General features: G+C 43.7%; 2 protein-coding genes across 3 annotated transcripts; one reads left to right on the forward strand and one right to left on the reverse strand.

Annotated features, from left to right (window-relative positions):
• The first annotated feature begins 30,784 nt into the window (after positions 1 to 30,784).
• LOC147891111 (threonine--tRNA ligase, mitochondrial 1-like) lies at positions 30,785 to 94,448 on the forward strand. 2 transcript variants are annotated; one of them, XM_087389415.1, is made up of 21 exons: positions 30,785 to 31,121; positions 31,280 to 31,391; positions 45,599 to 45,724; positions 45,936 to 45,995; positions 46,116 to 46,205; positions 56,259 to 56,333; positions 56,516 to 56,644; positions 56,946 to 57,035; positions 61,421 to 61,509; positions 61,595 to 61,691; positions 70,663 to 70,749; positions 70,922 to 71,006; positions 71,818 to 71,912; positions 72,826 to 72,858; positions 91,144 to 91,230; positions 91,394 to 91,486; positions 91,579 to 91,671; positions 93,323 to 93,544; positions 93,651 to 93,722; positions 93,853 to 93,924; positions 94,033 to 94,448. In XM_087389415.1, exons 1-21 carry the CDS (start codon positions 30,844 to 30,846, stop codon positions 94,126 to 94,128), a joined length of 2,181 nt encoding a protein of 726 aa, XP_087245541.1. In that variant the 5' UTR covers positions 30,785 to 30,843; the 3' UTR covers positions 94,129 to 94,448. The 2 variants fall into 2 exon arrangements, with proteins under 2 accessions (XP_087245541.1, XP_087245543.1); XM_087389417.1 differs by lacking the exons at positions 93,651 to 93,722; positions 93,853 to 93,924; positions 94,033 to 94,448 and having other exon boundaries at positions 93,318 to 93,538.
• A 35,712-nt stretch (positions 94,449 to 130,160) lies between these two features.
• PDE329 (calcium homeostasis regulator) lies at positions 130,161 to 131,590 on the reverse strand. The gene is made up of 3 exons (XM_087389710.1): positions 131,224 to 131,590; positions 130,946 to 131,110; positions 130,161 to 130,810 (listed from the first exon to the last, which is right to left on the reverse strand). The coding sequence occupies exons 1-3, from the start codon at positions 131,578 to 131,580 to the stop codon at positions 130,415 to 130,417; spliced, it is 918 nt and encodes a 305-aa protein (XP_087245836.1). The 5' UTR covers positions 131,581 to 131,590; the 3' UTR covers positions 130,161 to 130,414.
• Positions 131,591 to 144,179: the final 12,589 nt, after the last annotated feature.

A 144,179-nucleotide genomic window follows, 5' to 3' on the forward strand; every position in this document is an offset into this window, starting at 1 on the left:
AAAATAATCGCTTCCCAGAGCACAACCAATCAGTCCAATGGCTTTGTCATTTCTTTGGCTCCATGACGCTAACTCTCATTTATTATCCGGCTTCTTATCTATACCATCCATGAGGCCCCAGAGACCTTTCTGCATCAAGTAGAGACAAGTGGCTAATTGCCATGAAGAGAAGTCTTGACCATTAAACTTTACGAGGGAGCTCTCTATCAATTTTTGTTTCTTTGTATAATCCATTAACACCAATCACAAAGCTCAATAAAAATCTATCAATGCTCTGAAACAAGCCTCAACTAAAGTGTCAATAGATGAATGCTTTCTTCGACTGATTTGACTACGACGACGTCTACAAGCTCAGGGAAAACTCTGACTTCTAATTTTGAAGACCCTGCTCCAAGTGATTTCTTCGACATGCAAAGACACCTCACACACACTCAACGTTGAGGAGATCTTCCCCACTGAAACAACAAACTCTTCCTCCAAAATATGACCTCACAGACCCTTCGTAACGCTGCTCTGATACCATTGTTAGCTATTAAAGATAATGAAGTTGTATATTGCAGGTATTAGATTGCATGCGAGTATTGTATGACCACAAGATGTTGCAGTATACTAAAATAATGAAGAGACTCATGATGGCAACACAATACCTGACTCAATTCACTTCTATTGTCTTAGAGAAAAAACACTGATCTATTGCCTCACCCGTATACAATTTTTTGACTTACAACAGTGAATTCAAAAGACTCTCTAATGACCCTATAGAGCAGCTGCTCAACACTCTGTAAAAGCCTCACAGCTTGGACAAAAGGAAGGATATCTCCAACAAAGTGCACATTTGTAGACCGCCTCATTGTCGACTCTGCATGCTGCCTCACGTAGAACTTGCTAGCCACTACATGGCTATTGCCACACGTCACCCATGCATTGGGCAACCCACATGGTCCAATCAAACATCACCGCCACAAATAGACATCACCGCTCACGTGCACATCCAACCACAATATGGGAGAGGCACAAGACCATTGACCTCTAGCTAGCATGCAATAACACATGGATGCCAACTCTTAGACTAGACCAAAAGAAGGGAATTGCCTATGCTAAAACACTAGATGCCCTGCTTTGAGAAACAAATATGGAGGGGTTCATCAATTAAAGATGGTTACTAGTATAACAGGCTATCCTAACTAGTGCCACTGAATGCTTCACAGCCAATGAAACCGAAAGCATCCTTTCCTTGCAACCAATGGTATGACAATGAATGCAAGAGTGCCGAACATGACTGGAACAATACACTCAAAGGGGAGGCATGAAAGGAAGCTCATAGAACTTACCACTAAAGAGGTGACATTTTGAAGCATCCCAAGAGCCCACACACTTGCACACCACCAAAGGAGGATTTGGAAATAGAAATAGGGAATATTATGGTGGGGGAATCTTTAGATTCGGATCTACTGAACTAATCTAAAAAACAAGTGGCCATCGATGGAAGGCAAGAGATACAATACCCATGTTCTGAATTATTGAAATGGTTTTGCAATTTAGCATCATGATAGATATGTGCCCTCTTTACCCAAGCCATGCTACAAGGTTTTCCTCAGGATCTGGATACAACAAATACTTGTTCACAAATAACAAAATCATAATGGTGGGCTCTACAACAACAATGGCAATCCGACTACTCATGGAAATGATTTGCCTCAATGATAAAGGGCTATTATGTTGTTTTGTTGACTTCAAAAAGCCTTGGACAAGGTCCATTGTTGCAAAATCCTATGGACAAGAAAGGAGAATCTTGGGGTACCCTAGAGCGGCATTCATAGATAGATGGATAATGGTCATGGCACTTTCACGAGACGAGAGGATGGAGCAGTCCCATTTGGTGCGATACACTCTTATTACTTACATATGCTGATGATGTGGTACTCTTTGTGTGTCACCAAAAGGGCCTCTAGGAAATGATGCAAGTCATGGATCAATTCCATCTATTAATGAGGGAAAACAAAGGCAATGGTTGTTAAACAATACAAGCGAGACCTGCGGCATCACCTATGTAGGGCATGACAATGACACTTCAAATATAAGGGCATTGAAATTTCAATGAACCATCAATGGCACAAATGCTTTGAACTAAGAATCCTTGCATGCTGGACCCAGCTATTATGCTCTTGAGAACAAATGCAATCATGGACGCATTTGCAACTAGACCTCAAATCCAATTTACTAAGCACATTGGTCACATAGGTGCTATTTCATGAATTGGAGGTTTGGGGTAGGAGCATCTCCAAGAGCACATTGAAAAAAACCAAAAAGACCTTTTTGAGAGGATACATGGGGCTCGAGGCCACTACTCTCTACATGGGGGTCAAGACCACTACTCTCCACTCCATCCTATTACTAGAGACAAGGTACAGGCCACTTGAAATATTTGCCTTGGAGAGAGTATCTCAAAATACAACAAAGGCAAAGAACATACCCAATGACTACCGAGACTCGCTTGTTGGGATACTCATGACAGGATGTATCCTTGACTTACCAACATGGTTCCATAAGTGGAAGGTACAATGGTTGATTCACCCCTCACAATAATGCTAAAGGAAATCACACGTTGCTACTTGCAAGATGGTATACTCCAATAGTGAAAAGAAGCTCCCAGACACGAGCATTACTATGCACACACCAACCCTAAATACAGAGGACCTCCACAGGAGCTAGGGAATAGGTGCAACCACAGTTATGGATGCCAATTTCCCCACGAGCAAGACATGCCATCACCTTTGTGCATACTAGATCCCACTATTGGGGGTGGAGGTGGTATCTTGGGGGGAACATCAACCAAGAAGAGGTGGTATCTTAGGGGTAACATAGGTCTCATCTGCCTAGCCTATGAACACATCTGGTGAAAATTCCCACAAATTTCTAGAGGGACCGTCAGTCCCATGGAGATTTAGAACCCATAGCATTTGGAGGCCACGAGTTGTTTGAACCATCTTTTGCACAGATACTCACTACGACCACCTGCTCAATGTAAGCCTGGGAGTAAGTGGCACAACAAAATCAACAACCACCTAACCACCCCCTCAACTTCTCCTCCTCCTCCCCCCCCCTCTCTCTCCCTCTCTCCCTCTCTCTCTCTCTCTCTCTCTCTCTCTCTCTCTCTCTCTCTCTCTCTCTCTCTCTCTCGGACAAGCACAGTGGACTACCTCTTGGGTCCCCTGACCTTTACCTCATGGATATACGACTTCATTGTGCCCCCCCACTTGGGGCTAATCACTCGTACCTAGCCTTTTGTATCTCTACCACTATGCCAGCCATAGAGAGGGTCCCCCCCACGCCCAGTACAAGTTCAATTTGATCATGCCTTGGACCCCATCTATGTGAGCAACTTGGCGAAGGGACTTCCAGCCCTACTACTTGGAGATGCTATAGACCTCACCCATGCCTCAGAAACCCTTTCCACGGTAGTCAGGGATGCAGCCATCAGGTCTTTCCCCATGACTCGATCCGCACATGCCTCACTAGGGAAGATGCCATAGAATCCTTGGTATGATGATGAGTGTAGAGAGATGAGAGCTCACCTCACACACGAGCTAGCCCTTGGCCACTTAACATTACCTGAGGCACAAAGGATTTCACAACGACTGACACGTCATAAGCGACGGGCCTCCCTCATCCATAGAATGGACGAAGTGATCAGTTCATTTCGAGGGGGGGATCCCACCATTGGATGGGGGCTTCTATCGGAGGGGAAGCCACCTATACCCATCACAGACCCACGTGTTTAGCGCACTTATGCATGCTCTCTTTATGATGTCCTGATGCAGGCACCACTTGATATGTCCACTATGCCCCGGCCTAGACGGCCTAGAATATAAGGTAGGAGGAGAGATTTTTTCTTTTTCCACAATAGAGATGTGAAAGACGGCGTCGCGCGGGGTTTCGGGTTTTAGCCCCCCAGCGTCGCTATACAGCGACACTGGTTAGTCACTATATAGCAACGTTTATATCCTAAAAGCATCACTATGTAATGACGGAACATGACAAAGCATCGCTATAGCGACAGTTTCGGGCACTTATTGTTAGAAGAGAGGAAAGGAGCTCATGGGTGGCTATTTTTTGGATCTTAATAGATTTCCTTGCAGCTCATGTTGTGATTTTGGAGATGTGCAGATGGAAGGGACAAGTGGAAGCTCATCAGATGATGCGCCAATGCCCGGGAGCACAGAGTGGCTTACAGAGAGGTTGTATTGTCATTGCACTCGTTGCAAGTGAGAAGTATGACATCAACATCGTATTGTCATGCGCCACTTGCGGATGTATGGGGAGGAGTCCGAACCAGTACCCACTGTTGGTGTTGCACGTGGTGATGGATCATCGATAAGTCAATGCTATTTGAGTTCATGATTAATATTGCATATCATTATGACACGAAACCTTGAGATAAGATCTTATATTTACACGAAATCTTGAGATAGGATGAGGAGGGTGGCAAGGGTGCACATATACCTTCATACTTTGAGCAAGACAATAGTCTCTCAGATGTGCCAGATGGTGACGAGGGTATGGTGGACATGATGGATTCTATTTTTAGGAGCACTACATCACATGTATACGTGATGTCCGAGTCTGAGGTCAATATGTGAGAGTTGCAATCAACACAGTTGTATGAGGGTGCTAGGATGTCTAAGCTACGGGCTTGTCTCTCAATCTTGAATCTACAAGCAAAGTATGGGTGGTCGAATACAAGTGTCTCGGCCTTAATGAGGTTGCTCCAGAAGATGTTGCCTGCACCAAATACCATGCCCACGTCAAGAGATGAAGCGAAGAAGATGCTAACAATGGTGGGTATGGATTATGATACCATCCATGCTTGCCGTAATGACTGATTTCTCTTTTGTCCATGAGCATGGAGATTTGGCTAGTTGTCCAAAGTGTGGGGAACAACGATATATAGATGACTTGGAAGGTGAGCAGATACAGGTAAAGGTCTTAAGACACTTTCCCATCATTACAGCACATGTTCCGATGCAAATCCATAGCAGAGTTGATGACTTGGCATGCATCTCATCGGTCCATTAATGACACATTGAGGATTCCCACAGATTGTGTAGCTTGGAAGCACATAGACAATCAGTGGTGGCCAGACTTTGTGAGGGAGCCATGCATCTTGGGCTCGCCATGGACGGCGTGAATCCTTTCGGGTTACGCTCGACATCTTAGTCGACATGGCCCATAGTATTGGTGAATTACAATATCCCACCATGGCTAACAATAAAGAAGGGACACCTCATGCTTGCACTACTTGTGCCAGGGAAGTACAAGGCCAAAAATATGGACGTGTACATGGCACCTTTGATAGAGGAGATCTTATGGAGAGGAGTGTGGGTCTTTGATATTTCCAGAGCTCCTAGACATACCAATGATATTTTGGTTAGGGGTATCTTGATGTGGACCATGCATGACTACCCAAGATATGGAGATTGCGCAGGTACGTGGTTGTGTCTTTACATGTATAATATAGGATTACGCTTTTATGACTCTCTTTCGCATGCATGTCTTATACTAACACATTCATGCACGCGTGCAGGACTTATTACAAGTGGGTACTATGCTTGTCTTGTTTGAGGACCGGGTTTGAAACCGCTTGCACGATACTCCAAAGATATGAGGAAAAATGTTATGAAGGTCATGCTCGATACCTTCCGTTGGACCATCTTGCACATGGAGGTCAGCTTAATCCACCACCACCATATTTGAAGGCAAGTTACTGGATTCATGCTTGGAGGGAAAATGGAGAGGAACCTCCTCATGGTATGAAGAGGTTATCCATCTTTCATGAGCTTCCTTATTGGGATCAGTTACAAATCAATCATCTCTTGGATCCCATGCATATCTTCAACAATGTGGGGGCTACTATTTGGGCACACTTGGTTGGTTCCAAAGACTCGAGAGGAGTGCAAGAAGACTTGCATGCTATAAATAGGATGTCTCGTTTGTGGCCCCAAGTGCATGGTTCAGGAAAAGTTATCCTCCCGAAAGCAACATGGATCCTCTCCAAGAGAGAGGAGGCAGCGGTCAAGGTAGACATTGCCTCTTTTCGAACACCCACAAGGTACATGCGTTGCTTAAAAGGAGCATTTTCAAAGGACAATAAGCTTAGTGGGCTCAAGTCCCATGATTGACACAAGGTCTTACAGATATTGCAAGCTATAGGATTAGTGTATCGATAATCGTGATGCATTAGTGTAATTATGATTATGTTATATTATTGACATGACTTCTTTGTTGCTTTGATAGTTCATCCTCCCAATTACAATAAAAAGGTGCTTACAAGAAGATGTTAGAAATGATATATTCAAGATCAATGGTATTGTGAGGTATGCTTACTATCAAATCGCATTGATTGCATTTTCTTCAATTTAAGCTGAATAATCTGTAGATTGATTATGAATATATCTTACATGGGCATGTGAAATAGGTGGATATCTCAAAAAGAGATCTCCATATCGAGCATCAAGAAGGCTAGGGTGGACTCCATCAAAGCTGTATGCTTGCTTGAGAAGCACTTTCCCTCGAGCATTATGACAACTCAAGTGCACTTGCTTGTGCACATAGTTGATGAGGTGGCCATTGCAAGTACCGTTCATAGTCGGTGGATGTTTTTTCTCGAACGGTTTATGAAAACTTTGAAGGGATTTGTAAGGCAAAGAGCAAGACCAGAAGCAAGCATGGCAGAGGGATGGCTTGTGCAAGAGACATTAGTATATATCATGGAGTTTCTTGCATCCACGGATCCCAATATGCCACAGGCTTGGCATAACAAGGATGATGATCGCATCATTGGTGAGGTTCCCCAAGGAAAAGGGATTGAAAGAAAGATGAGCGAAGAGCAAATGGAAAAATTCAATAAGTTTTCTCAATAGCAAGGAGATGCAGAAGTCGGTTGAGAGATATGAAGCAGCCAAAGCAGAAAGAATAGATGCAAGGAAGAGATTTAGAGTAATTTACAGGCGATCACAACCATATCCACGGGATCTCGCCCTTCTCCCCACTCTTATGTCACTTGATTGGCTACAACTGGCTCTACATAAAGCCGAATGCGATGGAGAGGTAATAAACGAGCACGAGTGAGAGTTATCATCTAAACGTATGATGCATGTAAGTTTCTTACCTCTTGACGTAATTAAGTAATTATTTGTGGCAATAAACGCTATAAAATAGATGCATCTTCATTGTTTTAATGATGCTCCTTTGCAGTACAAAAAGTACAGTGCATTATGGTCATATGGACGACATTTTTGTGTGGAACGCATTGATTCAAAGAGAGTCACGTATGATTGTGGAGTCATGGTGGCTAACTTCACACAAGATAGCCGAGCAAGTGCTTCAGATACCAATCTTCTCTCCTCGCAGTTGGATTATTATGGGACCATACGCAAAATCTATGAAATTGATTTCAAACGATTTAGTATTTTCATTCTTGATGTAAAATGGTTTAGAACTATTTACAACGGTCCCCATACGATAGTGAGAAAAGACAGTAGCGGTTTCTTTGCAATAGACTCCACCAAAACTTTGGACCGATGAAAGTGATACTTTTGTTCTTCCCAAGCATTGTGAGTAGGTGCATACTAATGATTTAATTAATCGAAGCTTTCATTTTTAAAGATCCATTGATACATGTACTTAAGCATAATTTCATATATATAATTGATGGCATTTGGCACCCATCTTCAATATAGGTGGTTTTTCATCCGGATCGCTCTGATCCAAGATGGTGGTATGTGATCCAAGTTGCACCACGAAGTAAGCAAATTTTTGAAGATAGAGATGTGGATATGGAGATGCCACTACCAATGCCGGATCCAATTGATCCAATTGATCCAAATGGATCTAGCGAAGAAGATGAAGAGCACAATGAGCCAAGAGGAAGATGTGCATTATGACATCGTACGAGAGGAAGGTGGAGATCATGATTTTGAGAAAGAAGATGACAATCATCAAGAATCACCACACTTTATTGAAGAAGATGATCAAGTCTTAGGTGAACGTACGATGCTAGAGTACGATGATGATATAGGAGATCAACTCGGTATAGAGCTAGAGATAGACTTGTTTAGCACATTAGACTTAGCTCAGGATGAAGCCATTGATGTAAATGCTCTTTATTGATTTTTTTCATCTCAAACTTGGACATGAATATATGAGCTTTAAACTTGATGTGCATGCTCTTGTACTTTTATTCTCTCATATGATCAAACATGTATCAAAAGGAAAAAAAATTTATCATTGGAAAAAACTATCTTTAAAGGTCGGTATGGGAAAAAACACTCTCTATAAAACGTTGCTATAGGAAACTGTCTGTGTCGCTATATAATGCGACCATTCACAAGTCTAGTAAGTGTCACTATATAGCGACTCTCTTTAAAGGTTGCTATATAGCGACACTTGTCTAAAGTTGCTATATAGCGACACTTAACTAATTCTGCTTTGATTATCGACGATTAGCGCCCCGTGTGTGCTAAACGTCAGTGCTTAAGCATCGGAATAAGGTGTATGTATAGTCATGAAACTTTAGTAAAGGTTTATTACCCTTCCTACTACAACATTTAGGAGGTAAAAATAATTGTAGAACTTCTTCCATTACTTCAATTATAGTATTTGTAGCAAATTCAGATCCACTTGACTCATTTTTTAATGACCAAAATAGATCTGAGGAATCTATGTGTGATAAATTTTTCTTTTTTTTAGATATTTGAAAATACATCTATTTTCCATGATTATCTCCATGTTTTTCTTAGACTAATTTGGGTTTTTTTGCATCATAGTCCTAACATGTTCAATGAATGCTTGCAAGCCTTTCATGTCACCTATGGCAAGTGGCTTGTTTCTCTAAGATTTTGTAAGAGCTTGTGCATTAGTACATCCCAAATGTATGAAATTTTGACATCCATGTATGCAATCATAAAAACCACCAACATTCTTAAAAGAACCATAACAATAATTTATGTCCCACCAGTTTAAAAATAGAGCTTTATTTGTAAGTAGTATGAAAAGTATTGATGGTGAGAATGAAGGGTCAAAGGGCTAGGATGTATTGGTGAGGAGTAAGATGATGCTAAAATGATGATACATATGTTAATGGAGATAGGCTCTTATGGGGAACAAAAGCACCTAGGAGGATCTATTTTACATAGTTGGGACTGTAGAAGACAACATCATGCTATAAACGTTACTATTGTGCTCTAAAGGGAGAACTTCGAGATACACTATTGAAGGTAAAGTTCAAGTTATGCATTCTGCACGCGCACATGTGTGTGTGTGTGTGTGTGTGTGCGTGCGTGCGTGCGCACGCGTGTGTGTGTGTGTCTTTCCTATATTTCTACTATCCTTTTCCATAATTCAATCAAATACCATTGACACTTTTAGAATCGTATTATTTCATTACTTCCAGGAATCCTTAACCAATTCTTACTTCAGAACTGTTTAATGACCCCAAATCAACCATTCATAGCTCCAATAATCATATCTTTCTTATATGACACTTTCCAAATTCTTTTTCTTCCAAGTCTTTTCATTTTCCATTCATAGAGATCAAAATACAATATAGATACGTATATTAACATTGCAAAATACAAAGTCTATGGTATGAGCATCCACATATAATTAGGAAAGAGGTTACAAGCTGTCCCAAATCTGTCATTAACATTCCTTTTTCTCCAAATCCCTCATACAGTAAATAGGGGGGAAGGTGAAAAGGGATACATATCTAGTCTTCCAAAAAACTATTTATTAACAGTTATAACTATGGATCACTGAGTCACCACAAAACACCCATGTATATGGTACATCCATACATAGGAAGATCACCTCCCAAAATTCTAAATGTTATCCAAAGGTTGTATGCAAAGGCATAACTAGTACTATAGGATAATTAGCTGTATCCATAACAAAATTTTCCAGTTATGTGGTAACATCATGATACTTCTCAAGCGCACATCACATACCTGTCAGCAATTAGTCCTTGTCATCATAAAGCAGATGTTGCACAGGAAGCTTCTTGCTCTTTGTATTAGTATATGACAAGGTTCTTGCTCTTTGTATCAGTATACAACATAGTCTTAAGATCTTTGATGGTCGTACCTGGGATTCTGGACTATCCAGATACACCAAACTCTTTGAAGGGGGTTGCCATTCAATAGGTGAATAATAGGATGTGCGCCCCTGGCCCTTGTATACCCGATGCATCCTGCTGATCTCCCTCTCGCTCGAGATCCAAATTCTCTAGAAGGTAGCATCTCAGGGGACCGTAGCATGAGGTCCCCAGAAGACATCACTCCTGGCGATGGTTGGGGTTAATGGAGCAAGAGGGTTCTTCTCCAAATTCTTAACGGCGAATAAAACTAGCTCCCTCATGTAGTGGAATGTGAGAGAAGCCTTGCAGAATGTAACCATATCACTAGCCTTCATAAATCAAAAGATCATAAATATTAGTAACATCAATCTCATGTATAAAATTAATCAAATGCATCAATGGATGAAATTACATCATACATGCCTTCATGAATAAAAGGAATGAATTGAAGGCAGCTTTCAATGGTCATTTCAGAAAGAACGTTGGTAGATTGTGCAACGTATACCAAATTCCATGGTCGAACCATAATGGTTGTGCTCTGCACTCAATCTTTTCCTCCAAGCATCTGCATTTAATATAAGGTCTGCCAACATTGAAGATATCATTCAGGTACTTAGGAGTTCTCCTTTTCGTTTCTGATATTTGGCTCTTACACCTCCCAAAAACACCCACAGGGGAAGGGCATCTGCCTGTAGCAAAAGCTGACATGGGGCAGAAGTTGGAAAGAGGGTGATTATGTGTGATGCTAATGTTGAAGCTTTGTGCTTGCCTTTTTGCTTCTACTTTCAATGTTTTAGATGATTCAACAAGATCAGCCAAAAATAGCCACATGTTTGGTGCAAACGGTGCCAATAAATTTATATCATGAAGTTCCCAAACCTTGTTATCATATGCCAACAGTTCACCTTCCAACACCCATGGAGGGAAAAAAGGATTAGTGTATGTATGTGTAGAGCTCTTTTTTGGAGTGACTACTATAGACATAAGTTGGTCTAAAATATAGTTTCTTGGACATCTTCTGAAAGTCCTTCAAGGTCACAGAAACTATGATGTGTCATGTTGGAGGAGGACTATTCTGGTAAAGAAAAACATTTCAACCCCAAACTTTTAAGGGATAACGGCCCTGCTGGGGGAGGGAGATTAGAATAAATGAAGAGGTTCCTCATAGTATCGGGAGACTTCTCAACAAATTCCAACAAAGCCACATTATCCTCCTCCATTAGTTGATCTAAAGATAGAGATAACTGATTGATAACCTCCATAATTTTATCTATTTTTCCCTTTCCGATTACCAAGATTCTGCACCAATCATTGATGGAAAGTTGCACAACCAGTAATTTATTTGACTTAGGGTGTTCCTTGATTTCCTGCATGTCTAGGGCAATGATTCTATCATGGACTCTTTTATTCATCATAGTCATTATGGCCTGGAATCCAAGTGATGGGGCAGGCAAAGGATCTCCATACTCGAGAACCATCAAATCATTGTGCCATAAAGAGGCCTGCTAATCAAAGCCAAGCATAACCATTAGTCATGAGATTTTTCTTACCTCACAATGGTTAGGCTAGTGTGTGTTTTTACTATATTTCTACTATCCTTTTCCATAATTAAATAAAATACCATTAACACTTTCAGAATCGTATTATTTTATTACTTCCAAGAATCCTTAACCAATTCTTACTTCAAAATTGTTTACCTTTTTCTTCAAATCCCTCATATAGTAAAAAGGGGGGAAGGTCAAAAGGGATACATATCTGGTCTTCCAAAAAACTGTTTATTAACAGTTATAACTATGGATCACTGAGTCATCACAAAACACCCATGTATATGGTACATCCATACATAGGAAGATCACCTCCCAAAATTCTCAATGTTATCCAAAGGTTGTATGTAAAAGCATAACTAGTACTATAGGATAATTAGCTGTATCCATCCTGCCAGTAGTAGATGGTGTGCCAGTATAATCATCAAAAACCTTCAGTTGCAAATCTGGTTGAGAAGTGTGCCAACTCACTTGCATCCATTCACAAAAAAAGTAAATTAGAACCAAGACCTTTTTAATGTGGGACTGCAAGCCTCCATGCTAGCACACAGTTGTTATCCATGTCCCCCAACTTGATATGCAATAATTCACACTATGGCACGTGAACCTTCACAAATCCTCAATAAGTGGTAATGTACACAGTTCAGTAAGTGGTAGTAAACATCCTTGGTAATCAAGACTATAATTACGAGTGGTTCCTATGTAATCCTCTAACAAATCCAGATACACTTAATCATGGGATTCAATCCATACTCTCCCAAGCTTTTATAATACTCTTCAACTAGGATGGGGCATTTACATATCAAGCATGCATTTCAATACTACCATGCTTCATACTAAAGAATTTACATCACTATAAAGGGTCCCTATTAGTGTAAAATATACACTAGTGTAAAAACATGCCGTCTCATGTCTCCCTCTTTTTTTAGCTATTCATGGAAAGAGTAGTTAACTTATTATTTTGCCTCTCTGTTTTTCACATACTCCATCATTTGGCACGGACCTATAAGATCGTAGCTATTCCTCTCCATTTCATAGGTCTACTCCTAACAAAATGAGACCAGAATTTGATCACGCAAGACAAGTACCTATGCCTCCACTATTATTCGGGGCTTAGGAATGGAAAAGCATCAGTATAAGGTGTTTGCAGTAGCGACGGGCAAAATGAGTTAGCGGTGAGCTCATTGGCTTACCAGCCATTCATCGCTCCATCCACACTAAACTATGCATGCATCTCTGGTCCACGACACAATTTCGTTTATTCATCTGCAAGGTCTATTGACTGAGTTTTTGAGGTCATACATTCCCTAGCCCAGTAATTGTAAAAGCATCTCCATCTCACAGTGACCCGATGCTCCCCTAACTAGGATGTACCACCCTTCTCTAATGAAGGTAATGCTTGGGCACTATTCTACACTACCGGTGCGATCACCAGATATTCGAGGGGACGTCCTGTGGTGGACTCAGCTTTGAATGTTGGATTGTGAAACGTTTGTGCACACTTGAGAGGATTCATGCACAGAAGCATCTTCTTCCTAGTTGTCTAAGTCCGTCTTTCCAATTGGCCATTGTTCATCGTGAGCTACGTGACAGAGGACTTCTCTATGAGCATTCGTAACATATCGCGCTTCTGCTTCCTGATGTTTATTTAACTAATGCAATATGGGAGCACCTATAGTATCCACAGGGTGGGGTCAACGAACCCTCCTATTATACCAAGCTCCGTAGTTTTTACATGAAACGGAGCGTTTATATTACATCGGTTAGTCTGGGGCTGGCCTGCTTCCCGGGTCTCCATTTGTATCAATTCAATAATGGGCTGGCCTGCCACCCGGGTCTTTGACAATATCACATACCCCTGTCTAGGGACTTCGAGTATCTCTACAATCTACCCGCCGTTCGTTCGTAACATCTAGGAAATGCAAAGGCTTCCCTGTGTCTCCCAGAGACACTCAGCCACTCCCTGGTCTATGGTGATCTGCATGAGTTGCATATACCCTCCGTCTATCCAATATACTCGTCTGTGATGGCGGTGTTTCGAGTAGGAGAGTACGTAAGGAAGCAAGGAGGTGCATGTCGAGGCAAGTGGACCCGTATATTTTCTTCGTAAATGACATGCCACAGCACGAGAAAGGTGAGCCGATCAGCCATGCCACCCCTTCGCATTAGACCGAGGAGCTCACTACCCTTAGGCCAATATATCCTTGCTCCTCTACTAGGGCGTAGCAAAAAAAGACGAGACAAAACAATGATACAAAAAACTGCTACCGCCTTTATCCATGAGCTTCTTGGAGGGGAGTGAACCATCTCTCCCTCCTCAAGCTCCCAAATCATTAAGTACTTTCCTACGGTTTGGGTACTTGAGGGAGGTCCATGTGCAATCAAGCATGTTCGTTGAACCCTCTACGCGTTCCTTGGAGTGTGTATTTTGTAAATAGGTTCGCTAAGAGTTCCCAGCTCTTTTCTCCTAGGCTCTTCTTGTCTACACCTTCTTTGGATGATGCAATACCTAGGGAAATGGGAAAGATTCTCCCTCCAAGGAGGTCCCATAGTACGCTTTCCCATTAAATGTTGGCTACTATCCACTGCCCCATAGCTAGTGTGATCCCTGCCTCTGACATCGAAATCTATGCTAGTGTAGTCTCTCATAACATCCAGTCCTTTGTCCCATATCAATTTTGACAATATTCAAGCATAAAAAGGAATCCCCATGGTGCATTAAGCGGATTCTTACCTTTGCTCTTATTATTGACCACCAGTCTCTTAGTGGATTCCCATGTCCACCATTACCGTTCACTATGGATATCTCGGGGTTCCCCCAATGAATCCATGGTACACTCAATGGTTTTTTGGGGTACCCCATGGTATAATCTATTGAATACTCAATGGTATCTATTATAATTGTATAATCAGCCATATCCCTACACTTATAATGGACTATATCTCATAATAGGTTCAATTATTTAATTCAATCATATATTTTCCCCAATTATCCTCGTATACCCCTCCCTGTGGGTACATTAAGTTCGAATAATCATTGTAAATAATCAACTAGTATTACTTTTGCCTATATTATGAGAAATACCTAAACCATTCATGAAAATACATAAGGTAAAAGTGTTACACGACAGTCAATACACTTGATACATATGTATCAGTTAATTCCCAAAACCAATACCTTATACATGTTTGTATCGGCCCTGCTTTCAAAGGAAGGATGTGTGTGTGTGTGTGTGTACGTGTGTGTTTTAGACTTGACATGACCTCTTTCCATAGTGAAATGAAAACAATGTAGCTCAAAAGAGAGAGCAATTGTAATTAATGAAAAATATTGAACGATAATGTTTTGTCAAAAGGTCAACAAATTGTAGAATGCACAATTGTTCAAAAGGTTACGCTTTGATAAGTCGTGGCAAGCATCACTTTTATTAAAGAGGGGAGTCTACACACCTGCCACCATCCAACAAGCAAAATAGTGAGAACCAATTTTAACTTTTGTTGGGAAAACAGTTGTCATCAACACCCCTCCCTTGTTATCGGAGTCACAATAAAACTAATGCTAGGCCAAACGTTTATCAAGCATTAAGGAGCGATAGTAGTGAACCATTGTAAAGAAAATATTATGCACATTTAATAGAAATACTCGGAAGAAGGTTAGGAAGAATAGTCTGAAGTTTAAGGAGCAAAAAATGATGGATTTTAGTAGAGAAAAGCTACGATTATCTATTATAGATAAGCTTTAGAAGGCTATATATCTTGATGCATTACAGCTTACAATGTCTGCTAGAGCTTCCTAGCGGACTTCACGATCCGCATATCTACACGTTCACTCTGTTCTGTATTTCTACGTTAAACAGCTACGTATAAAAGCCAGTCTCCTAGTTATCAAGCCTATTTGATTGCTGCGCTTCTATCTTGGAGGAGGAATAGACTTTGGGAAGCACCAGCAAGAGGAGCCTTCTCGATTCGCACTGCCCACTATGTTTTCACTTACTTCGTTGTCGCTGCTTGATCCAAGCTTATCATCTCTTCGTCTAGAGTGTTTAAGATACGCATGATGAGAATTTCTCTACAGATTTACATTCTAACACGCGTATATGGAGTGGGAGTAATCGGGTTTTTCCTTGGCTGGACTCGACTGAGCAGTACAGACAGCCCACGTTGGAAGTTGAAATGCAATGCCCAATCGGCCTCCCCCGTAACTGCGTCTATGTTGCGACTCCTTGATGATTTTCACCTTGTATATGGATGTTAGACTCTGTGGCTTTCTTGCCCACGAGTCTCTGTGTTTTTCCAATCGTAGAATTCCAGCAGCAGGGCACGGGACAACATGTTGGGGAGAAGCCTTATTTACTTGAACGTTCGGACTGCTATGGTGGAAGCCTGCGTAGACGATTTTTTGCGACCTGTGTCGAGAGCATGCATAGTGAGAGCATGCAGGATGAGACTATCTATTTGAGCACTGTATCAAATGTAGAATTTCCTTCATGTTATTCTCATTCCAATGATAGGTTTATTGATTATAGGAGTGAGATACCTTGGCGACAGAGGTGGAATTATTCTTTCCATACAACGCTGAAATAACATTAGATTAGGCGGGATTATTCTTTCCATACAACGCTGAAATAACATTAGATTAGCCAAAGCCCCGTGACAGCATATGCATTCAGCTAGGGGCAGCGTCGCGTGTAGGTCGTGATGTTACAAGGAGGCAATATGAGAGCTCTATGGGGAGCAAAAAGAAAAGACAAGAGATAGAGAGATTGGAGCAGTCGGTCGATGACTCCGTGGAGAAAGGGTGAGGATGAGTTCGTAGGACAAGAAGTCGCTGCTGTGACTCTCATGGACAAGAAGACCGACTCTAGATCACGACCTAGCACGTATACTTGAAGGTAACTTCCACCTCATATGGATGTAGCCAGAATCCACGTGATTGCAACGCCAGATAGTTTCATGCCATGATGCCACATGCTCATCTAAGCACTCCTCAGCCAATCAACTGGAATTAATTGCATGGTCCAATAGAAGCTCTTGATTCAGCCATGTATCATATCAAGGATCCACGCTCAATTAACCATGCACTAACCTATGAGGATCATCTTCCAACACCTCCCTTGATCCGAACAGGGAGTCTACAAGAGAAAAGAAAACATAACAACAGCTCACTCCTACGGGACTTGTCGCTGATACAACTAACAGTTTGACAGCTTCATAGTCTTTCAAACAAAAGACATCATAATCTATTCCAAAGACACTCCTAAGCATCGTAGCTCATTCACAAGGCTTTCTATCACATTCTGAGTATTTGACATCGTAGCCACAACTCTAATCAAAATGCCCAGTCCTGGTCGGGTAAGTCATCAGAGACCAAACCCACCATCTCCTCTGGTGGTGAAGAGCTTTGAGCCATGCATGCCTTATTCTTCTCTACCTCGTCCTTTTGTTTCTTCACACAAAATCGTTCAATATGTCCGTACCACAATAGTAGCCTGTGCACTTATATTTGGTTGTAGTTCTTCTATCCTTCATAGCATATGCAGTGTCTCCAATAAAAGTGTTCTCCTCATGTTTCCCCTCGGCCATAAGCAAGCCCACATAGTCAATGAAATATGCCTCATCATCAAGTCATAGGATACGTGTCATCTTGAAGTATCTGGACGGTAGACTCTTCAGTAATATCGCTTTCTGGTCTTTATCCTCCACCTTTGAACCAAGCTCTAACAGTTGCTTTAGCATTGATTGCATGTGGTTAAGGAAGGTGGCTAGGTCCTCGTTGTCACCCATGCATAGATCATACACTTGTTGTTCCAAATTAGCCTTAGAATGGTGCATCTTCACTCCAAACAATGATTCAAGAATTGCCCAGTTAATAGCAGTTGTCTTAGTGACTTCAAGATGATGAAAATAATCTTCACCAAGGGCACAACCCATCATTCCTATGGCTTTATCACTATGTCTTCTCCACGCTCGTTTTTCACCATCTCCGGTAGTCTGTTTTTTCTCTGTCCCAGACACAATACTCCACAACCCTTTTTGCATGAACCACAATCTAGTCGATAGTTGCTAGCTTGCAAAATTCCGGCCATTAAACTTAAGGAGCATTTTCTCAACCTTTGTTTTCTTCATTGGATCCATAGACATATGAAATGATACCCAACTACTCTTGGAAACACGCCTCTGCTAATCTGGTCAGTTCAGATCTTCTCCCCAAACGTGAGTTGCTTCTCGGTCTTCTCAGATTCCTTGGAAACACAAGTAAATGTTCGTCGCGTCTTCTCTTTTAAAAAAATTTGACATGCATGAAACGTTTGAAACCTCAAAACACTCCCCCTCTGATACCACTTGTTGGTCTTTGCCTTATACTATGCTTAGATAAATTAAGACATGAAATAACAACTAACAATACATGGAAATTGAGACAACTAACTCTATTATAATGACTCTGTCGAGGACAATGGACTACATGACTCTGCAAGAATGACTAAAGGCAGCTCATCTATATGATTTAATAGCTCCATACCAACCACCTTCATGGAGTGCTAGCTTGCTTGCAAAAACCCAAAGGTGAAAAGCACAAGAGTAGCTAGTTTATGTTAACGATCATGCTCATATAGCAATACGTCTATGGTCTCAAAAATCAAATGCTCAAGTCAAGGAGCAAAAGAAAAAACACCTCCATGGAGTGCCTTGTAGTTATAATTGTAGTTATAATATAGACTTGCAAGTGTATTGAAAGAGGTAGGTACCTGTTCATTTGATATATCTCACACACCAAGCCAAACTGTAGGCAAGGCTAAGTATCTGGCCGTGATAAATGCCAGACAATTGTCAAAAGCAATGGTCATCCTTGTGTAGATTCAAAGTGATGTAGCTAGAGTAGTGGCGTCATCTATTCTTATAAAACCCTGTCTCGTTCCAGACATCCTCATTGTTGCAAGTCACTACCGTTGCTATTGTTGAGTCCTAGTTTTGTAAAACATATCTTTTTGAGCCGTACTTAGTCTTGTCCCTGCCTAGTGTGTGAATTGCAAGACCTCAAAGTAACTACGATGCAGCTGTTTAACATAGCTCACAATCCTACACTAGAATTTGAAGATGGTGGCCAACCCGTAGCCAGTTGTCTTATAAGTCTAATGCGAGCATGGGACTTAGTTGAATAGCAATAGCATTAGCATGGACTGGAGCTAAGGATCATGGTCAATGTGCATCTCATGTACATATGTGAGAATGAGATTTTACCTCCTTGTCATGTCAGTCGTGCTATGTTCCTCAATCCATCTCCCGCCCTTAGGTTATGTTGGCCTATTGAATAGCATTGATCCCTATTGAATGTATGGAGCCGCTTCAATATTTGTGTGTGACATTTCCAACAAGCATGTGAAGAGATTGCATAGGAAGAAATGTCACCCATAGATAGATTGCAATGGTCTTTGGGGAAGGCAGCATTTATATATATCGTTTCGAGCTCCATGGACTGAATTAGTCAGCTGAATGATCAATTGTTTGATGGAATATGAAGCGACTTAGTCGGTTTTATATAGATGGCATTGATTCATTGACCAGCATATATATGTCTGATAGCAAGTGTAAGGGCCCGGTAGTTTCGGACTTAGTCTCTGAATGCGAGCACCTTACGTCGGACCCGTTTCCGAGTCCCAGCCTCCCTTAACGTCTCTGCTGATACCAAATCCCCTTTATGCGCAGCTTATCCAACACGACCCCTGCCCAGGCCGTCCACCGTTTTTCCCCTCTTGACACCACGCCCCACTGGGCAAGCCCTTAGGCTTCACACACCTTGGTCTGCAGGTTCTCCCGGGGTGCTGCTCTTCCAAGAACTCACATGAGATGCAAATAATTGCGAGGCTTTGAGATCAACCTAGAGAATTTGGTATCCCTGCAAGAGATGAGGGAAAAGGCATGCGTCTTCATATATATACACTTGTATCATCATTTGAACATTTGACTACAGTCTGTTGGTCTCCTTGACTGCACTAATTTTTGTTTTGATCACTTTTTGTGTGCTATGTCACTTTAATTATGCCTCAATAAATGCCCATACAATTGCATATGTCGTTTTGACCGCCCTACTTCCTTGGTTTCTCTTTCATAAGTCTTCATTACTCACATACTTGGCCACATAGGGTACTCATGATATATTAGTGCATGCTATTCAACACATCAATGTGATTGTTGTATTATAATCCTAAACTTTTAGAACATGTGATTGTGCTTATATCAATAAGGATTTTATAGAACATGGCATAGTAAGTGCATCCAGTATTTGGTATGATGAGTTCTGATTACACATGTATGTGTGTATATCATGTAATACAGCAATTTCGTTTCATGATAGAATTACGTCATCTTTGTAGCCATTTTAGGTAAAAATGTGGAGCACTTATAGTCACATAATTATTGCATGTGTACCATATCTGTGCACAGAAATCACAAAAACTTCTTAGGAACATTTGGATAATATTAGATTGTGTTTATACCACTGTTGGCCACACACACACACACACGTGTGTGTGTGTGTGTGTGTGCGTGTGTGTGTGCATGTGCATGTGTGTGTGTGTGTGTGTGTGTGTGTACTGCCCCCCTCTCCACGGATACAAAATCATGCAAACCAACTCTGGAGGTTGAATAAATTTGATCGATGTGGTGGAATAAATTCCTGCATAACATATGGAGGAATGGACTTCCCATGAAGCAAAGGGTTTTTCTATGGAGATGTTTGGTTCGAGTGCTACTGGTGGGGATGACTCTTGCCAAATGAACAAATTGCTCCTACACATTTCTTGCATTCTTGAGAAAGGGCTTTGAGCATTCACCCTTAAATTTCCCCTTTTAAAGAATGCAAAAGGAAAGAATTGATGCTTTTGGGATTTTATGCACCATGCTTCTCAAGCTTTTTGTTGTTCGTATAAGTGCCCGGGTTTTTTATTTTTAAAAAGCTTGTACATTTTCACTATATACGCCTTACCATCTCGGCCTACACAACAGTTCTAAGACAATTCTAGTTTCACACATGGTAGGCTTTCGAAATCTTGTCAATCGTGTAGAAGAACACGAAGAAGAGAGCATTGGTCTTGGTCGAGAAACACAAGAAGATGCTTTGAGTCAGCAGTACCTTGATCAAAGAAGGAAGTGTGAGAAGTTGCTGGGAAAAATTAGAGGCACTCTAGATACAAAGTGATCATTAGTTTATGATGGTTATGGGTCATTCTTTGGACCATCAAAGCCCACCATCCTGCCAAAGAGGGTTCTTATAGCTAGAAATAAAAAGCAAGCACTCGTCAAAGTGTCTACATTGAGACAAGGAACAGATACAGCATTGAAATTGAAAGTCTTAAAAGAATTTAGAGCTTATTCCCATCTTTTAGATGATCAATATCTCACTATGTCTCCACAACGTGTTACTCGGGTCATCTGTATTGTGCTTGAACTCCAGTTACCGCGCACAACACTTCCAATGCAAAGGGCAAGGGAAATCTTTAGTAAGGACATTTGCTAGCATGCTATTGGAACAATTTGTAGATCTACAACCCCTTGTTTGACATGATGCTTCACAAAATCAAACTTGGGGTTGATATGTTTAGTTCATTCATTTCAAGAGAGATTTTGAGAAATCTCTATGCTCAATTAATTGTCAAAGAAAAGGAGAAAGGGGTGAGCAAGAGGAAATTGAGTCCATTGAGAAAGCCTTTCTGCCAAAGTCTATCGGAGAGAGCTATTGCTACTACTGCAATATACTTTGCCTCAGCCACATCAAGGTTGTAATGAGGGCCTGCTTCTTATTATACCATGTGATAAATTAATAGTAATGTCAACTTGTGGGTGTCTGGGTCACCCTCCCAATCAGTAGTGCACCAAGTGGAGAAAGGATGTATGTGATGGGGTGAAGAGAAGGTATTGAAATAGGACCTTGATGGCTTGCCAATTCAAGAGGCTAGGGCTTTGCATGTGTTGGGAAACCGGCAATGTGGAAGAGACTATATCGATTCAAATGCAAGTTACTAAATAATGGATTGCAGCTACAACTTGATGATATGGAATAAGTTGCATTGCTATTGTGCATCTCGATTAGTGGAAGACATGCTTCAGGTTGACATCAATTGGTGTGTATAGGCTTGGTCATATCCATTTTTAATCAACAAAGTACATCAAGAATGTAACGTTCTTGAAGGAGAGTAATGGATCCTATGGAGGGATCACATTCGATCTAAATTTCAAGATAAAACTGTGCCGGGAAATTGCATGTCATGGCAAACTCCAAAGACAATTGCAGCTTTATTTGGATTAAGAAATGAAGGTTGTTGACAGAAACAAGCAAATAATTGACATACAAACCAAGAATGCAAAAGGATTCAGTAGCCCATTCAACAGACTCTAGATTTAGAAAGCATGTGGTTGAATCCCATTTTCAGGAGGAATTGATTGAGCCATTGGTACCATACTTGAGGTTATTGCTTGAGTCCATAGAGACTCTTAAGAAGCAAGTTTACCTGGTATTCATCCCCCTATTCTTTGTATCATGGAGGCTACTACATATTAAATCTCTTTGAGTTCGTAAGGAATCCATTCAAGAAGGTCACTTTTATGGCCATAAAATGGAGATGTATACTTTTAGAAGCACTAAAGGACATGATCAAGCTCAAAGATTACATTTTCTCCATGGGTGCATACATTTTGATAAAGTCCACCCCTTGGATTTGTATGGAACCTTTCGTGACCATGCAAGCCTTGTAGTGAGAAATTGCACCATCAAAGTTGACCTTCTTCAATAGCCATTTAAACCAATGTTCTTTCAAATCACAGGAGGGTCAATAAGGACCCATGCTTGTTTTGTGAAAGACTAGAATTCACCATCTATCATGTTTTGCCAATGCGGTGCATCGGAATCAATGGAATGTCAAGGGGTCACCATGTGTGATTGTCTACCTAAAATGCTTGTAGCATTGGTGGGCAAATCTCATAAAAAAGAGAATATACTAAGTTGTGAAAGTGTTTTGCACCGGTACCCCAGGTTGTATGGGATGATTGGGGTTGTCCTTGGAGCTAAGAATCAGCAAAAGGATTTGTATCGAGTAGCTTGGGAAGGGGGCCGAGCAAAGCAACAACACATTTTGGAGAGAATGGATCATCCTTAGGGTCATTACTTGGGGCATTGAATGATTCGGGAGCTATGACAAAGGTAAGACATCTGTGAGGATTATTGGGAAAGTGCAATCCAATAGTAGCCATCTAGCTTGGTGTGTATTGATTGGAGGAATTAGGGGACAATAAGGAGTGTTGGGTGGAAGAGGCTAAAGAGTATGAAGTCAATTTCCCAGTGGAGGATTCGTACTGCCTCTTCCAATTATATGGATGTAGTTGTCATCCATCAGGGTCATGTTCTTGTTAGCTAGATCAACCAACGGTGTTCATGGAAGACAACATTTTGTGAGTAATAGACATCATGCCATTGCTAGTTGAATGATTGATAGGCCTTAACACCAAAAGGGTGTCCATATATAATCAAGATGCTCACTTGAGCTTTGTGCTCTAGTTTTTTATAATGCTTGTTGGAGGTATGAGCCTATGACTTCAACCCAAAAAATTAAAGATGGCTCAATCTATGTGCTCCAAGCTTCATGGAGCATGACTTTGAGAGAGCTTCAAAGCATGGTGGGGTTCTACAAATAGGTGGTGGTAATGACCACCTTGGTCTAGAAAGTATGAGGTAACTTAGCTACTATTATCCTTGGTCTAGAAAAAATGAGGTAACTTAGTTTTACTCTGTGTGTGTGTGTGTGTGTGTGTGTGTGTGTGCGTGCGTGCATGCGTGCATGCATGTGTGTGTGTGTGCATGCATGCATGTGCATTTGCATGCGTCCATGCGTCAGCGCACTCGCATTATAAACGTTTTGTGTTTGTGTCACTTGGGTGTTGTAGTTGGCCTTGTGCTTTGTTGTAGTGAGACTTGGTATCTGTGCTACATGTTTATGTGCATTGAGGCTACTTGTGTTTTCTGTGGTTGTATGTATGAGCTACTTAGGTTGTTATTTTATTCATATCATGGGTCTTTGGAATAGTGGAAGATCTAGGGTATGTAGGAGGAAGGTGGGTGTCCTACCTTTGTTCCATGACATTACCAAGTACATGATTTGTAGTGGTAAGGACTTTTGGTGCATAAGAATTGAGTCTTATAGTGCCAAAAGTAAAAATAGATTGAAGAGGATCTGGGCTCCTAGGGTATAAGATGTGCAATGATATTTGTAGTGCCAAAAGTAAAAATAGATTGAAGAGGATCTGGGCTCCTAGGGTATAAGATGTGCAATGATATTTGTATTGGTTTGGTCCTTGTAGTGGAACATTGGCCAACCAATATGGATGTCTGTAATATTGGGTATTTAAAAAACTTGTTATCACTAAATTTGCATAGATTACAAGACCCCTTTTCCATACAAAATTACGGGTTTTCCAAAATAGAAGAAAGGAACCTAATGTGTAAATACAATTTTGTAACTTGACCTTAACTCCACTTGAACCCACGTCCTATATTTACATGTTATTGGGTGAACCCCCTTGTAGAAAAGCATTGGTTTTGGGACATTTCATGGTGGTACCTTAACTCCACTTGAACCCACATCCTATATTTACATTATTGGGTGAACCCCCCTTGTTATGGAAAAGCATTGGTTTTCGGAAATCTCGTGGTGGTACCCTAAGAACAGCAAAGGGGTTAGGGGAGAGAAAGAAGGAGGAGAGAGGAGGAGAGAGAGGAGTTGCAAGGTAGAGAAGGGGGGAGTAGGAGACAATGATAGCGAAAGTGAGAGAGGGGGAGAGAGAGGGAGGAGTGCACACGATATAGCTACCTGTACACTAAGTTGTATTGAACATGAATGTGAAGATATACATGTGAACCCCTTAGGCTTAGGGTTTGCCCCTATTTGCCTAGAGGTATGGTGCAATTTACACCATCCTCAACACCCCCTCTTAAATTGCACTCGGTAAATAGAGGATGCATGTACAAGACCTTTTTGTGGATTTCGTTTGGTGCATATGCTAGCATCCAAAATTGAAAAGAAAACTGAAATAATTAGAGTAGGTGTGCATACGTGAGCACAGTGACCACATAGCAAAAGCATGTACAATGAGTACAACTTACGATCCCATACATATCGTGCATTTCCCCCTCTTAAGTTGTGGGTCATCCTTCACCTTTGGGAATAAAACCCAGAAGATAGGCCGAAAGGGAGAGGAAGGAAATATGTTGAAAGTAAAGTCCACCTGGATCAAAGATTGGCCAATCAAAAGATGATTGCATGAATGACTACATGTATGGTTGCGTGCTGAACATGTCACAAGTCACCATGGACCATGTAACTGCTTTAAAGAAGAGGCATCCAGTTGTGAAGCTAGTCGGTGTAGCTATGGAGAAGGAATCCAATAGGTTGTGACATACGAGGGTGTCACCAACCCAAAAGGACTGAAAGCAATGTGTGGGGTATGCTGCAATAGAACTAAAACCTCTATCGAATGATGCGAGGTCATAGTAAACCGCATAGTCAATGTGGACCAAGTGATCCAGGGGCTGAAAATCTGGGGCCAAAGATGTAGGTATGAATGCTTCTCTGCTGATGAAGAGGCCTGTAAAACTGACAAGGTATGGCAACCTGTCAAACTTGTATGCTCAACTATGATGAGCTGAAGGTCATCTGATGTGTGCATGGCTAGACATCCATCGGCATGGAATGCAGCATTTGTCAAAGACTCAAGGTAGAGTTGACAGTGTAAAGGCATAGAAGCTCGAAATAGAATTGAGAAAACATAAGATTCCCCTGAGGCATATGTGGTGCCGAATGCTGATGAAGGGACCGATCTGAAATCGTGGATCCAACCACTGATCTAAATCAAGTAAGGACTGTATACTACATCCATAAGTGCATGTTGAAACATTGAGTCTCCCTAAGTTGCGCTATGGTTGAACTTGATGATGTCCGCTGCACTAGGATAGGACCGCACTAATGCATAGGTATCGTTGTGCTGAGGAATGATCTGCTGATCGAAGGTGGAGATAACTAGATTCAAGGAGGGTGCAATGTGGCATGACTAAGCTGATGCTAGAATGTCTTGAAGATTGATGTGCTGATCTGTACTGCTAAGCGAAACTGTGTGCAAAGTATGCTCCGTGTCAGAGGTGCAAGCATTAGTGATGGATGCTGAAATAGTATCACCTGAGGAGCTAAATGCACTGTGCCATGTATCTCCACATGATGTGAGTGCCTCGTACTGAGGATTTACCTACTGAAGAACTGCATGATCATAACTAAACTCCTGTTGACTATTTGAATTTGATGTGATAGTAGATGGAGGCAGATCCATGCATGAATGTGAGGGTTGTACATCATTGGAATCAAGTTGTGCTAATGTAGAAGGGACTGGCCTCTGCTGAGGGCTTATCATCAAATGTGCCTCATGCTGAGGGCTTGTTGAGAAATGTGCATGATCAAAAATCGTGGATTGATCCATGCTAATATGTGGAACGTCTGCGTCCAATCGCTCAAGCCCAATGAGGCTGGAGTCAGGGTCGTAAATCAGAACAATACGCAGTGGCAATGAATGGTTGAAGTAGGTTCTCTTTCCATTCACATATCTCGTGGGTGTATCATCAACTATGTGATGTGGATAACACCATGGTGAAGGTAGTTTGGTGCTCTGTGCAAGAGGCTTACCCATGTACCAGCGAGAGTGTCTACCCATGAGAACATTGTATGAGACCTGCCACTAGGGGGCTTACGCCACTAAATGGTCAAAACCAAGTCACTGTGTGTATGCCAAAGATCAAGCCTGTAGTGAAATGATGACAACTGGGTGTCAGAAATAGCCAAGAGGCTGTACAAGGATGATGTATGTGTGAAGGAACCAATGCCAAAAATAGTCAACAAACGTGACTGTACATGGGTGGCATGTGTGCGTGCGAATGTGCGATAATCTTGAATTCGAGAAGGAGAACTCTACCAATTGTCATACTACGTGATGAATTGCCAAATGCCAAGATAATTGAACTAATGTCAGATGTGCGAGTGTGTACACCAATGATCGAACCGAGGGATTGACATCGGTGAGAACTAATTGGGTAATGTGGCAATGGCTGACTTGGCTTGGTGGAGTTGGATCTCCTCTATGGCGGTGCTAATCTATAGCTAGACTACACGTTGAAGCTCAAAATGCAGCAAAAGAATTTTATCTCGTTAATTTTTATGTGCAGGGCATGCTACATTGGAACCAGAGGTGGTTTCAATGAAGAGGATTTAATGATGCTACTCATTGCGTAGAGCATGATATGGCAATCATTTTTGCTTTTTAGATCACCTCCAAATTCCACGTGGATCAAAGTTATGGCTCTTGGTAGGATGAGCCAAACTTTGATCAAGGGGAGTGGTCAAAATGATGAGGTGTCCAAGGATGATGTGACACTATGTGTCACACGAAGAGTGGAAAAATTGTGCTTGCGGAGTGGCAAGGGTGCCTAGCTAGCACTGATGATTGTGCATCTGACATCGCATGCTGACAGGGCAGCTGAGGTGGAATGCTGACTGTGTTACTGACATGGCATAGCCACATGTCATCATGACTCGGTAGTCAGGCATGATGTGGCAGTTGTGGATGAGACTGCCACATGGCATAAGAGTGGCACAAACTTAACCAAGGCCGAACTCCACCTAACCTTGGCTAGATTCTATCTGCCATGTGTCATCAAACTAACTTGACTAGGGTTAGCTCAACCAGCCCTATCTACCACGTGTATTGTTGACCACTGACCACACCTTCACTAACCAAGGTTATCTTAACTTAGCCATGGTGAAACCTTACCTACCACGTGGCCTTTTCCTAAGGTATCAGAACCTTGGTGAAGGAAAGATGATAGCGACGGAGTGCGGAGTGCTATTGCGATGACAGTTAATGGGGTGATGTTACGGAAATTATATTTCTGATATATCTTGCTTTGGACATTATTAATTTAGTCAAGTGTGACTATGGCAAAGTACTCCATAGGAGCGCACCGGACGCGGCGGGGGTCCTAGTGGATACTTTGTGTGGTTAGTTGGGGACACCTTACTAGCTTGTGTTTTGCCATGCTAGATGGTTGGTATTGTGAGTGATTCCATGTTAATACTAATGTCGGTAGTGTTATTGGTGTTGTGATTTATTATTGTGCTTTGAGCGTGGTTATGTTGGGATCGGTTGATTCGACGATTCGTTCAATCGATTGTTAATAAATAATGTAATTGGCGGCTTGAGTACAGGTGATGGAACTCATAGCGAGGATTGGAGTTAGTGCGAGGGTACCGATCGAGGTGTCGCACAGTGCATTATATATGGCCATGGGCCAATTTTGTATTTGCTTTATTATTGCAAGTTTGAGCTTCATTTTTGGGCTTTGAGATGGCTATGTAAAGCAAATCCCTCATTTTGGAAGAGAGGGATAATTTTGGCTCCTTGGTGCTTTTATGAAATATCATAAATACTCTAGATGAGGAAGCGTAAGCCACTCATCTAGGGGGGGAAATTGTACCTAATCTGCTGTCGCTTTTGCACTGAAACCAAAAGGTAATTCTTTTCACACAAATTCACCACTTAACCAATTGGAGAAGAAGAACACAATCACACCACCAAAAGGTAATTCTTTTCACGCAAATTCACCACTTAATCAATTGGAGAAGAAGAACACAATCACACCACGAAAGCGCACGAAAGCAACAGCAGACTGGGTACAATCTCCCCCCCTTAGATGAGTGGCATACGCTTCCTCATCTAGAGTATTTATGATATTTCATAAAAGCACCAAGGAGCCAAAATTATCCCTCTCTTCCAAAATGAGGGATTTACTTTACATAGCCATCTTAGGGCCCAAAAATGAATTATGATATATTGCTCAAACTTGCAATAATAAAGCAAATACAAAATTGGCCCATGCCCATATATAATGCGCTGTGCGACACCTCAATCGGTACCCTCGCACTAACTCCAATCCTCGCTATGAGTTCCATCACCTGTACTCAAGCCTCCAATTACATTAGTTATTAACAATCGATTGAACGAATCACCGAATCAACCGATCCCAACATAACCGCGCTCAAAGCACAATAATCAAGCACAACACCAATAACACTAGCGACATCGGTATTAACATGGAATCGCCCACAATACCGACCATCTAGCATGGCAAAACACAAGCTAGTCAGGCATCCCCAACTAACCACACAAAGTATCCACTAGGATACCCGCCGCATCCGGTGCGCTCCTATGGAATACTTTGCCATAGTCACAGTTGACTAAATTAATAATGTCCAAAGCAAGATATATCAGAAATATAATTTCTGTAACAGGCAAGGCGTTCGTTGTGTGCTTTCTGCATTGATCGTGTCGGTCGGCTAAAATCATTTGTGTTGTTGTTGTGACAAAGGTGCATGTAGCTTGCATTTATGCTTGGATAGATTCCTTTTTAACCGTTTGGTATTCTTATGGAGAGGTAGGATTCTCATGATCCTTAGGCTATATGAGTTGGTGTAACCTCAAAGGTGACTATTGTATTGGAAAGTGCTTGTGCTAAGGTTGTGTTTTCTCAAGAGAGCAATGTTGGCCAAAATTATTCTTAACCTCAATTTGGTTTAGTGATCCCCAAATGCAATCTCCTTTTAAACTTTGGATGGGGATAAAAATAAGAGAGAGGTTAGTGCAAGCAATCTATAATTTCTCTTTCTATTCACACTTCATGTGAATGTCTAAAAAATTGTCATGTGAACTTGCACACCTGGTTGCAAGGACTTCTTGAGTTATTCTAAAATCCAAGTAATTGCCCCTTCTTCTATGTGGTGGTCCCATTGTGACTTTAGTATCTTAACCAAGCAATGAGGTCACACTTAACACCTCTCCTAGGTATGTCTCCATGTCTTGGGAATTCTTGGCAAGGATCCCTTTAATGTTTCTAACCATGATCGAGACAAAGAAGAAAAAACAAAAGATAATAGCGTACACGAGGGGAGGGTTTGTAATCAAGTTTCCATCTATACAAGTTTTAGAAAACTCTCAAGACTTAGAAATGTGTAGCACACATCCCTAAGATAGCATGGACACCTTTTCCTATTCCATCACTCTAGATGATGCAAAAAATAAATAAAGAAAGGTGAATACATAGGTACAAAAGAAGGAAATGGTAAGATCCAATGAGTATAATACTGGGAAACTTGTGGAAGATCAATAGGACTAAAATAGAGCCGAGGGTTTGATATTTCAATGAGAGAATAACTACTCTTCCACGTTTGCTAAGCATGCAAAGAAGGACTTTCTAAGCTTTTAATCACACATCCTTGCAGGATAAGCACAAAAAATGAACATGTCCTAGGAGGACTACTTCTCATAATTTCAATCTAAGAGTCCTTTTCTAGCCTAATAATTTGTTCAAGGATTAGCAAGTCCTTAGTAATGGTGCCCAAAGCTGTTAGCCTAGTCCAAGGTCTAATGAGTTGAGTCTTTATGGGTCTTATGCTAGCTTATGCCACAATGCACTCCCATGGTCACTTTGTACAACATATAACATAGTAGGTTCATTAATGAAAGGGTATTTTCTAATTTGGGGGACTTACATGCCATTTATAAATAGAAGGGGACTTAATTGCAAACCTTAGAGGTAATAAGAGTTGCTAGGTTTGTGCCATCCTAGGTGCCCAACGAGTGCCCATTGTTGGGGGCACTTAAGAGAAACGGGACACGTTGGTTTTATGGGCAGAGCCCTTACAAACACACTGCCTACCCGAAGGTGATCATAGCCACAATAAATGCAGCAAAGCAAAACAAAGAAAATCGAGCGATGTAGAGTGTTTCGATGGCGGGAAATGAGTTTTTTTGCATTTTCTCCTATCACTCTAGATGATGCAAAAAATAAATAAAGAAAGGTGAATACATAGGTACAAAAGAAGGAAATGGTAAGATTTGAAACCTGGTTTGTTGGAGTAAGTACGGTGGGCAAGTGTTTGACAAGAAAAGTACAATATACCACAAGAGGATAGGAACTCTAAAGGTGTTTGGGAAAATTCTCGTGAGCACCACGGCAAAAAGATATCATCACATTCTTTCACTATAGATGGGGTATTAACGAGACAGCACACCAGTTGAAAATCGATGCACTGTGGCTGGCTACTGCTTGGGACTGAGCTTTGGGCATCCAAGACTAGGGTTTTAGGCTTAGCCTCTTTTAAACCCAAAAACCTTCCTCCCCTCTCCTCCTCTCCTCAAGCCTTTCTCTCTGCAATGGCACCTTCCCTTGGTGCCCAAAATGGTGATGCTCTCAAGGATAAGGCCTACCTCGATAGCGTCTTGCAGAAACGCATCACCCTCTTCACTCAGATCCAGCAGCAGCAGGCACAGCGCTATCAGGAAATCGGAGGAGACCCTTTGCAGTACGTGATGATCGTAAATTTTGTCCACAACTATACCCTGTCTCTTTTAGCGAGCTGCGGAATTTTGGGGCTTTCCAGTCTTGACATGCAATTATTTTTCCTTCTAGAGGTAGCAATCTGAAAATGATATCTGCCTCATCATGGGTTTTGGTAAACAGGATCACACTTCCCGATGGTAACTTGAAGGAGGGGAAAAAATGGATTACAACTCCTATGGATATTGCGAAGGAAATCTCCTCGGGCTTGGCCTCAAGCGCTCTTATCGCTCTAGTACGTGTGCATTTTGAATAAAGATATTTAGGAGGATTGTCTTTACTTTTGTTTGATATCACCAACGTCTGCATGGAAATTTTGGAAAGTACAAAGCGCAGTTACAAGAACAATGGCTGCCGAGAATTATTGTCAGTAGAGATGCCCTTCCGCCTAGTGAGGTATTTGGTGTATACTTTTTTTCACAGGGCCTGCATGTGGATCTACATATCTCCGGGTCTATGAAAGAAGCCATTTCTTGTAGCTCGACGAAAGTGGTGTTGGGATAAAAGGTTCTTGCCCCACTTGTGAGCCCTCCAAATGGGCACTTGCAAGATCAAGGATTTGAGAAGGCTGCCATATGGGCAGGGAATGAACTGCCCCCGTGGGCACATAGGAGAAGTAATGGGCTGCCACGTGGGCAGCATGGCACGTTGCATGAATAGCAACATCTATGGGCTGCATGTGGACAGCACATTTGATGAGGATCTAGCTCAACACATGGAACGGCAAGGGTTATAGGGCCTGGATGGGCCGGCAATAGACTTGACTAAGGGCTACACATGTTGTCTAGGGGTAAGGGCTCAATTGGGTAGGTTGGCTAAGAATTGGCGTCGTCAAGGCCTAGCTCCCTCATTTTTAAGGAGTTATCCATCCAGATCGGCCCTCCTACAGACTCAGTTGGCCTATAGCGAGCTTGGTCGGCCTATTATTGGGCGCGGGGGAGCCGCCAATGAACCTCTTCCTCTCTATAAGGGCCATATTTGTTGTGTCATTGGATGTCCTTCCTACAACCACTGAAAACCGTACAATTAGGGGGCATGGCAAGTGGAGTATAGGAGGAGCAACATCTTGGTCTGACTTGTACATGATCTATATCATTGTAAGTTGTAGGTGTGTGCTTTGTACTACGACCTGTCCACAATTGGAGATATATATATGACTCGTTTTTTGTCTACTTGGCTGTGTACTTTCAGAACCTACACGTGTCTTTATCACTTGTGTGTGCACATGCCTATGCGCCATTTCGAGCTTTAGGTGATATCTAGGAATCTCGGTTGCAGGGGTTTGGCTAGTCAAGCAAGCCTTCATTATTCATAGATTGGAAGGATCTACTTTGGCAATCGAAGGAGGAGGACTTTTATGTGATGAAGGAATGAGACTCCAATTTGGTCAAATGGGTGTGTCAAGTGTGGGGTTGAGTAGAAGTTTGATTTATTAAGCTAGTGCTATCTTTCTATAGGTATGGCTTGAAGGGTTCCCATCCCCAATTTTGCAAGCTAGGTCAGAGTAACTACCCTTTCTGAGAAGGTGAAAATAAGGGGCCATCCACAGGAGATACGGATGGTGATGATTGGTACAAGTTGAAGCGTTGGTATTAGTGGATGCCATGGGGGGAGTCATTCTGCTTGCGGACCTGGCTAACGTGCAAGAGTGGGAGGAAAGTAATTGTGAGGCGTGTTCGCGATCATTGGATTGTTTGAATGGTGCATATGCGGAAGTGTGTTTCTAGATTTTTAATTTCAATTAACACTTAGAAACTCGCAATAGCCAAAGCACTGTGGCTGCTAGTGTAGTGCCTTGTATTCAGCTTCACAACTCGAAGTAGCAACTGTAGGCTGCTTCTTGCTGAACCATGAAATGCATGAAGATCCAAGCATGAGATAGTTGCCACTATGGGACACTCTTGTGTCATAACAACCTGCCCAGTCATTGTCTCTGAAAGCACGCAAGACCAGTGGAGACTCGTCACCATAGAACGGTCCCAAATTTTAAGCATTGGGACAGCCAATGGAATTGCACTCGGATCTAACAACTCGCCCCCAAAGACATTGCCATGGTCTCATTGCATGTGAGAAGTATTAGTATCTCCCATTCCAACACAAAGATCCAATACCAATCCAATAGGATCCCATAGTCGGGAATTTTAATCAATAGCTGAGGACAAGCAGATAATCAACCAATCACTAAAATAGCTCCAAAGTAATGAGGTGAAAACTCGGAAACAAGAAAGAAGCAAAGCTGGAAGGCGCTAGGTAGCAATTCCAGGTCTAGACCTCCCCTTTAGAAGTCTAGATGAGATGAAAATGCTGGCTGTGCAAACATGAACAAATCAATGCTAGGTAGCGATCATGGGTCCAAATCTTCTTTCTAGAAGTCGGTGCTAGGGAGAAGATGCTCCATGGACATAAGAAACATATGTTTTGAACAGCATGAGAGTAGAACAAATGTAAGGGAGCAGCGGAATTCAAGGAAAGAGGAGTGTTAATGTGGCATAGAAGATCCCTAGAAAGAAATTGCAATTGAGAAAGCGGGGTGTGGGCAGCAATGAAGGCATGCAAGAGTAATTGGGAGTGGTTTTCATGTGACAAAATTGTAGCAATTGCAATTGAGCAAGTAGCAGTATGAAGTGATGAATGAGTGTTGGCTATGGTGAACATAGGAGATTGATGGCTGATGGAGGCAAGAACAAGCTAGATCTTAACAAACAACCTGCTAGAATGAAGAAGGAAACAAGCAAACATCTATTTCTAAACAATTGAAGGCAAGAAAAGTAAAAAGCTAAGCAAGAGCAAAGAAAGCTGGAAACAGTTTTTGCTTTTACTTCTTGTATTTGGTTTTCAGTTTAAATAAATATGCTAACCTAAATTGGTTTAATGCACCACCTCAAAAAAGGTCACCGCAAAAAAAATGGTTTAATGAACAAGAAATGAATAATAGTAATTCAATAAAATAAAGGCTAGTTTCTTTTCAAAATCTTGCTCCATTGCCTGTCTACCCATGCATGGAAGTAGTTAAACATTGGGCCTAGATTTTAGAACAAACATTTAGGCCAATTGAAGCCAATGGTGTGGTCCGGTTCTGCACTACTAGTGTGCATGTGAGTAGTTCAGTTAATCTTGTGGAGTCTAAGAAAATACCAAAAGATCTGCCATTCTGAAAATTACACCTGTCCTGTGAGTAAAAGATGCTTTACAGAGATGCAGGGTTTCCATACGCACTATGGCTTTCACACTTTCCTAATGCCTTCATATTGGGCCTTGGGTGTGAGCCTTTTTGTGCTAGGCAATGATGCTTGTTTATGATGTCAGAATGAGATTACTTAGCATTATTCTGTGAAAGGAAGGTGTACCTTAGCTCCATTTCTATATGAGGATGGAGCCATGACAGATGAAAAAGTGGATGCATGGCTCATGAAACTAGACCTTTGTGGATACATCGTTGATCTTAATGATGGGAAGGGTCCAGAACTGCGGTTTGATAACAAATCTGGTTCACTCTCTCCTTAGCTCGAAATAGTTGACGAGGCAAAGGTGGTTGACCCCGTGTAGATCTTGCTTCATAGATTGAAGATGAGTACCGGCAACTGGCAGTGCTTATATGCAGTCAAGTTCATGCATCGGGGTTCCCACAAAGTTACCTTAACGGATTATCCACACTTTGTTGCAGCACATAAGGAAGCATTCAACATTCCTTAGTTCTAGCTTCAGCAGGAAGGAATATCATGGGCATGTTCCAGCCCATGGATATGCTGATGAGCTGGCACATAAGCGAGAGGCAGCCATAGGGGCAGGGTTGAACATTAGGAACGCATGTGGCAGCCATGCTGACTGCCACATCATCAGAGGAGGCTACAGGAGCAGAATGGGTGCTGTACAGCAACTTGGCAGTGCCTACAAGCAGCCATGACACACCACGGATGGCTCCAGCCATAGATATGCCTACACAAAGGAGCCTGTAGCAGCTTATATAGGGTCCAGACCTGGTCAGATCCAGGTCGGGCTTGTGAAGCAGGCCAATCATAATAGAAAGCAGGGAAGTTGGCTAGCAGCAGGAAAGAAAGAGGGGGTGGGGGTGCTGCCAAAAAAACAGCTGCCATTCCTCATTCTCATCCATCTGCCCCCATCCCTCATTCTCATCCATCTGAACCTAGTGGTTTCTCAGCACATTAATTCAGAGGGTAGTTGTACCCTCCTTTCAGTCAGTCTATTCTTTTGCTTCAGTTAGTCATTGACAGACTTATCTGTTACAGCTTCCTTTCTTCAGGCAAAACCTCTAGTTAGTCTTTTGGGGACGGAGGGGGGGGCGGGGGGGGGGTTGCAGCCTATAAAATTATCCTCATTCTCATCCATCTCCCCCCATTCCTCATGCTCCCCGCTAATTTAACCATCGCAATTAGACATAACAAAACTCAGTTTAGGACAATCACGTTGACTAGCTCAATTATATATTGTTGTTCCAACCATTGGGCTAGTTTTGGATGATTATAGTCCAAGCCAGCAGGTGTATGACCTGAACCAGCCCACTAAACTGATTTAACTACCAGGAAACACAACAATTTCAACCATTGGGCTGGTCTTCAATTATTTCTGTTGCTAAATATATTTAGGTTTATTTCTATTCAACCACACTGCTTTAGGACAATCACAAACTCCCTCGCCTTTGGTAGGACCTCAGAAAGTGTTCAGCTTTTCTTCATCGTAAACGGTGCCGAATTCAACGTTTTTGATTTGGAATGTACTTTGAGTCATCATTAAATATACTATGGTCTACACCCACTGTTGGGCGCTGATGACGTCGGTGGGGATGTCATAGTAGCTAGTCCTTGCTATGCGTGATGGAGTTTATGGTTTTCAATCTTATGAGTGACTATCGTGAGATTGAAACTGCACTATGTTGTGTTTTTAGAGGATGAGTTTGGGAATGTTCCTGGATTTATCTAGGTATATGCTTTTGCCGTATTAGCGGACATGCAAATTTCACCTTGTGAAGTTTTCGTCTAAGTTGCGGCCTGCTGGTATTGCGATAATTCTTTCCATCTTAAATGGTGCGTTGTTCTATCAGCTAGATTTAGATTTAGATGCTCGTTTGGGAGAGACTTAAATGAAATCATTTAGACTTCACAAGCAGTTGTAGCTTGAATGAAGAGATTTGGACTACTTTTTGATTAGCCTTCTCCTTTAGTGCTAGCCTTCGTCATGGTTGAGTTTGCCCTTCACCTCCGGAGTGCCGACAGAAACTCAGTACGAAGACTTTGTATAAAAGGATGCTCAAGTATGTGTGGGTGTGTGGATTTGTATGTGTGAGAGCATACTTTTATACTATGGCCTACACCCACTGTTGGGCGCTGATGACATTAGTGGGGATGTCATAGTAGCTAGTCCCTACTATGCGTGATGGAGTTTATGGCTTTCAATCTTATGAGTGACTATCGTGAGATTGAAACTGCACTATGTCGTGTTTTTAGAGGATGAGTTTGGGAATGTTCCTGGATTCATTTAGGTATATGCACATGTAACAAATGACCTGTTGAAACTTTTCCATCCACTCAACCTGTGGAAAGTTTTCTTCTCATCCCTCATTAAGGGCAATCCTGCAGTGGAGCATAACGAGCGAGCCATGAGCTGCTCGCACTCCTCCATCGTTGCCTTCCCTCTTCCTTTTGCCGCCTCCTCTCCCTTCGCATCTCTCCTTCCTCCCTCGTTGCCCTTCCGCGTCTCTCCTCGCTTCTCCTCTTCCCGTATGCGTCCTTGACGCCTCCTTGCAGCTTGCGACTGGGCGGCTGCGCAATAGCCTAAGGCTTGGCTGCGTCCCCACTAGGGCGCCTCAGCTCCGCATGAGACAACAAAGGGGGTTGCTTGTTTTTGTGTAAAGCTGCCCAAGTAGCTCGTGCAGTCCAGCGCCCTTCCTTTCCTTAGCTTCAACAAGGAGATCTTCGACTCAGCTTTTGGTGACTGGCAACGCCTTTTTCCTTAGGTGACAGCCCATACTTTGGCTGGAAATTCCTTCGGTCAGAGGTGGTGGTTGCCCTTCCCCTTTTTCCTTTTCCTCTTTCACCTCTTTCCCTTCTTGCAGCAATGGTTATTTGCCTTATCTTGGAGAGGAAGTTTCGTGGCGGTGACCCTTGTCTAGCTAGATGAGCTCTCATGGCAGCCCCTCGCATCCCACTGCCGCGAAGGTGCTTCTCTCCCAGGAAGATAAGTAACAGGTGCACCATGCAGTTCAATCATTGCAAGACAAAGCAGTGATAGGCAGAATCGTGGGCCTTACGCTTATGAGGCAATATTTTTTTTTTTTCAAAGAAAGGAACCTTCTATTAATGCTTGAAAGATTTCATACAGGACAACAGCCCCAAAGGTGCTGAGTATGAAAAAACCGGAAAAGGCTGAAAGAAAAAACGGCCTGTTCCAGAGAAGCCCAGCTCACTGTCTAGGGGGTCTCGGGAATTGGGGCTAACAACCAAGTGGGGGGACTATACAGCCCGCGAATCCCTTGCGGAGTGAAGATGTAGAAAACACCTGTAGGCCAAGCCTTGCAGAAACGAGCATGCCTCTCAATAATCGCCTTGGAGCCTGGAGTCCCACGCTACCAGGTGGACCGTAGAGTGTAAATGATATCTTGCCAGATGGCAACCAAGGTAGCCGAGGGTGGAACCGGGTGCTCTCCCATCACAAGACTGCAGTGAGCCACCCAAATGTTCCAAGTCGTGATGCTGGCTACCACCTCCCAAACACTGTCTTTCCTAGGGGAAGGAGGAGCTAGGGCGTCAGGGGGGGCTGCCTCATAAAGTGCAATCCTCTGAATGCCCTGTATCCGGTAGGTTGGGGAAATGTCATCAATCTGGAATGTGTGTCCTCCCTCTGTCAACCAAGCCACCATCCCCTAGGTGTAGTCTCTGTGAAGACTCTGCATGCGTGTCATGATCTTGAGGGCTCTCATCCAGATCCTCGCTGCGCTACGACAACTCCATAGGCAGTGTGGGATAGTCTCCAGGACACCATCTGAGCAGCAATGGCGCTGTCCCTCCACTCGCGTCTGCTCCAACCACTGGCCGATGGGCAAGCCTCCGTGGGCTGCCAGTCAGAAGAAGTAAGAAATCTTCCTCGGCCGCAAGCTGGAGCACAACCGTGTCTAAAACCTGGAGTGAACATCCCAGTGTCTCTCCCTCGAGGGAGTCCATCTCGACAAGTCCATTTGAAGTCTCTTGCCAATCCGTGTGGTGTAGGAAAAGAAAGGCACCTCATCTATCGTCTCAGCTAGGCCGCCCCTGGAGGGCTAGAACCACTCCCTTGGGTCCCACTGGACCTCCCTCAGGGGTCTACCCTCCCATAGCCAGAGGCGCCATCTAGAGGCGTTTTGCTTTGAGATACTGGGAGGATCGATGTGCCACTCCTTCCCCAAGGGTCCTACCACTCTGATCATTTGTCAGTGTATACCATCAAGACTCCCATCCATCTCAGGGTCACTCCCAGTGAGGGGCTGCAGTAGGCCTCCAGGTCCTACACGAAAGAAGCCGGGGTGCGTGCAGTCGCGTTGCATCAAAATCCTCAAGGGAACATCGGTACGGAAAAACTACCCCAGCCATCTGTTGTCTCTCCAAATGTGAAGTCCTTCCCACCAGGACTCAGGAATGGCTAAGTTGATCTCGCCCATCCGCTGCCCTACCCCTCTCAGACTCCAAAAGGCCGGGCAATGCTGTCTACACGTTGGGGCATACACGTTCAGGATTCCAATCTTGGGCTCTCCCGTCGAACTCCCATCCAAACTGCCCGTCTTGGAATGAGCTCGCCTTGATCGTAGACCTCTGAAGCCGAAGTCTGTGAGACTGAGATGCAGACCCCTCCGCTCCGTCCTACTGCGGGAGACCACTCTTCTAGACCTCTCTCTGGGAGAAGGTGATGGTGTCGTCTGATGTTTGTTGCTGAAAACATGTGCCCTTGAATCATAAGGATGTCCACTGCCTGCCCTACCACTGCCCTTTGCAACTCATGCCGGAGCATCAGGTACTGCGGCTGACTACGAACATGGTCGTGGAGCCCGTGTACGCTCCAGCTCACTATGGTCCAACTCATGAGGACGGGGGGAGTCAGGAACAAGGCTCTCCTGTGAGTGGGTGCCTGTCCTAGAAAGATTGCCTTGTGTGATTTTGTCGGGGGTTTGGAGGGTGAGTAGTCAGTGTCTGTGCGGCGTCATACTAGGGTGGATACCGGCTCAATACCGATCTTTCGTGCCTACTTCGTCATGAAGGAGGCTTCCACCCTGTGCAACTCGGCGCACGTCTGGAGGGGCCATAAGTGTGCCTGCTCCACCTTTGCCTCCATCGGCAATCTGATAACTCCTATCGCCAAACCACACACCGGCTCCTCGCGCGTGAAGCTTAGTTGAAAGCATAGTTACGCTGAAATGCCGAAACAGCGCAACTAAGGCTTGAAACGGCGTTTCCCCCGTGCCAGACCCCTCGAAACACGAAATGGCATCGAAACGCGAAACGCAGACCGAAACGGCGATCCGAAACGTCGAAACGGCATCTGAAACGCCGAAACAGACCCGAAATGCGCCGTTTTCGGTGCTGTTTCGGGCGTGACCTAAAAACAGGGCAAAACAGGGCCGCTTCCCACAGCTGATTCCCCCGAGTTGCAAAAGCTTGCCATCCGCATTCTAAGCCAAGCTTGCACCTCCTCTTCTTGTGAGCGTTTGTGGAGTAGCTTTGCCCATATCCACATACAGAAGAGAAATCTTCTGCGAACGCAATGGGCCAATGATCTTGTCTTTGTTAATGCAAACTCATGTTTGCTTGACAAGATGAGACACGAGTATACACATGACAAATATATTGGATTTCATAGCCCAGATGATGCCCACTCACCTGATGATGATGATCTGTTAGTAGAGGAGAATGCTGATGAGGAGGAGGAGTAGGCAGAGGTTGAGTCTCAGGATGAGGATGAGCTTATTATTTGATCATATATGATATCATCCTCGATGTAGCCTTTTTTGGGTTTCAGCTTTCTTTTTGTTACTATGACATTTGGGCTTTGAAAGCTGAATTACCATTTATGAATCATGATTGGTTTCTTAAATATCATGAATCATGAATCATTTTTCCATTTTGTAGCTTGTTATAGGATTTATAAATTACCCCACCTTGCGTAATTGAAATTTGCATTGTGTGATTGGTTGAACAATGAAACTTGAATCTTCAAAGTTCAAAGTTACAATCAATATTAATGGTACTAGGTAGAGCTATAGCTTATTGTGCACTTTTTTTGAAGGTAGAGCACTCTAAATGTGTGTATGCATTACTCTAAACCCCCTTTTGTAAACCCCCTTGATGATGTGGCGTTTCCCCGTTTCACCCCCTCTCAAAAATCTCAAAACGTTTCCGTTTTTGTTTCCCGTTCCCGTTTTCCCGTTTCCCGTAACTTTGGTTGAAAGTTCACCTCTGCGCCATGGGTGTACCAAAGATCTAGTCCCTGTGGTCCCATCCACTCGTCCATCATGAGCATAATCTGATTACCTAAAATAGCATCAATCAAACACCTCCGGGGACCACTTCTCCAACCCTATGGAGGCAAACAGGAATCTCCAAATGGGGTGTGTCTGAGATTCCACTGCATTGATTGAACCCCCCTTTCAGGGCTGCATGACCATGAGCGTGACCTCCAATGGTAGAGGTTATGAGTCCGGAATCTCTAGATAGTTCCAGGGTCCTAACCTCCAGAAGTCCTGCGGTAAGGGACGCCCAAGCTGGAAGTTGGGAGCTGCTGGCCGGGAAGACGAGCCCCGTCCCTCAGGGTCCCTCTCTGAGTGGACATGCTGCTGCGATGAGGACGCAGAAGGGGGCATCGTCATTCCCTTGCTTGATGGCAGGGGTGTCGAAGCGGAAGAGGTTGCTACTGAAGCGGAGCGGGGGGCGACAAGAGAGTGAGAGGTAGGGACGCGGGGGACAGAGGGCGGGGGCAGGTAATGAGGGTGATCATAGAAGGGGGGCCTGAGGGGGAGGGGGTGGGGGGAACCTTGGGGAGGGAGGGGGAAGTGAAGAGGAGGAGGGGGAGGGGTCTGGGGGAGGGGGGGGAGGGGGAGGAGGAGGGAAAAGGGCGACAACAGGCCCTCATCTGATCAGGCTCATCGGGGCTCTGGATCGGCTCCTTCACGGCCCTCGTTGGGCTAGTGTCTGTGGCTTCCACCATTGCCACATCTGGAGCTCCTGGGGCTCTCTGCTATTGCAAGGGTGGGTGTGGAGGTTGAACTTGCGAAGCTGGAGGATCAACTGGATGGACAGTGGCCTCTGCTGCTAGGGGGGTGACTCCTGCTGTTCCTCTTTCGAGGCCTCTCGGTCAACCCTGTCCCTCTCCTTGCGGTTGGCCCTCTGTTTGTGGCGTTTGCACACCTGCTTGCTTGGTTTCTTTTTCTTTTTAACTTGTGTCCAGTTCCCTTATGAGGGGGTAACCCATGGGGTCTAGGACTCCTGCTGCTCCTGCTTGAGAGTGCGCTGAATTGGGGCCTGCTGACTCTGCCTACTTTGTGGAGGAGGGGGGGGGAGACGCACGAGGGTGGCCACGGGAGGCAATGTCTTGCGAGGTGACCCATCTGTCTGCAACGAAGACACTGGCTTGGTAGCCCGGAGATCTCCACCCTTTGGCGAAGTGTGCTTCCTTTTAGGGTCTCCAGAAGGATCAGCTCTGGGAGGGACTCCGGGCTCTCCACCACCAGTCTGATCCTGGGGACTCCATCATTTGCTAGGACGGAGGCGGCTCTCTCTGGCGGGGACTCGAGCACTGTGTCAAATGCCCGGCCAATGGAAGGGAGGATGGCTCGATACTCCTTGGGGAGCCTTGGGAAGTGGAGTGTAACCGGAGACCGTGGAACATGGTGTCGTATCCATGTCCTCCACTGTGAACCCATGATACCAAGGAAAGAGGTAGACAAGGTGCGGGCAAAGGAGAATGGGGCTATGCTCCACAAGTGTCGAGGCGGTGTCAGGGGTGCTCAACTGGATGAGGAAAACCTCATCCATAGATGGTGACCTCTTGGATGTGGTCGTCCTCGAATGTCAAGCTCGCCTGGATCCACTCTCGCACCTGTCTTTGTGTAGGCGTGAGGCCCACAATTCTGCCCACAAGCGCCTTGTCCTGGAGGGACTCGATTGCCTGCTGTACCTGTTACTTGTCAGCTGGGGAAAGAAGAACCTTAACGGCTGTGGGAGTCGAGGGTGCTGCCATAGAGCCCCTCTGGCCAAACCAAAGGTCACCACCAAGATTTTCTTTCACTGTAACAAACACGAGTGCTCCCGTTGCAGGGAGGCAAATGAAAAAGGGACGAAGCGGAGAGGCGGAGGAGAGAGAAGGAGAGGGCAAGGGAGGAAGAAGGGAGCAAGGGGAGGAGGAGGAGGAAGGAATGAAGAAATGGAAGGAGGCGGGAGAAGAGGAGAAGAAGGTGGGAGGAGGCGGAATGGCAGGGGGGTGCGCTGGCGGGAGGGCAGAAGGGCGGGAAGAGGTGAGAGGCGGCAAGGAGGCGGAAGGAGGGGGTAGGAAGGGGGGGGCATAGCGAGGAAGGTAGCAGGCAGGGGGGTGGAGGTGGAACGGGGGAGAAAGCAAGGCGGGGGAGATGGTGGAGGTGGAGCGGGGGAGATGACGGAGGTGGAGAGGAAGGAGGAGCGGGGGAGGTAGGGTGGAGTGGGGGAGATGGCGGAGGTGGAGCGGGGGGAGGCGAAGCGGGGCGGGCGGGGCGGAGGTGGAGCGGGGGGAGGCGAAGCGGGGCGGGCGGGGCGGAGGTGGAGCGGGGGGAGCGAAGTGGGGCGGGCGGGGCAGAGGTGGAGCAGGGGGAGGCAGAGCTGGCCGAGTGTAAGGGCAAGGGCGAGGGTGAGGGTAAGGGCAAGGGCGGAGGTGGAGCGGGGGGAGGCAGAGCGGGGGGTGGAGGTGGAGCAGGGGAGGCAGGGTGGAGTGGAGAGGGAGGAGGGGCGAGGCAAGGAGGCAGGGCGGGCAGCGGGAGAGCAAACAGGCCGCGGGCAGCCTACAGGCCGCCGCAGGCAGAGGGGGGGAGCTCACCGAGCAGCTCCTCCATCTTCCGTTGAGTCTGGCCCAACCTTTTAGGATAGCCTATCGAGGCAATATGTTCAACCACATGTAACCATTTGCATCGTACATAGATACAACAAATGAAGAAAATGGAATTAAAACACATCATAAGAAGTTGTTTGTAATATATTTCGAACTTCAATTGCATTTACAAGAGGTCCCTCGGAGGGATGTCACATTGTATCAAAAGTTGGGTGTCCCCATACAAAAGAGAAAGCGTATGAGCTTCCCAATCAAATTGAACATGATGTGTTTTAAACCATTCATGCCCAACAAGTCTACATGATCCAAGCGCATGACGTAGCACTTCAAAATATCCTTGTAAGCTTGAATCCGGACGGGAAGTCCATCCACCTTGCGATTCCAAAATTGCTTCCCAACTGGAAGTTGCACCTCGTAGGTGTGATCACTAGGCATCGTAATCAGCTGTAGCTTGTGCACAAGTTTGTGGTTAACAAAGTTGTGAGAACTACGTGGGTCAAAAAGAATGTGAATTCGGGTCCCTTGGATCTCACCATAAACCCGGTAGAGATCATGGGGGCCAAAGAGTGAATTATCAAAAGAACAATCACAAGAATGACGACTGGACACAAATACCTGTCAAAGTAGTCAGAGTGGCTGTCTTTGACTTCGTAGGTGGTCCTTTGATCTTTGGTGTAGGTCTCTGTGAGGCTCTGGGCCTCTTCGAGCAATCAGCTCGGGTATGCCCACACTCCTCACAAACGAAGTATTGCCCTTTCTTCCAAAGCCGAGGCAAACGAAGGAAGCGCTCCCCGTGCCCTTAGCAGATTTCTGCTTCTTCTTCTTCTGAGGATCAGAAGATCTCACTTCTTCGGTGCTAGTATTTGCATTGAAGAACTTTCTCTTGTTCTTACCCTGGGTCTCAGGTGTAGTCAACTTCTTGGTCGAGGCCATCATATCATCATAAATGCGTGCGAAATGTATGGCCTCCTTCAGAGTGGGGCTCCTATTGTTCTTAATGTGCAACTTGTTTGAATCGGGCAAGCTGGCCACAAAGAAACCCAAAAGGGTCACATGATCCACCTTTGTAGCACGAGTTTGAAGGTCACGGAATTTCTGGAGATAGGTCTCGAAAGTGAGGCTCTGTTTGGTCATATCCAAGGCCTTAAACTTGGCCACAATGTCATAGTCATCTTCCTTTTTTAGAAACTCAGTTCTAAAGGCTTCCTCGAACTCTGCCCAGGTGGATGACTGGCCTCAATTCCTTTCACCAGAGTAGAGCCTTCCCGGCCAGATATCCAACTGCTAACTGTACACGCTTATCTTGCGGATAGGGGTGAAAATTGAAGCTATTCTGTCAGTCTTCTGCTGTGTGTACCCTCTGTTGGGTCATTTCTAACAGTGAGATCGAGTTTTAGGTGATCTTTGGGAGCATCCCCCTGCGGGGGGTTGGCTAGGCAGGCAAGCCTCGATTATTATGACAAGGGAGCCCTGTAGAACCTACTCTTTGTTGGAAGTGTAGAAGTGGGGTCAATCCAAAACCCAGAGATGTGTAGCTGAAAGGATCTGATTTGATGACCAAGTTCCTCTCTTGTTTATTAGAGAGGCATGGTCAGCATCTAGGGGATACTAGGATGGGGTAATCTATCCTCCTCTATGCTCAATCTTATGAACCACCCTGAGACTCTTGCATACCAACACCCCTTGTTTCGAGTTGAGTAGAGAGGACAAAGGCAATGCAAGTAGCTTGTTGGCATCCATCTCCATGATGGTTTGGAAGGTTGTATCCAACTGCAGCCTAACTCAACTTGCATGGCCTAGTTTGGAACCAAGGGCTTACCACAATGGATACTGGAGGGCAGTGTCACTTGTGGTTGCTCTATCTTGGGGCTCAACAATGTCTGGTGCTTGCCTTGTATGTTCGATCTTGGATGTGCGCTTGGAAGCACTGGTGTTATTGCCGTGCAAGGGAGATGCATCTTTTGTATGTCTATTGTGTGCTGCTGTCTTCATAGAGAAGCCAAGGGTTACAAGTTTTTGTACTCCTCATGTCATTTTTGGACCAATCAACCATCTTTTTTAAAAATCTGACATTAGTGAAGCCCAGCTAGGGTAGCTTACGATTGTAATGGGCAAGTGGCCTACTAGGTGGCATTGCTAGTTATCTTTGGTTGTGAAACCCCTGATTTGTGTCTACATAGGTGTAGAATTTTCTTGTATTGTGAGCTACTCTCACACAATCTTCTGTTATTTTGTTTTGTTCTAGCAATTATGGATGTCTGTTTCAGAACAGCATTGTATTAATAGTAATTATGGATCTAATATTAATGGCAGGGATGAAATTTTGAGATCAAATCACTCTATTCTCTATTTCCTGCTTTGTCTTAGTATTTATGTTAGTTCATGCAGGTAAATGGCACCCTTTGGGATATGACAAGACCACTGGAGGGAGATTGCACATTAAAATTTTGTCCATTTGGCACTAATGAGGGCCGCGATACATTTTGGCATTCTAGTGCTCACATCCTTGGTGAGGTCTGTAGGTTCTCTCCGGTGTTTTTTGACTTCCTTTTGTATATATTGTGGACTTGGTTTGTGCTAGTAAGCTGTGTTCATAGAGATAATATAGTATTGTACTTGATTGTTTCTGTTGTGAGGTTATCTTATGGTCATATCATTGCAAAGGACTGGTCTCTGGATGTTTATTCATAAAATTATGCTTACATTTAATGCTGGGGATTTGCAGTCTCTTGAGTTGGAGTATGGATGCAAATTATGCATTGGGCCTTGTACGACTAGAGGGGAGGTAAGTAGTAAATGGGCTTCTTTGTTTCTCATGGTATTCTCTAACTCCCATTTGTAGTGAAAATTCGGACATACAGAGATTGATTTTTTTTTCTGGTGGGTGACTTTTACTGTTGTATAGGGCTTTTATTACGATGCTTTTTATGGGGATTTGACTCTCAACAAGGACCACTTAAACCGTATCAATGCTCAGGCTTCTAATATTGCAAAGGTTAGTTTATGCTGAGTCATTTCATGTTTGTATTGGTTTAGCATTTTTGTCACTGAGCGTAACAAGTTGCTTACAAAAATTGGGATTCTAAAGGGTTCTGCTGTCTGATAATTACCTGTCCTGGCTAAGTTTGCTCTTTGGTTCTGCGGAGGTGATGCATCTCAGTATGTTAATTTGTGTGCAAATGCACAAAGAGAGAGCACACATAGCTGATATGTATGTGACTTATTTGATTTTTTGAGTCTGATTCCTGAAGTAGCCACCTTTTGCACGTACTCAGATGTCTGGCACCTATCCCCATCACTGACCCAGATGTCTGGCACACGTATGCATGTTCCCTCTATGATGTCCAGATGTAGACACCACCGAATATGTCCTCTATGACCAGGCCCACCAGACCAGGCCCACCACTTGTCACTTGTTTACCACACAGAACATACGGGCTGCACCCCGTTGACTACACAACCGGAAAGCACAGGATCATGAGGGTCTACGGACTGAGCACTTTGCGCATGGGCAGGAGGTCTTGCTCCGGTCTTAGCACACATGTTCAACCAGGCGGTTTGTCATGGCTTCCCACCCGCTTGGAACACCACCACTACTGTACCGATACACAAAGCCGGTGACCCTATGGAGATTGGGAATTACTGCACCCTCCTGATTGGTCATACTCTAGCCAAGATCGATGGATTGGTTCTAGAGAGCGAGCTCAGTAGTCATATAGAGGGATAGCAGGCACTAGGACAAGCAGGATTCCAGAGGCAACATTCTACCTTAGATCACATATTCACTTTGAGAGCTATCATTGAGGAGGCAAGATCCAGACACCAGAAAGTCTACACATGCTTTGTAGACTTTCGGGAGGCCTTTGACACGGTCCCGCATTCCTGCATGATTAGGAGACTACAAGAGATGCAGATCCCAGAGACGCTGATTTGGGGTGTGGAGCTTATATGAGTCAGTCAGAGCCAGAGTACGTGCCCCAAACGGTCTATCGGATTGGGTCTAGAGCACGATTGGAGTGAAGGAGGGCTGTCCACTCTGACTGACCCTCTTCGGACTCTACATTGATGAGATCACATCTTTCATAGATCGCCTAGGAGACGGGGGCTCAGTATTGGGTGACCTCATGATACCGATTTTGCTATACGTTGATGACATAGTCCTCATATCATCCTCAGCGGAAGGGCTGCAGAGACATCTAGAGGCCTTAGAGGTGTTTTGCAGAGAGAGAGACTTGATAGTCAACCTTGGGAAGACCAAGGTTATGGTCTTCAACATCACATGCAGTGACTCGTCGATTCAGTTTCACCTATCGTGATGAGCCAGTGGAGATAGTGCAGTCCTACACATGTCTAGGAGCTGTCCTCACAGGACCCCTTTTCACGATGATACATGCAGTCCAAGCACGACTCACATGAGGACGTGGTGCTTTGGCTCGACTAGAGAGATAGTGCTTCCAGGCACACTGTTAGGATCCACCAACGAAGAGTTGGCTCTTCGACACACTAGTGCAACTGACGGTCATGTATGTTGCACCCTTCTAGGGGTGTGGCTTACCGAAGACCGAATGGAGGAAATTTGAGCGGCTATAGGTGACAATGGGGTCCAAGATGTAAGCCTTAAGCTCCACATGAGATAGTACGAACAGAGTTCGCTATGACTCCCCTACAGATTGATGCCGTCCTTCAGACCATGACTTTCATCCACGGAGTCTGGGACTTGTCTTGATGGAGACTATCAAGACTGGCTTCGGAGTCATCTAGGCGACTAGCAGAGAGTGGAGCAGACACATGGTATGCACGGATGTCCACATGGTTTACTAGGCATGGTATCCAGATGGACAGGCTTCCGGGACCTTTTCAATACAGCATGGATGCACCTTCTAAGTCAATCCTGCGAGATGAGATCAATCGTATCATACTGTTAGATCTCCTTTAGCTCCATACGTCTCGGACTTCGGGGGGACTAGGAGCTCCTTACCAAGTCCCAGTTCTACCGTGACCACTTGTTGAGAGTATCGGAGGAGGGATTCATCATCTGATCCTAGTATCTCAAGGACAAATCAGTCTCACATGCACATTGATTAGATGCTCGTTTCATCATCGAGATGGGGAGAGCAGCAGGCATACCTAGGGAGCAGAGGATATGCACGCTTTGCACACTAGGAGTGACTAAGACAGAGGAGCATTTCCTATGTGCCTGCCCAACCTATTATGAGATCAGGGGACAATACCATTGCCTCTACCATGAGGGGAGCCGCTTTGGTCCACTTTCACGATTGATCCACTTCCAGGACCAGGTCTGGATTGGCCTATATCTACTTGAGATGCGTCGACACAGAGACACCCTACTATGACAGATTAGGAGCAGTATGAGGCAATCAGACTGTAGGACAGAGAGGTTGATAGAGTACAGCGACACGTCACAGACTTCTATGCATTTGTCAGCTCGAGGACACAGCGGGATGGAGGTGGAGGGGATAGATGACATGCGAGCAGCGTGGATTATTGAGAGAGGGACGTAGAGACCACGTGCGGCACGGAGAGTGACCCGAGCACTCTGTTGAGGTCTGTCCTATCACAACTTTCCTCAGGGGAGACCGCCCGAGGCGAGGGGTCACTCTGAACATAGCCCAGCGGGTTCAGAGATCGAGGAGACCACGTCCCCCTCCGCCACCATAGCATGATACAGCCAGGTAGACACAGATTCGAGACATTTTCGCCGCTTACAGACGAGCCATCATGGTACCGGGCTCTGGCTTCTGAGCCTTAGTCTCACCTCTTAGCATGCTATAGCTCTCAGACAGTTGTTAGTCTTAGCACTCAACAAGGGCCTTAGCGCGCCATTTGCTCAGCCCTCTGGGGCTTGTATGAGATCATCCTTTTTGGTGTACTTTGTACCTTGTCCCATAGGCCCACAAGGCCGTCTGTGGACGTTAATTTCTTTCTCTCTCTCTCTCTCTCATTTGTACTTAGGATTTAGTACTGTCATTTTGCATTTTCTGCATTCTGCATTGGTATGAATGCTTGTTTAGTAGCTCCACTACCATAGTTCATTGTATCAAGTTTCTCACAATCTCATAGATCTATTGGTCTTCCGAAGACTTTAATAAACTTTCTTTTCTTTCTTTCTTTCTCTCTCTCTCTCTCTCACTCTCTCACTCTCTCTCTCTCTCACACACACACACACACACGCACGCACGCACACATGCACGCGCAGAGACACCCCCCCCCCCCCTTGTTGAAGAAGTGAAAGGAAAGCATGAAGCTGAACACGAAACAAGAGAAATGCTCATAGAATGAAGAAGGGCGAGGTCCATATGTAGGCACCTCTACATGAGCCACCAAGCTCCACAATCATCTCCTCAATCAGCTCCTAGAATCTCTCAATCATCCTATGTGGCATCTACCACCACCTAACAATGCTTATGGACACCTAACTGTGCCTCTAGCACACACACACACATAGAACCCAAGGTATGCCTGGGGCATACACCTTGAGATATCCCATCAAACCCCCCTTCAAGGGAATGCCTCAGGCTATGTTAAGGCTACATCTAGTCACATAGTGTCCCAAGCCATCTCATGGTGGTCAAGGATAAATCTATGGCTAGGATCTCATGCTAGCAAGGGTTCCCAAGGGTGTGAAGTCAAACAAAGGGATACATAAGACCCCCCAATGGTTATCTCCCCTGCATGTACATGCACACAATGTCTGCAGGGGGTACCATGGGGCTAAACACATACACATGGCCTACATCATATGGTGACCAGAGGTGTTTACAAAGAACACAATAGTTTATTCCATTCATTTTGGAGGACTATCCAGGCAGAGTACCTTGACTCAACATAAAAGAGAGATCTGGAGCATATGTGGAGCTGGTTCAAAAAGCATAATCATCATAGGAGGCCTCATCTTGTGGAGGCACATCAACTGAAAGTAAATTGGTAGTTTCTGGTTTTGTAGTTGCTTCCTTTTTGGCCTTACAAAACTTTTCATGGTGATGTTTTTGCCACAATATTTGCAAGGATTGATCTTGAAGCAATCTTTTGAGAGGTGATTAGTCTTCTCACAATGTTTGCAAGGTTGAAACTTGCCCATTTGAGTTTTTATGGCATAGGCTGTGTCATTGCCTCTCTGGAGTTCCTTGTGCCTTTCTTCTTCTTGAAGGGCAGTACTAAGACCTTCGAGAGTAGGATTAGGAAGATTTTTCAATGTGGTAACAACATGATCATAATCTTCAGGCATACTTTTGAGCAATACTGCCATTGCATCATCTGTAGTGATTGGAGAGTTGATAGAAGCAAGTTGAGTCATGAGACTCCGCATGTGATTGACATGGGCAGCCAAGGGAGTGCCACTAGCCATATTCGAGGGTATGAATAATCTCGCACCAAATATCAGTCATGATCTGGGCAGTCGATAAGGAGGTGCCACCGAGGATCTGCGCGCAACGCGAGGTCCAAATGTGCCACCTTGCTATGCTGCTAATAATCTCCCAGACTGGCTGCCTCTCCTGAACTCCTGTATCCGCCTCTGCTAGGTGCTGCGGGATACCCTCGAGTAGCCCCCATGTACCCTGCGTGATAAGGAAAGTGGGGTCCTGCTGGCATGCCTCGAATAAGTGATGTAGACCAGGTGCGGTGCTGCACCAACAGAACGCGCCCCACGTGATCAAGCCTAGCTCTGGTGCTGCGCGAGTGAGAATCCCGAAAGTCCACCTCCACACTTCCTGGGCGCGAGTGCAGCTCCACAGGCAGTGCTTTGGTGACTCCTCAACCTCATGGCAGATCTGACAGCGTCCGTCCTGGCCTATCTGTCTCAACCAGCTCCCCATCGGAAGACCTTTGTGGGCGAGAAGCCACAGGAAGTAGGAGATCTTCCGCGGCCGCCAGCTCTCCCACAAGGCCTTCCAGAAGGCCTGCAAAAAGAACCTGGAAATACCCTGTGCATACCAACTGGGCCGCTGGGTGGGGGGGCGGCTCTGCATCCTCCCAAGAACTCGCCTGCCCAAAGTCGTGCTGTAGGCAAAGAAGGAGGTCGGCCCCTGTCCTGTCACAACCTCTGGCCAGCCCCACTCTCCTGGGTCCCACTCAAGCTCTGACAAGGCCCGCCCCTCCCAGAGCCAGAGTCGCCAAAGCTGCAGCTGATCCTGCTCAATGCTAGGATCGGTACGCCAGACCTTCCCCAAAAGGCCTACGATCCGAATCCTCTGCCATGGGAGTAGGGGGTCGATGAGTGCATCCTCTCTCCTGAGTCGTCCATCCCCCATAACCGCGAAGAAAGAAATAGAGGAGTCGTCCAAACGTCCTGCGACCACCAGTGGGATGCCACGGGGGGTGAACTGTCCCAGCCAACGGTCGTAACCAGGCATGAGGATCTGAGGCTCAGGTGGAACCAACCAATCAGTTGGGATCGTGCCGTCGATCTCCGTGCGTCTCGCCTGGGCTCCACGAGCACCTCCAGCTGCGTCTGCGAGATCAGCCGTCTCCAAATATCTGTACGTGTCTCTCCAAACTCGAAGGGACCGGGCTGGCCCCCTCATCCAACCATCCCACCTGATATGTGATCTCTCCCCCAACTGAAGGCCCTCGGCATCTCTGACCTGATCATTCCAGATAAGCGGCTGGCGATCAATCTCCTCCTGACAGCGGGGAGGGGACTGAATGAGACTGAGGCGGAGCCGCCTCCAACCCATGAGGAGGCTACGAACGAGTGGGGAACGGGGCTGAGCAAGCGGGGCGGAAGTGAAGATCCACCTGAGGGACGGGAGCCACTCTCCACCTCGTCGCGGGACACAAGAACCGACCCCCTGCTGAAGTAGCATCTTCCACGTCTGCCCCCCCGGGGTCAAACCGCGGATGACTAACTTGCCTAACAAGGCCTGACTCTGCAGCTCTGGATCGATGACTCCCAGGCCTCCCTCAGCCTGCGGAAGAATAACTGTCTGCCAAGCAACCCTGGCTCTGGTATCTCTGAGGCCATCCTCCCCGGACCAAAGGAAGTTCCGAACCAGCCTCCTAAGCTGTGCCACACTGGATCTCGAGAAACACCAACAGGAAGCCACATACCAAGCCGTGGCAAGGAGGACTTGGTTGACTACCAAGGCACGACCTGCAAGGGAAAGCTTAGCAGTGCTCCAGAAAGCCAGCTTCCGTCGGATGGAATCTAGCACCGGGAGAAACTGCTGAGCTGGCGTGATGTCCAGGCCGACCTGAAAACCCAGGTATCTAGCTGTCTGTCCCCGCGGGATCCACCTGAAACCCAAAAACCTCCCCCACTGAGAACGCGCCCCGGGGTCTGTGAGGAAACCAACTGATTTGTTCCAGTTGATTTTCGCACCAGCAGCCGAGCAGAAGACCTCCAGGGCCATCCTCACCCTCTCCAGCATCAACTCATCGTCCTAGACATACAGGGCTGTGTCATCCGCGTACTCCGAGTCCAAGAGCTCCGTGTCCTCCCGGAGGGGAAGGCGAACACCCCTGATCCCTGTAGACCTCGCCCGGAGGTAATAAGTCATAGCCTCGGCGAAGAAGAGAAACAGGTAAGGGGCAAGGGGGCAGCCCTGACACACTGATCTCTCCAAGCTAAAACGCTCACCCATCCTGCCTCCAATGATGACTCTGCTAGAGGCTGTCCTGTACAAAGCTGAAATACCCTGAATCCAACCTGCTGGGAAACCTAGCCGCTCCAGAGTCCCCTCCAGAAAGGACCAGTCCACCCGATCGTAGGCCTTCTCAAAGTCGAGAAGTAGGATGGCAAGGTGTGATCCGCTGTGCTCACGAATCACCGTTTGCATTCGAGTGAAAGGCATTCCATGCATAATCTATATCAATCTGAGACTGATCCCAAAGAGGGGCAATGGCATGACCAACCAGCTCTTTATATGCATCATGCTCCAAATAACTATTATTAACTATAAAGAGTATTTTTTGTGGTAACCTATCAAATGGCATGTCATGGAAAGACAATTGTAGCCATAACAGAGCATGATATGAATGCTGGAAGGCTTAAGCAACCCACAATTTGCAGGTGAGAGGATCATTTTGCCATGCATTGACCATATACCAATTGGTCAAGGTGTGCACGGTAAGAAGACCACGATTTATGCTGAAATGTAAAGCCTGGGTGCATAGGCTTTAATTCCTTCCAAAGATCAGCAAGATTGAGCTGTGATATTAATTGAAACCATTGTTGCCTTTACATTTGGGTATTGCCAGAAGTGTTGTGCCCTTGCTGGGGAGCATTATTGAAATCACCACAGAGAAAAGCATGATGTCTCTAGGGATATTGTTGCATAGCATCCCAAGTTAGAGCTCTTTGATGAGAAGATTGGGGTGCATAAACTGAGGCAAATTCAAGTATCTCACCGCGAATAAGACATTGCATAATAATCCACCTTCCTCCTTATCATTCAAAGCCACAATAGGCTGATGAAAATGCTTTATAAGAAAGGCAAACCGGAAAAAGAATGCTCCCCTACATAAAATATATCATAACCAGCAACATGTCTTGTCTTTCCTGCATACGTATGCTGATTATGCTCTTGCACAATATCAGGCTGAAAATCATGAACATATGCTTAGACAAGTTTCCATTTACGGGTGTCACATAAACCTTGTACATTGAGAGTCATGCCTTTGATTTGATCAAGCATATTTACAGATATTTTGTACAGATATATACAGCTGAGAGATCAAGTGATTGAAAAGATAATTTCCGTCTCAAGGTCAAGACCTCTTCCCTGAGGTGAAACAACAGTCTGATGAGAGGATAGTAAGCCAGCAACTTCTTCTTCTGGAAATAATGTACGACTGGCTGTTACGGCAGCCCATGAATGCCTATTCCTGAATAATCAGCAGGGATATGACCATTGGAAGATGAGCCATTCCAAGTCCGAGGAGTTGGAGTGTGACAATCTTCCTTGGATTCTACCAGGATCCAGTGTTGTTTTCCTTAGCTTTAGACGGAGAGGGAGAAATAGTGGGATTTGCATTTGAAGTAACTTGTGCCTTTCTCTTATACTGTGAAGTAGTGGCAGGTTTACTGCTCTTATTTTTAAGCAGAGAAGGCCCAAGAGCATGCTTATTTTGTACTGAAGGAGGAATCCGGAGGCATTTTATGTAAGACCAAAGGACATTGTGAAGCCATGTGTCCAAACTCTTTGCACTCAAAGCATACACCTGCAAAAAGTCCCATTTGAGCTTGTAAAAGGCACTTCCCATAGCCACATTATTAACTGTAACAGAGTAGGATTTTGGAGTAGGGGACGTCCGTGTCCCACAAAATGCAAAATTTGTTGGAATTCTCATTTGGCCTAGGTGGGCATACAACCTTTGCTAAGGAAGCTGCAATTTTTGGCAAAAGAGAGGCCAAGCATTGAGGAAAGTCAACCACCTCCACCCAAACCGGACAACGATGCCTGATCAGTGCTTGATAATTCCTAGTAGGCGACCAGGGTAAGACATGCAACATTTTGTTGGACATAAAGCTCCACATTAGCTTCGATCTTAGGCCAAAAGAACGTTCTTTTGACGAGATCCAAAGTCCTTTGTACCTGTAGATGGCTTGCACTAGCAGTGTGACATGCAAATAGGATATGACGTCTCATATACATACCTTTCCCTTTCGCAAAAGCAAGCCATTCCGGATGGAATTTTGCTTTCTAAAGGAGCTTGTACCTCATCCCATAAGTGACGGAAGAATTCATCTTGGGGCAAAGGCCCTTTTGAGAGTCAGAGAGGTCTGATTGGATCTACTTAAAGCTTTTGCCACTTTATTGGTGGATGCTCTTTGATAGCGAATCTGAAAGTAAAATTCTTGTCTGAGTTCAAACTATTGAGCTTTCTTCAATAATACTTTAGAGATGAATTATCCATGTAAACCACAGAAGAAGAGCCATATAGATATGTCTCCGATGTTTCAATGCATGGATGATTGCATACGGCTCCTCTCATGCATGGGCCACTTAAATTTTCACTCAGTTAGCTTGTAGCTTTCAAAAGCTACTGCTCTACCGTCCTAGAATAGAGCTGCTCCAACATCATACTTTTAGCATCTATTTCAATATACAAAAAATCACTCGACGATTTGGATCTTATGAGTTGATGTGACCTCTACTTCAATTGCTTGAAGCAGGCATCTTGCTTCTCAGTCCACTCTATGGGCCGGTAGTCTCTACCCCTTTTAGAAAGATATACACTAATGTGGCATAGTTCCAAATAAAGGTTTGGAAGAAATGAACAAATCCTAGAAAGGATTTGGTGACTGGTCCTAAGCGCCTGTACACGACTATCCTTAGTGGAACTGCAATATTTCCTACGATTGAAAATCTGTACCTATGATACTACATGTTCTAAATTTTCCAACATTAGGATCTACGTTTCTAGGCCACTTGACCTCCATGACTAGCCACATTATGTCTAAGCATGGACAGTGTTATTTAGCTAGCCCTCGCTATGAATTATCTTGTTCGTCGCTTTACCTTGTGGGTGACTAGCGTTTGGCAAAGACCTCGCATTATGTCTATAAGCATGGACAGTGTTATTTAGCTAGCCCTTGCTATGAATTATCTTGTTCATCGCTTTACCTTGTGGGTGACTAGTGTTTGGCAAAGGCCTCTCAAGATCTTGGTGGGGGTTAGGAAAAAATCTTAAGCCTGGGTAAACATTTACCCTAACATCCTTGTAAGTTCTCTTGTACTTTCATATGCTTAAACACTTTTTGGAATGTATGTGCATTTGGTTCTTTTATATGTTTGGAGTGCATGTCAGTGTGGAGCTAAGACCTCCTAGCATTGCTTTGTGTTAGTAGTTTGATATTTTCTGCTGTGGTTACTGCCGGCGTGACACTGGAAGAGGTGTTGATTTTTTGAGATTTTGCTTCAAGTATGCTCTTTGTTTTGGATGTTCAGTTAGAAATTTCAGAACCTGTGGAGGCTTTGGGTTGTGGTTATTGTAAAGAGTGGGAAAGTTGGAAAATGCTCTTCTATGGTGAACACAGCAAACCTGAGCATGCTTGTCTTGTTTTATACTTGGACTTACTATGCAGGAAAAGCAGCCATTTGAGCGAATTGAAGTGACACGCCAGCAAGCACTGGAACTATTTGCAGAGAATAAGTTCAAAGTAAAGTCTTGGTGATTTAATTCCTGCAAAGTTCGTTTGTCATTTTGCAGAGGATAAGTCCAAAGTAAATTCTTGGTGATTTAATTACTGCAAAGCTCATTTGTCATCTAGGCTCTTGAAACTTGTGTTCAAAGATAGAGTTTATTTGAAAATTCTAACTTTCATTTCTTTTTCCCCACCAGATAGAAATTATAGCAGAGCTTCCAGAGGATAAGACTATCACAGTTTATAGATGCGGACATTTAGTTGATCTTTGTCGGGGACCTCACATTCCAAGCACTTCTCATGTTAAGGCATTTGCTAGCTTGAAGGTTTTTGTCCTGATCCATCTCTGTTTTGCAAGTTTTTGTAAGAGAAGTAGTCATTTGCTGTGTCTTGTCTGGTATTTATGGTTATAAGCAGGCCCATGTCAATGGACGAACATGTCATAAGATTATTTTCTCCAGTGCATATTATCAAAACGAGCTATTTAAGATTGTTTCATCACCCTCCTGTCAAGGTGGTTTTCTGAGTCGTACATCTGTGTCAGAAGCTTCTAAGAACTGAGTGGTTTACTTGAGCTTTTAAAATATGCCAGGTTTGAAGGGCAGCATATATTGTGTTTATATGCAGGCCTCTGCGTCCTATTGGCGAGGCAAAGCTGACCGAGAAAGCTTACAAAGGGTCTATGGGATATCCTTTCCTGATCCCAAGAAGCTAAAGGTTTGACATTCCCACTTTTTAAAAGAACTGTAGTCTCATACTTATGTTTTTTGGCACGTTTTCTTTATTCAAGGCTTTGCTCAATTTGCTCCTGCTTAGGGATGAAGTTTTATTGTAAGTCGGGAATGTCAACAAATTCTGTACGTTTTTTGGTTTGTTTATATCTGTGTTGTATGTGCATACATGATTGCTTGTATGCATGTGTTCATCACTTTGTTTTTGCCCAGTATCCTTGAGGATTGATTTTATATGTTGAATTTTGAATGCGGATTGCTAAGTTTGAGACTTCTTTCTTGGATTTTGCAACTATTTTCAAAGAACATCAGGCATGACTTTTCTGAAATTAATGGAGAGTGTCTGAGACTTATTAGCTCATCTACTGAACTCCAACAAAGAACAAGAGAAGGGGATAGAAAAAGAAGGCAGAAGGTAGAGCGCCAGCCGCCTCTTGAAGGACCTTTGATTGAGGCAAAATGAGCCACTTAATCTTTATGGCTTTCCTGAAATTCATCGTAACAATTGACAAATGTACACTAGTTGTGGTTGGACACAATCCCTCAGCAAATCTGAGTAATTTTAGCCTACTATTGATGCGACATGCTGCCGCTAACGGTGCAGAATAGTGGAGATTGAGTATTAAAGGAGAGAATATAATTTCTCACATTTCTTTTGTTGGACATGGCAGCAAACTTCCTGTTACTGCTTTGAAGAGTCAGGTCATCATAGTAATTTTGGAAAGGAGACCCACTCATGGACCATGTTGGGAATTTTGACTTTACATCAAGAGTTTGCAAAGGCAGTTTTACTATCTTAAGTTAATTGTAGTGGTAATATGTTGAAAAGATACTGTTTCAATTGTACTGAGGAAACTGAAACCTTTACCTTTAATTCTAGTGGATCACTCATGGGGCAGAGTGGTGGGGTGCTTTTCCTTATTGGTTTGGGTATTGCCATTTTTAATCTTACTTTGTCTTGGAAGCTGTTGCCTCATTCTTCTCCATTCCCCTCTTCATGGCCCTTAATGTACATCACTAGTTTAGCAAGATAAGATCAAGGTTTGCGTAGCTAGGACTATCCTAACAATGACATTTGTAATTGTCCTAGGTAGATGGGTCTTAAGCTTTTTCTTAGTATAGCATAGAACGGGCAATGTAAGGAGAGCTTGGAAATTGGCCTCAGCTAGTCTAATGGAGGCAAGCTCTACATATTCCATTCTATACTTTTTTTGGTTGATTTCTAAGATAGCGGTAAAGCGACAAGTATCAGCCTTCAAGGCAAGCTCTCCCACAAAGATAGACATGTCTAGTGTGTGTACACGCCCAGCTGCCTGCCTGTGTGCGAGCACACACACATCTATATATACCTCTGTGTGTGTGTGTGTGTGTGGAGAGGAGAGAGAGAGAGAGAGAGAGAGAGAGAGAGAGAGAGAGAGAGAGAGAGAGAGAAGAAGAAGAAGAAGAAGAAGAAGAATATATTATCGTCCTCTGAAGACCAAAACCGGCCTATGGGACCTGAGCAATACAATATCACAAGTACATGAAAGCTCCTCCCGAAGATGGGAGGGTGGAAAGAGAAACCACCTTCTAGGATTCAGGTGGATTCCTATGCTTGAAGAGCTTATACACAAATGTTCCTAAAGCTGAAGGTGACCCTTTATGCAGCAAATCAGCCAGTTTGTTATGTCCCTCAAGGAGGTGATTGAACTCTTCCCTAATGTGTGCATAGTGAGGGCATATCAGTACCATGTGTTCTTCTGTTTCAACCATACCTTGATCACATAGTTGGCATATTCTACTCTCCCTTGGCATCTTTTTCCATCCCCCTGTTTCTATTTGCAGCTGGTGTGATCGGGTGCGAAGTGAGGCTAAAGCCCTCCGTTTATGCACTGCTATAGGTGTACATATGTACTTCTGCGTTGTTGTCTCCCTTCCTGTATAAATCAAAGAGAGAGAGAGAGGGGGGGGGGGGGGGAGGGGGAGGGAGTAAATCAAAGTCTGCTTAAGACCAATGTGTCGATGAGACTGAAAGAAAACCTGATACAATGAGCAAACGGGTGGAGCTACTAAAAGAGCATTGTAACCCATACTAGAGAAAAAAACTGCGTAGACATTAAATGGTATCATCATACATGTCATGCCACCATAGTCCTATACATCCATCATTGAGAAGATTGTGTATCTAATATGAGCATGTCAAGCATAGTTTTGGGCCTTGCAATGTATGTGCTTATTTTTTTCTAGTGAGGTCCAAGTTGCAAATGTTAGTTCATTTGGTCACGTTGACCATCTTAAATGTTGCTTAATCTTAGGGTTAGTGGTTGTTTAGGGCTTACTAATGTGTTGTTAGGGTGAGGTGTTTGTCCTCTTGTGAAGGTCCCAAGTGCTTTTGCTTTTGCCTGGGTATTTCTCTCTAGAGATGGTGGCTGTCTTTGTCTCATTACTACCCACCATGTTGACATGTGCTTAGTGTTAGGATTAGTAGTAGTTTAGGTCATTGTAATGAGCGTTAAGTTCAGGTTTTTGTCTTTGTCACTTTGTGTGGCTTAAGTTTTTGACTTTACATGAGGGGTAGTGAATTATTTTTTCTTTTAGCTTGCATGACATCACCTTTATTAAATATTATTTAAATGAGGGTCTCTTGCCAAAATGGCGCGGCTCGACTCATATTTAATGGCCCATTCCCTCTTTCATTTCTCTTCTCTCCTCTCATATTCATTCACGTTCACTTGCTTTTGCCTCTTTCCCTTTCCTTTCAATTTACACCGTTCGTTTCCGTTTTACAAGTTATTGGAAATATCTATCCACCTACTTTACACTTACACCTGCAATAACATTCCAAAAGGAAGGGCCATAGTGGGTCCCAACTTGTTAGATTTGTAAAGAGCTCTTCGATATAAAACACAAGGAATGGCGTTGCCTAATGTTTGTATCTATAAGGCAATCTTTAGAATATTGATCCCCTTCATAAATTCGTGTTTGGTAACTGTGTCATCTTTTGAAGCATTTTGGTATAAGGTTGTTCTCTTATCAGATCATGACTATTATTGCCTCGCTTTATCAAGTATTGTGTTACTCTATGGAAATTTTCATGTGGAATTGGATGTGAGAAAACATAGAGGGTTGGGCGTAGACATGTGGGATTGCAGTAAAACTTACTACAATAGTTCAAGCATCATGGAAGTTTAATGTGGAATTAGGTGAGAGGAAACATAATGGGCTGTGCATAGATGCATGGGATTGTGGCACAAATTCAAATGAGATCTATTGCTGATAAAAAAGACGAAGCACAAAATGATCACAAAGCTGAAACAGATTCTTGAAGTGTTGCTAGATGGAATGGCCTGCTTAAGGCTTCTCCTAACCTCTAAAATTGGCAATGTTGCAAGAATGCCATGTGATTCAATGAAGAGAAGGTCAAGTGTCAATTACAAATGCGTTACTAGTACCCTTCTCAATTGCCACTTATATGGCATAACTTCCAGCTTTTCTCATGTTTAAGTTTTCCCTGCATGACGTCAGTCATCTGTGCACTTCAGTGTTGACCGATGTCTAAATTGTCTCACTTGTGGGATAACAGTGGTGTGATACAGCCTTTGTAGAAGACGATGTAATTGGGGATAATTTGCTACTGCAGCATGAAACAGCCTGCCCATGATCGAAGGGGAAGCATGTGTTTGGAAGTGAAGTTCTTGTCAACCATGCTACTGCGTCAATCGGCATCACAAATTTAGTAAATTTTAAACTGTAGTTCCTAAAATATGGCAGCTCATAGTTCTAGGTAGTGTGCAAGAGTGGGTGAATTCTTTTGGCTGCCTATCAACGTCTCTCTACTTGCTTATGAACAAACATATCGCCCCACCCAATGCTCAAGGTTCTCACATGAAAGCAAGCTCCCTAAAAAGGGCCATAATTGTTGGCATCATTATAGTTGGGCAGCTTTATGGCAAGTGCAGGAGCTTTTCTTTTTCCATCCCTTGAGGTATGCATACCTCAAGGGATGGAAAAAGAAAAGCACTCGCATTAAATCAGGCTGCTTCCTAGGCTGCTTAATAATCCTCTTCAAAATGTAATTAGTTTAGTTCTTCAATGCCCAAGCGATATTATAGGCACCTCAAACTTTTTATTTACTATTGTGGTCCCCTGCAAAGAGCAGTAGAACAATGTATGTGATGTTTTGATTTTCAACTAGAGATTGGCTGTATGGCACTCTGCACAAATATATTGGAGGCAAATCAATTATAATGGGTGAATTAACACAATCAATTACAAAACATCTGTTCCTATTGGCTGTGACTATTTTGGTTATTTGTAAAGTTCATCTCTTAGAATGTATGGATCTTACATTTTTCATGTTTAATGACTCACTTTTGTCTTGTGGGAACACAGGAGTATCTCCACCAACTAGAAGAAGCAAAAAAGAGAGATCATAGACTTCTTGGGCAAGTGCAAGAGCTTTTCTTTTTCCATCCCTTGAGGTATGCATTATTCATTAATTCACAAACTAGTCTAATTCAAGTTTTCATTGTTAGTGTCTAGCTTTGATTCAAAACTTTTCTCCAGTCCAGGGAGCTGCTTTTTCCTTCCTCATGGTGCTCGCATCTATAATAAGCTAGTAGATTTTATCCGTCAGGAGTATTGGGCTCAAGGATACCAGGAGGTTTGCGTTTTACTCTTGTGTTGGAATATACTTTTGAACTGGTTCTAATAATATGATCTATTAATATTGCTTGAGAAGTACTTGAAAGGTCTTTCATTAAAGGATTGTTATCGCCCTTAAAATTTGTGTCTCCATGGCGCATTATGCTCAAGTAGTTTGAGGCTTTTCATAGAGTTCCACCATATCATAGTCCTTAGCCCCACAAGTTAGTTTATAATCAAAGCAAGGAAATGCTATGAGGATTGACCCTAAATCTCTTCTACTTTGAAACATTGTCACTTTCACTCTTTCCCCTCACTTGATTTTGAAGGCCTTTTGGCATTTCATCTGTGCAATACTGTTCTCATTCTTAGTGTCACTAAAAGTCACTACAAGGTAGAGCAAAGGAGCTGCACCTAGAAAGAAAAATTGATTCAATAGTAATGAATGCTTCTCCTCTGCTATGCTTCACGAGTCCAATTAGAGTGTCAAAAGCATTAAAAGTAAATTGTCATTTGCCTTTGTGTACATTTAGCTTGAATGGTTGGTTTTCTTAAGCCATCTTAGTATTATGTTGGCTGCCTTTGAGTGGTTTTGCTTTGGGATGGCCATTAATCGTTTACGACACCCATAACATTTGAGACATCTAGATGGGTGGTGATGAGCTAAAGGAGACCCACCAGGTAGCTGCATGAAATGCTTCACTATAATTTTGAATGTTGAGCTTGAGTCTTGCCACATTCAACACTTCCATGAGATAATTTTTAAAAAAAAAAATCTCATGGAAGTTGAGCTTGAGTCTTTTTGTGCCACATTCAACACTTCCAAGAGATTAAAAAAAAAAAAGGAAACTATGGTTGGAAGGACGGCTGTAATTTTCTGCATATTTATACCCTTGTGATGGTTAAATCATCCACATATTGATTTATTTCAGTTGAATAATATAATTTGGGCATAATCATACAACCTTGTCTTGTCCAAACATGCATCTTCAAGTCAGCAATTGAAAATGGAGCCTTCACATTCATTTTCTGTATATACCAGCTTTCAATTTTTGCAATTGATCACGGGTTGGGAGTTGAGGTTGCAAATGTTGCCAAGATGCATGGATCTGAGTCTCACATGATTATAATTTTGCAGGAGATCTTTGCCTTGGACGTGGGTCTCATTGACATTGTTATGGGATGTGATTGGATGAAATTTCTTGGGTAGTTTAGTGTTGACATGAGTGCAATGATTCTCTATCTCGCACAAAGGCAAAGTGGTGGTGTTGTAGGGTTTGACAGCCCGAAAGATGCAGATGATTTCAGCAAGGTGACTCGCTAGGGAACTCAAGAAAAATATTGCTAGATAGGGAGTACCCCTTGGGTGAAAGATATGCACATGCAGATACCAATACCAACAACTATCAATATTTTAAGACCACCATGCAGTAGTCCCACTAGTTTGGATTCAAATTTTTAATCCGTTTTGGTTTTCAACAAATCAAAAAAATGTTATGGAGCGCGTTCTCAAATGGGTGTGCATCAATTTAGCACAACATTGGAGGTCCGTTAATCCATGCTTAATGTTCTCATTTAGGTATGTCCTTGAGTTGAGAAGAATCTCACGTAGTGTACTTTTCAATGATTACTTGGATGCAGGTATATATAGAACGAAGTTTTGATGTTGTTGATATGCCACATCAGCTACCTCCAAAGAGAGATTGACCATGTTACAGTCTTGGAGCTTGGCAGCAAGCTCATCAATGAGGCTTTGTAATCCCTTTCTAAGGTAGAACGGGAGGAAGTAATAGGGTAGGTGAGGAGTTGCTTGTGAAGAACTTCATTTCTTATTGTCCTGCCCGCACTATACTGAAAAAGAGAGATGCGTCCTACCACATGTGCATTGATTTTCAGATATCTCAACAAGGTCACTATTAAAAACAAGTTTCCAATCCCCAGGATTCATGACTTGTTGGATGAACTCAAGGGTGCTTAGTTCTTCACTAAGATAGATTTGAGGTCAAGACACCACCAGATCAGAGTGAGAGATGGAGGTGAGCACAAGATGGCTTTTGCATAGAATGGGACGTGTATGAGCTCACACCTTTCAGGCACTGATGAACAAGATATTGCAGCCATCTCTATTCCCTTACAGACATCGTCACCTACAACAAAAGCATAAAGGAGCACATTGAACATGTATGCTGGTCCATAGGATCGTTGGGCTTTGGACAAAAGAGCCTATCTAGAGGAGTAGAGCAGAGTTGTAGACCTAGGCCTTGAGACAAAGGCTTGCTCTTTAAGAGAGGGAGTGGGCCCTCGAGTGAGATTCGACGGGTATTAATGTTTAGAGAGGATCTACTCAATGGCACGAGTTCTTTAGAGGGATTATCCATGAACAGAGAGGAAAAATAAAATGCAAGGTAGCAATAAAGCAAAGGTAGGAATGGAGCTGCAGAGGATAGGGTCCATAGAAAGTTGCAATGATGATGGGAGATGGAGGCAAGCAGATGCATGAAGATGGAGATGAAGGCAGGGTGAGTTGAATCAAGATAGAGGTGAAGGCAAGCAAGTGGGTGAAGAAGTCTAAATACAACCAGGTAAAGCCTTCCATGACCCCCAATAAAATATTGTGAAAAGGCATGCATGAAAGCACTTTGCATTCACTGGTTGGGAGTTATTGCTTCTACATGTGTATGCTATTAGTTGGCTTTGTGGTCATCACGTAGGAGTATGGATTGGAGGTGAAGGATTCGGGGTCTGGAGTATGCATATGAAAATGAATTCATTATTGTAGCTAGTCCCTACTATGCATGATGGAGTTTATGGTTTTCAACCTTGTGAGTGACTATCATGAGATTGAAACTGCACTATGTTGTGTTTTTAGAGGATGAGTTTGGGAGTGTTCCTGGATTCATCTAGGTATATGTCTGCCGTATTAGCGGACATGCAAATTTCACCTTGTGAAGTTTTCGTCCAAGTTGTGGCCTGCTGGTATTGTGATAATTCTTTCTATCTTAAATGGTGCGTTGCCCTATCAGCTAGATTTAGATTTAGATGCTCGTTGGGGAGAGACTAAAATGAAAACGTTTATAGACTTCACAAGCAGTTGTAGCTTGAATGAAGAGATTTTAGACTACCTTTTGATTAGCCTTCTCCTTTAGTGCTAGCCTTCGTCATGGCTGAGTCTGCCCTTCACCTCCGGAGTGCCGACAGAAACTCAGTACGAAGACTTTGTATAAATGGATGCTCAAGTATGTGTGGGTGTGTGGATTTGTATGTGTGAGAGCATATTTTTATACTATGGTCTACACCCACTGTTGGGCGCTAATGACGTCAGTGGGGATGTCATAGTAGCTAGTCCCTGCTATGCATGATGGAGTTTATGGTTTTCAACCTTGTGAGTGACTATCATGAGATTGAAACTGCACTATGTTGTGTTTTTAGAGGATGAGTTTGGGAATGTTCCTGGATTCATCTAGGTATATGCTTTTGCCGTATTAGCGGACATGCAAATTTCACCTTGTGAAGTTTTCGTCCAAGTTGCGGCCTGCTGGTATTGTGATAATTCTTTCTATCTTAAATGGTGCGTTGCCCTATTAGCTAGATTTAGATTTAGATGCTCGTTGGGGAGAGACTAAAATGAAAACGTTTATAGACTTCACAAGCAGTTGTAGCTTGAATGAAGAGATTTTGGACTACCTTTTGATTACCCTTCTCCTTTAGTGCTAGCCTTCGTCATGGCTGAGTCTACCCTTCACCTCCGGAGTGCCGATAGAAACTCAGTACGAAGACTTTGTATAAATGGATGCTCAAGTATGTGTGGGTGTGTGGATTTGTATGTGTGACATATTTTTATACTATGGTCTACACCCACTGTTGGGCGCTGATGACGTCAGTGGGGATGTCATAGTAGCTAGTCCCCGCTATGCATGATGGAGTTTATGGTTTTTAACCTTGTGAGTGACTATCATGAGATTGAAACTGCACTATGTTGTGTTTTTAGAGGATGAGTTTGGGAATGTTCCTGTATTCATCTAGGTATATGAATTCATTATTGTAGTCTATACAAGCCAGTTGGGACTTACTATATGTGGCATGTGTGTCATCTCCAACTAGCTAGGACTTCCTACATTGTCTTGTACTGTAGTGGGAGTTATTCCATGTGTCCTCCACCTATTAATCATTATATGGATGCATATTGAAGGTAAAAAACTCTCTTCCAAGAGTAGTTTGTGACTCTATAAAAAATTCTCCCACAAGTAGTGATGATTCTAACTATGAATTAGTATTTGGATGCTTGCATAGGTATGCTAGATCCCTTTGTGCACCCGCACCTATGCGCAACCTCCCACACACATGCATACATATGCATGTATGAACTTACTTATGTATGTACGCACGTGCCTTAGAGAAAGTTGTTTTTGGGTGTCTTGAAGCCTTTTTGTTGTAGATTTATGAGGTTAACAATTGCACCCTTTTTTTTCTAGATGACGAGATTTTGGACATGTTTGTGGATTTTCGCCACATTTAGAGTGTTGACAAAAACTCAGTATAGAGACCTTTGTATGTGTGGGTGATTTAGCATATGTTGATACTATGGTCTACACCCCCTGGTACACCCCCTGGTGGGCATTGATGACATCAGTGGGGATGCCATAGTAGCTAGTTCTTGCTATGCGTGAGTTTATAGTTTTAAACCTTGCTGAGTGAGATTGAATCTGCACTATGTTTTATTTTAAGAGGATTGAAATATACGTTAGCAATATACAGATTTAGCAAATATAATGAAAAGTTTGTCCAAATGATTTGCATGTGCATCATCTTTGTTAAAAATGTTTTTTGTAGTACCTTGTCATACACAATCTCCTTTCGTAAGCCTTTTTGTGTGTAGATTTTTGATAATCCTCACTGATATTACATAATGTGTTCTTTCATATGTAGTTGTAATCTCCTCTCATTGGTTTGTCTAAAATATTTCAATTTGTTTTAAGTACAATGATGGCACGTAATGTCACATATTATTCTCTTTCAAGCTAAGATAGCATTGTTTTTTCAACAATGAATAATCAAGTTTCAACACCTTAAAAGGGACTTTCGTGTTCATGGCAATTAGAACCTTGCTCTCTTGTGGTCCAGTCAGTTTCTTATCAATAGATTTTTCTGATTGACATCCCTTATGATGAAAGATCCCTTAGAGGCAGTTTTCTATCATGTTTCATCAACATCTAGAATGTCTTATTTTCATGGGGAGTTTGACTTGTGAACCCAAGTTTGTGACTACTCTTCCTATCACGGGCATCCACACGCTCGTGGCCATGCTAGCTTGTGCCAGCACAAGCAGCCAAGCCAACGACCATGTAGGCGTCTGTACAGCCACTCAGGCAGCCCTGCGCAATCAACAATCAGCACACAGTCAATGGGAAGTCAACGCCACGCCATCGCAGGTCAGAAAACATAGGGTTGACTTTTTGGACAAAAGTCAACGCATTGACTCTTGTGACTGACCTGGTCAACAGGGCAACGGTCGGCATTGACCAGCCGACCAAGGGCAACGGTCGGCGTTGATGAAGTCGGCCAGCCTGACCTATCAGCCTATAATAGAACTGCCTCTGGCCCTCATTCTTCATCCACTCCTCAGGCCTTCAAGCCTTCAGAGCAGCAGAGTCAGGCCTCCCCGCAATAGACCAATAGGGCAGCCTCGTCCTCTTCAAGGATCTAGTGAGGATTCACCTCCTCTAGGTAGTCTAGTCTTCCAGTTTTGGAGTGAGGGTTTCAGCCCCTTCATACAGTTGTATTTAGCCCTTTGGGCTTGTCTTGCTACATTGGTATCAGAGCTTCAGATTCTAACTTGAGACAGAGGGTTATCCTATATTTTGTCCCCACCCCAGATTAGTAGTAGTACCATATTCCATTAGCCGCTCCCTCCCTTACTTCATCGCGCATCGGGCTGGCTCTCGTCTTCACCCGTAGGTCTTTACACCTTGCGGCATGAGGGGAAAGTTCGTTTCTATAAGTCAAGGGGATCAGTTAAGTCAGGGACAGCCCCACCGTTTATGGTCCAGCCAAGATCTGGTAAGGACACCATGAGCAGTCCAACACAGGGGGGAGAGGGTTCAGTGCCTCCACCACCACCCCCACCACAAAACCCTGTGGACACTTCCATGTCTGCCATGACAGTCATGTTGCAGGCTATGATGCATATGCAGCAGCAACAGTTCGAGGCTCTCTTCACCCGCATGACTCAGCTTCAGGAGATGTGGGAAGATCGTGAGCAAGCCGCCAGAGCGTGTGAAAGGCTAGCTCAGGAGGCAAAAGAAGAAAACGATTGAGAGGCTCGGGAAGCAAAAGACGAACGCGATTGGGAAGCTTGGGAAGCGTGATTGAGAGGCTCGAGAAGCCAAGGAACTTCGGGACCGCGCGGCTCAGGAGGCCAAGGAGCTCCGAGAATGTATTGCTCGAGAAGAGAAGGAAGAACGGGATCAACAGCTTCTCATTTCTCTAACTCCGTCAGAGGGGGGAGAAAAGGAGAGACTTCCCCCTTACCAGAAGCTTCTAACAGCAGGAGCCGTGTCAAGTGGTTCAACAACAGCTTCAACAACCTGAGTAGTCATTAAGGAGCTTGATGAACAACAGACTACAGGGACAACGTCAGTAGTCATCCAGGAGCTTGAAGCTCAGTAGAAGGGGGAGCCTCGCGAGTTTCCCAATATGTTTCAGTTTTATGGACAGGTCGGTGGTCAGAAGGTCCTTATCTTGGCAGACTTGGGTAGTTCCGAGGACATCATCTCCACCAAAGCAGCTCAGAGGGCTCAATTGCCTCTCACGCCAACGGAACCAATGACCTTGAACGGTGCATTTCCAGGGCAGCAGATAGAGAGCAACATGCAGGTAGCTTCAGCCACTCTGAAGATCTCAGGGTGGGTACACAGTCGGCCGCTCGGGGTCGCACCTACTGAGGCAACGGATGTCATCTTGGGAGCACGATGGTGGCACCAGTTTGAAGTCTGACCAGATTATCAACACCACGACTTGGATGTCAAAATCCTAGGCCATGGGTCCAAGTTCATCTATTGGAGTACAGAGTCAGCCGCTCAGGGTCGCACCTACTCAGGCAACGGATGTCATCTTGGGAGCACGATGGTGGCACCCGTTTGAAGTTTGACCAGATTATCAACACCACGGCTTGGATGTTAAAATCCTAGGCCATGGGTCCAAGTTCATCTATTGGAGTAAGGGTGTTCCACCTCGACCTTTATCAATCATTCAAGGGGTTCAAGGTTGGCACCAACAAGACACAATATTACAACACGATACAATGTTACAGCAAGATATAGTATTATAGTAGGCAACAGGGTTACACCAAGACCGGGATGCCTCTATCAAACCCAATCTTCCTCCGTCCCTATCACCTATATGCACCGAGGAAAACCACAGGGAGCATCATCTTGGAATATTAACCCACAGCAAATATCCATACCAGAAGCTAGTACCAAATCCAAGCATTCAGTGCTTGCAGATCAGGATTCATGAGTTCAGCAACCATTTTTGGATTCAGGAACCAGGCATTCGGATTAGGATTTATCATCCAAGTATACTCCAAGTATACAACAAACAGTCACCTCAGTCAGCACGATGGGAAGCCTCTTTCTTACCCTAGTTCAAGTTTCAGTAGAAGGGGATGTCACGGGCATCCACACGCCCGTGGCCATGCTAGCTTGTGCCAACGTAGGCAGCCAGGTCAACGGCCACGTAGGCGTCCGTATAGCCACTCAGGCAGCCCAACGCAATCAACAATCAGCACACAGTCAACGGAAAGTCAACGCCACGCCATCGCAGGTCAGAAAACATAGGGTTGACTTCTTGGTCAAAAGTCAATGTGTCGATTTTTTGGTCGGCCAGGCTGACCTATCAGCCTATAAAAGGGCAGCCTCTGGCCCTCATTCTTCATCCACTCCTCAGGCCTTCAAGCCTTCAAAGTAGCAGAGTCAGGCGTCCCCGCAGCAGACCAACATGGTAGCTCCACAGCTCACTTTGTCTATTGAGTGCATCATCTTGCAGTTGCAGTTAGTATTGAGCAGGAGAGAGAGTGAGGATAGTCTATCTCCCGCTACACTTCCTCTGCTCATTGCTTCGTTGGATATTACTCTTATTTTTTCCAGAGAAAAGAAAACTTGTTTTAATGCTTGAAAAAAACCCGTGCTTCTCGCCTCCATAAAGGGACTGAAGACAGTAATTACAATGAAAATGCTGTTTAGAAAACACAGCCTGTTCCGAGGGCAACAGCTCACTGCCTAAGTTGCCTCAAGAATAGGGGCTAACAGCCACAGAGGCGGTCTATACATCCTGTGGATATCACCCATGGAGAAAGTGTAAAAAATCCCTGCAGGCCAAGCCTTGCAGAAGTGGTCCCGCCTTTCGGCGGTCCCTCTCGATCTTGGAGTGCCGCATTGTATATTACTCTTTTGTCGACAATAACATAACTTTTTGTATTTCATAGGTTCCTTGTAGAAGATTTTGTTTGAGGGAAAACTGGTTAGTGTGGTGATATCTTCATTTGTATCCAAGTGAGATTTTGGAGTTTCATGGTTTGAAACATCTAGAATTTTGTTATTAAAGTGAGATTTTGAGTGTTTCATGGTTTGAAACATGTAGAATTTTGTTATTATAGGTTTGAAGGTGAAACATTCTCATGGTCTATGGTACAACATTGAACCTTTCTAGGTTGTAAAATGTGCAGTTTGACAGCCTTGGTGAGCCATCCACCAATTATACCCATGGTTATGGCCACTTTGGGCTCTTGCTTGTCTAATTTTGGGCTTACGAGCTGCCTATATTTTACATTCTTCATAAACTCTTTTGTGTTGGTGATATGAATATTTAAGTGTTTGAATAACTGAACGAGAGTGACTTTGCAGATGTGATACAATGATGAGAAAATGTAGAATGCATGGTTGTGCAAAGGTGTCCTTGTTGTCATCTAAAAGTAGTTCTAATTAAACTTTCAGGTCATTTCACCGAATATGTTCAATATGCAACTTTGGGAAACATCCGGTCATGCAGCGAACTACAAGGAAAATATGTTCACATTTGAGGTTTGTGTCAATGCTTCGTGCATGCAGTGTGAATATTGAATACTGCAGGGTAGTACATGTTGTGATGATGGTTCAATTTGCATATAAGCTCATGACTTGTCCTTTATTTTGTTTGAATTGTAACTCAATTGAGGGTATCGTCTGACTTGTGCTTGGAAAATGCTGTCTTTAGGTTGAAAAGCAAGAATTTGGTCTTAAACCTATGAATTGCCCTTCACATTGCTTGATGTTTCAACATAGGGTCCGTTCATATAGAGGTTGGATTCTCTCTCTCTCTCTCTCTCTCTCTCTCTCTCTCTCTCCCCCCCCCCTTCCCCGGTGGTCCTCCCAAAAAAGAAAAAAACTTTCTTGTGCTGTTTGCTTCTCATATAATTGTGATTAATATGGTGACTTTTAGAGATCTTGTTGGGCCACACATTGGGTTGTCAAGAGAGATTTTCACGACTCTCGATCTCTTTTCTCTCTGTTTCAGAGAGACAAAGGAATATAAATGATGGCATCAACGGTAGCTATTACAGCCCTCCTGCTGACAGTCCACTGAGGGATGAGCTGGCTGACCGCTTCTGGTGGATCCCGATTGGTCTGCTGCTACTGCCAGCTAGCCTGACCTGCCACATGGCAGTCAGGTGTTGGCTGCATCATCTGCTGTACGTCTATGTGGCAGGTCTGGACAGGCTGCAGACCTGTACCAGCATCCGTACCTGCCCTGCCCCTGTACCCCATTTGTACATGCAGGTGATGTCAGCAGCCTGCATATGACATCAGCAGTCCATACAATCTGTATGGTTGCTGGACGGCTTCCTGTTGTTGGGGCGGCAGGGAGTTTGAGCAAGGAAGCCATGCCATGGGCTGACAGATGCCCATGACAATGTCTATATCTACTGCTTACATATATATACAGGGAATGTTTGACTGCCAGATGTGCAATCGTTGGAAGTGGAACCAAGCCATTTGAAATTAGCAAGAAAACAAAATATTTGATGGCGTTTCTCACATTGGTAGTGTCACTTTTTACTGCTTCAGAAGAGTGATGTGATCATGATTCCTGGTTGACTTTGTTGCTTGCAGAATTGCCGCTTCGGCTAGCAGACTTTGGAGTACTACATCGGAATGAACTTAGTGGTGCTCTGACAGGACTGACAAGGGGCCGGCGATTCCAACAGGTAAATCCTTGAACGACTCATAACCTCTTGTTTTGGGTGACTGGATTTTATGTATTTTTTGGTGTGTTGATGTCTGTTGTGCTTCATTGCTGAGTTTGTATCACATAGTAGTGCTATTATGGCTGAAGGAGCCTGCACTTGCAGGCAAAATAGCTCTCCAGGAAATTGTATTCCAAGTATGGATTTATAGTAGTTTGCCAAGGCTAGAGAGATATAGGTGAACAAGAAGTTGGCTTGGTGTTTTTTAATGTTGTGGCCTGTGTAAAGCTTGTATGATGTTATTGTCTGGATCAAGATGTGTGGATTGTACAGGTCAGACTTTTTTTTCCCTTTCTTTTGTGGTTTGCCGCCCTTAGCGCACTGCCAGTCTCTTCTTGCTATCCCCCAGTATTGCTTTTTCATTTTCTAAGTTGGCTGTAAGCCTTGTCTGCTACTGCGAGTCCTTGTCACTTGTACGGGCATTTGTGATTGGTGCCTTTTTTGCAATGTGAGTTAGATATGTGCTTATGCAGGATTTATGAATGCATGCTACATTTGGATTTCCGTACCAGATTACCAGTTACAAGACATTGTGTTCAATTATTCCATTGTATTATGTGGTCATTGTCTGCAAAAGAGTTTCCACAGTCTAAAATGAAGATGCAACTAGTTTACATAAAGAGAGTTTATGTTGTACAGTCTCAACCATGCAGATTGCATCCAGAGGAGAAGCTGACCTGCATATGTGGCTTTTTATTAAGAGCGGAGACATCAAGTTGCTTTTCAGCTTTCTACATATTGTTACCTGTTCTATCAAGTAGCCAAGAAACATCTTAGATGCTGAAGTAGCATTTCTTGTAAAAGAATGATCTTGGTGCTGTTTACTGTTGCTTGTGCTGATAGTCTGAATTTGTATTATAGTTTCTTCTTGCAGGATGACGCCCATATATTTTGCATGGAATCTCAGGTGCAAACCTACTCTTTGTAGAATTTTGTCCTGCTCAAAGCATTCCTTCTGTAACATGCAAACATGATCGCTTTGGAAAGTTATGTCTAGTCATACCTTTAAGCATGGTATATGATGCATTCTTATTCTATCACTGAGAATTTATGGCAGTCTGTCATGTAAATACTGTTCTATTTGGTTTGATAGTGCATTCTAAAGCTACCAAAATGGATTAGATGTAGAATTTTGTGCTCCAAATAAGATAGTGTGCTTCCCCTGCAAATCAGAATCTGATGCTGATCTTGGAACTGCACCATAGTTATTCTGAGAACGTCAGATGCCGGAACGGGGAAACGGGAACGGGAATGCCACGGCATATGACACGTCATCATATGGCATAAAACTATACTAGAATCCATAGAATGCAGTCTACTTTTGACCTAGGAATACGTAAGCATGAGGGGAAATGAGTTGAAGCTCCAAAGGGAGAAATGGATAGCAAAATTGAAAAATAGTTAGATATCGTGCAAGACCTTATGATCCTCACTTAACTCTCCTTCTCCACCCTTAATTGATTGGCTGAATGAGTTATATCTAGGTAAGCTTGAATCAATTTCCCCTCCCGTCCTGTTTCCAACCAAGTAAATGCACCAACTTCTCCAAGATCAACCGAGTCCATATTCTCCATCTTCTCATTCTAGCTCTTCAACTCCCTACCTTTCATAAGACAAAAATCCATAGAATATTTTTAGTTTTAAGCTTTGGAATGTCTCATAAGCTATGCTTCGAGTACTTGGATAACCAAATGGTATCCCTAATATATGGGAGGACCAGTTCTATAAACAAAAAACCTCAAATTTTATTTAAAAAAGGATTTTTAAAGGGGGGAAACATTCTTGTTACCAGGGAACGCATTTCAGAAACGTTCCGGGAACCAGGGAACGCGTTCTGGAACGTTCCTTGGCATTCCCCCTTTTTCAGACGTTCCACACGTGTTCCAAACGTCTTGGAACGTGCCTCTCTCTGGAATGGCGTTCCCTCATTCCAGGACGGGGGAACGGCGTTCCTTGGTAACTATGACCTGCACCGACCTCAATACATACTATGAAAGCCTATATGACAATTATGGGCAATCGCATGGGATACGCATTGCCATTTGTACCCTTGAAGGATAAATTTTTTTGAAGTATCTTCTTGAGATTCGTCCCAGCTAACATGTTGATGAACTCCTTGGGTTTCACCCATCACACAGATGTGAAACAGATTGCCTCAAGATGTATGCTGGGTGTGGAATCACGTTTTTGATGACTTAATCATCACAAGCAACCTGATCTCATCCTTAAAAAAGAAGCTTGCCTAGAAGTTTGAGATGAGAGACTTGAGCTTACGCCATTAATAGCTCGAAATTGAGGTCTGGCAGAAAGAAGATAGCATATTTGCTAAAAGAGAAGCTAGCCTTTGAGATGTGAGACTTCGCCTTACTTCACCATGCTTAGGAATTGATTCGTTTCATAAAGTGAAGCTAGTGGTTAAGTTTAAGATGGAGGAATGCAAACCACCATCTCACGAAGTTTAAGGCGCTTTTGAAACGACCTCCTTAGAGCTTCTACTTCTTGCGCGCAGCTCTCTTTCAGCCTGTCCCTTTGTTGGGCCCCTTTGCCAATTCCTTGCTCTGTGACCTCTCTACACCCTTTCACCGCCCCCCTTTTGCTGTCCTTTGCTGTAGCCTGGAGTGTGTGCGAGTTAGTGTCATACTCTTAGGCGCGAAGTACCACTGCCATATGCTACTTAGTATATTTTGGTATCAATGTCATATTTAGTACTATTAAGGTATTACCTGTCATACTCTTAAGTACTATTTAGATACTGGTTGGTTTTCTGCTCACTTTGCTGCTCAGTTCTGTCTGCTAAATTCTTTAGTCCTCAGTTTCGCGGATTTTCTCAGCTATATGCAGCCCTCTTGCTTTGGGCTTTCTGACTTACTTTCCTATTCATAATCCAGGGCTGTTAATACACCTTCTTTCCTCCTCTTATCCTGCTCTTTTACTGCATTGGGACTGGTTTTTCATCTCTTCAAATGTCAGAGTTTATAGGCCTTTCTCACTTGAGTGTTCATAGTTTTGAGTGTGAGATACATAGCTCAGTTTGAGGGGGTTTTCCTGTGTTAAGATGGCTGCCAATCAGTTTGAAAAAACTTGTACCAAAGAAAGTAGCTTCAAATAAAATGCGGAAAGTATGTGATGGGTTAGGATGACCCTCTTCATGTCTCGCATGAGGCGCAACTGGTGTATGAGGTTATTCATGAGGGTTTTGAAAAGATTATAAGGATCCTGCTCCTACAGTCTGCAAGTTGGCCATTGGTTTGGTCCTAAAAATGCCCCACTAGAGGGGGCATGGGTCAAATTACTGGTTTGGGTTTAAAAGTTGCCCCACTAGATGGGGCAATGGGGGCAAGTGAAGAGGGGGGATGCCACGTGACATTTCCATCCCTTGGATGCATTTAGCAAGGTAGCCTGTGGAAGGTCCTAGGAAGAAATCACGTAAGGCGGCGGGATGATGGGGAGTTCATGGGAGAAGAGAGGAGATACGCTTTGGTGTTGCGGGCTGTGTATGGACTGGCGCACGGATGTACGGATAGAAGAGTAGGTCGACATTGCAATTTATGAGCGGCTGTACAGAATCCAATATATAGTGTGGCTGTACAAGATTTCATGGGCTGTACAGACTGCAATTTATGAGCGGCTGTACGGAATCCAATATATGTACGGTTGGTACGGGACTCCAAGGTAGTGCTGGTCCAAAGGCTGCGTACAGATGGCATAGTATGGATAGTAGTGTACGGTTGTATGACAAAGTACGTTAAATGTACGGTGAGCAGCTAGTGCTAGGGCTTGGGGGCTGACAGCTCCATTGTTACAGGCCTGGCTGCTCATAGGGCCAAGTTCATAGGCTACGAATTGCTCTAAAAGGGGCTGGCCATATTCCATCGTCTCTTTCTCTCTCTCTTCCCTGGTTTGCTGTGGTACGTTCAGGTTATGCTGAACTAGAGGGAAGATAATGCACCATTGAGATTGGGATTGCACAAGCTCGTGTATGAGCTTAGTTGGATGCCTTCAGATTGACCAGGACAAGCTAGGTGCTTTGTCTGGATCTTGCTCTTTGGTTATGAGTTGTTTTGGAGAGACTCGGTTGGCAAGGTGGTTCACAATGGATGCTTGCAGTCCAGGTTCTTGACCCGAGGTTGCAGGCAGATCAGTTATGCTCTCACCCCGTGGACACCTGTGGCAGTGTGGGGAGTTGTGTGACCCCGCATGGGCTGCTAGCAACAACTCCAAACTTCATTCAAGTGTTTGAACAAAGATGGATGCCTATTGCCCTTGGGGGGTGTGAGAGCAGAGCCTAGCAAGGTTATTGCTTGGGACACTAATGCCTACTGAGAGTGGGAAATGCGTTGAATGCAAGTGAGATGGAGTTTCTAGGAGCTAGTTATCTATGGGAAGATCAATGAGTCTTGGTGTGGATGGAAGGAAAAAGAAAGTATGACAAGAAACTGAAGATGGCCACTCATCCAAGCACACCTTCCCCACAAGAAATGATGAGATCTTAGAACTTTTAAATGCATACCTTACTGGTTTTGGATTTGTGTTTTAATATGCAGATGCATTGTTTGGGATAAGTGGTTGGCGCTTGCTGAATTTTGTTACAACAGTACCAAGCACATCTCTATTGGCATGAGCCCGTTCGAGGCTATGTATGGATGCACAGTGGGTATGCCATCTTTAGTTGCAGACATTGCTGTGAAAAATCAGCTAGCAAGAAATGACTTGGAGAGTATAGATGCCCTTCTGCAATTGGCTAATACAAAGTCCTCGCTCTGTGCCAACTTGGATTCCACGCAGCCAGTCGGGTGCTCGGGGTCCCTTGGATCCTTCCACAGCCTTGTGCCCATCCTCGCAGCTTTTCTCGCGCTTATCCCTCGGCCATGAGATCCTCATGACTCCATCCTAACTACACCATCTCTCTCTCTCTCCTAGACCCTCAACAACTAACAACGAATTCACCTGTTCTCTCTCTTGCCTTCCTTCTATCCCTCTCCAGGTAACCAACCACCCTAACTGACGAACCAACAAGCACTTACAGGGTTTCACCAAGAATTTCGAATTTGAGTCATACCTTGAGGAAATCATGTCCAATCTCTCTTGCAATAGAGATTCATACCTCAGGAGTTGGATCTGATACCAACTGACATGATTGTTAGAATTATTGTTATAATTCAGCAGTGACCAATGTAATGTAATAAGTAGGTTAGGGGCACTTTTCCCTCATTTTAGAGGTTTTTTCCCCTAACCACAGTTAGTTCACTAACTACGGTTAGTGAAGGATAAGGTTTTGTCACTTAGACAAAACCTATCCCACTCTTCAGTTGTACTACACTCTTCACTAACTACGGTTAGTGAAGGATAAGGTTTTGTCACTTAGACAAAACCTATCCCACTCTTCAGTTGTACTACACTCTTCTATTGCAACTATTGCTTTCAGCTCTCACTCTCCTTCTCACATTTGGTATCAGAGCAGCAAGATCCTGCTCTTTGCTTCCTTGCTCGCAAGCTCAACAGCTCGCTGCTCCGTACGACTTGCACATACCATCGCTGCCTGTCCGTACCTGCTTGCAGCTTTCGTCCGTACAGCCCGTCCTTCGTACAATCTGTACAGACTCAGCTCATGCACCGCCGTACTCAGCTCCTGCCGTCAGATCCGTACAAGCTCACGGAGCTCAAGCACTCCGTACATCTACGTCAGCCTGTCGCCGTACAATCGTACAACCGTACAACGTACCGTCGTACATCTGCGCCAGCATGTACAGCTCGTCGTACAGATCTGCGTCGATTGTTTCGTATAGCAAGATCCGTACATTTCGTTCGTACAAAGAGTTGTACACAGTCCGTACATCCGTACAGTCCGTGCAGAAATCCGTACAGTCCGTACATTGTACGTATTTCGTACTGACAGTTCCGTACTGTCAGTTCTGTATAGTCTGAAGAGGCCGTACTTTCTGCAGATTTTTTCTTTGCAGGTGGACTCTGGAAGGTGTTTCGTGATAGGCATTTGCGTAGAGAGCCATTGTTTGGCTAAGATCTTGCAAGAATTTGGGGCATTCCGTATTTGGGGACAGACTTTGCATTTGTTGCAGAGAATTGCAAAATTTTGGGGCTTTTGCAATCACACTGCAATTTTGCAGTGAAATTTGGGGCTTTTGCAGGCAGAGTGCAATTTGTGCAACATTTGGGGTTTTTAAACCATTTGCCCCTTTCTGGTTGCAATTTCAAGCCACAAATTGGGGCTTTTGTGTTGGGAGAGCAATTTTGCAGGTTTCAGTTCACACTGCCTTTCTGTAAGTGTTTTGAAGCACTTTTGGCAGGTTTTGGGAGAGATTAGATACTCTGGCAGATTTCTGACAGAGACATTACAGAGATTTGAGTTGCATTTTCAGCCAGTGTTTGGCTGTATTTTTTTTGGGGAATTGTGCACTCCATTCCTAGCAAGGGAATTCAGATTTGCATTTGCTGTATTTTCTTTCTCAGACATGGCCCAACAAAATCAGAATGATTTCCAGTTCAGTGGTCTCTCACAAGAGGATAAGCTGGATGGTACCAACTACTCCCTCTGGAGTTTTATGGTATGCAACATTCTAATTTCCCGTAATTTGTGGGACTATGTAAATGGGGATGAGATCCGGCCAGCAAATGTGGCACCTAATACCCCTCCCTAGCAAGGAGGAGGCAGAGGTCGTGCACAGGGTACAACTGCAAGGACAAGTTATTGGTGCAGCTATACCTACCACTCCAGAGCAAAAGAGATGGGATTCACGTGATGCTTTAGCTTTGTCGTGTATTTCTCTTTCAGTGAAAAGATTCATCATTCCGCATATCCGGTCGTGTAAGACCTCAAAGGCAGCATGGGATATTTTGGAGAGCATGTATGCAGCTCGGAATGATGCCATGGTGTCTTTTTTTAAAAGAGAATTGTCTCATACACATATGGAAGAGGGTGACTCCATGTCAGTGCACCTCACAAAGCTACAGGATTTACGAGATCAATTGTTGAATATTGATGAGATGATTCCTGATTTAGAGATGATTACCACTACTCTGAATTCTCTTCCTGAGTCTTGTCTCAGCTTTCATACCTTGCTAAATTTGTCATTGAGGGGGGGTGCAAATCCTCTCAATTTTCACGAGTTGATAGGACTTTTGTTGCAGGAAGAGCAGACCAGGAAAAACATGGCTTCACGAGCAGGTGAACATGCCATGCTTTCAAAATTCAAGCCTAAAGGAAAGGGACAAGCAAAGACATCAGCAAATCAGCCTTCCAGTGGTTCAGGACAGACTTCTCAAAAGGCTAAGGGTGATGCAGGTAAGCCCAAGAAGAAGGGTATATGTCATTATTGCAAAAAGCCAGGTCATTACATTGGAGAATGCAAGAAGAGGCTTGCAAAAGAAAAGAAAAACAGCTCCAGTATGGCTGTTTCAGATTCAGCTCCTCATGCATCTGACAATGAGCAAGCTACAACCAACTTTGTGGAACACGACTATGCCTTCTTGTCTTGCATTTCAGACTCTCAGTTGGCTGCTTTGGATATTACAGCCACTTGTAATGATGACTCTTATGCTTTTCTGACATGCAGTTATGATTCTTCCAAGGATGCATCAGCTTTCAGTGTCAATGAGACACTAAATACATGGTATTTTGATAGCGGTGCCTCAAAGCATATCACTTCCAGGAAGTGTCTTTTCACATCTCTGCATCCACCTCCCGTTGGTAAAAGGGTCACATGTGCCAACAACTCCTCCTATTCAGTTCGTGGTACAGGAGAAGTTGAACTTACAGCCATTGATGGCTCAACATTCAAAATTTCTGATGTCTTGTATGTGCCTGGTATCACAAAAAATCTACTTTCAGTGTCCACTCTTAACACAACTGGATTTCAGGTCATTTTTGAAGATGACGAGTGTGCAGTCCATGACAGAGAGAATAACTATGCCTTGAGATTGTCTGGCACTTTGTTACGTGGTCTTTTTCAGCTTGACATGTATGAGAAAAGACCAATACATGCTCTTGCAGTTTCCACTCCTACTGCTGCTATGCAGAATGCGGAGTTATGGCATGCCAGATATGGACACATGCATTATGGCAGCTTGATGACACTTCAAAAACATGCTATGGTTGATGCATTGCCTCCTCTTGAAACACCTCCTCCACATGCCTGTGAAGGGTGCATTCTTGGCATGAGGACTCCATCATTGGGTGGTCATCTTTACTTTGTCACTTTTATAGATGACTACTCCAACTACACTTGGGTTTATGGGCTGAAACACAAATCAGAAGTGTTTATGGTTTTCAAACACTTTGCAGCCATGGTTGAAAATGAATCAGGTTTCAAGATACAAACATTACGCACAGATAGAGGAGGGGAGTATTTGTCTACAGATTTTGATGCATTTTTAAAAGACAAGGGCATTGCACATCAGCTTACAGTGAGGCTAACCCCTCAGCAAAATATCAAAGCTGAGAGGAAAAATTGTACTCTTATGGAGATGGATAGATGCATGCTAAAAAGCAAAAAATTGCCTCACAAATTTTGGCTTGAAGGTCTCATGTGTGCCAATTATGTTTTGAATCGGGCTCCCACAAAAGCTTTGAAGACCAAGACTCCCTATGAAGTTTGGCAAGGGAGAAAGCCTTTTGTGGATCATTTTCGTGTTTTTGGATGCCTTGCATATGCTCATGTGCCCGTTGAGTTTCGGCATAAGTTATCTGATAAGGCAATCAAATGCATTTTTGTTGGGTACAATGCAGAGAGCAAGGGCTACCGTCTCTACAATCCTGTCACACGCAAGATTATTGTTAGTAGAGATGTTATATTTTCAGAAAATTCAGCTCACACTCAAGCTGAATTTGATATGCCTACTTCTTCCGATGATGTCTTTGAGGGATTACTACCCATTGCCTTGGGTTCCTCTGCTGATATATCTGATGCAAATCACAATTTACAGATACCTCCACATGCTCCGATTCAGCCACAGGATGTCTTACCACCTCCACAAGGAGTGGAAGAGGTTGTTTAGCAAGAAATTGCAGATATACATGCAGCAAAAACAGTTCCAAATTGACTGTTACAAACTCTCATGGAAAGTAAAATTGATGCTTCATTACCTGGCAGAACTCGTAGTGCAGTAAGGCACATGGGGGGAGCTCTTTCAGTTGAATTAGCTTATTCAGGTACTCTTCTTGATGAGGAGGAGCCTGAGACATTTGAAGAAGCACATGATAATGTGCATTGGATGAATGCCATGCACGATGAATGGCAGTCCATTCAAAAAAATCAGACATGGAAAGTTGTTGATTTGCCACCAGGTAAACATGACATAGGTACACGGTGGGTTTTCAAAGTCAAAAGAAAGCCAGATGGGTCTATTGATCGGTGCAAGGCAAGGCTGGTTGCAAAAGGATATGCTCAGAAAAAGGGCATAGACTATGAGGAGACTTTTTTTCCTACATCCAGAATGACAACCATCCGGTCAGTTATAGCCATGGCTGCAAATTTTGAATGGAATGTTCATCAGTTGGACATTAAAATAGCTTTCCTTACTGGAGACTTGTTGGAAGAGGTTTATGTCAAACAACCTCCGGGCTTTGAAATTTCAGGAAATGCACATCAAGTATGCAAGCTGAATAAAGCTTTGTATGGGCTGAAACAAGCCCCATGTGCATGGTATGTCAAAATTCATGCCTTTCTGACCAGCAAGGGGCTGCACAATAGTCCAACTGAGAGCACCCTCTACATCAAGAAGGATGGGGGGGATATTTTAGTCATGATTCTTTATGTAGATGACTTACTGCTCACAGGGTCAAATGAGGATAATATTGCAGATTTTATAGCTGAATTGCAGATCACTTTTGACATGTCAGATTTGGGGCTGCTACACTTTTATTTGGGGATCCAGTTCACTCAAGAGAAAAGTGGCATCGTTATGTCTCAATCCAAGTATGTGCAGAAACTCTTGGACAGATTCAACATGCAGGATTGTAAGCCCATAGCTACTCCCATGGAGCAGGGGCTGAAGCTTACAATGCATGATGCAGGTGAATCAATTGATGTCACACTCTACAGTCAGGTTGTTGGATGCCTCATTTATCTCTGCAATACACGACCTGATATTCAGTTTGCAATTTCTCAGGTGAGCAGACATATGCACAGTCCAAAGACTATGCATTGGCAGGCTGTAAAACGCATCTTCCGTTACTTGCAAGGTACAAAGTCTTTTGGCTTGATGTTTCCCGGGGGGGGGGGACTTGCAGATGCATGCCTACAATGACTCAGATTGGGCTGGAGACTATGACACTAGGCAGTCCACACGTACCTGCGTTATCGCCATTCGCACCTCTAGTCTCGTCGACCGTACGGCTGTACAGATCGTAGGCCGTACTGCACGTGTGGCGTCGTACGTTGTATCACCGTACCAGCCATGCGCCATATTCCGTACATCTGTCACGTACCTTCTTCCGTACAGCTCCTGCATCGTACATGCTTCCGTATAGCTCTTGCATCGTACCTGCTTCCGTACAACTGCGTACAGATATTCCATACCACACGTGTGGCACCAACCTGCATCGACCGTACTCGACCGTACAGTATGGTCATCCGTACTCTGTCGTACTGACATTTGCAGTCTTTTGCAATCATTTGGGTATCTTCGGGTTCGTAGTTGCTTGTGAAGCAGACATTGCAAGCAGATTCAGAGGTTTAGCCCAAAAATTTTGGGGCTTTCTGCTGAAATTGCAAAATTTGGGGCTTTTTGTGCTTATGCTCCTTTCTGGTTGCAATTTCAAGCTCGAAATTTGGGGCTTTCAGTTTTGCAGTACAATTTCTTGCAGAAATTTGGGGATTTTGTAATTACACTGCAATTTCGCAGTGAAATTTGGGGCTTTTGCAGACAAAGCGCAATTCTTGCAACATTTGGGGCTTTTGATCAATTTGCCCCTTTCCGGTTGCAATTTCGGGCCTATTTTGGGGCTTTTGTGTTGGGAGAGCAATTTTTTGGAGATTTCAGTTCATACTACCTTTCTTGAAGTGTTTTGCAGCACTTTTGGCAGATTTTGGAGAGTTTTTGATGCTTGGACAGATTTCTGACAGTGCAAGTGCAGAAACCTGAGTTGCATTTACAGCCAGTGCGTGGCTGTGTTTTTTGGGAGTCGTGCATTTCATTCCCAGTAAGGGAATTCAGTTTTGTATCTGCTTAAATCTCTTTCTCAGATATGGTCCAGCAAAATCAGAATGACTTCCAGTTCGGTGGTCTTTCACAGGAAGACAAGTTGGATGGTATCAACTACTCCCTCTGGAGTTTTATGGTACGCAATATTCTGATTTCTCACAATTTATGGGATTATGTGAATGGGGGTGAGATCCGACCAGCAGGTATGGCACCTAATACCCCTCCTCAGCAAGGAGGTGGAAGAGGTCGTGCACAGGGTGCAGCTGCAGAACAAGTTGTTGGTGCAGCTATAGCCACTACTCCAGAGCAGAAGAGATGGGATTCATGGGATGCCTTAGCTTTGTCATGCATCTCTCTTTCAGTGAAAAGATTTATCATTCCGCATATCCGGTCGTGTAAGACCTCGAAGGCAGCGTGGGATATCTTAGAAAGCATGTATGCAGCCCGGAATGATGCAAGGGTATCTTTCTTGAAAAGAGAGTTAAGTAATACACATATGGAAGAGGGTGACTCCATTTCAGTCCACCTCACAAAGCTACAGGATCTCAGAGAGCAATTATTGAACATAGATGAGATTATTCCTGATTCAGAGATGATTACTATCACTCTGAATTCTCTTCCTGAGTCTTATCTCAGCTTTCATACCTCGCTGAACTTATCATTGAGGGGGGGTGCAAATCCTCTCACTTTTCATGAGTTGATAGGACTTCTGCTTCAGGAAGAGCAGACCAAGAAAAACTTAGCTTCACGTGCAGGTGAACAAGCTATGCTCTCAAAGTTTAAGTCAAAAACAAAGGGACAGGCAAAGACATCAGTAAGTCAGCCTTCCAGTGGGTTAGGACAGCCTTCACAAAAGGTTAAAAATGATGCAAGTAAGCCCAAGAAGAAGGGTTTTTGTCATTACTTCAAAAAGCCAGGTCATCACATTGCAGAATGCAGGAAAAGGCTTGCAAAAGAGAAGAAAAACAGCTCCGGTATGGCTGTTTCAGATTCAGCTCCTCATGCATCTGACAGTGGGGATGCTACATCGAACTTTGTTGGACAGGATTATGCCTTTTTATCTTGCATTTCAGATTCTAGGCTGGCTGCTCCAGATGCTCGGGATAGTACAGCCACTTGTAATGATGATACATATGCATTTTTGACTTGCAGTTATGACTCTTCTACGGATGCATCTGCTTTTAGTGTCAATGAAACACTGAACACTTGGTATTTTGACAGCGGTGCATCCAAGCATATCACTTCTAGGAAGTGTCTTTTTACTTCCTTGCATCCATCTCCCGTTGGTAAGAAAGTCACTTGTGCCAATAACTCGTCATATTCAGTACGTGGCACATGAGAAGTTGAGCTTACTGCCATTGATGGCTCAGTTTTCAGACTTTCAGATGTCTTATATGTGCCTGGTATTACCAAGAATCTTCTTTCAGTGTCCACTCTTAACAGAGCTGGATTTCAGGTCATCTTTGAGGATGACAAATGTGCTGTCCGAGACAGGGAAAATGATTATGCCTTAAGATTATCTGGCACTTTGCTGCGTGGGCTTTTTCAACTTGATCTTTTTGAAAAAAGAGCAGCCCATGCTCTTGCAGTTTCTACCCCTACTGCTGCCACGCAGAATGCAGAATTATGGCATGCCCGATATGGCCACATGCATTATAACAGCTTGATGACACTTCAGAAGCACTCTATGGTTGATGCATTGCCACCTCTTGAGATACCTCCTCCACATGCCTGTGAAGGGTGCATTTTAGGCAATATGCATAGATTCCCCTTCAAAAAGGATGGTTCAGTTAAAGCTGTCCGCAAATTACAGATTATACACAGTGATGTCTGTGGTCCCATGAGGACTCCATTGGGTGGTCATCTCTACTTTGTTACCTTTATTGATGATTACTCCAATTTCACTTGGGTCTTTGGGCTGAAGCGCAAATCAGAAGTGTTCATGGCGTTTAAACACTTTTCAGCCATGGTTGAAAATGAAACCGGACTCAAGATATAGACATTGCGCACAGATAGAGGTGGGGAATACTTGTCTGCAGATTTTGATGCTTTTCTGAAAGGCAAGGGTATTGTGCATCAACTCACAGTGAGGCTGACCCCTCAACAAAATGGCAAAGCTGAGAGGAAAAATAGAACTCTTATGGAGATGGACAGATGTATGCTGAAAAGCAAACACATGCCTCACAAATTTTGGCTTGAAGGTGTGATGTGTGCCAATTACATTTTAAATCGGGCTCCCACTAAGGCTTTGAAAACAAAAACTCCCTATGAGGTCTGGAATGGAAGAAAGCCTTCAGTGGATCATTTCCGAGTCTTTGGATGCCTTGCATATGCTCATGTGCCAGTTGAATTTAGGCACAAGTTGTTAGATAAGGCAATTAAGTGCATATTTGTTGGGTACAGTGCAGAAAGCAAGGGGTACCGTCTCTACAATCCTGTTGCACGCAAGATCATTGTCAGTAGAGATGTGATATTTGCAGAAAATTCAGCTCACACTCAGGCTGAATTTCATATGCCTTCTTCTTCAGAGGATGTTTTTGAGGGGTTGCTACCCATTGCCTTGGGTTCCCCTGCTGATATTTCTGATGCAAATCAGAATTTACAGCCACCTCCCGATGCTTCAGTTCAGCCACAGGATGTCTTGCCACCTCCACAGGCAGTGGAACAGGTGGTGCAGCAGGAAATTGCAGACATACATGCAGCAAAAACAGTCCCAAACTGGCTGTTACAGACTCTCAGGGAGAGTAAAATTGATGCTCCATTACCTGGCAGGACTCGCAGTGCAGCAAGGCACATGGAAGGTGCTAATTCAGTGGAATCAGCATATGCAGGTACTCTTCTTGATGAGGAGGAGCCTGCAACATTCGAAGAAGCAAAGGACAATGTGCATTGGATGAATGCCATGCACGATGAGTTGCAGTCCATTGAAAAAAATCAGACTTGGGATGTTGTAGACTTGCCACCAGGTAAACATGCCATTAGCACACGATGGGTTTTCAAGGTCAAACGGAAGCCAGATGGCTCCATTGACAGATACAAGGCAAGGTTGGTTGCTAAAGGCTATGCTCAGAAAAAGGGCATAGATTATGAGGAGACATTTGCTCCTACATCCCGGATGACCACTGTCCGATCTGTTATTGCAATGCCTGCACATTTTGAGTGGAATGTTCATCGGTTGGACATAAAAATAGCCTTCTTAAATGGAGACTTGCTGGAAGAGGTGTATGTCAAACAACCTCCAGGCTTTGAAATTACAGCAAATGCACTTCAAGTATGCAAGCTACACAAAGCTTTGTATGGGCTGAAACAGGCCCCTCGTGCATGGCATGCCAAGATTCATGCCTTTTTGACCAGCAAGGGGCTGCACAATAGTCCTACTGAGAGCACCCTCTACATCAAGATGGATGGGGGTGAAATTTTAGTCATCCTTCTTTATGTCGATGACTTACTGCTCACAGGGTCCAATGAAGATAAAATTGCAGATTTCAAAGCTGATTTGTAGACCACCTTTGACATGTCAGATTTGGGGCTGCTTCACTTTTATTTGGGGATCCAGTTCTCTCAAGAGAGACGTGGCACTGTTATGTCTCAGTCCAAGTATGTGCAGAAACTCTTGGACAGATTTAACATGCATGATTGTAAGCCCATAGCTACTCCCATGGAGCCGGGGCTGAAACTCACAATGCATGATGCAGGAGAATCAGTTGATGCCACATCTTACAGTCAGGCTGTTGGATGCCTCATATATCTCTGCAACACTAGACCTGATATTCCGTTTGGAGTATCTCAGGTGAGCAGGTATATGCACAGCCCAAAAACTCTGCATTGGCAGGCAGTTAAGCACATCTTCCGTTATTTGAAGGGCATGGAGTCTTTTGGCTTGTTATTTCCCAGGGGGGTGACTTGCAGATGCATGCCTACAGTGATTCAGATTGGGCTGGTGATTATGACACTAGGCAGTCCACTAGTGGCAATTGTTTCTTTTTGGGTAAATCTTGCATTTCCTGGCTGAGCAAGAAACAATCTACAGTGGCTACCTCATCATGTGAAGCTGAGTACAGGGCAGCTTTCACATCAACAGGTGAATGTGTTTGGCTGCGACGTCTATTTGCTGATCTTCATCTGTCTTTAAAGGGTCCTTCTCCAAGTCTCACTGATAGTCAAAGTGCCATTGCAGTGGCAAAGAATCCAGTGTTTCATGCTCGCACGAAGCACATTGAGGTTCACTATCACTACGTCAGAGAGAAGTTGCATGCAGGAGAGATCAGTATGATCTTTGTGTCCACACATGACAATGTTGCAGATATTTTCACCAAAGCACTACCACGTGAAAAGTTTGAGGCATTTCGCAGTGCCCTGAACTTATATCCGTTTGGTGATTGATCAGCCTTGTACATGACATTGGCACTGCAGGGGGGTGTTAGAATTATAGATATAATTCAGCAATGACCAATGTAATTTAATAAGCTAGTTAGGGGCACTTTTCCCTCTTTAAGAGGTTTTTTCCCCTAACCGCAGTTAGTTCACTAACTATGGTTAGTGACTACTAAGGTTTTGTCACTAGGACAAAACCTTATCTCTAACTCTTTCAGTAGTACTCTTTTACACTCTTCTATTGCAACCAAGCTATCAAGCTTTCAGCTCTCTTGCTCTCACACTTTCTTGCTCTCTCTCTCTCTCAAACTCTCACAAGCACTTCCACGCGAAAAGTTTGAGGCATTTCGCACTGTCCTGAACTTATCTCCTTTTGGTGATTGATCATTTCCTTGTACATGACATTGGCACTGCAGGGGGTGTTAGAAGTATTGTTATAATTCAGCAGTGACCAATGTAATGTAATAAGTAGGTTAAGGGCACTTTTCTCTTATTTTAGAGGTTTTTTCCCCTAACCACAGTTAGTTCACTAACTACGGTTAGTGAAGGATAAGGTTTTGTCACTTAGACAAAACCTATTCCACTCTTTAGTTGTACTATACTCTTCTATTTTAACTATTGCTTTCAGCTCTCACTCTCCTTCTCACAATGACCCCAGCACTCTTGAAACCTTTGACGTGCAAACAAACATAAGAACACATCAAACGTGAGGAATTTGAGCAAGTTGCTCGCGACCCAACCATGACACCTACAGGATACGATTCCGAATCAAGAGATGTCCCCTCCGAGCCACGAGTTGAGCTACTAGCACGAACTCCCAACCAGATCTTGACCAGCCTCCTGTCCCATACCACAAGGTGGTGCCTAGAGGCCTTGGATCTGTTGCTGGGCCTTGGGCTACGCTAAGATGCAGGTTTGCGCCGGCGACTCAATCCAAGATCAAACCTAGCACTAGGAAACGAGACTTGCTCCCATCGGCTCATTGAAAATTGAACCTCTGGGCTCCTTATATAGACTCGGGCCTAATGCGCCAAAAATAGCGGAGACCCCTAAGTGGTTCGCATCCTTGCTAATGAAGATTTACCTTTTGCTCTTGGGATCCAAAACCAAAAATTCTTAGATGAGAAATTGTAGGCTTTTTAAGATATTAAGGTTTTTATGGAGTCTTTCCTTCCATTGCTTTGTCTTCATTCTATTCAAGAGATGGATATCCATGTTTGCTGCCTCACCCTAAAAAGATCTAGGAAGCTTCTCCCCTCAGTCAGTTTTGAGAGTCTAAATCTTCGTCCCTAAATCTTCACTCGTGCCTTCTACTCTTGGATCTTGGTGAAAGAGTTGAGACTTCGTAGCAATATAAAAGATCCAAGTCATTTTACTAAAATCATCAATAAAGGTTAAATGGTATCCATCTCTTGAAATCGACATTGTGGACATCTTTTCATATATATTTGAGTGTACAGACCTAGCACTTTGGAACGAGACTTGCTCCCATCGGCTCACTGAAAATTGAACCTCTGGGCCCCTTATATAGACTCGGGCCTAATGCGCCAAAAATAGCGGAGACCCCTAACTGGTTCGCATCCTTGCTAATGAAGATTTACCTTTTGCTCTTGGGATCCAAAACCAAAAATTCTTAGATGAAAAATTGTAGTCTTTTTAAGATGTTAAGGTTTTTATGGAGTCTTTCCTTCCATTGCTTTGTCTTCATTCTATTCAAGAGATGGATATCCATGTTTGCTGCCTCACCCCAAAAAGATCTAGGAAGCTTCTCCCCTCAGTCAGTTTTGAGAGTCTAAATCTTCGTCCCCAAATCTTAACTCGTGCCTTCTACTCTTGGATCTTGGTGAAAGAGTTGAAACTTCGTAGCAATACAAAAGATCCAAAGTCATTTTACTAAAATCATCCATAAAGGTTAAATGGTATCCATCTCTTGAAAGACATCTTTTCATATATATTTGAGTGTACTAGCTCAAGTGAACTTTGGCTTTCTCTATGCCTTGTTTAAGAATGCCTCCCAATGTTGCTTTCCCTCCATGCAAGCTTATCAACCTTTTGCACTATTTGCAATAATGCTTTCCCTCCATGCAGGCTTAGAAAACTTTTGCATTATCTACAATATGTGGAAGTCCACCCCAAGGCTAGATTTCTTCATTTCTAAAGTGCACCATAGCTCACATTCCCAAACTTTTCATGCCACAACTTTGAATTTGTTGTATCCACTTGAGCTATCAGGGAGACCATTTGGACAACAACCTGAACTATGCAAAAGAAACTTAAAATCCGTGCGCATGACATGATTCGTGGGCACAACTTGCTAAGGCATGTGTTAGTCACTTTGCTAACAGTTTGGGAGTGTTATTTCGCAGTCACATGTTGTGATGTATGCACGGCATAAACTCCTTTAACATGTCAGTCCAAATCTGTCTCCTCAACAGGCTATGCAACTTGGAGTTATTTTAAAGGATAGATAATTGAAAGATGCCGTCAAATCATGTGGCAAATGGAAATACTCAGGTTGGGAAGGTCTTACAATGGAGTTCTTTTTGCAATATTAGGATGTCATTTCACCTGCACTATTATGTATGGTGCTTGGGAAACCTAACAAATGCAAGGGTCGATTAAATGATCCCCAACAAACATTTTTGTGAGTCTTTTGCTAATTAGAGGCTAATTACACTTACGCCCATAGTTTTTTCCATACGCTATCATATGCATACATCATACGGGTACAGAAGTATGATTGGAGTATGGTCCAGTCCCTAGGGCGAATCATACGTGACCCTAATTTTATAAAAAGAAAGAAAAGAAAAATACATTGCACAAAACTTTCAGTTTCAAACTTGTATTAATTTTAAAGATGGTTGCTACATCTGACAGAGAGTCATGCACAAGTTGGTTGCTAAGAAAATAGTGACTCGTAGCAAAGGTTTTTTGCACAAGGGTTTAGAAGTGCTTAGTATGGGTTCATTTCCTGCAAAGGTATAACAGATAATATTGCGAATGCTTATGTGGGGATTGAATATGCCAAGTACAATGAGTAAGGTGTTCTCTTATTGCAAGTGATATCCTCAAAGCTTTTGATACTGTACAATGGTGTTTCATCTCATAGACTGAGATCTCTAGAATTTTGGGAAAAAATATCATAGACTGAGGTCTATGAAGCTAGGTATCTCCTGCTTCACGTTAATATCATGGAGCTTTTCTGGTGGTCACGTGTTTGACGTAAATGTTAGAATTATTGGCATATTCTAGGCAGCTGCCAATGTAAATTGTAATCCATAAGTGAGTTAGTGGGTTAGTGTGGTTTTGTCACTAAGACAAAACCACCTCCTCACTTGTAGTCTTGCAATCTTATCTATTCTAGTTCAACATTTTGCTCTCTGCTCTCTCTTGCTTCTTGCTCCCAACATTCAACAGTAAAGTCCTCAGGCTATGTTTTGTGGATCACCTTTGCTCAGCAAAAATGCATTAGGGGATTAATATATTATATATATTCTTATGCATCCTTATAGTGATAAGAATACGTACCTATGTTGTCTCTGCCAGGAGAAGAATGCTATCTCATAATATGTCAATCTGCTCAACTGTTACATGCCTGACTCATGCACGTCTTTTGTTTGGCTTTTTCCTTTGTTGATCCTGTACTTGGGATTTGCAGATTGCAGATGAAGTAAAAGGAGTCCTAGACATGCTGCAACGAGTGTACGATATTTTTGGTTTTACTTTTGAGCTCATGCTATCAACAGTATGCTTTTTCAACATTAGCTATAGTATCATCCCACTTGCTAGATTTTCTTGTTCTAGTTGTAGAATACATTGCTCTTTTTCTGTCATGTGTCACCACCCGAAGGAATGAATTCATAGATTTTGATACCTTTATTAAAAGCATGGTTGTACAATGTTTATAGAGACCAGAAAAATACCTGGGGGAGATTGAGACTTGGAATCTAGCTGAGAGTTCCCTTACAGATGCCTTGAATGCATTTGGAAAGCCCTGGCAGGTACCCTTGATCTGGGGATGTGTTTACTTTCGTTTGAAAATAGGCTTTCTTTATTTTCACTTTGATGCTTAAAATTGCTCATGGGTTTGCAGATCAACGAAGGCGATGGAGCCTTCTACGGTCCAAAAATTGATATCCATGTTTTTGATGCACTGAAACGGAAGTTCCAATGTGGTTCTTTTCAGGTACATTGTAATGGAAACTCTAATAGTCAGAATCCATGCTGCATGTCTTGTTGGTGGATTTCAATGCTATCTATGCAAGTGCAATGAATGTGTATCATTCATTGTGCTGGAAATTCACTCCCTATGGTCGTTTAGTTTCCTGGCAGCTCTCCAATCACAAGTTCTCTTTTAGGAGTGTCGTCTTGTGCAGGCATAACTTAAAATTTGTTGCTAGACAGGTAGCTTAGTGACTTTCAGCTGAAGGATGATTAACTCAGTATCTATATTTTTGCGTAAACTTACAGAGCAAACAAGTGAATGATTAAATGTAATAGATACTTCTGTGTGCATGCGCAAATGTGTGTATGTATGTATTTCTTTTTGTCTATTTCTGTATATGTCTGTATGTGTCCTCTGTGTCTGCGGGCATGCGCGCGCGTGTGTAGAGGGTTTCGAGACTTGGAAGCTTGCTTTGCAACCTGCGTTTCTCCTGCCAGGAACAAGTTTCCTGACTGAAATTTTGGGTGGTTACTAAGTTTCAAAGAGACTCGTGCTCTGTGAAGGACGTTTCTGCTATCCATAGGATCATGCCCTGGAGAAGACTCCATGTCAGAGCATGAAGCTTCTTTTTCACTCGCTTACTGCTACCCTCTAGACTTGGAAGCTTGCTTTGCAACCTGCGTTTCTCCTGCCACTGAAATTTTGGGTGGTTATTATGTTTCAAAGAGACTCATGTTCTGTAAGGGAGGTTTCTGCTATCCATAGGAGAAGACTCCATGGCAGAGCGTGAAGCTTCTTTTTCACTTGCTTGCTGTAGTAGCAGTGTTTGGTATGCTGCTTTGGAGGCAAACTATCATATTCCAATGGACTTTATATGGCAAACATGAAGCTGCTTTCTCACCAGCTTGTTCCATGCAGTCTTGCTGTGATGTTCAGTGGCTAGCCGTGGGCAATAGTGACTTCTTTGTAGATCGATGAGTCTATGTTGTTTTGGTGCACACCATTACAATTTTCTTGGAATTCCACACTGTTATTGTTGGACTATTTTCTTGTGCAATGTGAGTCTGCTGGTGTGTTCAAACTTCAGATGGTACTTTTCTTTTGGAGAGGAGACGGTTGTCATTTCTCTAGTCTGCACTGTGTCGGTACTCGTCATACGAATCTTTTTGAAATTCCAGAGTATTGTTTTTGGGGCTTTTGTCTTTTTCAATGTGTCTGGTGACTTGGAAATTTTAGATGAATAGCCTGCACAAAATTTCTTTCACAGGCCTGAATTTCTCACAGGCCTTGTGCCACTCTTGAAGCTTCAATGAGTTTGCTCTGTATCATAGACAGCTCTAGGAAAGATCCAGCACATGGAAATAAATAGACGTATGGCATATAGAATGCAAAACAAGGTTCTGTCAGGAGAGTGGGTGAATTTGACAAGGGACATAAGCGTCTACCAAATTTAGTTATGAAGGTGGAGCTTTCTTTGGACTTGAGCTTCCTTACCTCTTAAGTCTTCATGTCTCTTATTAAAGGGTTTAACCTGTTCATTATCAATATGAAAGGTAAGTTTGCATGCCTTTAGTTTTGATCTTCTTGATCTGTCTTGTCATGGCAATCACAAAGGTACGTGTTGCAATTCTGTTTCTTATGTTAAGTCCAACTTCAATGGTTGGTAGTACAGTTGGATTTTCAACTTCCACGACGTTTCGACTTATCCTTCTCTACTGAGGATGAGGCCAGGAGGGAGAGACCTGTTATGATTCATAGGGTGATACTAGGATCAGTTGAACGGATGCTTGCAATGCTGCTTGAACACTATGCTGGCAAGTGGCCATTTTGGTTGAGCCCTCGGCAAGTTATTGTCTGCCCTGTATCAGCAAAATTTACCGATTATGCTTTGAAGGTAAATTTCAGAAGTAGAAGTCGTTCATTTCTTTGTCAAGGACTTGCCTTGTTTGCTGATTAGCTGCACGTGTCTTTATCTGACATGGCAATTTCTTCTTTGTCAGGTCCGCGAGCAGGTGCACCAGGCAGGATTTTATGTGGATGCAGATATTTCTGACAGAAAACTTGACAAGAAGGTGCATGCTGTACTGGGAATATGTGTTGATTTGAAGCAATTACTAGAATAATACCAAACCATGCAGGAGGCTTCTATTTTTGTGCTGTAGCTGTGGCCAACTCTTATTTCTTTTGAATGCACTTAACCAGATACGGGAGGCACAATTGGCACAGTATAATTATATCCTGGTTGCTGGAGAAACGGAACAGAGCTCTGGCAATGTAAGGCATCATCAATCATTTTTTCTTTATTGTTGATTGACCTTTCCATTAGATCATTTGAGATTCTAACTTCTAAAGGAAACTAATTGGGAAATGGAAATGGGTCAGGTCAATGTGCGTACTAGAGATAACATGGTGCATGGTGTAAAGATGATGGAGCAACTGTTGAGCGAATTCAAGGCTGAAGCTGAAGCACACCGTTGAATTCGTCATGGCGGTGATAATGGCTGGTTGATTCACTGCTGCATGTATTGACTACAGTGTAACCTCCATTCACAAAGTAGAATTTTTATGTCATTCTTTGTTCTGTAGCCAACGTTGAATTAAGCTAGCTATATTTTTATCCTGATTGTATTGTGAGATCTATTCAAATATCACACCATGCAACAAATGCTCCTTTTACAGAGCTTGTTTTCATAGTAGCTCCACTTGTGCAGTTGTTTATAAAAAACAATGTCAGAAAACCTGGCAAACTGATGTTTTAAGTGTGGGGAGCTCATGGAATGGCCCAATTGGCAGCTCAGTGGTGGATAAGAGCAAAATTGTTGTTAGTAAAAACAATGTCCATGCATGGCAGGCAACACTTCTAACAACGATGTGATCTGATAACATCTTTATTAACTTCTTCGTGGTCTGCATTGACTCATGTGAGTCAACCAAAAGTTATATTAACATTGTTTACTTGCGCCTGCCTTTAGAGAGTGCAGCTCCTTAATGGAGAGAGGATTTTAGAAATATCAAATTTTAGATGATGCTAGGGAGAAAAAACCATTTAATACTTGTGCATGAGCTTTGTTCTTGACTCCTCAAAATTTCAATTAATTAGTCTTTCAAGTGTCATCTAGATTAACTAATTAACCTAAGTTAAGCCTCCTCTCCGCCCTTGCCGTCAGCCCCTCCACATGTTCCCTCCACTCAGCCCCCCTCGCCATCTTTGCTTCTCTGCCTCTGTTCAAGCCCCTTTCTCGCTGTCTCCCTCCCCCTCCCCCTCTCCCTCATCGCCATGCTCCCCTTACCCTAAATAATGCCCCTTTGCACATGCTGCTGCCCCTCCCCTCCTGAGCAGCACCTCCATCTCCTCCCTCTGCCTCCCCCCTTGCAACCGTTAGCCTTCAGGAACCCTCACCATCCCTTACCCTCCTCCTCGTCCTCCTCGTCATTCCTCCCCTGAGTTGCTGTAAGCCTTGGTGGTTGGCCTTTGAAACATTATCCACAAGGTGCAAAAGGACTGTAGCAGCAATTGAATCCATTTGGAGCAATTAGCGAAATCAGGTAAAAATTCCTGTTTGTAGCATGACAATGAACAAGCGAAAGACGGAAAGAGCATCCAAAAATCAATGGAAGATGTACATGATCATCTGCAAGAAATTCCAAAGCCACACATACACGAAGGATCATGACTTGCCCAATCTTAAAACAAAAGCTTTCGGTGGATTACAGATTCAACACACGCATTACATTCATTGCTCTTAGATACATTCTACCACACCCTCACCTCCCTCAACCCATCGCCCCGCTTGATGTCACAATGAAAGCACACTTCCGCTTGCCACTTTGCTCCTGTTTCTCCAACAACAAAAACATTCACCAAAAACCAAAAACTCATTCATCGGTTGTGCTGCCTCCTCCACCTTGTACACTCGTTCATGCTCGTGTGCACGCACATATAGGCACACTCAACATGCAGACTTCCACCCTTGCTTTGCCTCCAAGCTAGTGCCACCTCCCTCCAACAACATATGCTTGAAAAACAAGGACTCATTCATTGGCTATGCTAGTGCCTTGCTCACCTTGTACACTTGTTTGTCGAACACAAATAAGGCAAATGGAGAAATGCTGTATTTGGTGAGCCAACATTTGCTTGCTTTTTAGCAGTCCCTCTCCCTCTAATGCTCTATTGCTAAAATTTCTAGTGTTGGTGTGATTGTGTATTGTATATGTGTGCAAGCGGGAAGGATGCATGTGTAGAACACCTGACTATGAAGAGGAGGGAGAGAGAGAGAGCCTCGAGAGGGATCTCCACGGATTAATTTTCTTTCCCTACAGCTTAAGGGGCTTCAATTAAATTCTTCGTGCCCAGGGGTAGATGCCTACTACAGTGGCTTCTAAACTTATGCATGGCCTTTGAACATGAATGTCCAGTAAGTCATTAACTCCTTGATCAAACTCTACATATCTTTAAATCTAAAAATGATGACGTGGTGAGATTTGCTTCTTGGACTCCAACATTCTTATTTGAGTTTTGCCTCATGAATTACATGTGGTCAATGGAATTTTGGCGTTAGGCTTGCTACCCACATATGAACCTCTGTAGACTTTGAGGTATTGATTGTTGTGAGCTGAGCTCACTTGCTCAAAAGACATAGCAACGCCTTTTGATGCATGTTTTTTACTTCAGAATGTATTGGCTCTAGGATAGAGGACATTGTCGTGGAGGAGTTTCCCAACTCTAGATACGAAGGCCACTTCATAAGGTAGATGATAGTGTGGCCATATGTGGGAGACTTGTGATGTTTGTCAAAGGGGAACCTAGAGTAAATCGGTAATGATATGGTGGGAAATGCGCAACATGGGAAAAAGTAATATTTCCCCCTATTTCTAGACTTTCCTATGATGTGGACATCTTTGCATGTCATAAGGTGGAGGCACTCACTCTTTTCCCACAAATACACCAAGGTCAAATGTTGGGGGGAAAGGTGGGAAATTACAACGTGTCACATAGGATGAATTTCCCACAAAACCCCTCCCATGTCATAAGGCTTTAAGAACTGAACCTAGCCTTCACTCTCAATTCTATATCTCCTTCCTTTTGAGAAATGGGGCATCGATTTCATTGGTCCAATCTTCCCTCCATCTTCTTGGAAAACCTACATCTTAAGGGCTATGACTACTTTACTACGTATCTAAGGTAATAGCCACTTTTAGAAATCATGCAATCATGCAATCATGGTCGCGAAATTTGTCATAGACTAGGTGGGTTACTCATTTTGGTGCGCCCAAGGAAATTGTAATGAATCGAGGGACTCACTTCATGCACAAGCTCGTTAAGGAGCTAGTAAAGCAGCTCACCATGGCCTACAACCCAAAAGAAAATAAATAGGTGGAAAGCACAAATCAAGTCCTTGAAACCATCCTCCAAAAGAATGTAGGTTCCCATCCTTGGGATTGGGACCATAACATCCTCATAGGCTAGGCTTTATGGACCTATAACCTCGAATATAAGAAAGGGATTGGATTTGCTCCATACCTTCTAGTCTGTAGGATAGAGTGTGTCCTATCATTGAAATCAAAAGGTAAAATCTTCAATACAAAACACCACTTAATCATCTAGAGATGAAAGAGAATCCACAAGATGACAACAACAAGCAGACTGGGTACAATGTCCTCCCCTTAGATGAGTGGCTCACGCTTCCTCATCTAAGGTATTTATAATATTTCAATAAAGCTTAAGGAGCCAAAATTTCTCTGGCTTCCAAAAATAGGGATTTGCTTTACATAGCCTCTTTGGGCAAAAAAACGATTTATGTCTATTCCAAAAATATTGCTCAAAGTTTACAATATCAAGGAAATGCAAAATTGGCTCATGGCCAAGATGTGCCATGCGAACCTCGATCGATACCCTCACGCTAACTCCAATCCTTGCGATTAGTTCCATCACTTATACTCAAGCACCAAATACATTAGTTATTAACAATCAATTGAATGAATCATCGAATCAACCGATCCCAATATAACCACCCCCCTCAAAGTACAATAATAAAAAACAACACCAATTACACTAGCGACATCAGTATTAACATGGAATCACCCACAATACTGAACATCTAGCATGGCAAATCACAGGCTAGTTAGGCGTCTCGAACTAAACCACACAAAGCATCCACTAGGACCCCTGCTGTGTCCAATGCGTTCCTATGGAATACTTTGCCATAGTCACACTTGACTAAAATAAGATAATATCCATAGTAAGATATATCAGAAATACAGTTTCTGTAACATCCCTCTTGCTTGGATTACAATTGACCTCAGATGTGCGTGTTCAATCATAGGAACTAATGAGGTATGGAAAGCTCAAGAGAAACGCTCAGGCATCCATTGAGCATCATCTCTTGGATGATTCTTAAATTTGAGCAAATATTTGATATAAAAATATCCTTTTCGGGTCGTGATTTGTTGATGATCAACAATGCATTTAGGTTCTAGCATTTCTTCTTCATTAACAATCAATGGAGCCTCTTCATAAATAGGATGTCTAGGTAGAGGTCCCTTGAATGGCTTTAACAGGCTAATGTGAAAGGTGTTATGTTGCTTCCAATGATCTGGTAATTTAAGTCCATATGCAGGATCATTAACTTTCTGAAGCACTTTAAATGGTCCATAAAAATGTGGATCCATTTTGATTGACTTGCCATTCCTCAATGCTCTTCTTCTTTTCTCAATCTGTTAAACAACATAATCACCTTCTTTAAAATTCTAGCTCCTCTAGTGTATTACTCGTGAGCAATTGCAATGGCTTCTTTAACCTCCTTGAGAATATGCTTGACTGCATTGTCGTCAATCATGTGCACTTTTGTTGCGAGAGTCTTCTTCTTTTTTGGACAATCAGTTCAAGATGTGTCCCACTTTGTTACACTTGTAGCACCTTATTTCCTTCTTGTGGAAATTTCCACCATTCAACTTTGAAGGAGAATCTATTTCTAGTGGAACAAAACCAAATTTAGATTTGAAGAAAGGCTTTTTATCAAACTTCCACTTTGTATGGAAGGGTACAGGTTGGTCCAAACTCTTACCTTCTCTTGGCATTCCATTAATCCTCTCACAATTCATGGCAAGTGAAATGGCAGAGTTTAGTGAACGGGGATGGAACATATTGATCTCAGCTCTCAATTTGGATTTTAAACCTGCCACATATTTTCATTATTGATCTCGATCACTCACTTTTTCTAAGGACTGTAACTGAAGCAAGATATGTCAAAACCTATTAGTGATGTAGAGATCATTTCTTTGTCAAATTGTCTAGAAATGTCTCATTGTTGCCTAGCTTTTTCCTTGAAGTGCGCGGGAAGGAAATATTTTTTGATAAGTCTCTGAAAAGACTTCCAGGTGTGTGGTTGTCTTTTCTTGTGCTTAGTGACGTTCCACCAAAGTGCAACACTCTCAACTAAATGATTTGCAGCACATTTAATTTGTCTTTTTTAGAGAATTTCTCCCTTGAAAACTAATAGCCTAATTGACCGATCCAGGACAAGACAGTGCATGCATCTTTTTTTTCCATCAGAAATTTGAAATGTGAAATATTCCTAGTTATCTTACTACCCTTTTTGGAATTCTGTGCTTCATTCTACATCTAGCATGTCTAGAGGCCCCCTTGGTTGCTAAAGAGTTCAAGCAAGAGAAGGTGTGGACTTTGATGAGATCTTCTCTCTGGTTGTGAAGATGACCACACTTACATGCGTACTTGGACTTGTGGTAGTAGAGGATATGGAGCTTATGTAGATGGACATTAAGACAACTTTCTTGCATGGGGATCTGCATGAGGAAATTTACTTGGTACATTTGGAAGTCTTTGAAGAAAAGGGCAGATAGCATTTGGTTTGCAAGCTGAAAAAGAGTCTCTAAGACCTTAAGCAAGCGCCTAGAGAATGGTATTAGAAGTTTGATGCTTTCATTCAATCCTAAGGTTTCAGAAGAAGTGAGATTGATCACTGTCTCTACACTAAAAGGACTATGGATAATATCTTGATACTCCTAGCACTTTATGTGGATGATATGCTATTGGCTAGCAAGAACAATTATGAGCTAGCTGCATTGAAGGCCAAGTTGTATGAGGCCTTTGACACAAAGGATTTGGGACCTAAAGGTCATATTCTTGGTATGCGCATCAGGTGTGACCGAAGTAGGAAACTCCTTTGGCTTTCACAGAAGGAGTATGTTACAAAAGTGTTGCAGCATTTCAATATGGAGGAGGGGAAGGAAGGAAGTACTCCATTGCCTCCATATCTGAAACCAAGTCAAGCAGATAGTCCCAAATCAAATGAGGAGAGGGTTAACTGAGTCAGGCAAATAGTCCTAAATTAGATAAGGAGAGGGCCATGGTTCCTTATGCATCAGCAGTTGGGAGTCTTATGTATGCTATGATAGCTACTAGATCGGACAGTGCATTTGCAGTGGGAGTTGTTAGCAGATATATGGCTAATCTAGGAAAGAGGCATTGGGAGGCAATCAAATGCATCATGAGGTACATGAAGGGTACCAAGGAGATCTACATCTGCTTTGATAGAGGAGAGATGCATGTACTTGGGTACACAGATTCAAACTATGCAGGGCATGGGGATAGTAGGAAATCCACTTCTGGTTATGTGTATATCCTCTGATTGATCTCCCTGAAAGGAGCATTGGACTTTATGTGGGAGGCTGTGGGGGTTACAAGCCACTGTGCCTTAAGCCCGGTTATGTACAATACTCAAATGCACATATAGATATATGGATGACACAGAGGATTAGCATGTTCTGCACCCACCAAAACTTGTGTGGCTCTCTCTTCTAGCTCCCCCTCTCTCTCACCTTCTTTTGTTCTGCTTCCATTGTTGAGATCTCTCACCCTATCCTATGAATCAAAAGTATACGATGATTGTAAGAGAAGAAATGCAAAAGCTAATCGGCATAGGATTCATCTACTAGATCGAGCATACGAGCTGGGTATCCACCATTGTCATAGTGCTAAAAAAGAATGGTAAGATATGAGCATGCATAGATCTCAAAAAGGTAAATGCCGCAACTCAAAAGGACCACTACCCACTACCTTTACGCAACATGTTCTAAAGAGAGTCATTGGAAAGGAAACTTATAGCTTCTTAGATGGATTCTTTGGATATAATAAAGCATCCATAGCACCAAAGGACCAACAAAAATTTGCATTTGCCATGGAATGGGGAGTTTATGCTTCCAAGGTGATGCTCATGGGGCTCACCAATGCTCTTGTAACATTTCAAAGACTAATGATCACCAAAGAATATCTGAGGGATTTCTTAGAGGTATTTTTAGATGAATTGTGTGTCCATTCCAAGTGGGATGATCATCTTAAATATCTATGATGATGACTTATTTTTAAAGGTATCGCCTCTATCGAACCTCTCTCAATCAATTCAAATGTCAGTTTTGGGTTAAACACAGGGTCATACTCAGATATGTTGTGTCCAAGAACGGGATCTCCACAGATTATAATAAAATCAAGCTCATCCTAGAGCTACCCCCCTTACTAATGCAAAGGGGATCTAGAGATTTACTGGCCATATGGGTTATTATCATAGATTTATCTACAACTATGCCGAGCGCTCGCCCTTTGTGATCATTTTCCACTAGACAAAAGAGTGCCAAATCTCATATGAAAACCTCAAGCTTGTTTTGGCTTTGCGAGCACCTAACTGGGACTTGATATTTAATGTACACATTGATGCCTCTAAGTTTGCAATAGGGTGTGTGTTGGCACAACCAGGCGAGTTTAATTTAGATTACCCAATATATTTTGCATGCCACTAATTGAACGACGTAGAAATGAACTATAGCATGACTGAGTGGGAAGGTCTTGTCATGGTGTACGCTATAAAAAATTTTAGGCATTACTTGTTGGCTAGCAAGTTTGTCTTCTTTGTAGATTACCATGCTCTCCTCTATCTAGTCAATAAACCATGTATACTGGACCCATCACGGTGGTTGACCACATGTCTTGTATTCCCAATGGAGAACCGACAATAGGAGTGGAAGATAATCTTCCAAATTCCCGCTATTTCTTGTGGATCTAATTTCGAAATGGGCTCAAGAATTGGACACCTTTAAGCCAATGTATCCCCTCAAGACAAAGCCCTCAATAGGGATAGGTCTAAGAAGCTTATTAAGGTGTGGCTCCATATCAATTGATAGCCGACCAACTCTATCAACTGGGGAAGGATGGCATAACGTGACGTTGTGTTTGTGAGGATGAATTTATAGAAGTCTTGTACAAAGCCCATTCGGGTATCGCAGCAGTTGGTCATTTTGCTAGAGAGATTACGGCTCGCAAGGTGCTGCAAAAGCAGGATTATGGTGGCCCACGCTCTTTGCGGATGTTGCAAAATTTATTAAGCATTGTGATCCTTGCCACCGAGTCTCCACACCCTATAACCAAGATTATATGCCTCTAACAGGGATCCTTACAAATCAACCATTTGAGAAATGGGGTATTGACTTTGTGGGACCAATTAGTCTAGTAGCTAAAGGGACTGAGGGATGATATATTATCGTGGCCACATACTATTTTACAAGATGGGCAAAAGCCAAGGCTAGTAGGAAGGCGGATGCGAGGATGACCACTAAGTTCCCGCACGATAACATAATATCATGATTTGGCCTCCCACTAGAAATTGGGAGTGATCTTAAGGGACACACTTTGTTAACGATACAATTCGCATTTTAATGAGCGAGTTTCTCAGCATCCACAAGAAATACATACCTTACTACCCGCGAGCCAATGGACAAATCGAGAGATTGAATAAGACATTGTGCCACACAATAACATGCACGATGGAGGCCAGCCATAATGACTTGGAGCATAAACTTACCGCAGCACTTTGGGCATATCAGACGGCATATAAGGTCGCTACCAAACTGCACACACTTTAGCCTAGCGTTTGGGGTGAAACTAGTCATGCTTATGGAATTCATAGTCCCAAGCCTCAGAGTTGCAATTAGTGTTAACTTATCAGATGAGGCAATTCCATAAAGGCTAATAGTTGGAAAGCTTGATGAGACAAGGATAAGAGTGGCATATGGCATTGTGGTCGAAAACTCCGCCGCAAGTAGTGGCTCAACTACAACCTCCAGAATAAAGACCTCAAAGAAGGAGACCTTGCGTTACTATATAGCATAAGGAATACAAAGCTTAAGTTGAAATATCATGGTATGGGTCCATACAGAGTTGTGAAAATCACACCACAAGGGTCATGCCAAATCGCAACCCTTGATGGAGTAGAGATGGATGGTTACATCAATGGCAGCAAGCTCAAATGCTATTATGGTCCCTTAACGCTCAAAACACTATAGGCCATCCATTAATAAAAGAGAGGTTGTGCGCATGAAGCAACAAACCAAAGCAAAAAACTTAGGGCTAGTGACAATTTGCAAAGTATCCATGGTGGAAGGGTTAAACCCCATCGATGATCTCACTATTGCTTTGGCTAGGGTACAGGTGGACTTTCAACTATGTAGGGAGACTATTTGCTTCGTAAAAACCTTAGAGGACCCAAGGATGAGTCATAACCTGATATCCTATAAAGTGTGCACCCAGCTCCAGACATCTGAGGTAATACTCGAACCCACTCCTTTCATGGTAGATGCACTAAATGGACAGATCTTGCCCACAATAGGTTGTGTGGAAATGCCCATATCGGTAAATAACCATAGTGTGGGTAGTATATGCTATGTTATGTGTGCAGGTGCTATGGATGAATAGGTAACTCTCAAAAGAACTTGGTGCTGGAAAGTTAATTGCCAAATCGATTGGTGGGAATGCACCTCGACATTCGTAAACGATGGCCGCACCTCAGTCATTTCAATCGGTATAGGGACATTGAGCTGGTGCTTTGTGTGATCCATAAGACCAGCAAAGTGCCAATCTCAATCCACAAGATGGCCCCAAGTCCCTTATACACAACGGAATCTTCCCCATCCACTTCTGGCAACACCCCAATGGCACCCATATTGTCACATGATGACTCCCTTGTTGCAACACCAAAAGACAGACGGACCAACAGCAAAGACGACCACATTGATGGCTCCTACACGAAAAGAGAAAGGACCTTGCTGGGTTTCAAAAGGTACACCTTTAGCTTCAACTCTTCAGCCGAGGCAAGGTCAGAGTCATTGTGCAGCTTTTCTTTCCCCTTTACTCCCTACACTAATGGGAGTATAGACTATTAGGCCAAAGAAATATCAAGAAAGAGGATGCAAGACAATAGGTCAAAGACATAAGTACCAGTCTAGCTGGATCCTTAAGTGGTTTGCTATAGGCTCGAGGCTTCTATGATAGCAACGACTACATTTGGGTGCCTAAGGTACTATCTATAACCACTTCGCCTCCTTGTAAGTTTCCTACTGATATCAAGTAGCCTTCGACATCATTCACGGGCAAGACAAGGGTAGTATCACAAGAATCTGTGTATAAGAAGGAGGTAGCTCCACAAGAACCTACTGCTAGTACCTCAGGGAAAAATATCACTAAGACAAAACCACAAGCAATCCCCTTCTACCCGAATTGCTTATGTTATAAGAAAAGACCGTAAGAACCTGTTCCTAGAAAAGGGACAACCACATAAGAACCCGTTGCATTAAAAGGAAAATGTGAGGCCCGATGGGTCCCCAATTGCCAAACATTGAGGACAGCCTACGCTTCCACCTCAACATCTGCCATGAGCACGGTAGTCACACAAGAACCTGCTCCAAAAAATGGAGAAGCCCCATAAGGACCTACCCTCGCTACCATGCCATAGGTACTAGCACTAGGCACCAACATTTCCACAAGTGCCACAGTGGATCAAGAAGTTCCTCAAGTCTATGCAAACCTACAAGCCGTACTATTACCAATCGATGACGGTGCCCAAATTACAAGATTCAACACTAATGAGTTGATGACACTATGCGTGCATAATTCCAAGGCGCATCTCTCCACTCTGTTCATAGGTGTTCTCAGCAAGTACACAGTTTGGAAATAAGCTAGGTACACCAAATCATAGCACTCTTGATTTCATTGTTCATACATTGAGTCTAGGTGAGAATAGGCAGTTTTGCAACAAAGGTGAAAATCAGGGGTCTCCAAGTCTAGTCTATCCTTAGGTGAAAATAACACCACTCCATCAACTTGTGGTTTGCTCTATGGATGTTAGTTCAGTATTGATACAATTACATTATTAGGGTCTATGATTTTGCATGAATTCCATTCCTAGGGTCCCTAGGTCAGTGTGCACATTCCAAGTTAGCATAACTATAATGTCCATACTCATTGTCAAAGTGTCAACTTAACTCCACATGCACTCACAATCACCTAGGTGAAGTCCAAGAAGGTCATCATGTCAGTCCAATTGCAAAACAGGTACATAAAATCAAGTTGTTTCTTTAAAGCTAATGTAGCGAGACTGCTAACGCAATGAGATTGCTAATGCACCAATTGCCTTAGTTGTCGCTGCGATATGCCTAATGCAATGATTCTGCATTAATAATGCTGACCCACTTCTAGATAACGCTAGTCGCTACTTTAATGCTCATGTGACGACTCCATAACGTGATGACTCCTCTTTAAGGCTAACATTGACTCGCTATGCTGATAATGCCTACTCGTTGTGCTAATAACGTCGATAATGCAATCGCTGCACTAATAGTGCCAGCATTGTGTTAAGGTTAATGCTGACCCGTTGCATTACCAAGGCCACTATATAAGGAGGCAGCCTCATTCTGCAGATCCACACTTGGCATTTTACCAAAACTCGACTAAAATTTTCATTACAATTCTACACCATTCGTACACCCTCCGAACTGAATCCCACTCACACTCTCATTGATGTTAGCCTCGTCTTCATGCTCTAATACTGCCAAAGACCTCTTCTCTGACTGTTGCTGCAGTTAACGAACTCTATCCTAGCAAACAAGGTGTCTTTTGCCTTCCCACCCTCTACCACTCCTGCTTCTTGCATGCTCTCCATTCTGCTTTCATCTCAAATGGAGCCTGAGCCCTCTGCACAGTAGGCCAATGAGCCCAAGCCTTCTGCAGAACAATCCACCACTAGACCACTCAGGAAACTCATGATTATAGACATAGAAGACATTCAGAATTACTCTGAACACAACATGCAAGTCACATGCTTCTCCCCGCTCAGACCCAAATGGTTGGAAAGAATACAGGGGTTGGTCATCCACTCACAATTCAAGTGCAATGTAAAGGATTTCTAATTGTATTAACCATAATGCGATAGCTTACCAGATGCACTTCAGGGCCTGGAAGTGGTTCCATATATTTAGGCAATGGGCATGCACACAGTTGTGGATAGATTTCCCTGCCACTTGAACCTATGACAAGTGGTTCATTTTGTTGACAAATACAACTCCTCTTCTAGCTCCGCCAGATGGCTCCATGCGGATGGAGAATCTTATTTTAATCTTTTTACAATAGCAATAGTCCGCCTGGCATGTGGTCTCCCTCACGTCTTGAAGCCCTATGCAACACTTCGATGAATGGATGAATGGCTTTAAGGAGTGGTTGAATACAATACAAAGATTCATAGGGGTGGGATCCCTATCAGCTTGATCCAAAAGTAGCCACACCACTAAGGTAGCTTGGGTAGTAACCCTCCTAGCACAAATTTAGCACATTGAGCATCCCAGCGATTTTGCCGAATTTGCTAGTGTGCTTCCATAAGCCGAAAGAGACAAACTAGGTGGATCACTTCTACAAAGAGATAGTGGCAACCCTATGTTTATAATGCCAATTATCCATTCTCTTTCAAATGATCTAGTTCTAGAGGGATACGGAGACACCGCTAAAGGCAGCAGTGCCTTGCTCTCGGCGCTAGCTCAACAGTCTACCCCCACGAAGTCATCGCCAAAAAAGAGACGAGAAGAGCAAATCAAGAGGCAAGCAAAAGAAGAAGCGGAAGCCAAAAGAAAGCATGACCAGGAAGCTCTCCCATAGCACCAATAGGCTGATGAGCTCAAGAGATAGCAAGAAGAAGAGGCTCACAAGAGGGAAGCAGAGGCCGTGGAAAAGCTCCACCAAGAATACGCCCTTAAGAGCCAATCTAGAAGGGTGATAATATTATTGACTTGGCCTAGGAGCCAAATGGATAGAGCCCTTCTTAGAGGTGTCGAGCCCAAAATTTGACCTAGGAGTAGGTCAAGGAAGCTGCAGAGCCAGGCACAACAAACATAGGGACAAGGTTAACAACAGGAACAATTCAGTCTCGCCAACTAAATGCCTATCAAGCAATCGAATATCCATCAAACATTGTACCTCTGACACATCAAAGGGCTACGCAAGGCCTATGCACACGAGGACAGAAAGGCCTCACAAAAGGAGCTGGTCTTCATGGAGTCACTCATAGCCATGGCGGTAGCAACACATCAAATGCTAGCAAGGAGACAAAAGTTTACAGCCCAACAACAACAATACACATGGGCACATGAGGAGAAGTTGGCCTTAGAAGCAAGGGTGGCACAATAGGCCCAATAAATCAAGCAGCTACACACTCATTTAATAGAGGCAGCAACCGATTATCAGCCTCCAAGCAGATCACCAGATGGCCTGTGCATCTACCCCTCCTTAGCAAGACCTCGACAACCTCCATGTGTAGCTATTGAGTGCTTCCACGCGTGCACATTCTCACTATGTTTCACTCATCGCACAATTGAGGACACCTTCAACTATTTCTTCCACACCATCTCTACTGCTACCATCCAACAAGATATCAATTTTGAGCACTCACTCACCGCCCATGACTTAGAAACACTTCTCCACCAAAATAATATTCGGGCTCATCCACTAATTACTATGGCATATTTTCATGAGGACATAGTCCTCTAGGATGACGCCAATATTCTTGCACCCTATTACCACCCCATTGCATATAACTTCATGTCGTCTCGATATGAGTCATCCAAGATTCCTCCTTTTTTCCCAACGAAAGCCCCATGCTTGACTTGCTTAAGCCCAATGACTACAGGACCTACCTTGCAACCCAAATATATTAGAAAGAATCCTATAATGGTTGCAAGTGTATGGCCACGAGGATGCAAACTTTGCATTCAATCGCCCTTTTGCTAATAACAGGCGAGTGATATCCCCCTACCGGCATAATTGTCCTATATATCAATGCCACTACGTGAAGTAGATGTCGATACTGCATGGACTCTCTTTAATGCTGCTCCCCAACCACCACTGCCTTCTAGCCCTGGCACAACACCTAGTCATGACCCCACCACTGGTGCCATTGATCCATCACAACCCTCCACATCACATCACACCACAACATATCCCACCACAGACACGCAATAGTAGTCGCTCAAGTCGGAGGGTCTTGAAGACATGGGTACCAACACTTAATACAAAATTCTTAAACCCATGATCTTCTCAGATGTTGAACGTCCATATGAGGAGGAAGAATAGGAGGACGCTGTTACATCTTTCAAGGTTGTTGAGGACATAGTAGATGTCAATAGATGGAAGGGTAAGCTCCAAAGCCTCCACCTCATCAGAAAGGATATCATGGAAGTGTGAGCCCTCATACAAATGATCCAAAGAAGCTTTCGAAAATGGAGGGAGAATCCCAGAATGACAAAAGGAGACTATAGAAGGCCATACCATACTAAATTGCCGACTACCAATGCAAAAGCAAGCCTTCAACCTCAATGGCGCATTCCCTTTTTGAAACATGAAGCTTTTTGGAGAACATATTGTTTTGTCAGCGTTGATCGATGTGTCAACCCCACTTATATGCCTCTACATCGAAGATGGAGTTGGCCAAATTTTGAGAAGATACGAGCTTTGGATTCCAATATTGCATATAACTTCCCTAAGTTTGATTTTTCGAAAGTGGGATCTGCTTATGCCCTAGCCATGCAAATGGAGGAGTTTAATACTACCTTCGCTTTGGTTCCAGATCTAGCAGTCATGGCCACGATGCTTTTTTGTTGGTGCTCATCATTTTGTTAAGGGACAATCCTACGCTTGAGCCACTGGCAGAGGAAAATCATCAATGGCTCTGCTTCAAATGTGTTCAACTTGAACACCGGACTCCTATTTTCTCAAATTATGCGGCTTTAATACGTGTTCAAAATCTTCATGGTCACCATATCCAGAGCTTTGAAGATATGTTCAAAACACACTTTGGGGCTATTTGACAGGCATCTTATCATGAACAATGCCCTCAAATCAGATATCATGCACCGCACACAATCCAAGGGCCGGATTGTGAACAGAAAGGGGGGCATGTTAACCGCAATAGTTAACAGTTCATGCAAGCGCCAAGCGATTGTAATGATAAAGTGGAGAAGTAGGAGAGGATGTGAGAAAGGCTAGATGCCATTTGCCTTGGAGCCGTATGGGCCCAAGTGCTTGTAAAAAGAGAGTGAGAGAGGTGAAAGAAAGTACAAGGGTTAGCCCTCCCTTCAAAAGGTGGATTGTATAAAAGACCAGAAGTTTGACTTTGGTCTTCATTGTGTACTTGCAAACTTTTCAAATACAAGCTCTCTCTCTTGTGAGTGAGGCTTCTTGCTTTCCATTGTGTGTTGGTGATTTCCACTCCTCCCCCTTCCCTCTCCCCTTTCCTTCCACATCCCCTCTCCTCTTACCTTCCCCTTTTCTCTTCCCCTTCCCTCTTCATTCTTGTGGGACCACATTGACACAATCTGGTAGACACTTGAGTCACACAAGTGTTAGGCTTGTGTATGCAAAGCTCTCACAAGGAGTTTCTTGGGAGAGTCTTCGTCGGCATTCCTCCAAGATCCCTACAACACGTGTAAAAATAAATTAAAAAATTATTTCCTTATAATTTAAAAGCCCTTGATGTAGTCAAAGCATTCTTTGACTTCATAGAGAGAGAACTATTTTAAAATCTGTGGTTGCCGTGGAGAAATTGTGACTCCATATAAAGTCTGCAGATGGTCGTCATGAACGCGTAGAAGTTCAAAGTGGCTTATTGCAAATGAGGCGCATAGGATTATTAAGTGGCCGCCAGTGGATGGCCGTGCTGATGAACTACAGTCTGCAAGAAGAAACTTGCAATAGGGACACATGGGATTTTGAAGCTTCTAGCATAAAGTTAAGGACGACCAATAGAGTGCACGATTAAATGCAAGGTGGACTGGCAGAGGCACATCATACATGATAGAATACTGGCACACAGTTTAGTAAACATGCTTGGGCAAATGTGCTAATGGAGGCTGCACAAACAGAGAAGGAAAAGACCAAAGGACGCACGGGCCGAGATTCAAAGAGAGCCAGAGGTTGAGAGACGTGCACACAGTCGTACAGGGCATGCGGATCAAGACTCGGACTCACTGATTCAAGAGCAGACAATGAGAGCGGATGAGAGTTAATAGGGGCGGTTGGCTGCTACACGTGGCAGAGTAGCCTGTAAGCAATGTCAACTTTGATTCGGTGCCCGAGGCAGAGAAGCTAAAATGACAGCGGGCTATTGGACTATTGCAAGCTTTAATTCCAGGTTCACAAAGTTTACAACCAACACAAGCGATGCCTTGGCAGATTAAATGAGGCAGATATGACGCACTCATGCTCTATTGCATGCATAATTACTGTAGGTAGCCTCCCTTTTAGTTCACGACCACGGTGTGAATTGCAGAAGGGGAAATTTTCTTGGTCCACCCTCTACCAGATAGAAAACTCTTTCAAATTGTACCACCAATGCCTTCTTGAAATCCACACGAGAGAGTTGTCACTTTCTTGATCTTTCCAACAAGCCGTGAAGCATAGCCTGGGCTCTGATACCCACTGAAAGAAAACTTAAAATCTTCAACACAAAACACCACTTAATCAATTGGAGATGAAAGAGAACTCGATAGTGACAAACAAACTTGGTGCAATCTCTCCCCCCTAGATGAGTGGCTTATGCTTCCTTATCTAGGGTATTTATAAGATTTCAATAAAGCTTACGGAGCCAAAATTATCCCCCTCTTCCAAAAATAGGGATTTGCTTTACATAGTCTCTTTGGGCCAAAAAATGATTTATGTCTGCTCCAAAAATATTACCCAAAGTTTACAACATCAAGGAAATACAAAACTGGCCCATGGCCGTATAAGATGCACCATGCGACACCTCAATCGGTACCCTTGCATTAACTCCAATCCTCGCCATTAGTTCCATCACCTGTACTCAAGCTGCGAAATACATTAGTTATTAACAATTAATTGAATAAATCATCGAATCAATTGATCCCAATATAACCACGCTCAAAGTACAATAATCAAGCACAACACCAATAACACTAGCAATATCAGTATTAACATGGAATCACCGACAATACTAACCATCTAGCATGGCAAATCACAGCCTAGTTAGGCGTCCCTAACTAAACCACACAAAGCATCCACTAGGACACCCGCCACGTCCGATGCACTTCTATGGAATACTTTGCCATAGTCAAAGAAAATAAAATAATATCCATAGCAAGAAATATCAAATATACAATTTCTGTAGCACCTATAGACACATCTAGATTCCAGCTCTTCGAATGGCCCTTCAACACAACCTAGGAGAATCAAATGAACTAGGTCAAAGACTTTACTAGATCTCAGTCCTAGGTGAGTAAAGGAAATCTACATGCTTGGTTGCATGGGCCTAGAATTTCATGCCATTGCCTTTTGGTTCAAGAAAGGGGACTTAGTTCTTTTTGTTGACTCCTTTGAATTAGACAATGCATCATGTTACTCTAATTTTTCTTTCTATTTATGAGTGTTGTTATGTTCATTATTGTTTTTCCTCAATATTTATAGGCATGGTGCACCTATGCAAAAAGCAAGGATTTCACATAAGATTCTTATTTTGTGCTAATTTTTTGATAGTGACAAAGCACATCGTTACCTTTTCAGATTATGCATCCCAGGGATCTCGAAAGAAGGGATTAATCAATACCAATTGGCTCACAAAGAAATGAAATATCATACCTAAGCCAAGACTACAACACTAACATGGCAGAATGGAAATCTCTCAAATCTAGATTATACCTAACATCTCGAATTGGGCTTTCAAGATTAAAAATGTTGGGGGATTCCATGTTGATCATGTACCAGGTCCAAAAGGAATATCAAGTTCTCAATTAGATCGTGGACTTGACCTCAAAGCTCCTTGCTAGTTTCCATTATGTACATATTGTGTACATTAAGCATGAAAAGAAGGCCACAGTTGACCACTTAGCATCGCACACATACCTTGGACCCATCTTAAAGGGCATTCAACCCGTGATACCATATAATTTTAAGAATTTTATCATCATGTAGTTTATGACTCACCTCAAGGAATAGTTTATCTTTGTCTAAAGAATGTGGCTAACATCCTACTACAACTAGCCAAATTGAACATGAAGCTGTACTTCAAGGTTCTCCACAAGCTCAAACCAATGAAGGATTTTTGGAGGCTCTTGTCTTGAGGAAACCCTTTTCCCAACATCTCACCATGGCCCTATGAATGCTCACCTATCTATACTAGTCTAAGGAAAAGAGTAGATTGCTTGCACAATCAAGAATGGCCTAGAAATAGGATTGCATGTTGCCAAAAAAGAACTTGCATTCGTGGTGAGGTGCTTGTAGGATGTTTTTTTTTTGGGCATATACGCTAATCTTGCCTTGCAAATACTAAGGACCAAAGCCCAAAGGATGAAGAAAAATTTGGGCTTCGAAGCTCGAGGGTGAACTTGTTGGTCAAGAGTTGTTGGATGTCGGCACAAAAAGTGCGACCCACACAAACAAACGATCTAGAAAAGTTAGGCATTCAAACTGAAACTGGCCCCTAAAAAGTCCACTATATAGAATTTAGACACCACCCAAAGCTTGGGATGTTATCCTCAATTTTAATGATTTAGGCTATCCTTCCTGAATTTTGTCCTGTTATATTTAACACTCCCATGGGATGCCCTTGCTTTCCTTATGGCTATTGAGAAAGTCAATGAAGTTAATGCATGAGGAAACAAGAAACAGAAAAGAGCAAGAAATGTGGTGATTTGAGGCATCCCACATGAAGATGGGGAAGCCCCCATGGACTTCACAATGGTCATGCAAGACATTTTTAACACCAAATTCTCTATGCCAAGGGCCATTGTGTATGGGGCATCCAAACTAGGGAGGAGGGTTCAAGGATGGGAAAGGAAGAGGTATTGTATGTACCCTGCTAGATAAGTAGAAATATTTCATCATTCTACACTCCAGCCAGGTTTACCTGCACTACACCTCTTACCACTATGTTGGTGAGAACCACACACCAAAGCAACAAGAAGAAAGGGGGAAGCAAATGGTAGAGTATAAAATGTTTGTCTCCTGCATGGAGAGACACAATCAATGGGATCAAATATTTGGTTAAGATTGTGTTTTGGAATAGTAGGGGTAATCCATAAAGGGGTGGGGTTAGACTGTAACCAAGTTGATGATGTTATCTTCAAGGGAACATGATGCATGCTACATCTTAGACATTGAAGTCTATGATGTCCACTCCTCAGCAAAACACATAGTGGAGAAGATTACTTAAGATCAACTGCAATGAATTAGATGCTAGTTGGGATGGGAAATCAACTCATGGTAATGTTGATGTACATCACATCAACATGCTCTTATCAAGATGTTGCATAGTAGACATATGCTAGTAATGAACGGCATGACAGCATGGCTAGGTCCAAGGGATTTCACATGCACTACAAGATCAAGAGGAAAAGTGTAGTGAATTATGCCCTCATCCATCAGATTGACATATCAAGGATTATATCCTTTGATGTTGAACCCCTCAAAATCAACTTAGACCATCGATCTCTAGCTAGCATGCAATATGTGTTAGCTATTAAAGACAATGAAATTGTATATTGCAGGCATTAGATTGCATGCGAGTATTATATGACCACGAGATGTTGGAGTATACTAAAATAACAAAGAGACTCACAATGGCAACACAATACCAGACTCAATTCACTTCTATTGTCTAAGAGAAAAAACATTCATCTATTGCCTCACCCGTACGCAGTTTTTTGGCTTACAACTGTGAATTCAAAAGACTCTCTAATGACCCTATAGAGCAGTTGCTCGACACTTTGTAGAAGCCTCACAGCTTGGACAAAAGGAAGGATATCTCTAGCAAAGTGAGCATTTGTAGATTGCCTCATTGCTGACTCTGCATGCTGCCTCACATAGAACTTGCTAGCCACTACATGGCTATTACCAGACGTCATCCATGCATTAGGCAACCCACATGGTCCAATCAAACATCACCGCCACAAATAGACATCACCCCTCACGTGCATATCCAAGTGTCAATCACCACATGGCAAAATAGAACCTTAGAGAAAACGATTGCTTTCCCATGAGAATGATCCTAAAAGAACACAAAACCCAACAATCCCCCCTTCAACCAAATGGGAGAAGCAAAGCAAGAACAAATACAGCACCGACAACAAAACTGTTTGAACAAACTAAGTCATGGTCTACTCACTAAGAGCCAAGATTATCTAGAACAACCACGTGCTTACGAAAAGCCAACACAGCTCTTAAACTCTGTCCAAAACTAAAAAGCCCAATCTTGATCATCAAAAATCGTTTCAACCAATCTTGCAAATTCTTCTTTGGATGTAGATCCCTCAATAACACAAGCCTTGTTCTTTGAATTGTCCTTCAGAAGCTCATCTTTGTGTTTCTTGTAGCATTGCCTCTCAATATGTCCTTCACGACCACAATAGTGACACACACGACTATCTGAATGCCCTTTACCTGATGGTCGCTTATTTTCTTTTATTGTATATGCAGTGTCTCCAAACGATTGCAACAAATCATCACGTCTCTCTTCACTGAGAAGTAGACCCACACAATCAAGAAACTAGCAACTTCATCCAACTGCAATACTCTAGCTATTTCACTGTATTTCGAAGGTAAGACTCTTCAAGAGGATCGCCTTCTTGTCATCATCTTTGACTCCTGACCCGAGATCATGTAATTGCCTCAAGAGAGCTTGCATTCTATTCAAAAATGTGCCTAGATTTTCGTTTTCATCCATCTTCAGATCAAATAGTTCTTGCTTTAGAATTGCTTTAGAATGCTTCATACGTACCCCGAATAAAGTTTCAAGAATCCTTCAGTTCTTAGCAGCCAACTTCTTTACATCAATGTGATGAAAATAATCGCTTCCCAGAGCACAACCAATCAGTCCAATGGCTTTGTCATTTCTCTGGCTCCATGATGCCAACTCTCGTTTATTATCCGGCTTCTTATCTATACCATCCACGAGGCCCCAGAGACCTTTCTGCATCAAGTAGAGACAAGTGGCTAATTGCCATGAAGAGAAGTTTTGACCATTATACTTTACGAGGGAGCTCTCTATCGATTTTTGTTTCTTTGTATAATCCATTAACACCAATCACAAAGCTAAAAAAAAATCTATCAATGCTCTGAAACAAGCCTCAGCTAAAGTGTCAATAGATGAACACTTTCTTTGACTGATTTGACTACGACGACGTCTACAAGCTCGGGGAAAACTCTGACTTCTAATTTTGAAGACCCTGCTTCAAGTGATTTCTTCGACATGCAAAGACACCTCACATGCACTCAACGCTGAGAAGATCTTCCCCACTGAAACAACAAACTCTTCCTCCAAATATGACCTCACAGACACTTCATAATGCTGCTCTGATGCCATTGTTAGCTATTAAAGACAATGAAATTGTATATTGTAGGTATTAGATTGCATGCCAGTATTGTATGACCACGAGATGTTGCAGTATACTAAAATAATGAAGAGACTCACGATGGCAACACAATACGAGACTCAATTCACTTCTATTGTCTCAGAGAAAAAACACTGATCTATTGCCTCACCCGTACATGATTTTTTGACTTACAACTGTGAATTCAAAAGACTCTCTAACGACCCTATAGAGCAGCTACTCGACACTCTTTAAGCCTCACAGCTTGGACAAAAGGAAGGATATCTCCAATGAAGTGCACATTTGTAGACCGCCTCATTGCTGACTCTGCATGCTGCCTCACGTAGAACTTGCTAGCCACTACATGGCTATTGCCACATGTTACCCATGCATTGTGCAACCCACATGGTCCAATCAAACATCACCGCCACAACTAGACATCACCCCTCACGTGCACATCCAAGTGTCAATCACCACAATATGGGAGAGGCACAAGACCATTGACCTCTAGCTAGCATGCAATAACACACGGATGCACTGGACCAAAAGAAGGGAATTGCCTACGCTGAAACACTAGATGCCCTGCTTTGAGAAACAAATATGGAGGGGTTCATCAATTCAAGATGGTTACTAGTACAAGAGGCTATCCTAACTAGTGCCACTAAATGCTTCATAGCCAATGAAAACCGAAAGCATCCTTTCCTTGCAACCAATGGTCTGACAATGAATGCAAGAGTGCTGAACATGACTAGAACAACACACTCAAAGGGGAGGCATGAAAGGAAGCTCATAGAAGTTACCACTAAAGAGGTGACATTTTGAAGCATCCCAAGAGCCCACACACTTGCACACCACCCAAGGAGGATTTGGAAATAGAAACAGGGAATATTATGGTGGGTGAATCTTTAGATTTGGATCTACTGAACTAATCTAAAAAACAAGTGGCTATCGATGGAAGGCAAGAGATACAATACCCATGTTTTAATTATTGAAATGGTTTGGCAATTTAGCATCATGATAGATATGTGACCTCTTTACCCAAGCCATGCTACAAGGTTTTCCTCAGGATCTGGATACAACAAATACCTGTTCACAAACAACAAAATCATAATGGTGGGCTCTGCAACAACAATGGCAATCCGACTACTCATGGAAATGATTTGCCTCAATGATAAAGGGCTATTATGTTGTTTTGTTGACTTCAAAATGCCTTGGACAAGGTCCATTGTTGCAAAATCCTATGGACAAGAAAGGAGAATCTTGGGGTACCCTAGAGCGGCATTCATAGATAGATGGATAATGGTCATGGCACTTTCACGAGACGAGAGGATGGAGCAGTCCCATTTGGTGCAATACACACTCTTATTACTTACATATGCTGATGATGTGGTACTCTTTGTGTGTCACCAAAAGGGCCTCTAGGAAATGATGCAAGTCATGGATCAATTCCATCTATTAATGAGGGAAAACAAAGGCAATGGTTGTTAAACAATACAAGCGAGACCTGCGGCATCACCTATGTAGGGCATGGCAATGACACTTCAAATATAAGGGCCTTGAAATTTCAATGAACCATCAATAGCACAAATGCTTTGAACTAAGAATCCTTGCATGCTGGACCCAGCTATTATGCTGTTGAGAACAAATGCAATCATGGACGTTTTGCAACTAGACCTCAAATCCAATTTACTAAGCACATTGGTCACACAGGTGCTATTTCATGAATTGGAGGTTTGGGGTAGGAGCATCTCCAAGAGCACATTGAAAAAAACCAAAAAAACCATTTTGAGAGGATACATGGGGCTCGAGGCCACTACTCTCTACATGGGGGTCAAGACCACTACTCTCTACTCCATCCTCTTACTAGAGACAAGGTGCGGGCCACTTGAAATATATGCCTTGGAGAGAGTATCTCAAAATACAACAAAGGCGAAGAACATACCCAATGACTATCGAGACTCGCTTGTTGGGATACTCATGATAGGATGCATCCTTGACTTACTGGCATGGAAGTGGAAGGTACAATGGTTGATTCACCCCTCACAATAATGCTAAAGGAAATCACACGTTGCTACTTGCAAGATGCCATACTCCAATAGTGAAAAGAAGCTCCCAAACACGAGTATTACTATGCACACAACAACCCTAAATACAGGGGACTTGCACAGGAGCTAGGGAATAGGTGCAACCACAGTTATGGATGCCAATTTCCCCACGAGCAAGACATGCCATCACCTTTGTGCATACTAGATCCCACTATTGGGGGTGGAGGTTGTATCTTGGGGGGAACATCGACCAAGAAGAGGTGGTATCTTAGGGGTAACATAGGTCTCATCTCCCTAGCCTATGAACACATCTGGCTAAAATTCCCACAAATTTCTAGAGGGACCGTCAGTCCCATGGAGATTTAGAACCCATAGCATTTGGAGGCTACGAGTTCCCTGAACCATCTTTTGCACATATACTCACTGCGACCACCTGCTCAATGTAAGCCTAGGAGTAAGTGGCACAACAAAATCAACAGCCACCTAACCACCCCCTCAACTTCTCCTCCTCCTCCCCCCCCCCCTCTCTCTCCCTCTCTCCCCCCCCCTCTCTCTCTCTCTCTCTCTCTCTTGGACAAGCACAGTGGACTACCTCTTGGGTCCCCTGACCTTTACCTCACAGATATACGACTTCATTGTGCCCCCTCACCCAGATCACTCGTACCTAGCCTTTTGTATCTCTACCACTATGCCAGCCACAGAGAGGGTCCCCCCCATGCCCACTCGTGTACAAGTTCACTTTGATCATGCCCTGGACCCCATCTATGTGAGCAACTTGGCAAAGGGACTTCTAGCCCTACTACTTGGAGATGCTATAGACCTCACCCATGCCTCAGACACCCTTTCCACGATAGTCAGGGACGGAACCATTAGGTCTTTCCCCACGACTTGATCCGCACGTGCCTCACTAGGGAAGATGCCATAGAATCCTTGGTATGATGATAAGTGTAGAGAGATGAGAGCTCACCTCACACGCGAGCTAGCCCTTGGCCACTTAGGCACAACGGATTTCACGATGACTGACAAGTCGTAAGCAGCGGGCCTTCCTCATCCATAAAATGGACGAAGTGATCAGTTCATTTTGATGGGGGGATCCCACCATTGGATGGGGGCTTCTATCGGAGGGGAAGCCACCTATACCCATCACAAACCTAGGTGTTTGGCACACTTATGCATGCTCTCTTTATGATGTCCCGATGCAGGCACCACTTGATATGTCCACTATGCCTATAACCGAAGAGCACATGACCATGAGGGACCACGGACTGAGCACTTTGATCATGGACAGGAGGTCTTGGCTCCGATACTAGCATAGATGTTCAACCACACCTTATGTCATGGCTTCCCACCCTCATGGAGTACCACCACCATAGTACCGATACACAAAGTAGGCAACCCCATGGATACTCGAAACTATCGCACTCTCATGATTGGCCACACGATGGCTAAGATCTATGGATCGATACTGGAGAGGGAGATCAGCAGTCATACAGAGGCACATGGGCAGCGTGCTCTAGGGCAGGCACGCTTCCGGAGACAGCTCTCCACTCTAGACCACATCTTCACCTTGACGGCTATCATTGAGGAGGCGAGGTCGAGATGCCATAAAGTCTACGCTTGTTTTGTAGACTTTCGGAAGGCCTTCGACACTGTCCCGCGATCCCGCATGATCAAGAGTCTACAGGATATGCAGATTCCAGAGGTTTTGATCTGGGGAGTGGTGAGCCTATACGAGTCCGTTAGAGGGAGAGTTCATGCCCCAGGAGGCCTATCAGACTGGATTGAGAGCACGATCGGAGTAAAGCAGGGGTGCCCCCTCTTACCGACTCTCTTCGAACTCTACATTGATGAGATTACATCTTTCATAGACCGCCTAGGAGGTGAGGGAGCACCACTAGCGGACTTGATGATACAGATTCTACTATATGCGGATGACATAGTCCTCCTGTCATCTTCGACAGAGGGACTACAGAGACATCTAGATGCCCTAGAGGTGTTCTGCACAGAGAGAGACCTGATAATTAACCTTGGGAAGACCAAGGTCATGATCTTCAACCCCTCCTACACAATGCTTCACCGACATAGCTTTACATACGAGAGTCAGCCAGTGGAGTTTGTGCAGTCCTACACATACTTGGGTGCAGTCTTCACAGGGCCAGTTTTCACGATGACCCACGCAGCCAGAGCACAACTCACACGAGGGCATGGTGCCTTGGCCTGACTAGAGCGACAGTGCTTCCAGGCGCACTTCCAGGATCCGCCGATGAAGTGTTGGCTTTTCGACACTCTAGTGAGGCCGACCGCCATGTATGCGGCACCGTTTTGGGGGGGTGATATTTCAGCAGCAGAGTGGAAGAGATTCGAGCGACTGCAGGTGATTATGGGCTCTAGGATGATTCGGAGTAAGCCCTCGATCCCCCATCAGATAGTATAGGCAGAGTTTGCCATGACCCCTCTCCAGGTTGATGCCATCTTTTGGACAGTGACTTTCCTCCACAGAGTTTGGGACCTACCTCGTGAGAGACTTCCGAGATTGGCACTAGAGTCCTCCATACGACTATCTGAGAGTGGGGTAGGTACACCATGGTTTGCACGCACCACCGCATGGTTCGCCAGTCACAGGACTCAGATGCATCGGCTTCCGCCGTTTCAATATAGCATGGATGCACCGCCCGAGTCAATCCCACGAGATGAGATTAACCGCATCATACGATTAGATCTCGTCCACCTCCACACATCTTGCACTTGTTGGGGGGGGGGACCAAGAGTTGCCCGCCAAGACCCAACTCTACTATAACCATTTTCTGAGAGTAACAGAAGACGGGCTCATCGTTAGACCTCAGTATCTCGAGGACAGAGGAGTCTCACACGCACTGAGGATTGCCATCGGACAGATGCGGGTCTCGTCCCATCAGCTGAGGATCGAGACAGGGAGAGCTGCATGCATACCCAGAGAGCAGCGGACTTGCAGGTTGTGCACGATGGGGAGGGTCGAGATAGAGGAGCACTTTCTATGTGTGTGCCCAGCCTACTATGAGATCCGAGGGCGCTACCACTGCCTTTTTCAAGAGGGATACGATTTTGGCCCACTCTCACGACTGATCCACTTCCAGAGGACTAGGTCTGCATTGGGCTCTACCTGATGGAGATGCGACAACATAGGGAGATACTACGACATATCAAAGAGCAAGAGGATGGGACCACCGCATCACAGGGTACCAAGGTAGGCCGAACGTAGATAGGTCACAAATTTCTATGCATTTGACTCGGTCCAAGGGCACTCTAGGACAGAGGAGGAGGAGCTAGTCGACATGAGAGATATATGGATCAACGGAGGTAGCTAACACAGCACTGCTAGACGAGGGACACAGAGACCGTACACGGCGCGACAGACAACCAGAGCACACACGATCGAGGTTCGACCTATCTCAGCTCTCCTTAGGGGAGATCGACTGAGACGAGGCGTCACTCTTGACATAGCCCATTGGATCCAGAGATCGAGAAGACCACGTCCACCACCACGGGAGACATCCCGACAAATGCAGATACGTGAGCTCTTTGCATCTCATCAGAGAGCCATCATGGAGCTTGGATACGTAGGGCCAATCCACGCACTTGGGACTCTAGCTTTGAGCACTTGATATCTTTGTGTCACTCTCATTTTGTATTTTTACTTTGCTATTCTACTTTGTACTAGTATAGTATCTTAGTACTCAACAAGGGCCTTAGTGAGCCCTTTGCCCCAGCTCACAGTGGTCTGTATGAGCTACTTGATTCCGTACTTTGTCCCATAGGCCCACGAGGCCTCCTGTGGATGTTAATATATCTTTCTTTCTTTCTTTCTTTCTCTCTCTCCCCCTCCCTCCCTCCCTCCCTCCCTCCCTTCAATTGAGCCTCTCTCTTTGTTGCAATTCTCTCATTCCTTTCATTGTTACAACCTTCCCCCCATTGCCTTTCACCCTACCATAATTTTCCCATGACCCCACCTTGCCTACCTACTTGACAACTCTCTTCCTCATCCTGCACCATTTTAGCATGTGAATGTGGATGATGTGTGTTGGCGTGTAGGTGCCTTGCTACATAGGAAGGGACTGTAGCTTATGAAGAAGCCTGATGGATGGAAGACCCATCAACCCTGTCCTCATCTTGGGTGTCCCCTTGGGTGGAAGCCCCAAGAGAACTAACTGTGGGAGCTAGACAACCCCCTCGAGTGGACCCAAGAGGCACATCTACGACAACTATTGATGGTTCTATTGATGGTTTTGAGATGTCCCCAGGGAGGGAAAACTCATCACTGACAACTGTGAAAACTGTTTGCTCCCCCGATAAAGCTGATCCAGTTGACTGAGCTCCTTAGGTGCATAGCACATTGTGGGCAAGGATGGATTCGAGTAGGCTCTTCAAAGGTAAAACGTGTGAGCGAGTGGCCACAACCACACCGCCCCACCCAATTGAGAGGATTTTAGGGCTTGCTCCTCCACGACAAAAGAGCAACCCCCTCTCATAAATCTCCTGAAGATGTTTTCTTGTTATTAAAGGAAGCATAGCCCAACTTTCAACATTTAAAATTCACATTGCCTCGTGTCCCCATGTTGGTATTTTCCTTGATTGGTCATTTATTGTGGAGGTAGATGCCAAGGGCACAAGAATGGGAGCTGCCTTAAAGACGGCCATGGTGTGATAGCTTTTGAAAGCAGAAAGTTCAATGATACAACTCAATTATCATGTTTATGACAAGGAGATGTTGGCAGTATGTATGTATATACGTACGTAGTGGCATCAATACTTGTATGGAAAGATCAAAGACAAGACAGATACTTTCTTACACAATCTGACTAGTCAACAAAGTAAAAGAGGTAGTCGGTCACAGTGTGCTCCTTTTCATTGAATGTAGGAAAAGCAAAAAAAAACGTGGTTGCAGATGCCTTGCCAAGAATGTGGGCTTGTACATTGTCTGCCATTTCCACTATCTATCAGATTGGATACATGGCATTCAAGAGGAGTCTGAAGAATTTGGGGGAAGCAACTGTATTTTCAGACTTGCAAGACCCCTCATGTTAAGATCATCCTGAATTTAAAGTGCACAATGGCTAGTTGTTCCCGGATATACCTTTGTAAGACTAGAATAAGTCCAATCATACAAATTTAGATTTTTTGTTGTTCTAAAGACCAAAAATCTACACAGAAAATAAAAGAGAAAATGAAAGAGCAGAAAAAATAAGTAAACAGAAACTTTTATGAAAAACAAAACGAACACATACTTCGCAAGCAAAGCAACATTTATGCCATCATCAGTGCCCAAGCTGGGTTTCTAAAGGCCCGCGGAGTCTTTGGGCAAACCCAGTGCTTAACGTCAAATAAACAAAAGAGAAAGAAAACATAGCAGCCTCTCTCATGTCCAGTCTACCATGCGGCAGTTATGCACACTTTGAGGGGCTATTTATATGCCATATAAAGGTCAGGGGTCTGCGGAAGATCCACAGACTGGGTGGGTTTAGTCTGGGGGGAAGTCGGGTGGTTATGAAGGGCCACAGCCCTATAAAAGGGCCCCCAAAGGGGGCATTCCCTATTCCATCAAGCAAGTACTACAGCGGGGATGTCCAGAAGTACAGCAAGAGGCCTTCATTATTGGCTGTCTACACAGCAGCAAGGACGGACAGAATCACGGGAGTCTTGTGCCTCACCGTTGGGCTTCCTACAAAGCAGCAAGGAGGTCAAGGTTCACAGAGAAAAGACTGCCTTACAAAAGGCTGTCCAAGGGAGCAGCAGGAAGCTGTCCAAGGGAGCAGCAGGAAGCTGTCCATTACCAAGCCCACAGAAGCTCTGGGAGAGGGACACAGGCTGAAGTGTCGTCAAGGTGCCACGAGGAGGTGGAGAACAGTTCTGAGTGTCACATGGGTCCACATCTAGGGAGCACCTTGCTGATAGAGCGTGGCACACTGAGCACATATTTTGTATATGATTTGGTCCATCCTTGGACAAGAATATATTACTCTCTCTCTCTCTCTCTCTCTCTCTCGCATTGTAAATTCACATCTCCCTCTCTCTACAATAGTACACACCACGGAAAGAAGAAATTAAAACTGTGTGATTCCTGGGCAATATCTTGTTTCATCTATATTCTGCTGCAGGGAGTGTTGGCTGTAGCAAGAAACCACTCTTATCCTTCCTAACAATACCCATACTTCTACAGGTATCAAGCCCCTCTGTCCTCCTTACATGGGGCTCACATGTGGAGTACTGACCCTACTATCCCAACACCCCCTCTCAATAACATATTTGTTTTAAACCACCCTGTTGACGTCACGTTGTTCCATCAGTTCCCATCCAGAAGCACTTATAAATATGCTAAAAGGCCTTGTGGTAATCAGGTCCAAGATTCCAAGTGCTGATCCTCATCGTACATGAACCAGAACCAGAACCAACCTTAAATTGGTTTAGTCACAATACCATGCACCAATGGCATTGCATCCAAATCATGAACACGCCGAGATACCGAGGCACTGACAAGTCCATCCAATCATCCCTCTTAGAACCTGGGAACAAACCACATCTTGCCAACTGCCAAGCATCATGAGTCTGTTTCAACCTGTTCCACCTCAAGCCGCCTCCCCAACTCGATCCTCCAAGCCTCTATAGTGGCATCCATGTGTCAGAAAAACCTAGTCTTTGAGGCTAATTCAAAACTTTTGACTATGTGTCCACACAAGAGAGCTCACAAAACATCAAGCTCAAGAGAGAGACGATGGTAGAGTAGTTCATAAAATGCCTCATTATATATTTCAAATAACTGAGTCAAACAAGCTTTATCTAGGGATCCCAAACCTTGCAGAAGCAATCCGCTGCCCTGGATGCTCTGTGGTGAGCACAAACTTTGCTCACATTCCTTGTGACCTCATATAGTGCTGGTTCCTTGGATTCGTGATCCCCCGGTGTCCTTCCTGCTGCTGCAGAGTGCTGCGCACTCTCTGGTGAATGTCGACATCCTTGCTAAACTTCTGGACAGCCAGCCTGTTGTGAGGCCCCACTCCTAGAATGAATGGATACATTGACCCCAAGGATCGGGGCTTTATATCGAGGGCTGCTAGCCCCCTAGACTAGCCCACTTGGTCTTTCAACCAACCGACCCAGTCAGCCAAACCATCAGCCACAGACGGGGCCGACACAGTGTGAATCTGCTGACCTGTCCACGCCTATAAAAGGCACTTTTCTGCAGCCTTCCTGCTCCAATATTGCCGCCTGGCTGCTGCGTGGTAGCCCTGATGTACTCGCCTGTCTGCTGCATGGTCACAGCCTGCTTCAACCAGCAGAACACCTGTCTGCAGCCCACTAACCTGACCCTGGCAGCCCGCCTACCTGTCCAAGCATGGTTTCCTCTGCTCCAAGCTGGTCCTGACCTCATCCAATTGTATGACAGCTCTCTCTGCTGTCCTTGCTGCTCACCTCTGACAGTGCATCTCGTGGCAGCCATGTAGATGCCTCCTTCCACCATCATCTGCCCATGTGGCATCAATACTTTGATGCACACAAAGCAGTCGCTCAAACCCCCCAATTCTATCTTGTTAACATGTCCCCATGCTCTACTGATGTGGGGGCTTGTAGGTGGCACAATAGACCCTGATTTCTGACACACTGTGGTTTCTCCGCATAGATCCTCCTCCTGCACCGAGCTTCACTCAGGTCTGAATTCTTAGCCCACCAAGATGACATGTAACCCGTCCTGTTCTTTTGGCTTCCAAATCTCTGACACAAAGTCTGCAATCAGGTCACCAATGTACCTGTTCAGCATCATGCCCTCAATCCCCCCTTGGAGAATCCTCCCTATCACCTCAGCATCACCATCTCCATAAAGTCCATGACACCAGTAGCTTCAGAAGACAAGCAAACACCTCCAAATGCTTTTGCCTTGAAGATTCCTTTTTGGAAGGCTTTCGCCCTCCAACTGGACAGACACTTCACAAAACCAAAATCAACACCAACGTGTTGGCAAATGATCTTCATAGGGGCTTTGGTGTGATGCACTTTGGACTATGGTCACAAGAGGAGGTGAAAGGCCTCATGCTTTGATTGGCCCATGCAACTGTGAGAAGCTTCATGATACATGGCAGCCAAGTGGTGTTACGTAGTCAGGTGGTCCAAAGTGGTGGTTCTACACGAGTATATCTTGCATGGAAGACGGTGAACTCCCTCCTTTGAGGCTAGGAGCCTGTCTAGAAGTCTACAGGGAGTTTGATGAGAGTCGGCATGCTCGTTAGCCCTATGTAAAGAGTCACAGCAGCTGTTGTTAGTCCTGTCTTGTCGTTAGGATCCATAGTCATCTTATGAGAGCAGTTGTATTAGGTGAAAATCCCTGGTAGTGGTGAGCCAAGTTGCTGAAACCGGCCTCAAGGCCAAAAGAGGGCGTTAATAGACAACTAGCCAGCAAATGCTTTCACATTAAAATACTCAGCAAAGACTTCAAATACAAATTGGGAGCTAGAGTGCTCTTGCTCAAGAAGGACACAGATTGGCCCCAAACCCTTGGCGCCCCTTTCAGTATTTTTTAATTACTTGGAGAGCCTAACAGATAAGATACACATTGGAATCAACTACAATTGCACGCCCCCCCATCAGCGGGCATCAGTGTCCCAAGCATCCACCCTGTTGCGATCTGCTCACACCATACATTCTAATAGGCGTCCAAATCAGTTCCTAGTACTAGCATGAAGCCCGAAGCTGTTACTAGCAATCCAAACGGGACCACACGACTCCCTTGCCACCCACTGGATCACTGATGTGCCCAAAGAAATAAATGAAAGCATTCAAAGCTAGTCTGCAGCCTCGAGATCTTGCATCTCTCTATGGTAGCAGCAACTGCCCATAGTGGCTCACCAAAACAGCTCGCAGCCAAGAGCCATCCCTAAGAGGCATGTGTGAACTCTTAACCAGCCCGGAGTCTCCAACCAAGCTCCTTCATGAGCTAATGCAAAACCCTGCAGAAGAATCAGAAGAATCCCTTCTCCACACTGCCACGCTGGCCACAGCCCGTGGCTCACTTTATATTCCAACCAATAAAGAGGTTAAACTCCAAAATTAGCAAGGCTAAGTGTGGAGCATATTTATAAATTGTATGGGCTACCAATCGATATTGTTAGTGACCGACATAGCAAATTTAACAGCCATTTTTAGAGGGCTGTGTTTATGAGGTTGGAAACTTCTTTAAATATGAGCACCGCGGATCATCCACAGACTGATGGTCAAACTAAAAGGGTCAATCAAGTCGTTGAGGATATGCTTCGAGCATATGTAAGTAAACGGCAAACTAATTATTCCCATATTAGAATTGGTATATAACAATGCCAAACATTCAGCTACAGGTTTTAGTCCATTCATGATGATGCATGGATTTCAACCTAGAACCCCAATTGTTATGAAAGCTTAACTATTTTGAATCTTATGAGTGACTATCATGAGTTTCGAAACCATGCTATGTTGTGTTTTTAGAGGATGAGTTTGGGCATGTTCTTACCTCATCTAGGTATATGCTTTTGCCACATTAGCGGACATGCAAATTTAACCTTGTGAAGTTTCGTCCATATTGCAGCATGTTGGTTTTGCGATAATTCTTTCTATCTTAAGTGGTGCGTTGCCCTATCACCTAGATTTAGATGCCCGTCTGGCTAAAATGAAATCGTTTAGTTTTTTCAAGTAGTTGTAGCTTGAATGAAGAGATTTTGGACTACCCTTTGACTAGTCTTCTCCTTTAGTGCTAGCCTAAGTCATGGTTGAGTCTGCCCTTCACCTCTGGAGTGCCGATAGAAACTCGGTACGAAGACTTTGTATAAATGGATGCTCAAGTATGTGTGGGTGTGTGTGGGACTCGAAAAAGAGAAGGTTCAAACCACACCAGACTTTCTTGAGGATATGAATCAAATGCTTAAGGTAGCTAAAGATAGCATCCCACCGTAGGAGGTTGGAGTTTGAAGAAAATGAGAAAGTCTATCTCATAAAGACAGGCAAATGTCCAAAATTATCTCCTAGGTATTGTAGACCATTCATAATACTTAAGAGAATTGGAGAGCTTGCTTACAAATTAGCCGTACCAGAGGGATGTAGAGTACATCCAGTTTTTCATGTAGGCTAAACAGAAAATTAGGAGATGATGATAATCTCATTGGAAATGAGGTCCTAGGTGTATTCATTGAACCTACTACTTTACCACATGAACCATAAGAATTTTAGACAGACGAGAAAAAAGAACATGACATATAATATGGCAAGAATGTTTGGTTAAGTGGAAAGATAGGCCCGAAGAGAGAAAGGGTAAGCAATCTCTAGAGGAGGTTTCCCTTCAAGGGCATAACTTAAGGGAACGTCAACCATAGTCACAGGAACTATAGTTGGTTATGGCAAGGTGGGAAACCAGAGGGCTCGACAGTGCTTGTCAAATTATGGGCCTAGAAGGTTGGGATCTAGGGTCACACCTATGTCTAGGCATTTAGTGGGAGGTGCAAAGGGTAGCCGAAGAGAGGGACAAAAGGAAGAGGTTCCCTATGGGACACATGGCACCAAGTGGAAAGGCCACATGTCAAGCACTGGGCTAGGGGGAGAGTTCTAGAGAGAACTCCATGTGGAAAGGCCACATGTCAAGCACTGGGCTAAGGGGAGAGTTCTAGAGAGAAAAGGAAGACCTCTCAAACAGGTTCTCTCTGTCGAGCTCGTGGCTTGATGTATAAAGCCCTCTTGCGGGAGTGTTGTTTCAAATTTCAAGTCTCCAACCGTGGGTGATAATATGCATCACGATGTAATAAATCCTACACAACACACAAAGAGAACGCATACCCTAGTTCTTTAGTTTGCTTGCAATCACAACAAGACAAGTACCTCCATGAAGTGCCCACCAAAACAGCCTCCTATTCAGTCTCTAGATGCTCATATCCATCAATTTCTTGAATAGCCTTTAAATTCCATCAAAAGCTAGCCATTCTCGTCCTCTTCTTCCTTGAAGAACGCAGCCTTACTCTAAGCATGATCTGAGCAACCTTTAATGTTCTTCACCTTCACAAAAGGATCTTGACCTTTGATCTTTTGACCATTGTTCTATCTCTGCCAATCAATGTGCGGCAGCATTGAATCTGCAATCGTCCCAATGATATGGATAGTGCCACAGCATCCCCAAGCATGCAATCTTTGACATCTATTTGATCGGCAACCTTCACAACATTGCCCACCACATCCTTTTGATCCTAGGGATTGATCTCACCACCTTCACTACCATAAGGCTCTTGCTACCAGGTGACTCCATATAGGATAGTTAGTCCCATCCAAGCATCCTGTTCTTGCAAAAGTTACGGAAGGCAAACAAAACACCATGGAAGGTTTTGTAAATTCCTTGGAAATTCCGTCAACCAAGAAATCCTTTGCACTCAATACAAACATCACTTGATTACAGCACACGTTACAAAATTGAAGTCACCTTGGCCCTTGGGCTCGAATACCATGGTGAAGAATCTAATATGTCCCCCCATACATTGATAGATGTATGGGATGTATGGAGGGACATACTCGCAAGGTATCTTTAGCTCACAACTCAACTTCAAAAACCATGTTAAACAATTGCGTGAAATGAAACCCCTTGAACACGAGCCACCTAATGCAAAAGAAATTGCCCAGACAGAAGTACAGCCAAAACACCAAGTACACATATGCAGATCAAGTACAAAACCTGCCCTCGGGCCTCATGCTGCACCTTCTGCTGTGAAACTCTCTCTACTGCTGTGTGCCTCTTTGTAGGCTTCAATAAATGCTCAAAGGAGCCCCCTTGGCTTGCACACTATGCACTCTCAATGACTTCAGCTTGCTACACTAGAGTGAGACCACTTGTGCCTTTGCTGAATGCCAAATGCCGCCCCAAGAGGGGGCTTTTATAGGGAACAGCTGGCTGGCCTGCAAAATAGCCCACCAGCTCCAGAGGCTGCTGACTGACAGCCAATCCCTCCAGATGCTGCCGACCTGTCTTGACCTGGCCGACCAGGGTATCCTTTTCAGCCTATAAGAGGCCATCTTGTAGGTGCCTTTAGCTAAGCATTGACCCAGCCCACAGCTTATACCTTGGGCCCTTTGCTGGGCCGTAAACCCACCCCATTGACCCCTCCCTACAGGACCATGTGCAGCCCCAAAGCTGGGCAGCACCATGGCAGTCCCACATGGACTGTTTGGCCTGCCAGGTGGGTCGAAAGAAACTCTTGGCAGCCTCTCTCTGATCCTTTTCATGCACCCATGTGGCGCCCATATCTTGTGCCCATATGGCACCTCTCACACTCCTTCTACAGGGGTCAAACCACCCTCATATGGGGAGTAATAGTTCAAGTTTGCCTTGATTAAGACTTTCAAGAAAATGCGTAAGCAGATTGACTTATTGAGACCTACCACGAGGTGAGATTAAGAGACCTACTCACTGTGGCCTACATTAGCCAGCCCAAGGACCTCACGAAGGCCTTGTACCAAATTATCTAGTGGCTTACAATGAGCACATCAAGTAGACACCTATAGCAAAGGAACAATCGGCCAATCAAGGAGGCCCATGTACAAAGAGCACATCAAGATGCAAGAGGAAAAGGACCTCTCCAACTCCTGAAAGGAACTTTGATGTTTTCATTTTTAAAGAGTGCTGAAAACTGGACCCTAATATAAAGTGCATTACACCACATCTTGGGCACATGTGCAGTACCAGCCTGTGGTCAATTCCCCATTCTAAAATAATAGGTCAGCATTTTCAAATTATGAGCCCAAGGAATATGTGTTTTCCCATTCTGGGGTGGGAGAAAATGGTCCCAATTGTAGAAATGTGAAGCACAAAAAGGAGGAGTTCTGAAAGCCAAAAAATGAAAAGTGCAACCGCTTCCATCTCATTCCTAAAGCTGTGTACTTCTTGTGTATCCGATTGAAAGAGAGCATAATCTACATTTATGCATACACGTATATATAGGAGCAGGAGAGCATAGAAGCAATCGAAAATAGAATAGAAAATGCTAGTATTACACAAAGCTTTTTGTCTTCTCTTCAGATTGCGTAGGACCTTGAGCACTCTGCTCTTGTTCCTTTTCAACCTCTTCAGACTGAAGGATATCTGGATCCATTCTGCTAAATTGTTTCACGTCTTCACTAGCCTGCCTCGATTCTCCACCTGCCTGCATAGAGCCCTGAAGGGAACTGTCCTCTGGTATCTTTGCAACCTTATCGCTCACCGCTCTTTCCACCTCAGCTTTGTCTGCTGCGGGAAAAACAGCTTGCAACATAAGAGTAAGCAATGTCGCATCTCGTTCGTCGATCGTAAGTCTCCCGATACAGCATTTACAGATGGCATCGAGTGCTTTTGCTGCACGGGCTTCATAGGGAACAAACGGAAGAGGCGACTTTGACAAACGCCGTTTCTGCCCACGCACAAGCTTGAGTCAACGTCAAATTACGAGACAAAAGAGTCCTGCAAAATCTAATCAAAGAGACGATGCAAAGCATGCATAGCTCTTTATGCAAGACAGCACGTGTGGAAGGGACCGTCTTATCACCTCTGTAGCTTCGTCCATTAAAATGTTGAACGCCTCCTCTTCGTATTGAATGTCGAAGGAAACACGCAATCGGGCGGCGCCCAGCATTAAGTCTTCGCTTTTCAGCAGACCAGCACCCAATGCTGCGGCCCAACACCAGAGCAATACGTACTGAGGTGTGGCCACCTACACAATCCATAACAATTTCAATGCGAATGGACAAAAGCACTGATTATCGGCACGACAGCCTGACGCAGAAGCATAATTCAACGGATGGAGAATCGACGCTAATAGCGTACCTTCCCATGGCGCTCTTCAAATTCAAAGAAAGCCACGGGCACGCCGGGAGGGAAAGCGCGGTAGACGCGAGTGCAGAACTCTTTAAACTGGATGCGATCACCGCCAACACCGCCATTGTCACTGAGGATGCGGGAGAGCAAGCCAACGACAGGCAAGGCGCCACGGATTTTCTCAAAAAACTCGAAGAAAGGGCTGGGGGTTTCGAGGTAAGAGCGGGGGGAAGGGGAAGAAGGAAGGGAGCGATGGCGGGGATGATGATGAGGGGCAAGCAGAATTAGGGTTTGAGCTATGGAGGGGGGACGCAGAGACCTCCATAGACAAGCTTGGTGAGGAAGATGATGAAGAGCAAGCTCCATCTTTGCTCTTTTTCTTTCTTCCTTCCTTCCTTCCTTTTGAGATGCCTACATGGGAGAAAGGGTCGCAACCGCCCCGCACGTGTTCGCGAGCGGTGTTCGCGGTTACTAGTTGGAGGAGATGAAATGGGCCAATGTTCGCGGTTACTAGTTGGAGGAGATGAAATGGGCCAATGTTCGCGGTTACTCGTATACCAGTTGAAGGAGATGAAATGGGCCAATCTTGACCCACCCACCTGTGAGATTCACCGGCGGTCATTGCGGGGCTTGCGGCTGTCACTAACGTGTCACTGGTATAGCAATTGGAGGAGATGAAAATGGGCCAATCGTGTCGTGGTTGGACGAGATGAAATGGGCCAATCATCCAATGCGCAGCAGCTGCACACAAACCTCTTGTGTCAAACCAATCTTTGCGCCCTACCGTCCCTCCTCTTGGGCCAACTCGAATACCAACCCTTTGCAAGATGGCCGGCGGCGCTGGTTTGAACCCATCCTAATTCTTCTTTCATACCCGCCGCTACATGAGCTTCCGACTCTCGAACGAAGTGGAACGCCTTTTCGAGGAGAAATCCACCAACCGGATTTCAACTATCGACCGAGCGGCTGTCTCTAGGTGTTTCTCTTATATTGGAGTTACCGCCACAAAGGCATGCTATCATATGAGGGGATGATTCTCATCATTGGAGGAGATTTTATCTTGAGGAGTGTGGGGGGTTAGCGTGCACCACATGATTAGAGCACGTGTCATGGTCATTACCATGTGTCACTTGCCCGTGTGTGCAGAGTCAAGTGCCCGTCACCATTTCAGCCAATCACAGCCCATCGCCATTTCATCCAATCAGCATTGTCTTTTCTTTTTTTTGATTATGTGTAAGCATTATGTGCAATGTCCCCTATTTTATTAGCACTCGCTCTCCTAAGGATAGAGTTGGGCCAAGTTTTGTGATTATTTGGTTTTTTTTGGGAATTTTTCAAATTCCCAAGCTCCACTTTTGGATGAATGAACTCTCCTTTTAGCACTTGACACATGGAATCCATCCATGCTGCAACATTTTAGACCATTACTTTCCAGCATGACCCATCTACAACAGGTTAGAGATCCGCTCTACTAGGTCTCAAGGTTTGAATCCTGGGTCTCAAGGTTTGGATCCTAGGGTGCCTTTGATTCCAAGGAATAAAATTATAGCTTTTATTTATAAATCTCAATATTGAGTGCCTTTTAAGAAAATTTTAAGGTGGATCTCTAGCATTACTTTTAGTTGGAAAAAAATGTTCTTGGTAATTATGCTTTGCATACATCTCTATCTCTCTCTCTCTCTCTCTCTCTCTCTCTCTCTCTCCATGTGAGAGTTTACAAATCTCAACATTTGTATGCTTTTTAGTAAATTTTCAAATCCCTAAACCCTCCACTTTAAAATTCAAATCCCCTTAGCGTCCTCTACCAATATTGGTAATTCAATTTGCAGCTCGCAAGGGGGATCCTTTTTTATTAACTATTTTCAAATGTTGTAGTGTAAAGCTTTCACCAAAATAGTCCTTAAACAAAATTGATATAAAAGTTTCATATAATGCTCAGAAGGTTCACAACTCATTTTATTAATGTTCATTTCAAACATGCAATTGTAGACTGTCCAAGAAGGGGGAGAACCCAATATTCATCATAAATGTGCATAGAGTATTCCTAATGCCCAAGTTGTTGCTCAAAATCTCAAATCTCAAAAACAAATATAGCAAATTCTATCCACTTCATTTGTTTCACTCTCACAGCTATCACTCATCAACTTCTAATACTTTTAATCTTGACTCATTCTATCTCTATGTATCATGTCTCATGCTAAATCATCCACTCTAACATTCTCAATATGTGCCCCTTACTCAAAAACGGTGAGTTCACTCAATCCTAGTTCGTTCAATTTCATACTTTCAATCTAAATCTGTCTAAGTTGAGTTTGATAGTTTTCTATCAAAGGAATCAAGGTTTTAGCAACCAATACAAAGATACTCAAAGCTGAAGGCATTAATCTTCTAATTTGTACGGATGGAAGGAAATCAACATGATGAGGCAAGGGACTTCACTCCCTTCCACCTGAAGAAATCAGTCCTAAGAATGATAAGATTGACTATCCGAAATGCAAGTGCGAGCGTTGTAGATGGAGAAGCGATGCTCCAATTGAAGAAAAGTCAACTTTTGTGGAATTCTCCAACATGAAAATCTTAGCCGGCATTGTCTCCTACTGCTTTAACTATCTCCCTCACCTTCTTCAACTTTCCCCATCCTCCTTTATAACTTCTAGACCTTCATTCCTTTTGTCACCTTCAACCTCAACCACCCTACCTCTCACCATGTCAGCTTCAAAGAAGGTGGTGAAGCTGGAGAGGAGAAAGAAGCTGAGGAAGAAGCATCATCGTCTTCATGTTCATCACTCCTGATTTGAAGAACTTGATGGACTTGCAATAGATCATGGCTGCAACTTATAGGGACATATCTCTCCCTCGTCTCCCATTTTGAAGAAGTTGATGGACTTGCAATAGATTAATGTAGAGGGAGATCATCTCTCCCTCGTCTCCTCATCTTGAGATTGTAGGTAGTAGCCTCAGTCCCTCGCTTTCGATGTCCTGGCTGTTTTTCTTGTTCCACCAACGCTGTTGCCCTTCCAACTTGAATGCAACGAAACTTTTTGTGCATAGAAAAGCTAGCCGCAGTTGAAAATTGTTGCCTGAGGTGTGTGGGGGTCATACTATCAGGCTCAAACATTCTTTTAGTCGTAAATCCATGCAGACAATCGCTAAATTTTTATAACTCTTACCTTCAGAGAATTCCTTTGGCATCAATATAGCAATGCGCAAGAAAGAAAAGGTCATAACATACTTAGGAAGAATGAAAAGATTAATAGCAAAGTGTGTTCCCCGTCCGGATGACAAGTACCTCATAGCATGGTTTATCTCTAGACTTAAAAAATCCATTCGCAACAACATGGACATGAAAAAAGTTAGTAGCTATGCACATTTCAGCGATGCTCATGAAGCTGTAATTGACATTGAGGATGGCATGATCGATTCTCACTGCGACATTAATGGGGCTATAAATCAAGTCATCGCGATAAGAAATCTTTGAAGAAGGGAAGCACTTCTAACAAGGATCACACCACCGAGGACAGAGTGGAAGCCATGGCCCTAAGAGTAAAAGATGAAATGATGCAGGCCATCGAGAAAAAGTTGCACGTCTCTCAGCCACCACAGTACCCACGGAGAGAAAATGTTTGTTGCCCACACTGTATGGTCAACCTTATAGCCAATGAATGCCCAATCCTGAGGAGTAGACTAAACCCACCAAAAGTAGCTCAGCCCCCATGGTTATGGTGTCCCATTTGCAATGTTGCAGGGCATGATGTAAATACCTATTTCTATAATATGAGGGTAGCACAACCTCGGCCCCAACAATACCAACACCTGCCAATCCTAGTATACTGACAACCAGCACTAGCACCTAATGCACAAGTGCCACGTCTCAACCCACTCTCGGTGAGGACATAAGTGCCTCAACTAATGAGGAATCCCAATCCTCCGCAATATCCTTGGGCTCCCAATCTTGCTCCAGTAGTTCGATGCAACAACTCCAACCGGAAGAGCTGGAACCTCGCTATAGTATGAAACACAATACCCTATGTACTACATGGATGGTACCGAAGGACTCATTCTGGTGTATGCTAATCAAGTAAGGCCCACCACATATCGAGTGTTTTGGTTGTGGAGAAAACCACAACCAAAACACCCATCAAGTGTTTTGGTTGTGGAGAAAACCACCACATAGCAGAATGCCCTAACCCCATTACATTCCAACCTGTGTGCAGGGAATGCGGAGTTGGGCATGCCTGCATGGAGTGCCCACTAAGAATAAAGCCTAAACCAACCACGGAAGTAAAACCTGATGTATCCCTGGGGATGATAAGTGTGGAAAATCATAGTGTGGCATCATGGCCAGTCTTGATCATAACAAGACAGGGGAAAAAAGCGGCACGGCACAAAAACTCCTTTCCGCTCAAAAAGCAAAGAGCCCTCTAGTAAAACAAGCCATGCCAATCCCACAACTTAGTGAGACCATGCCTAGCACATCCATGGAAAGTGCCACCCAAGAAGCCAAGGAAGCATACCCCAATGATGAAATTGAGAAGGCTCGTTACCAAGCCTTGAAGCAATGGGTACAATAGGAGCAAGAAAAATTTGAGACAAACAAGATGGCAGTAGTAGAGGTCAAAGCACCATGATCACCCAGCATGCAACAGTGATTGCTCCCAACAACTTCCAAAGGGTAATGGAGCAATAGGCAAAACATCCCCAATTGGATGGTATCACACTAGCAAGCTTGATAAGTTGCCCTGTCACGATGCCAATTGGGACCTTACTAAGAAATTGCCCTACAATGTGGGAGAGCTTCAAGGGATGGATAGGATCTTCACAATACTTTCCCCCACCTGAAGATTAAGAAAAGATTATTTCAGTTGAAACATTGATATTATCACCAGAATGGGAATTCAACCCTCCACCTACTCTCAGTGCGGATAACATGGATGGGCGACAATCCGAACAGATTCCAGAGAATGACAATGTGGAACTCTGCCAAAGAATCCTACAACTCAGTTCAGTCTTACTCCCGCAATAGAAGGACTCGAGCATGGAAATCCAAGAGCAGACCATGCCACATAATGACTTTGCAAGTGAGCCAAATAGCATGCCTCTTCAAGAATCACAAGTCACCAACGTTGACGACTCCATGACTCTAGAGTTGCAACCTCTAAACATCTCTAATGGCACCATACAACAGACTGTTCTTCACGGAATAGATCAAAATTCCACATGGGCACATGGGAGTCAATGTGGGGGTTAAAGGCCACTGTACCTTAACCCCGGTTATGTACAATACTCAAACACACATATATATGGATGACATAGAAGATTAGGGTGTTCTGCACCCACCAAAACTTGTATGAATCTCTCTTCTGGCTCTCTCTCTCTCTCTCTCTCTCTCTCTCTCTCTCTCTCTCTCACCTTCTTCCATTTCGCTTCCATTGTTGAGATCTCTCAACTAGTATCAAAGCGCGGGTGTTCTACCTGAGCCCGAGTATGAGCTTGGAGCCCGAAGTTTGCTGCTACAACTCTGTGGGAGGAAGGAGAAGCTCAGTTGGGTGTCTTTACTCGATCCTGATGTGCAGAGACCTTGTAGAAACCTTTGGAAAGTTATCTGAGTGTGGTTTTTGGCAAGCCAGCAGGTGGTTTTGGAGGCAAAAAGATAGTCTATTTTAGAACTAAGAGTCTTGTGATGAAGATATATTTCTCTAGAAGCTGAATCTCGCTTGAGATCTAAAGCAAAGTTGTAGAAGACTTTGAGTACTTCATTTTTCATTTTACATCTCTGTCATCCGAGTTTTCAGTAAAAAGTTATAGCTCCTGCAAAAAGTGACAAAATTCAATTTCCTGCGCGGATTTCGTGTGTTGGATCTCCATATCTAGGCCACCATTTGCACTTCAGAGACTCCTAGTGGATTCAGAGTAGTCCAAAACTTCTACCTGTGAAGCTACTTCCAATTCTGTGAAGTTTTGAAGTTGCAGTGAAGCTCTGTCTACTCCAACGTCTTCATTCCATCATTTCTTGTGTGAGTTAAAACTCAACATCCGGGCCTCCATTTGCAGAGCTGTCCGTACCGTTGAATTCGGGACTGCGTGAAACATATGTCTTCAAAGCTGCTTGCTATTTCGTGAAGAATCGAGGGAGTTGTGATTCTCTATGTTTTTCCATCGTCTCTTTGAAGAAAATTTCTTAAAGTTTCCAAGACCTTCTCATTGATTGCCATGTGGCATTTTGGCTAAGTTTCCTAAGGTTCATTTTTGCAAGTAAATGCAAGGGTTGACTGGCTCTTACTCATCCTTGGATGAGATTTTAGAGTTGTGACTAAAGAGAGATATTTGTAGATTGTCTTGCTGAGTTTGATTATGCAGTGACGCCCATGTTTTGAGACATCCCAGGTTCTATTTTCACTAGTCGTCATTGCCGTGGGGCCATGATTTATTGGGTATACCTTATGCAGATCACTCTGGTTGCAGTTTGAGCCGTACGCTCATTTGTGGTTTGCATTGGGTTGCAGTTGATGCTTTACAGGCCATTTAGATGCATTGTGATCCTTGCTAGATGTGCTAATAGGCCTAGATTGCCTTGTGGGATGCTTTATTGATGGATGTTTAGCACACAAATGCTATTTTATGCTAAGGGACAGCTTTGACATATTGCAGTGGATGCACAGGTTGTGCTATGATCTCTTGGATAAGACATTATTGGTGCTTATGCCCATGGATAGTGTTAATGCTTGAGGCATTTGGCTCTATTGGCATTATATTTGCCATGCTTTGTCATTGTGGGTTGACATTTTCTTTTGGGCCAGATTTGCTCATATGGATGCATAGTATATGCACATGAGTCAGATGCATTTTTGATGCTTTAAGCCTTGAGTTTTGGTGACACTATCCTTCATTAAGGCAGACATATTGGGTGCACCTAGTATTTGGTGTGATTTCTCTCTTGCAGGTACTTACATTTGGGATTTTGTTTCATTTGCATCATGGCATCCTCTTCCATGTCTGAAAAGAAGTTTTTTAGCATTAAAAAGTTTGATGGGACAAACTTTTCTTTGTGGAAAGAACAGATAAGGGATGTGCTTATTCAAAAGAAGTAGATTAAACCCTTGGCAGGGATTGAAGCTAAGCCTGCAGATATGTCTGAGGATGATTGGAATGAGTTGAATGCATTAGCAAACTCTACTGTTAGACTTCATCTTGCAGAGTCAGTTTATTTCATAGTAGTAAAATGAGCAGACTATGGAAGATTTGTGGAAGAAATTATGTGCCACTTATGAGAAGGAAACTACCTCTAATAAAGTTTACCTCATGAAGAGGTTGTTCGAGTTGCACATGAAGTAAGGGGTCTCCATTGCTTCTCACTTGAATGAATTCAATATTATTTTCAGCCAACTTCAGGCTCAAAAAATGAATTTTGATGTGGAGACTAAGGCAATATTTCTCTTATGCTCATTGCCATCCTCATGGGATACCTTACGTACAACTGTCAGTAACTCTGCACCTGGTGGAGTACTGAAGTTTGTTGATGTTGTGGGTAGCCTGTTGGCCGAGGAGATTAGACGGAACAAGCAAGATGCAGCCTTAAATGTGTAAAGGGGCAGATCATAGTCCAGGGGGAAGTCCCAAGAAAGAGGGAAGTCTCGTAGTAGCAAATCCAGAGCATGGAACATTGAGTGTTACCACTGTGGCAAGAAGGGCCACATGAAAAAGGATTGCTACAAGCTGAAAAGAGAGCAAAAGGATAAGAAAAAGAATGCAAATTGGGGTGCAAATCAGAAGGAAGAGAGTCCAAGGGAGGACAAAGGAAAGATGAAGATCGAGAGACTAATGCAGTCACTGATGATAGTGACAATGACATTCTCTTCATGTCTAGTCTACCTGCAGACTTGCTTACCACTTCAAATGATGCATATTTGCAGGATTGGATTTTGGATTCTGGTGCTTCATTCCATGTTACTCCCCATAGGGAATGGTTCTCCACTTATGACAATGGAAAGATAGGTTGTGTGCATCTTGGAAATAACTATGCATGTGACATAGTGGGAGCAGGTGACATAAAGTTTTCTTTTGCAAATGGGTTTGCATTTGTTTTGAAAAATGTGAGACATGTGCCTAAGCTGACCAAGAGTCTTATTTCAATGGGTCAGCTAGATGATGCTAATTTTCAGACCATGTTTGGCTTTCGTATTTGGAAGTTTCAAAAGGGCTCTATGGTTTTGGCTAGGGGTGCCAAATGTGGTACTTTGTATCCCTTACATGTATCAGGGGTGTTTGATCATGTTGTTGCAATAACCGAGCAAGCAAGGACTTCTTTGTGGCATTGCAGGTTGGGGCACTTGAGCTAGAATGGAATGAAACTCTTATGCCGTTTGGGTTATGTACCGCATTTGAGTTTTTCTGACTTTGAATTTTGTGAGCATTGTCTCTATGGGAGGCAAACTAAATCATCCCATAAAAGAAGGGGAAAGAAAGAGCTTGAAAAGCTTGAACTGGTGCATTCAGACATATGTGGTGCCATGCCTACAAGGTCATTAGGTGGGGCTGAATACTATGTGACATTCATTGATGATGCAACTAGGAAAGTGTGGGTTTATGCTATAGCTCAGAAAAGCGATGTGTTCTAGGTATTTCAAAAATGGTTGGCTTTGGTTGAAAATCAGTTAAGTAGAACGCTTAAATGCCTACGGACTGATAATGGTGGAGAGTATATCTCTCATGACTTTCAGCATTTCTGTGATACACGTGGGATCAAGAGGGACCCCTCGTACTGTAGAGTAGAATCCAGTTGCAGAACAGATGAACTGCACCATTCAAGAAAGGTTGCAATGTATGCTTTCCAATGCAAGTCTTTCTAGTGGTTTTTGGGCTGAGGCAATGAAGACTGCAATGCATGTGATCAATAGATCACCTAGCAAGAGTTTGGATGGTGGTATTCCTGAAGAGGCATGGAGTGGCAAGAAGCCCTCTTACTCTCATTTACATATATTTGGGTCTGAGGCATATGCACATGTGCCAAAAGAGCTTCGGAAGAAGCTAGATCCTAAGTCTAGGAAATGCATCTTTCTGGGTTATGGTGAAAGTGGAGAGATGGGCTATCGTCTCTAGATCCAAAAGCAAATAAAATCATACGAAGCCATGATGTGGTCTTTAATGAGAAGAAGATGCATAAGACACCCATGAGGGATGTGGAAATGAGGAGAATCAATTTCTAAGATGTGAATCCACCTGCATATGTTGATAGGCAGCAAGCTGTCCATGCACCGAATGTGCAGGAAATGGTGCCACCAGGTACTCCCATAGGTACACAATCAAGGGTAGATGATGGATCATCTATTGGTGGCAATGATGAGCCAAATGTGGCTGATATGCAGATGGGACAACAAGCTGTAATTCCCTTGAGAAGAACATCTAGAGTGTCTAGACCACCTAGGAGATTTGTTCGAGGGCTAGACTATGTGATGCTTTTTACTGATTGCAGGGAGCCTTCTTGCTACAGAGAGGCTATGATGCGTGAGAATCAGCACAAGTGAGAGTATGCTATGCAATCAGTATATGCAATCAGTATTGAGTCCACTCATAAAGAATAAGACTTGGGACTTGGTTTCTTTGCCACATGGAAAGAAAGAATTGCCATGTAAATGGGTCTACAAGATGAAGGTCACAGGTATGTGCCTAAGTACAAGGCCCATTTGGTTGCTAAAGGGTTCAACCAAGAGAAGGGTGTGGACTTTGATGAGATATTCTCTCTAGTTGTGAAGATGACCACACTTAGATGTGTACATGGACTTGTGGAAATAGAGGATATGGAGCTTATGCAGATGGATGTCAAGACAGCTTTCTTGCATGGGGATTTGCATAAGGAGATTTACATGGTACAGCCGAAAGGCTTTGAAGAAAAGGGAAAAGAGCATTTGGTTTGCAAGCTGAAAAAGAGTCTCTATGGCCTTAAGCAGGTGCGTAGAGAATGGTATCACAAGTTTGATGCTTTCATTCGGTCCCAGGGTTTCAGAAGAAGTGAGATTGATCACTGCCTCTACACTAAAAGGGCTAAGGATAATAGCCTGATACTTCTGGCACTTTATGTGGTTGATATGTTATTGGCTAGCAAGAACACTTATGAGCTTGATGCATTGAAGGCCAAGTTGCATGAGGCCTTTGACATGAAGGATTTGGGGCATGTAGGTTATATTCTTGGTATGTGCATCACACGTGACCGAAGTAGGAAACTCCTTTGGCTTTCACAGAAGGAGTATGTTACAAAAGTGTTGCAGCATTTCAATATGGAGGGGGGGAATCAGTAAGTACTCCATTGCCTCCATATGTGAAATTGAGTCAAGCAGATAGTCCCAAATCAGATGAGGAGAGGGCCATGATGGCCAAGGTTCCTTATGCATCAGCAGTTGGGAGTCTTATGTATGCTATGATAGCTACTAGACCGGACATTGCATTTGCAGTGGGAGTTGTTAGCCGATATATGGCTAATCCAGGAAAGAGGCATTGGGAGGCAATTAAGTGCATCATGAGGTACGTGAAGGGTACCAAGGAGGTGTGTATTTGCTTTGGCAGAGGAGAGATGCGTGTATTTGGGTACACAAATTCAAACTATGCATGGCAAGTGGATAGCAGGAGATCCACTTCTCATTATGTGTTCACCTTTGCTGGTGGTGTAGTATTGTGGATGTCTCGCACACAGAAGTGCATTGATTTGTCTACCACAGAGGTTGAGTGTGTTGCATCCACAGAGGGTTGCAAGGCTATATGGCTTGATCGGCTAGTGGGAGATTTGGGGATTCATGTAGGTGTACTGACATTGCATAGTGATTCCATGAGTGCTATTCAGCTAATACAAAATCCGGTCTTTCATGCAAAGACCAAACACATTGAGGTCAGGTACCATTTTATCAAGGAGGCACTTGAGGACAAGCGCATAGAGCTTGTCAAGGTTCATACAGATGATAACCTTATAGATATGCTGACGAAGAGTCTACCTAGTCAGTGGTTTGAGTATTGTCATGTATTGATGGGCATTGGATAGTATGCTCATTGGTTGTTCTTCCTTAAAGGCACATTGGCCTTTAAGTGGGAGGTTGTGGGGGTTAAAGGACACTATACCTTAACCCCGGTTATGTACAATACTCAAACACACATATATATGTATGACATAGAAGATTAGGGTGTCCTGCACCCACCAAAACTTGTGTGACTCTCTCTTCTGGCTCTCCCTCTCTCTCTCTCTCTCTCTCTCTCTCACCTTCTTCCATTTTGCTTTCGTTGTTGAGATCTCTCAGTCAATTGTATGTCCAATATAAGGGCCATAGCACATTCCAGATCATACAGCATCACAGTCAACAGTGACAACAATGGTCACAATTATTTACTACCATGGCGTCAGATGAGTAGGAAAGAGAAATGGAAAGGAAGATGCTCCCATCACTCCAAACTAAGTTGCGAAGTGTCGAGACTAAAATTACTAAGCTCAAGGAAAGCATGGCAGGACAAATCCAGCAACAGCTCCTTGCACAAAATGCTCTAGCAAAAAGTAGAAAGGATGCCCTACAAGCCACAGTTTCTCTCCAAGAAAAACACCTACAGCTATCTGATGCCTTGAACAGAAAGGAAGAGTCAAGTTATCCCTCTCCCAAATGCAAGTCACTTATGATGATCTCAACAAGGAAATGGTGCACTTAAATGAAAGATTCTTACTTAAAGAGGATCAACTCCGTGCCACAATAGACACAAACAATGAATTGTAGAACAACCTCAAAGAAGGTACACATCAAATTCAAGCACTTGAGAAGGAATGTATGGCATTTAGGGAGATACTTGTGAACACCAAAGCAGAACTGGATGCTCAAGAACAAGAGATACTCCAACTCTACGTGCTTAATGATCAATTGCCATGGCATCCAAAAGCAGCTCAACAATTCAATAGTTCAAAGATTGCATACACCTCAACAATGGTAAATATAAAGAAAAGTGCATAGAGTGGCAAAATTAAAAGGCAATAATTTCCAAATTGGAACTTCAACTACTAGGTCAAGCCGATTATGATGCAGAGGGGTCAGTACAAGATCTTTTGCTATAGGGCATCACTACATTATACCAAGAGCTTATACATGATCACCTTGAAGGAAGAATATGCATACCGTGGAAACGCTTGCAAATCAAGATGTTACATGCAGTATCTAGTCTTGATTGGACCATGACAGTAAGCACAAAGACTCTTTGAGATCTATGCCAAAAGATGGATGAAGACAAGAATAATGTGTTATGTCTCTTAGTGCATGCAAATCTCACGGTTAAAGGCTGATGCAATACTACTATATGAAAGCTTGATGGGAAGCCCCCCTCTTCGGGTAGTAGCCGGCATCCTACCCTTACTGCAACAATCACCAGCAACTCCCATGATATAACTCCCCAAAATGTCCTATATTAAAGTTGACAAAGCGACAAAGATCTACCAGAGGAATATGTGGTCTACCTTAAATCTAATCTCCCCTATCTTACCACTCTCTATTCTGATCTTCTCACATCTCTCCCTAACTCCAGTACTATCCTCCATGCCTTTCCAGAAATCCATGCTAACCCATTTTCCATGCCATGCCTCTTTGCCCATGCCTCTCAATAGAGTCTAACTCCTATCATCCAGTTACACCGAACTTTTTTCCAACACTTGACAATCCATCCCTTGAGGACTATCAAGTTGTTGAATCCATTTGCCCTACTCTCCCTCCACATTCCACCAACATCCCTACTTCTATCTCCTCAAATTTACTACTTGCTTTGACCTCAACCTTTTCCCCTATAACCTCTTCCTCTCCCCCAAGACCACATATTCCTCCAATCTCCCTTGAGTTTTCTCCTTAAGCAATAAGGAAGAAGATGTGAGATGGCTTCTATCAAAGAGGACATGACTCAGTCTGGCCTTGAAAGAAGTGCATTGCTATCAGACCAACCCCAACACAATGGAGAGA

This window comes from Dipteris shenzhenensis, chromosome 18 (assembly GCF_047967505.1).
Source record: "Dipteris shenzhenensis isolate YYH24624 ecotype China chromosome 18, Dip_SZ_1.0, whole genome shotgun sequence".
NCBI classification, from domain to species: Eukaryota; Viridiplantae; Streptophyta; class Polypodiopsida; order Gleicheniales; family Dipteridaceae; genus Dipteris; species Dipteris shenzhenensis.

Excerpts from the sequence above, each read along its gene's own strand:
- PDE329 (XM_087389710.1), bottom strand. The coding sequence starts at position 131,580 with ATGGAGCTTGCTCTTCATCATCTTCCTCACCAAGCTTGTCTATGGAGG. Across the intron at positions 131,111-131,223 it reads TTGAAGAGCGCCATGGGAAG|GTGGCCACACCTCAGTACGT; the intron begins GTACGCTATTAG and ends TGGATTGTGTAG. Across the intron at positions 130,811-130,945 it reads TAATGGACGAAGCTACAGAG|AAACGGCGTTTGTCAAAGTC; the intron begins GTGATAAGACGG and ends GTGCGTGGGCAG.
- LOC147891111 (XM_087389415.1), top strand. The coding sequence starts at position 30,844 with ATGCACTGTGGCTGGCTACTGCTTGGGACTGAGCTTTGGGCATCCAAG. Across the intron at positions 61,692-70,662 it reads GGGCTCAAGGATACCAGGAG|GTCATTTCACCGAATATGTT; the intron begins GTTTGCGTTTTA and ends TTAAACTTTCAG. Across the intron at positions 93,545-93,650 it reads TTACCGATTATGCTTTGAAG|GTCCGCGAGCAGGTGCACCA; the intron begins GTAAATTTCAGA and ends CTTCTTTGTCAG.